A 141,513-nucleotide genomic window follows, 5' to 3' on the forward strand; every position below is an offset into this window, starting at 1 on the left:
TATTGAAACCTCTCCTGGGGTTTTTCAGCCTGAAAGCAGACAGAGCCACCAGCAGCCTCTGCACGCCGCAGCAGCTCTACTCACCCTACAGTGCTGTCTTCAAAGATCTCCACCAGTGCTCTCACAGCCAAGCTGGCCCCAAGCTGCCAAGGGCAGGGACCTACCTGCACCAACATCTAAGAGGATCAGCACTACTTTGCTAGAAATAATAAACACCTGCCACGTTTCTAAGTGCAAGGCTGTGAAGCAATTGCAGAAGGGTGAGCTGTGAGCTGCACAAGGGCACCCCGGGGCAGTGTCCAGGAGAGGCTCCTGGTGTGTGGAACAATCCTCCCCAAGGCCCTTGGTGCACACAGGGGTTAATTGGAGGACAGCACATAGCTCAGGGGCATTATCCTGCACCCCTATCCCTGCTGGAGCAAGCAGGGAATTCTGCCCATGCCTCAAGCAAGGCTTTCCTGCAGCCCTTTAACACTGCAGGGTTAAGTGTTTCCCTGCTGCAGCCCTGGGAGAGGGCAAAGAGGGAAGAGCAGGGAACTGCAGGCCATTTCCTTCACTGCCTCTGGCAGAGGGGAAAGAAAAGCAGAAGACTGCATACAAGGAGTGGGTAAAATGACTCCCACACTGCTGAGCCCAACTGGACAGCCTGTGGCAACAGGATTTATGCCTTAATAGACAAACCCTGAATGAGAGATGAGTCTCTGCCTTCAGGGCTGTTGGTGCAGCCCATGAGGCTGTGGCCTGACTGAGGGTGAGTGGATAATAGAGGGGGGGCAGCAGAGACACCTTTCTAACCACAATCCTGTACCACCTCCAAAGGAGGAAGGGGATCTATCCCCTCTGCCCCTCAGAGCCAAAGATCCTGAGCTACCAATACCAGTTTTTATTTTAATGCAAACTAAAAGCTTTTGGAGTACAAAGAAACATGGACATGACAAACATGGGAAATCCTGACCACCCCAAACTCTGTTTCAAGATGGAGGCCTTGGGCTGTTTGGCTCCCCAAGGAAAAGCTTCTTTCAGGAGAAGGCTCCAGCTCCCTGGAGCACTCTGCCTGCACATGGGCAGGTGTCAAGCAGCAGCAGTTTCCTGGGACAGCGAGGTCACTTGATGCGGTAGAGGACTTTGCGCTGCATGCGGTGCTGGATCTCCCCCCGCCGCATCATCAGCTGCAGCACCTTGTAGATGGCATGTTCTGGGTATTTCTGCAGAAGGGGAGAGCAGGAGAAGATGAACCAGCAAGGAATAGCTGGCAAGAGCTCAGCAGGAACCTGCAACCTCTGCTAAAGCCTGGCTATGCCTCTCCAGAGTGAGCGAGCCCAATAGCCCAAGACACTGATGCTCCTCCCTTCCCCTTTCACTATTTCATGTCTGACTGCAGCCAGTGTCACTGGTATCTGGTTTCAAGGGTAGGAAGGACCCCAATCCAGCCCCAGACCTCAGAGCTTTTGCAGAAACTCGCCTCAGTGCCCTTAACCTCTGCAATCACATTGCACACCATTCCCTATAAACAACTTCAAAAGCAAGAGCTTCAGGCAGCTCTTGAGGAAGGGGTTTCACGCCCCCAGCAGCACCCTGGTGTCCCTGGCTTCCCAGCCCAGCCCTCCATGGGGTCCCTGACCCACCTGCCGCATGAAGTCCTGCACGATGCTGTGCTCTGACACCTGGGAGCCGATGGCAAAGCGGCGCTTGAGCTGCTTCTCAATGCGGGACAGCATCTCCTGGTCCTCCTGTGTTGTAAAGCCTTCTGCCCCTGCAGGAAGACACTGTGTGAGCTCTCTGTGACCCCCAGATGTCACTCTCTAAGACAAAGTGTTTATCTCCTGTGTCTCCAACCATACCTGCACAGCTTAAGAGACCTTACGGAACACATGAACAACTCCACCATCAAAGGCTGTGAAGTTCCAACCACACAAGTGAACCCCCCAGCACAGAACATCTCACCTGACAGGTTGCCAGACATGGCTGCATCGAGTGTGGACACCTGGAAGAGCCGCAAGGCCTCCTCAACATCTGCCTCGGTGGCGAAGGGCTGAAGCCTCATCTTCGCCAAGGACTCGGCAATGCGCACGATGGCCTCCAGCTGCCTGCGGCCACAGGAGACATTCCCTGCATTCTACTGCAGCTCCAAGGGGGTCTTCTTCCCCCGACTCCTTCCATCCCCACCCACCCCACTCCTGGCTGCCCCAGTAATGCAGCCCCGATCCCACGTTTGGTGGGATTGCTGCTCACCGGACGGTGATGGGGATGCTGGAGCGGCGGTCGCTCTCCTGCTCGTGCTGCCGGGTGCCGCTGCGCATCAGGATGTAGCGATTCTTCAGCTTCTCTGCCGCCCCCGCCGACAGCCGAGGGCCACACTTCCTGCAAGGAGCGACAGGAGCTGGATGCACTACCACTGAGGGCCCCTCCCTTCCCTGGTTGTGCTGCAGCACTGCTGTCAACTCCTCTTACATCCCTTTTTTCAAGGCAGGAATTTAATAGAAATGTCACCCAGAGCACTGGGTGGTTTGCCTCTGACCACTGCCTCCCACCACACAGATGGACATGCTGGTCACTCACGTCCGACAGAAGGAGATGAGTTTCTTCAGCTTGTTCAGCTCGATCTCACCCTCTGCAGCCTGGGTTTGTGTCAAGGCGCTCACGTGCAAAGACATCACATGCTTGGCCAGCGTCTAGGAAAGCAGAAGGCAGTCAGGCAGCAGGAACCCCCTGCCTCATCCTCCCCCCAAAAAAAGGGGCACCATGAGTCCCAGCTGCACCCATGTGCCTCAACCCACCATGTCCCGCTCCTCATTGTGCTCATCCTTAACGATGAAGATCATGTCAAACCGAGACAGAATGGTGGGCATAAAATCAATGTTCTCCTCGCCCTTGGTCTCATCCCAGCGCCCAAAGACGGAGTTGGCAGCTGCCAGCACTGAGCAGCGGGAATTGAGCGTGGTTGTGATCCCTGCCTGTGGAGGAAGGCAAAAAGTTGGATGGTGTCAAGAGCACCTCTTTGTCAGAGCAGAATAAGAAGGCCATTAACTCAGTGAAAGGCCCAAAGCCGTTTTCAAGGACTCATCATCAATCACTTGCATTTAAATAAAACCCTGTAAGTAGCACCCAATGGCTCTGTAATGGTGGGGCTGGACCCACATGTCCTTCTGGAGGAAGACTGGCTTCAGCTGAGACCTGAGCACTGAGTAATTTCATTTAAAAACCTCCTATCAAGGGCAGTGACACAGGAGACCTCACCCTGAGTTTGTGATGTGAGATAAACACTAGGCAGACAGGCCTGAGTGCTCCTGGGCAGCTCTGGCACAAAGCAGAGGTTTGCAGGAGCAGCCTGACAGCAACCAGCAAGGAGAAGCCATGAAATTCAGGCTGCTGAGGAAAAGATAGCCTAAAGCCTCCAGGCTCTGGTCTCAGATCAGAGAAACCAGCAACCATCAAAAACCACTGCCTGGAGCCTAAAAAGGGCAATTTTGGCAAAAAATGCGTGACTACTGGTTGCTGGGGTCACAGGTTCCCACCTCAGGGCAACATGCATGCACAGCTCACCTTGGCAATGGAGATGGTCTGCTGCTCCATGGCCTCATGGATGGCCACACGGTCATCCTCCCGCATCTTCTCATTCACAGGGGGAGAAAACAGGCAAGGAGGAAAAAGTCCCCATCAGTCACCTCTGCTACACACCCACTGAAGTCACCCCCAACACAAAGCTCTGTGAGGACCTCTGCCCAAGGGGTAGGGTGTGACCGAATTCCCTTGCAGCCCCATCGCCCTGACCTTCCCTCAAAGGAAGTGAGGCAGTCTAAGAGGAGTTGCCCTTTCTCCTGCAGCTCTGGGCTCTCCTGGCATCCCAAGGGCTCTCCTCCCCCACAGGTACCTTGTCGAACTCATCGATGCACACCACTCCCCCGTCTGCCAGCACCATGGCTCCTCCCTCCATGAAGAAATTCCTGGTGGAAGGGTCTCGGATCACTGAGGCTGTCAAGCCAGCAGCGCTGCTGCCTTTTCCTGAGGTGTACACCTAGTGGTAAGGGACAAGGAAAGGGACAGCACATCAGCTGCTGCAGGAGCCCACTGCTCCAGCTGAGAGACCCCTGGCACTGCAAAATCCGGAGCTCCCAGGGGAAACACAAGAACCTCCAGGAAAAGCCCTCAGCACATGTAAAAAGCAGATGTGCTGGGTAAAGAGCAGGACTATTGCCTCATCCCAAGCCTCGGACTAAGCAGCTGTGACACACCGGAGGGCATGCAGACACACAAACACAGATATTAAGTACAGAACAGGGAGTGATTCATTGTTTGGTGGGCTGCTGCATTAGCTTTGTTTTCCCCCAGAGGGAACAAAGCAGTCAGAGGCTGAGTTTAATAGAGAATACAAAAAAAACACAGCTGAAAACATAATTCTGTGCCTGGGCTCAGGCTGGAGGTCCGTGCCTGAGATGGAGTCAACTTAATTTGTCCTGACCAGCCAGCCCCTCTGCTGATCAAGTCTCAACAATGAACAGCAGCACCAGGCACGTCTTTGGACATCCGCAAACAGCCCAGCTCATGGCATAATGGAAGGCATGACCTGCTTCCCCTTCCCTCCCTCACCCCCCATGCTCATCCCCTGCTAGGCTAGCACTGGAAATGGCAGTTCACCCCCTGCCAGCAGCTCTCTCTACCTGTGGGTGCACAGGCAGGTGTCTTGTGTCTAAGGGAGAAAAGGGCTGCACTACAAGCAGGCACCTCAAGCCACGTACCCCAATGGGCGAACACTTCTCAACAAACTTCAGCAGCTGCGATTTGGCCGTGCCAGGGTCTCCCAGCATCAGCAAGTTGATGTCCCCTCTGCGGGTCAGCCCATCCGGGAGCCTGGAGTGACAGGGTGGGAAGAAGAGAGGGAGGAGACGGTGAGCCTTTATTTTGATAGCAAAGCACTGACTTTGACAGTGAAGGCTGACTGTTCCCCACCTCTTGCGGGAGCCTCCAAACAAGAGGCAGGCGATGGCCTTCTTGATGTCGGTGCTGCCGTAGATGGAGGGTGCGATGCTCTTGGCTATGGTCTCGTAGATGTTGGGCAGGGAGGCAAGGCGGCGGAGCTCCTCTTCTTCTTGAGGGGTCACTGAGCCACTGAAGCTGTGTCCTGCACAGGGATGAGGAGAATGATGTAACATTGAACAGTGAACAAATTTAAAGTAAATTGTACCACTCGCCCTACACCTGCTACCATCAAAATCCCTTCCTGAAGGTCATGCCAAGTGCCACCAGGTGGTAAAGGTGGAAAGGGGAGGCATCTGCTAACCCAGCCAGACAGGCTGTGTCCTTAGAGGCTGGTAAGGAAAAGCAAGGACTTTGGGCAAAGCAGCTCTGCAGGAACCAGTGGGAGAATTGCGGTCAGGACCACGTTTTAAATACAGTTTTAACCATGGACTTCAGCCAGGATCCTCAGGGATGGCTTAGCAGATTCTCACTAAGTTCAGTAAGATAAAATCACTTAAATACCCTGGAGAACTCAGGCTGAAACTTATTCAATATCACTGAGAAAAAGTCCTACAGGACACAACTAGAGAGACTCCTGGGCAAGTCAGACCCCTAGAACGGCTTGAACTTTCTGTTATATAAACAGCAGAAAAGGACCAAGGCTGTGATTTCCTACAATCCCTGCTGAGGGAACACCTTGTCTGGTAACAGGGTGGGGAGGGTCTCCCAGCACCAGGCTACCAACACAGCCCAAATGCACACCAAAAGCAGCCTCACCTGAGCCCTCCACATCCACCTGGATGCCCACCACGCGGATGTAAGCGCTCCGAATGCCCACCCCCACATTGTTACGGCCTCTGTTCTTGCTCTGCGCAGACTTCTTGATGGAGTAGATCCCCATGATGGTGACTCTGTTCCCTGGGACAACTTTGTCACACAGGTACCTGAGAGGAGACAGGGGAAAGCAGAAGATGGTGGTGGGAAAGGATGGCACCAGCAGCAGCCAGGAGGGTGAGGGTGGGAAGGCTGTGCTGGTACCTGTCACAGTACAGCTGCAAGTGCCGGGGCATCTCTCCGTGTGGCACCGCATCCGGGGACTCCTGCAGCTTCAGGACCTGGAAATCCACGCACTTGCACTTATCTGGCACGATAAAATAGGGGTCCAGAGGGCACCTCGGGCGGCCAGCTTGTTCTCTGTGCAGAGAGATCAATCAGGGAAGGCTGTTAGCAGTCAGGAGCCGCCCCTTGGAGGGCACCTGTGGAGGGGACAGCAGTGACAGCATGGAGCAGCTGCTCCTTCCAAGCAGTGCCACATCAGCAGGTAACGGCAGGCACAGACCATCAGACCAAAGGCCACCAAGCCCTCTTTCTTGTCTTCAACAGCTGCCAAATGTGTACGTGAGAGCAAGCCAAAGGCAGGGTGACACTTGTCTGAACACTGTCCCTGCCTCCCTCCCCTCCCCTGCTAGCTCTAAGCAGGGAGGGAGGTAATTCATTAATTACACAGAAGGTAACAGTGCAGGCTCAGTGACACGGCAGGGCGTTCTTCTTTACAACCTGATGCACGAAGCAAATGTTAAGTGGTTTCTGGTGAGAAAGCAATTAGCAGTGTGACAAGGCTGACATCCACCTCCCAGTCTCTCAAGACATATCTGCCTGGCTAGATTACAAGCTCTCTGAGACAAAGAGCAGATCCTGCTGGCATCTCAGAATGGCACAAATGATGCCTGACTCCATGCAGGGCTTTCAGGGAGGGCAACACGAGAGTGCAGGTGCACTCATGCAGTCAGGGAGCAGGAGCAAGGTGCTGTACAGACCACACAGAAGGACAATCCCTAGCCCAAACCCCTCTCAAGCTGCATTAGAGTTCAGGTGCAGAAAATTAATACTGGCAGGTACGAGCCTGAGGACACAACCCTCCAGGATCTGATGCCTTGAGAGCTGCAGTACAATGGCAGCCTAGTGCTCAAGTTCTCACAAGCACCAAGAGCTGAAAAGCAGGATAAAAAGGTTAGTAGAAAAGCATCCCTAAGGAAGCTAACACAAACCAACCCCCTCAGGATGGGGGAATGCGGAAGCAAGGAGTTTGGAAAAAAGCAGAGCAGCTTAACACAGCATTATGAGACAGCCAGAGACAGGAATGGACCTTTAGCTACAACAGGAAAAGCACCCTATGGATAAAAAGAACTCCCTGGACATGGTCACTCAAGACCGCATGTAGCACTGACCACACAGAGTCACAACCAGCATGAAGGATGGAGGCAGAGCAGTGCAGGGAAGCAAGAGGGAGCAGCCCAGGTCAGTCCTTACGTGTTGCATTTCCTGGGCAGAGCGTAGCCCTCCAGCCCCGGGCGCACCGCGATGTTGCTGATGGTGTTGCGGCAGCTGCGGCACTGGATGGTGATCCTGGTGGCTTTGGCTCTCACTGGAGTTGCTGCAATTACAATCCCAGGGATCTTCACCAGGTGGGACATCTGGTCAGACTGAAAGGGAAAAGGTGAAGGGAAGGTGAGAAAGCCATCGGTGGAGGATGGATGGGATACAAAGCATGAGAGCAGAGGGCAGAACACCCTGTGCAGAACACCACTAACAGCACTAATGTCTCTGCAGCAGGAAGCAGCAATAACAGCCCTTTGCAGTCAGATCTAAGCTGCAGAGCACTGCTGCTTGTAAATTGGTGTGTGACCCGTGTACTGAGCTATGTGACCAGGTACCAAAAGCTCCCTGCCATCACACCCACAGGCACTGCTCTGCATGGCAGGCAATTCACTTCACCTCACCTTTAGGCTGCGGATGTTGGCTGCGTTGGCATCGGACCTCAGCATCACCTGGATGTCTTGGAGAGTCTCCTCCCCTGAGGGACGAGGACGAGTGACCTCATCTGCCACTTCTTTTGCCGCTTCTTCCAGCTAGAGAGGGAACAACTGTGCTTTAATGGGTCGTTACAGCAGGACTGCAGGGCTGCTCTGGTGATGTGACAGTGTCCTAGATTGCCAGCCAGGCTGCCAACCTCCATCCTTACCAGCTGCAGGTGCTCTGCTGGCTGCTTGTACAGATAGTCTGCGAGATCTTCATCAAAGCTGGCCAAGTCCTCCATCTCCACCTCCACCCAGTACTGCCCCAGGTTATAGTGCCGTTTGAGCTCATCCCTGGAAGGCAGGAAGAGGCAGAGGTTTGCAGGGCAGAAAGCACCAGTCACCCACAGTGGCCTTAGAACAGGCAGGGATCAGAAAACGCAGGTTCTGCAGGGAGTCCTTGGTTTGGAAAGCAGACAGGGAAAATTAGGTGAGTGCCAGGAGAAGTGCAGGGAAACCTGGGCAATCTTTCATCCAAGCCCACTCTGAAATGTGGTGTAAGACAGGGACACCAGTGCTTGCAATGGCAATGTGAAGTATTTACTAGTGCTATATGACCAGAGAAAACTTCAGTGTAGGATAATAACTATTATACGTAAGATGTGATTCAAAACAAATTCATAACAGAACAGACAACATTTTCCTTAAAAACACCAGGGTCCATGAAATTTAAAAGTGAGGTGAAAGACTATTCTAGCCCTTGATTATGATGTATCTCCCTGTCTTCTCACACTTGTGTCACCCAACTGCATAAGCAAAGGGATGGTCAGAGGAACTTCACAGACTTGGAAGGCACATGTGGACTGATTTTTAATGGATACAGACAATACTCCAGACGAGAAAGTACTGCAATTTAAACGACAGACCCTGAATTTCAGAACTAAGTACAAGCCTGGCAGTGTAGATCCCTCTATTGCTACCTCTGCCACTAGCTGGCCACCGAAAAATTTGTGACAACACCAGACCTCCACTTTTCTATCGGGTTAAATGCGAACAGCTCTGAATATTCAGCTTTTTACGGCCTACGAGAAGAGACAAAGTGGCTATTGTGTATGTGGGGTGTGCACTGCAGGAGGGAGGTTAGGAGCAGACTGGATGTGCGAGTGGGGATGGGAAAGGCTCAGAAGGCGAGAAGGGGCGACAGCAGCACCTGTATTTGAAAGTGAAGCCCGTCCGGTCCGTGCCCACCCGGTACTGCCGCAGGAACTCCTTGAACCGCTTCTGCAGCTGCGACTTCCGAACCTGCCCCTCGTCCACGGACGCATCTCCCCCGAAACTGTCGCTGTAGTAAATGCCGGGGTCGTCGAAGCCGGACATCGCGGCTGCTGCTCCGCTGCGGGGGCGAGAGCGCTCGGTAAGCCCCGGGCGCCTCCTTCCCCGCCCCGCACCGAATGCCCCGCGGGATCGCCCCTCGCCGATCGCCCCACACCCCCACCCCACCCACTGACCGGGCTGTTTCCCCGCAATGCCCCAGGGATCCCGATCCCCGATCCCGATCCCCTCCCGCTCCGCACCTCGCTCCCCGCCGGACCCCACAGCCAAACTTTCGCGGCAAAACCGGCGCGCGGCGGAAACCGAACCGTCCCAGAGCGCTCGCGCGCCGCCGCCGCGCACTCTGATTGGCCCAGTCCGGCTCCCGCCGCCGCCTATTGGGCCGCGGCTGCCCTTTCGCCCCGCCCCGAGAGGGCGCGCGCGGCCCCGCTGCCGCCGCTGATTGGCCGGAGCGCTCCGCCCCCAGCGGTTTGGCGCGAAATCTGGGAGCGAGGGGCGGGGGGAGGCGAAATGGCGGGCGGGCGGTACCATTGCCGCGGTGCGCGGGGGGGAGCGGGTGGTACCATTGCGGGCGGGGGGAGCGGCCCGGGCGGTGCGGGAATAAAGTTAAGTAATTACTATTAATCGGTTCGAATAAAGGGAGAGAGTCCACTGCGGGATATGACCGCGGGGTTTTCTCTCTTGAGGTTTGGGGGAACGCAGTCCCTTTTATCCTAAACTCCCGGCCGCACATTGCCCTCTTCCTTTCCCCATTGGCTGAGGTACTGGGAAGGTACAGCCTTCCCGGACTGCCTAACACATCCCCCCATTAACCTGTCATTTCCCCCCACAGTTTAGAAACTCGTGCTTGTGCGGCTCCATTTGTCTCTTTCAGGAGTCAAACTGTCCGGGCTCTGTAGCAAACCTGCGGCTTGAAGTGGGTAGAGACATTAAGATCCATTTCAAAGACATTAACACCCATACCTTCACCCATGGAGTTGTTTGTAAAGGCAGGGAGGGTATGATGCCAGTCAGAACCCATATTTTCCAACTTGGAGATGGCAGTCAGGCTCTCTGAGCAGGGGAGAAGGGCTGGTGCAGTGTCATTCTGAGCTCATGAGTGTTTGTTGGACTCTTTGGGATCTTAGTTACCTTAGCATGGTTGGATGAACATAATGGTTTAGTTTGGGTGGTTTAGAGGGACTGACGAGGTAGAATTTATACAAATCTGAATTCTCAAGTTCTTGTATTTGAATAGCTATCAAGCCTCATATCCTGCTTTTCAAACACCTATATTTTTCAAGAATTAACTATTTTCTGCCAGGGTTGGCAGGCGGATCCAAAGAGAGAATTATTAAAGGGGATTGTGGAAGGGGATGTAGAGTAGGTAAGAGTGATGAGAGTCCTGTTTTCCCACTGCTCATTCTCAGCAGGACCTGCCTTCTGATTCTTGGTTTTTGAGCAGGTTCAGTGCTGGCCATTAAAACAGATCAGTAGGAACACATGTTTTTGGGATTAAGGTCACAGCCAGAGCAGGCAGATCATGGAGACAGGTTGATCACAGAGAGTTTCTGGTAGAAAGAGAGGACTCTGAGGTGATACACAGCAGTTCAGGGAGAGCTGTCCTGGTTTTCACCAGCTGAGGGTCCCATCACCTTTTGCTTTGGCTAGAACAGCAGCCAGCTCTTATGTATCACTTCTTCCAACCCTTAAAAATAGTATACAGTCTCACTGAACTTCATGCTGTTTCTAGAAACAGAGCAGCATGTAGGAGCTGAAGGAAGCTGCCCCAGCTTATGACAGGTTATTGTTAGCACCGAGTGGGAGCAGAGTCTGGCTCTGATGATAGCTCCCACTTCTGTCTATTGTCATGTCTGTGCAGGCAGCAGCTCCAAAAGACACGAAACCCAGAGGAAGAAAGACACCTCCTTTCTCCCTGGGTAAGGCTTTAATAATAGGAAACACCAGGCCTGAAGACTTTACATTGAAATTTATTACATGTATAAATTATACAACCAGACAAGAATGACACTGTATCTTCAACAACTGTCTTTTGCTTTTCAAAGACCAAAAATGATTAGAAAAAGAGTTAACATAGACCTACCAGTGTCATATAAAACCCTCTGTAACCCATAGGAGCCAGGTGGCTCTACAGAGAAAGTGATCACAGTATTATCTAGCAGTGTAAAAAAACTGAGCAAACTGAGCTCTGAGGAGCTCCGTATTTCTGAGGAAAGACAGATCTCAAAGCTGTGTTTCTGATCCTGTAGGGTTTTGTAGGCACTCTGTAAAGCAATGACCCATTCTTGGCCATTGTTTTCAGCCTTTTCTACCCTTGTTTTTTGGTGATAAAGTTAGTCTCTGAGAAGAGCTCACACCAAGCACAGGAGAGACTTCGCCTGAACCCCCTTACAGCACTCTTTGATTCCTGGGGAGAAAAGTCTCCTAGTGTTAGTGGCAGAACCAAGATCACAGTTCCCAGTCAGGGGTAATTTCTCTCACAAGAACTGGGGAAGGTGGATTAGTTCAGGGTGAGGGAGGTCACAGAGAGGAGGTGAAGGTCCTGCTTTTTCACATGGCAAACAAGCCCACGGCAACTGTCATGGCGAGGAAGCTGAGCGCCAGGATCCACCGCACCAGGGAAGTGGTGGGTGTTGTGTCTGTGCTTCTCATCTTTGTCCTCTCACTTTCTTTCCCAGCTGCTGGACCTAGATCAGGTAGGGAGAAAAAAGAAAACAAAAACAAGTGAGAAGAGGTTGAGGCAAGAAGCTCCTAACATGCTGTGTTTGCTCTCCCCAGTGCCAGAGCAGGTGCTGCTGGAGTTATCCAGGGAAGAAGGAGAAAGCCCAGAGCCCAGTTGGGAGAAACAGTGGCAGCAGGTTCTGCAGGGATTCCTCATCCAACACCATTTTTTTCTGAAAATCTTACTTGTATGCATGTATTGGGAAAGGAATGGCAAAGTTTCACAGAGAACTGCTTTAAGCAGCTTTCATAGAAGCTGCTTTAAGCTTCAGTACCTAGACATGCTTAAGGCAAGGTTTGCTTTTCATTCTTTACCATGGAAAAACTGTGGTTCAATCCAGTATGCACTGAAAAAAATCTCCATTTTAGTTTCAGAATGGGTAGGCCATAAGGGTTTTTATAATTTGAATTGCATCATGGAAACCACTTTCCTCTGTAAACATCTGAGCTCACTCCTCACTCAGGTACACGCCTGACTTAGAAGCTGATTCCATTCCACCATCCAGAGCAGTGCTCACTATAAACCCAGCACAGTCTCTGGAGTGTTTTCAGTAAATCCTTCTGGAAGGCAGGAAAATGATTAGAGGGAGATACAGTCCAAAAGGACAGGCTGCTGGGTAGGACTGTGTGTCCAGAAGAACCTCCTGCCAGCATCACAGCACCACAGCTGATCTGCAGTGCCTAAAACTGGTGCCTTTGCTTCTGTGAAATTAGGGTCAGTTTTCCCTGTGGTGAATGAACCTGGCACTTGTTAAAGCCCTAGAGGTGGAGAGAGGAGCCTCTTTTTGCAAAGCTTCGTCTCTGACACTTTTTCTGGAGAGCCCACATGTGTTACCCTCTGTCATGTCATGCTTGTTTCCCTATGGATTTACAAACAAGGACAGAGGAAAGGAGGAGAAATAAACGAAGGAGCAATGAGAAGCATCTGCACTTAGAAGTGTCTTACCATGCTCGTGCGATTTATTGACGTTCCTTGAGCGGAGAAGCTCTGCCTTTGGCTGCACAGGGTGCCCATTCTCCTGACCCTTGGACACCAGCTCCTGCAGGGCCTCGAACACCTGGGAAAGAAGGAACTCTGTCTCATTAGGTGACCTCCTCTTGTTCTTTCACCAGACCCCTTGCCCCTTCCCCAGGCACTTTAGGAACGAGAGGAAGACATGAGGCTTCAGTCTAAGCACATTTTGCACAGAGCCAAAGCTGCCTGTGAGGTCAAGGGGATGTCTGTCAAACTCCTTGTTTACTTTACAGGTTCTCCCTGAAGCTTTTAGCTGAGAAGAAGGCTATTACCCATCTGATGGGAATGAAAGCAAGGTACCTGTCACCTAGTCAGCTCCACCGAGGACATGTGGAACTTTGCCACAGAGGCAGGACAGATATTAGATGGTAATCCCCATGCCCAGTATGAGCCCTTATTCATATCTGAATAGTGGCACATGGAAGAGACTGGATTCAAACATTAAGAGCTTTTCAGAGGCCACTCTTTTATTCAGCTCCCACGCTGGACAAGCATGGCCATCCAACTCTGCCTAGCTCGCCCTAATCCACAACTTCTCATAAGCTCCCCAGCAGAAATACTGGCCTTGCTTTTGCCCTGTAGCTATTTTCTTGTTTGAGAGAGTGTGTGGGCCGGCAGGGCCGGCAGGTTGTTACTCACCCCTATATTTAACAGGAATGCTTTCTTGGCCTCCTCCATGACTCTCTTCTTAGTGGCAAGGTCCATCTCGAGAGCGTTCATGCGGGAGCGGTAGAGCTGCTTGAACTTGGTGGCGTTGGACACCCCATCGAAGGTGAAGAAAGCCAGCCCTTCCCCAGAGCTGGGCAGCCCGAGGGCTTTCTGCGCAATTTTCTTCAGCACCTGCCCCCCAGACAGGTCTCCCAAGTACCGAGTGTAGGCATGGGCCACCAGGAGCTCTGGCTCGTTCTTGCCCACGTAGTGGAGCCTCTCGACGTATTTCCGGGTGGCCTCGGGACATGGGATCTCTTCCCTCCAGTTCCTGCCGTAGAAGTACTTCAGGTCTTCCTCCAGGGCAGCTTTCCGGTGCAGCTCGGCTGGGAAATACACAGGGGCATAAACCGGGTTGTTCTTGTTGCGTTCGATCTCTTCCTCCAGGGCAGAGTAGATGAAGTACAGGGATGCTGTAACCAGCTGGAAGAGAAGAAAGGGGGTGAGCTCCAGGTGCAGCTGTTTGTCTTTTTCAAGTCTGTGGGACAAATTGTACTAATGAAAAAGGTACACCCACTGTGAGTCATGCACATCTGTGATGTTGCAGATTTCCCATGTGGAAAACAGAGTGCAAGGTGCAGGGAGACGCTGCTTAGCCCTTCCCCTTCTGCTTGAGGCAGCAATCAGGTAAGCCCTTCCCAGCAGGTGTTGGTCTTACTTGCTCTGAAAGTCACTGCCTTGCCTTCAAGATAAAGTCTTGCAGCTTGATGTAATGTGAACTGGAGCCCTGTTTTAGCATTCCTGGTCTATTCCCATTCCCTCAGTCAATAGAGAGGGTATTCCCAAAGGTACCCTTTCTGGTGCATTGTTCAAATTTGAATGCTCCCAAATGTGGCTTCCCTTTGTGGGGCCTTGTGAGACAATGACACACCCTGGTTATTTTTCAAAATATTCATCCTGTCAGCATCCCACCGTCCTGGGAACTGAGGCACCCCCACTCTGCTCACTCAGGCATGCAAGTGGGGTTGCCTCCTCGGTTTCCCCAGGGAGACAAGATAAAAGGGAGCTGGAAGCACAGCCTGCCTCTGAAAGATGCCTTTGTGAAGGATTGCTTCGAGGCTGTGTTCTCCCCTCTATTTTGAAACCATTGTTATTGTTGTTTTCCCCCAGCTTACTCGATACTTTCTTCTATCTGCCAGCTTTTCCACGTGGTCTGAGACAATATAGCTGTGTTCTTTCTTTCCCCAGGCATTCTGTTTTCAGAGGCTTTCACACCTACACCACCCCTTCCTCACCCTGGGATCCCTTGTGATCAGCAAAGGGTAAAAGATGAAGGGATTGCAGTACAGGTGAGCCAGGTTTGGGCAGGGGGGATTATGCTGCTCACAGGAGAGAAAGTTTACTTTCTCACAGAGCAGTCAGCTCTGCAGGGAAAGAGCTGCTGTTTCAACCTTTCCCCACTGTGCCAGCAAAGAGGACTTTGATAAGCACACGGGCAGGGCCTGGTTGTGGAAACAAATAGCCACCATCTGGAGAGGCACGTAGCAGGGCAGATATATAGGTCTGCCAAGAGAGTAAACAAAAACAGAGCTTTTTAAACAGTAACCTGTTACCTGGCTTACTGGAAAAGAAACAAAATATGGGAACATTGCCTTACCAATTGAGCAAAAATGTAGCTCAGCTGATTTTTTTCAGAGGCAGGTAGTGGTTTAATGAGAAACATGGCTTTTTTAAGCTGTTGTTAATTTTTAAAATCCATGCCCCATCTCATTCCCCTGACAGCATGTAAAAATAATCTAAGAAATAAAGCTATTTATTCCTGGAGGTCTGACTTTTTACACTGTTGCCTTTCTCAAAGTTCACTGCTTAACCAATGCTGTATTTCTAACAGCAGGAAGTCAGCACCTGAGATTGAATTTACGCTTGACTAAGTATTCTGAATGCCACCTGTCAGAAATAAGTAGTCTCTTTCCTACTTCTGTGGATTTATTTGCCAAGGAACAATTCAACAACAAAGTAATTAAGGCACAGGTTGAATTGGTAGCTGTTATTTGCAAGCCCATGCGTCACATCCTATAGCCTCTCAGGAATTTCTGGCCCAGGTGTTTGCTTTGGTTTTGCTCATGGCTTTGTTACGTGGCTCAGATCCCAGGAATTGTATCTAGCCAGGCTGGGCTACTATGTGGAAGTGTTTCTCTTTTATTTTGAAAAATGCAACAGGCTCCGGCTTGTTAGCAGCAGACAGGGATTGCTCAAAGTCCGTCTGCTTTTGAGTTATTGTTCATGATCTCAGCTTTGGTATAACTCAAGTGACAATGCAAAGTTCAGTGCCAGCAATGATCCCACATCCTCACTTTCTCACCATCCCATCATTATTTCTAGCTGCAGCTGCCTAGAGTGTTGTAAATATAGCATTCCCCCTCTTTTGGGAATTTCAGCTGCTCAAGTATCTGAACATAGTTCTGTCTCCATTAACTATCATTGGCAATAATTAACATGCAGGCATTTATGAAGAAAGAGAAAAGCAACAGCATTAGTCCCATCAACCTCTTTATCCTTTTTCTCCATTTTCAGCTGGGTTGCCCATCCTGATATGCACAGCCATTCCCCACCTTCTGCAAGAGGAGCCAATAAGACCTCAGGGTGCAAGAGTTTGATGAAAAGCATGTTTGCCATGGGAGATGCTGATACCAGCATCATGTCCCCATCCTCCCCCCTTTAGTCCCCTTGCAGCCCATCTGATCTAACTGGTGAGCAAATCCCATCCCCAGGAAAATGCTGCTATGGAGTACCTTAAACTCTTGGAGTGACACCTGTCCCTTCTGGAAATTCCTCATGAACGGTGTGTTCTCTGCCTGCTCGTGCACCTCCTTGGTGGCTTCCTTCAGCAGTTCTGACAGGTCTGTGGACATCCTGGGGAAGAACAGTAGAACAGGCATTAGTGCTTTCTCTCTCCTCTGACAAAACAGATCTTAGCTCTCTAGGACAAAAGGGGGAGCCTGGGATGGCAGGAAAAGGAGCAGAGCATTCCCAGGAGCCAGAGAGCACCAGCGTTCCAAACACTGTCCCGAGCAAGGAAGACTGACAGACTCCATCCAGAAGTGAAAGCAGCAGCCTGCCTTCCCCTGCAGAGCAGGAACAGCGTGCCTGAAAGCGAGGGAGAAACACAACCCTCCTCTGGCAAAACATTTCCCTCTCATCCCCGTCCCGCTCTCACCTCTCGGAGCTGTGTGACTGGGAAGTTTCCATGTTTCTCCAGGTCGTGTCGCTCCCCTGCTTCCCTGCTGCTGTTGCTCGTGCTCTCCTCCTTCCTTTCTGCTCCCAGGACAGTGAAGCTGTGATCTGGGCAGCCTGACTCCCACATCCAGCTTTATACAGCCAGGCCACGTGAGCAGCAAGCGCTGACCTCAGTGTGAGTACAAACTTCTTGCAACACAGCAGCAGCACTTCCCTCCCCAGCCTGGCTGTCACCCTCTCCTGGCCTGCAGCCCCAAGAAACCAGAAGGAAGTCACCTGATGCATCTTGATAACTAAGCACAAACAAGAGGATGTCCAGCAACTTCTCCTTCCAGGGTGCCTGGCTCTGTAACCCTTGCAGTGCCTTGCCTGTGGCAGGCAGAGCCTGGGTGCTGCAAGAGGTGCTCCTGGGGACAGCGGGGTTGGACAAGGAGAGTGGATTTACATTGCTGTGGCCCATGAATGCACCAGCTCAGGCCTGCAGGTGCCATAAATGCCCTCAGGCAGTTCCCTCTTGCCCTTGGCACTGGGCATAAACCCTGTGGCTTTGCACAGAGGCAGCTCAGGTGTGGCAGCACTGATGCAGAGCCAAATCCATTCTGTGCTCTCTCGCTCACGGAAACGATGGCATCGGGTTTGTTTGGCAGCTGCCTCCTGTTGTCACCACAGCAGCTTAGGAAAATGGCACTTCATCTCCTAGACACCCAGAAGGCTGGGGTAGCTGAAAAGATACCATACAAGCCTTGGGGGAAACGGAGGAAGTCTGCAGAGAGTCTGCAGAGACTTTCAAAGGCAAATAATTTCTCTGATTTGGGAAGGAGATGGATGTGGTGCTGCTGCCAGTAGCTGTTGCTCTGCTGGGTTTTTTTTGGTAAAATGGTCAGTGAAGCAGCCAGCAAGTGAAGCTGGGCCCTTCTTTCCCACCTGTAGCTCTGCTGGAAGCTGTTCCAGCAGGGATACATGATCCATGGGCTAGCTGTGCTTTGGAAAAGCACACTTTTGTGCTCAACCCACAAGAGCAGGGCACGTAAAGCCACCATTCCCCTGCTGCTGTGGGTGAGAAAGTCCCTGGTACAGCTGTGCAGGAGGTGATTGGGAGGCAGAGCCTGGCGTGGAAGGAGCACTGTGGCATCTGCTGTCCCTTTGCAGCCAGTCTCCTCTGTGGATGCTGCCATCCAAGCCTGTCCCTGCACCCACACCAGCCCCAGCAGGGTTGGGGGCTGCACATTCTAGAAAAAATATGCTTCCTCGCTTCTTTTTTTACTCCAGCAGACATCTGGCATGCAGCGTTCAGGAAGGATTACTCAGCGTTTCCATCCTGACTCAGCCAGACTTTTCCTGTCTTGCTTTTGTCTTTTAAAGCAACAGTGCATGCTGGCAAAAGCTGACACACTCCATTCTTACCCCCACACCACTGCAAAAACTTGCTTGCTTTTCTGTCAGGTAAAATAAATGTATTAGGATGAGCAAGTGTGATAAAGCCATAAACATTTTGGAGCACACTTTGGAGCAAGTGTGATAAAGCCATAAACATTTCCTGAGAGTGCAGAGTCCAAGTGTGGAGCAGAGAGGCACAGCCAGTCCCTCCTGGAAACATTGATAGCAGCTTGCCACAGGGATGGCCCGAAAATGAAAGTTTTCCTCTGGCATAAATCCCTAAAGCTCTCATTTTCTGTCATTTTCGGTGAGTCCTGTTCTGACATGGGAAGCTAGAGCACAAATTGAACCTGTAGTTCTAGTGGAGGAAAGTAGGAAATACATAAGAATTATATGAGAATAAGAATTACATTATGAGAGAATATATTTCATTTTGTGAAGCAATATTGCCCAGCCCTGCCCCTCCTTTCACCTGCTGCTTTGGCAATGCACCCCATTCTTCCCAAGGACTTTCTGGGTGCTTTCAGGCCAATAATTTTGTCCCCAACCTGCCTGCCTGCCTTCTTCCAGGAGACTGCATGCTTGGAGGCCATGTAAAGGATGTATCCAAAAGTCATTTTCCCTTTCATCCAGGATGGTGGTAGGTGTGAATGAGACTGGGGGAAGAAAGAGAGGGGGTATAGTCATGTCTCTACCATTCCATTTCTGCCCCAGGACATGGAGCAGTACCTCCTCTGGATCTTGGGGCTTCACCTTCCCCTGGGCTGGGCATGAGAGATGCAGATCACCTCTGCCAGCAGATTTTGAAAAGTGCAGACAAGCAAGCCATGCCCCATAAGGGATTTATGCTGTCTGATCTCTCGCTGATTTGGGTTTCTTGGGATGGAACAGCTGTCAGACTGAGCCTAGCTCTCTGGAAAGGCCCAAATGCCCTGCAGCAAGATGGAAGGAGAACTGAAAGTGGGGTGTCATCATCTTTCCAGTTGCTTCTGCTGTGCATTATGGTGGGGGGAAGGTCAGTGAAACCGAGTGTGCCAGCAGGGATTTGGAACGAACCATCTCTGCCTCAAAGAGAACTTTGGAAGCACTTGAGAGCACAGTGAGCCATGGGAAATCAGAGGGCAGCTCATGTCCAGGTCACTGGGAAATTCTGAATGTCCCTGAAGTGTCAGAGTTGTGGTCTCTGCTGTGCCTGCCACAAGTCCTGTTGTTTCCTGCTCTTCCAGTGAGCTGGATGGTGCCAGAGCTGCTCACTTCGAGGGCACCAGCAGAACTGCCCAGGGCATTTCTAGCAAAAATGAATAAAGCAGCCTCAGGCAAGATATTTGTAAAAGTTCCTGCTGGGCTTAAAAGCCTCTGTCTGCACATCCCAGCCCCTGAGAAAATGCTTAGTCACGAGATGGGAGATGAATGGTTAAAAAGAACAGAAAGGGGTCGAGGGGTCAGTGTTTCCATGTGAAATAGGGAAGTGGGGAATTTTCTCCTCTTTGTACATTAACAGCCTTTTTTGCCAGTAGATTTTTTGGCCAGAAATGTCTAGTTACACAGGCAGTCACGGGATGCAAAGTCAGCTCTCCTGAGTCCCTTGTGGGTACTGCTGTTCCACGCTGGGCTCTGGCAGGCAGCTCAGCTCAGCTTGGCTTGGCTTCCGTGGGGAAAACCAGCCTTAGTCAGCCCAGAAGGGCTCCTGGGCTCTCTCAAACCGTGACACAGCAAAATGCAGCTGCCTGGCTTGCACTCGGCAAGCTGACTCACTTACCAGGATTTGCTGTGTAATGGTAGCGGAAAAAAGAGTTACGACAACTGCTTAAAATGGCTTGCTGAAAAAAGGAGTCTGTGCTGGAGTACACAGGGATAATCCTGTGTATTAATTTGTGTTTACCGAAGGGAGAGTGCCCATTCCAGCCCTGCCCTGGCACAACTGATTATGCTCACTGCTCTGTCAGCATTCAGAAATCCCAGTCTAGATCAAAGATATAGGTGGAAAAAAAGTGGGTCAAGAGTCCAACGCACTGGAAATCCCTTTGGAGAGCTCAGGCACTGCAGCTGCCCACGGGGCTGGCACTGCTGGTACCTTTGGAGGCAAACCCACCACACTTCCTAGAGTCTTGGTGGTCATGGAATCAATCCTGTGTCCAGCTAGGAGCTGCTGAAGCGAGGTGTGGAAGGGAGCGGGGCAGAGTTAGCAAATAAAAATCCCATTTGTGAAAATGTTTCAGTCAGTGCTGCTGCTGCCTCCTTTGTTTTGGTGCTACAACCGTGGAAAACAAAGTGTGCCCTGACTGCGAGGCAGAACAAACCGTGAAACTTTGGATTTGAAATATCACACGCAGGCAACAAGGAGGACCTTGTACTGCACTGCTCACATCGCTTTCTCGGGAGAGGGAGGAACTGGAGCTGAGAGCCAAGTTTCGCACTGAAATTAAGACCCAAACCTCCCCCCCGCAAGGTTTCCAAAGGTTTCCAAACCATCCCTGCGTGGTTCCTTGCTCCAGGAGACATTCCGTGCCGCAGGAAGAGGCTGTTTCTGGACTTTTCTCCAGCTGTCCGGAGCAGCGGGAGCGGAGCCAGGAGCAGCAGCTGCAATCCCAGCGCACCGGGAGCGCCCTGCCATAAACAATCTCACGTGGACTTCTCTCCACCGTGACTCAGCAAAAAGCTCAGCCTTTACTCAGCAATCCCGGGCTGACCCTGACTCAGCAGGACGCCCACGCTGGGAAAAGGGTGACTCAACAGCAGCGGGAGGCGGCTGCGGGTTTTGGGGCTCTTGCGAGAGCGGGGTGGAGCATCACTCGCAGCCGCAAAATGTTCCCCTTTCAGCTCTGCTTCCCAGAGCCGCACCGGGCGGGGAAGGGAGGGCTGGAAAGAGTCCTTTCCCAACTGTCCCAGGCTGAGAAAGCTGCACACCTCCCTGACCTGAGGACGTGGAGGATGCTGTGGCCATCTGCGCTGGGATCGGGACAGTCCCTGCTCCAAACGGGGGGAATCGAGGCTTGGGAGCACTGGGGTGCCGGATGGGCACCCAGCTTTCCCCTGTGCAAACCCGGGATCAATGTGTGGGAGTGAATCCATTTGAGAGGCTGGCGTTCGGGATGTGCCAAATTGAAGTGACTTACTCAAGGCCACACGGGGTGTGTATGGTACTCGTTACCAAAGATCGCTCCAGGGCACGCAGGCAGGACCGTATTTATCCCGCCTAGCTGCTGTGTGTTTTGAGAGGGTGAAATAAGCCAAAGAAGGGTTACAAAGGACAGATATTCCTTCAACGTCCTTAGTTTAGGGCACAGTGGGCTCAGCAGGAGAGCCCTGTGCACGATGGAGCTTACAGACTGCAAAAGAGCCAGAACATCCCCCTTTCTGGGGGGGATGCATTCCCTACATCCCAGGCACCGAGGAGTCAGGGCTTTGGGCTCAGCCCTTCCCCTTGGCACAGCAGCACCTCAGGGCCGTGGCGGCAGCTCTTTCGCTAAATAATCATTAACAAGGCGACGTGGGATTTGAATTGAGGTGTTCATCTGCCGGGTGTGGTCTGGCAGAGGCCGAGAAGGGACCAAAGGTTCTTGGCAAATGGTGAGACTGGTGTGGGGTGAGCCACCCCCTCAGTGCCCTGCTGGAGCTGGTGGTTCATGGTGGACATCTCAAAACGTGGGCAGTGGGGCACTGCTGGCAGATCACCCACATCCTGGCTTTACCTCCCCTTTTTGGACTAAAACTCTGCAAAAGAGCTCAGAGAAATTGGCACTTCCCTCTCACTGAGACTGATCTGGTATTTAAGTCCTTTTTTTTTTTTTTTTCCTTTGGTCAAGGAGCTAAAAATACCACTGAAGTGCCTCACAGCAACTTTTCTAAACACAGATTTTCCTACCACTCAGTGCTGGTGAAAGAGACTCCCCTAAAGCCGCAGGAAAGCCGTGTCCTTGCCTCACCCTCTTTTCCTCTCATTTGTTTACATGTTTTCCTATCCTCCCTCCCTTTTTGTTTGGTCTCTTTCATCTCTTCTTGTGCTTCCATTTGCTTATGCCCCTTACACAGATAAAAATGAGTTACCTACAGAAATGTTTTCCTTCTGGAAAAGACCATATGTCATTTCCCAGCATCTTCATCCACCCTCAGCAGCACCAATAGTAACCTGAAGGAAAGGGGAAGTGGCTTTATTCTCACGTGGTGAAGGAAGGGAGAATTTTGTTATTCAAAATAAGCTTTGAGGAAGTTTTGACCTGGCAAAGCAACATGAAAGTCCTGTGGAATGGAGAACAGCCCTCCCAGTGTCCTGGCTCAAGACACTTCTGTGCTGACTTGTGAGACAATGCCGTGGGAAATCAGGACATATTTTTGTTACCACCCTTTAAAAAAAAAATCCTGTACTATTTGGAGATTAGTGGTTGGTAAAAGAGAAACATGTAATTTTTTGCCTCCATGAATGTGACACTGGCATGCCAAGTATCATGCTGCCCAAACATCATGGAAATTCTCATTAACTTTTAGCATATATTTAGCTTTTAGAGATGTGGAGCAACTCTGACCCAGTACAAGGAAGTCATGTCTTTCCTCATCTGGCATAGCAACAGCTGTTCTGGGTCATGCAAAATGTCTCTCCAGGTCAAGATCCCATTCCCAGCATGGTTATTAATGGATGCTTAGGCAGAGCACAGGCACCCCTTCCCGTCCTCCGAGCAGTCACAACGTGTGAATGCATGGTCTGGAGCGGAGAATACTAGAGTAAGGAAAAACTTTGTTTTGTTTCTGTTCCCGGCGGCGGCAGAGCCTGCTAAGCAGGTCACTGCGAAGGGAGGAGCTGTGCTCTGCAACCGGGCTGGGTGTGCGAGAGACCACAGCCATCTGGTGGTCAGAGAGAGCAGGCAGCGCTGTTCTTTTTAAAACAGCATTAGAAAACGTTTAAAAAGGGAAAGGCATTTGAAAGAATTCCTTACGGTGCTGTCATTTTATTTGTTTTGCAACCATGAAGCAGTTTTTGCCAATGCAAAGTGCACAGCCTCTTCCTAAAATTATCCCTTGTAGAACCAGCAGGCTTTTTTCACCAAGTTCCTTCTCAAAAGAAACCTTGCAAAATTATTCAAGCTATTACTGGTATAATCTATAAAAAATACAACAGTACTAATTCGGAATCTTTCCATGCCTTCATCCCCATTCTTCGTATTTTCAGTCACTCGAAGAAGAGATACATAGTCCCTGTCAGATAAACCTCAGTGAAAAGCACTGTGACCATGGCTGGCTGCATGGTGAGGAGGTGCCAGGCTCACCCAGAGGGCCACAAGCAGCACTCTAAATTTTCACCTGTTGGCCATCGATTCAAGCTGACCTCACTTGGCAGACACCAAAAACCCTTCCCATCTGTTTGCCCCTTGACGAAAATAGCAGTGACCCATTTCAACTCAGCCATTTTGCTGTTTTGCCTGTTTTCAGATGACATTTCCAAATCCATTCAACCTCCTTTTATTAATCCTTCCCACAGCTCCCACTCAGCTGGACACTGGAGAGATGGCATGGGGACAACTGGGGATGTCCTGTGGATACCAAAAGGCCCTTTAGTAGCAACTGTATTTCTTGCATGTCTTTATAAATGATGTACAGGTTGCAAGGTGAGTTTTCAGATCTGGCCACAAGGCAGAGAGGTAAAGGAGAAGAGGTAGCTTGTCCTCTTGCTATTTTGGGATGGGTTTTAGTCACCTCCCCACAGACTGTGGTAAAAAGCAGGGAGCACCAGCCTTGCTCCCAGCACCCTCAGCCCCCGTGCTGTTCTCCTCTCAGCACCAGTGCCCTTGCCTGGTGTATACAGGGATAATACTGTATTATTATTATATTATTAATGTGGCTGCATGGTTTTGTCCCTCTTCTCCCCACAGCATCCTCCCCTCCCCACACCAGCACTGACAGCACACACCAGATCTTCAAGGGAGGCTCAAGTCTTTGCTCCTTTAATGTGCAGTAAAAAAAGACAACTCTCCCACGCTCAACAAGAAATCCCACGAGCAGGAGCCCTGAGCTTGGCACCCTCCTCCCTGGCTTTCAGTGACAACTGGGCAGGCTGTGCAGATTGCTCTGAAGGGTTTTCCTCCCCAGGTGCAGAGGAGCTGCTGCAGGGCTGCTTTGCTGGCATGAGATGACTGATGTCTCGCTTCCCCTCTGCTCACAAGCTGAACAAACTTCTGCAGCAACAGCATGTTCCCATGGGCGTACCAGCGCTGGTAGAAGGGCCTCCTGCTTTTGGGGGACTCAGCTCTGTGACCCTGGCACACACAGCCACCCTGAGGGAGTCTGTGGCACTGGCCTGGCTCAGAGAGACTCCCCACACCACGGCACGATGTGGTGGAAGGCATCAGTGGAAGTGAGAGAGGGAGGTAGGATCACACTGGGAGAAAAGTATGATAATGGAGAATTAAATAAACTGCAAATAGTTTGCTGAAGGCACATCCTACCCCACAGGAGACAGCCCCTTCAGCCTGGGGTACCTCTTGCAGTCCTGTGTGCTGCCAAGGGCTTGGACGACTGGCTGTCATGCAATGGAAACATCTGGGCTGTGGGTAGGATTCTGGATAATCTGATGGGGAAAGGGAGGCGAGGAAGAGGAAGAGAAGGGGTTATGAGTGGGAAGGTGCTGCATACCACAAGCACTTGTGCAAGAGAGATTAGAGCAACAGGGTCCCTCTACCGTTAGTGTTCCTCCTCAGCCACCAGTAATGCTTCACATCCCCGTGCTTTCCAGTCTGGCACTGGCAGGCAGAGGGCTGGAGGTACATTCTAGGGGAGGGGTGAGGAAAGAGGCAGGCAGGAATGATTTCAGCAGCAGACTGCAGCCTCTCCTGTTTCTTGGGCAAGATCTCTAACTACCTCACTGGAGAGTAGGATGGGGGAGCTTCTTCGGGAGCTTCTTCTGCTTTGCCCACACTGTACCAAAAAAAGAAAAGCCCACTGAACTCCCACATTCTCTAGCAGCTTTGAAACCCCCCCTTCAGGAGTCTATTGTATGATATCCCTAAACACAACAAAGATTATCTGAAGTCTGAAAGCAGCTTAAAAATAAAAACAACTTAAAGGTAAAACAGGAAGAGAACGGAGGAAGGGGACAGAGTCCTTCCTCTGCTGGCCCCTGGTTGGAGGCGAGCAAAACAGCACACACAGCCTCTTGCTCCACAGCACACCAGTCCATAGCATTCACAAGGCAAACATAGCATCATCTTCCTTTGCTTGCTTCCGATGATGGCTGGCAGCAGGAGGGGACACAGTCGTCCCTGCTGAGGAGCTGGACAAGGTGGGGAGGCGGTCAGCAACTTTCGCTCGCTCTTCCAGAAATTTGTCAAACTCTGCGGGCAAGAGAAGAGCAGAGCATTAGCAAAGAGGGAGGTTTGGGGAAGAGCCAAGGTGCTGCCAGGAACTGTTGAAGGAAAGGGTTGGCTGGCACATCTTACCTTCACTGGTGACACCTTTTGCATCCTCTGATTCTCCCTAGAGAAGAAGGAGAAGGGTTGGAAGGAAGGTAGGTAAAGGCATCTCACAGATGTGAGTCTTTGCACATAGAGACATTCTTTGCACACACAGGACAGTGCTGCCCCCACTTCCACAGTACAGACATGTTGGAGGGGCCCTGAGCCTCAGTTCATTAGCTGTGCCTCCCAGAAGGCTAATTATACTGTTGTGGTATCCCAAAGCCTGTGTCCTTGGCTTTTCCTTCCCTGGTCCCTCCAGCAGCCTGTGCCACACATTCAGCAATGCCAGCATTGTTCTGCCTCAAGTCCAGCCCTGCAGACAACTCCAGCAGGACTGCTGGCTCCAGGAAAGCAGCCCTTCACTTACCACGTCAGTGGAGAGCCACTTTTCTATGTCTTCCATGAAATTGGCTTGAGGAACTGGTACCTGGGACAGAAAAAAAAAAGGGTGAGGAGGCCAAGAAAATAGAAGATGTTCCAGTAAATCCACTGTGCAAAAATAAAGCCAAACCCAGAAGCTCACCCTCTCACTCCACTGTTCAGTCAGCTCAGGCCCATCCAAATCCAGCCAGTGCCACTGCAAAGCTCTCCCAGCTGCCAGTGCCATTGCTTACCTGCTTCCTCTGCCCCATCCACGCCCAGACACATGCATTTTTCCAGGATCCATGCCATTCAAAGCATCTGTGGTTTGGTGGTTTGCTTTGGGGTATTAAGACTGGACCAGACTTTGCTTTTTGGTGAGGTGGAAGTTGGCTGCTTGTGTTAGGCAGCCAGAGAACAAGAGATGTGCATTTCTCTGCACCTCCTCCCTTCTACAAACCAGTGACAGTCTGATGTCAAAGTCTGCAATGCAGAAGATATTGGAAGTGCCAGGTCTGGCAGCACAGTAAGGGGGAAAGACACCTGCCAAGAACTGATTCCCTGGTAGGATCATGGAGCACAGCAGGATTTGACATCACACCAAACTACTGAAACAGACCCATCAAAGAAAAAGTCATCTGCAATTAAAGTAAATTTTACTTCCAGTAGGGATGAGGCTAACTCAAAAGAATTCATGTAAGCCTGGTCAATTTAAACAGAAAAGAGACATATTCCTTGTGGACAGAGATAACCTTGAAAGAAACAAAGTCTGATTGAAAACCCCAGATCCCTTTTTCCAGTCATGAGCTCCTGAACAAAGCTGAGCAAGAAGCAGCCCTTGCTAGAGGCTCCCCAAGCAGAAGCATGAGACAGTATTTGTGGGAACTTATTTATTAGTCTTCTAATATATATAGCTCCCTCGCCCTCAGGAAAACACCAACACCAAGAAAAAGAGCAACACCCTTGTACCAAAGACAGGCAGATTTCCCCAAACCAGGGAGCAAGTGCAGATTGGTACCACAGCTGGCAGATGGATGAATGGGGATGGAAGAGGATGTGTGAAATTAGGGAAGTTTCGAAGCAAAATGGCTTTTCCCACCCAGAGAGGATCTCTTTGGAGTAGAAGTGCATTCAAGCCAACTGTACAGCATGTGGGGAAACTTCCTAGAGCAGACATCAGTCTGGGCAGTGCCCATTACAGGAAGACAGGCTAACAAGCCTCAAACCCAGGAGCTGCCAAAGCCTCTGTGTGCCTGAGGGAATGGAATTGCAGGAATTCCTGCTGCCAAAAGACCAAATTCAACGGCCTGAAAGCTCAATCACTAGCTACAGGAGGAGGCCTTCAGCAGGGTTAAAGTCAGGATGAGTTTTCCTTCAAATGAGACACCTCATGCTAAGGAGAAGAGACTGCAAGGACAATGAATGGCAGCAGCTGCCCTCATGATGCCACCATCTAGTGCCTCTGCCTCAGACACCCACCCCAAAACAGGCCATCCTCTAGCTCAGAGTGGCATGTGCTCTCTTGGCCTCAAAGCTCCTAGGATTTTTTCCTCCACATATGTTTACTTGAGGAAGGACTGACACACTGCCTGCTTCCTTCCCAAACCTGATCTCCACTACTGGCCCAGCCCAGGGTTTCTTCACCTCATTTAGCAGTATCTGCTGATGTCTGCTGTGCATCCTCACATGCTGTGCCAGTGACACTTCTGTTTCAGCAGCCCCAGCCTCCTTCTTCCCTGCTGGTGCTCCACCACCTCAGGACCTCAGATCTCACCATTCCTTGACGCATCATCCACTTTGTCAGCTGGGCTCCATCACTAGAGGCACCAGACTCCCCCTGGGGGAGAGAGAGTCTGCATTGCAGTGTGAGGGACAGGGGAGGCAGTGGGTTTAGGGTGGGGGAAAGAATTTGCAAATACTGGTGGCCTACTTCTCTGATTGCAGAGAGAAGGCAACTGGACTTGGAAATTTGCTGAAGAGGAATAAAACATACATTTCCAGGAAGAAATTTCCCTGTACATATAGAGAGGACACCCTGTAACTGCCTGAGGCAACCCCAGACTTTCCATAGCTCCTCACCTGAGGGGTTTAAAGAAAAGGGAGTGCAGCCCAGGTAGGAAATGCAGATTGGTGGAGACTGGGAGTTATCATCCTGACTTTTTCCAAGCAGACAGCACACTTGGTGCCTTGCTGAGTCAGGAGGTCACTCCCATTCCTGGTGATGCACTCAACACTGTGGCCACTTACCGCTCCTGTGTTCTGCTGCCGAGCATCCAGGGCACCTGCAAGGCCTTTGGTGGCTTGGGGATCTTCGTACTTTACCCTGGAAGCATGAAGTGAGAAAACACAAGGCTGATGAGATGGCTGGGAGTGAAGAGCAGGAGCTCCTGAACATATAATTCAGTTCTTCCGACTGCGCAACTTTTCATTCCTTGTCATTCTGCTCCTGAGAGCTTCTAGAAAGGTGTGCAAAGCCCTTATTAAAGGTGTAGCCCACCCCAGAACAGACTAATCTACATCCCTGTGGGATACAACAGGACAGCCCTGGCACAGTGACAGAAGGAGGACATGGATTTATATGAAAACTAAGATCCAGACTTACAGAGCTAGGTGCATTAAGTATGACACCACATTTCTTTGGGGTGGACTATAAAGAGAGAAAACTAACAAAGAATAACCAGAATATTACAGATATTTCAGAAAGGATTTGAGCAACAAGCCCCTACATACTCACCTATCTTCACAGACACAAACACAGCTCAAAACCATCTCTTTAACTGATACCACTCAAGAAGTGATGGTGGCAGAGACTCACCTATGCCTTTAGGTGAGACTGGCTGATCACAAGAACCTAGTGTTGCTTCCAGGTCTCCAAATGCACCATTACAACAACCTCTTTCCACACACAGACATGTCTCACCCATAACTACCCTCATCCCAACCCTGTGTCCCCTCTAGGCTGCTACCACACATGCCAATGCCACACATCACCATTTGATCCATGCCGAGCGGGGAAAACTGTCCATGCTAGGAAAATGAAGCCTTTCACAGAAACTCTCCACAAGTATCCTCTCCAGCTGCTCCCAGGCCCCTTCCCACAGATCCAGCAGAGCATCAAGTGGAGCTGTTTCTGTTGGGAGCCAGGGGCTTTGGCCACCGCCGCTCAAACTTCTCAAAGAAGAGCTCATCAGTGAAGGGGCCGCTGTGGACAATGGCATCCAGGATGAAGTACAGCGCTGCTATCATGCCACTGATGAGGAAGAATGGCAGGAAAGGCTTGAAGTGCTTCAAGCACTGCCTCACTGAGACACACATGAAGCATGGGGGGTCAGGAGCAAACCCCAGAGGCTCTGTCAGCACGTCCTGTTCAGAAGCTTTAGAGGAATGGGTCTGTTCAAGTGGAGGGAGGCACTGATAGCAGAGGCTGTGAGTGAAATGTGAAGCCTGAACCACTAGAGGTTGCCTGGCAGGAGTGCAAGTGCAGGCAGATGAAGGGCAGTGAGGAATAAATAGAAGATGTCTTGTTACTTGTGCAGAGATCATAAGCCTCAGCCTGTTAAAGACTGTGCCACAGCAGAGAGGATACAATTCCACCTCTGTCCAGATCTCCCCCAGCCTCCAGAACTGAGTACATACCAGTGGCTCAGGTTTCAGCCCCAGACTGGGTGCTGTTGGTACAACTGTGTTTGTGTTAGACTGCCTCTGTCCTCAGGCAGCACAACCCACTGGAAAAGCCGTGGGGAAACCCAGGGACAAAACACATGAAGTCACATGTAGGCTATGGGTTTCCCCACCATGTTTACCAGAAGCAGTCTGAGGCAGAGGAATGGAGAGAAACATCCTTAAGAGACCTTAACTTGACCCGTGTAAGAGACCTTAACTTGGCACTGCCCAGCTGCTGCCAGAACAAGGCACTGCAGTGGCTGCAGGAGTGCAGAAGCACAGGTCTTGGAGGGCTGGAGGCAGTGATGTGCCTGTGGGCTCTGCTTCGTGGTACCAAATGGACAGCAGTGAATGGCTCTGACAGGCAAAGCAGTGTGACTTTATCTCTCAAAGCCAGGGGATCTGGGATTGAACCAGCACAGCTCTTGCCACCTCCTCCAGAACTAGGATTCAGGAATCCACTCTGCAGTGGAGAAAACCTCTGCAGTTCAGTATGTAGACCCAACTCTTAGTGCTTTACACCAGGAGGTCTCAAACACACCATGGAGGAAGAAACATCAGTCCCACTTGCCAGCAGGGAAGCTGAGGCACAGAACAGTGCCCTCTTGCAAGCCACAACTGACTGCACTCTTCCTGCGCTCCAGTTCAATACTCTGTTAGGTTGGATCAGTACTCAGCAATTCCCAAATTCACCATCACCCCAGCCAGGGCACACGAGTTCAGAGACAGACAAGAAAACTGAGACAGTCCTGCTTCCACACCTCCATCCCCAGAACATGCAGCACTGCAATGCAGGGACCACTTTCTCCTCCTCATACTCAGAAGGACACTGGGAAGGGGAGATGATGACAACAGGAAAAAGGCCTGGGAGCACAGAGCTCATCCTACAAACATTGTGTGTCTGGAGAGTGCATTTCTCTTGCATCCTACTGTCTCCCAGGAGCTGTTGCTGGTCGGGTTCATGGCCCCATTTGCCCTGAGCCCTCATCCTTTGCAATGAGGCAGGACAGGACAGAGTGGGCTGCTCCACTCACCCTCTGCGCTGCTCAGCCAGCGAGCTGCCACGGGTCAGGGCAAACATGTCAAAGTCTTCTTCCAGCTTGCCAGAAGTGTCGAGGGATTGCAGCCCTGCACTTACACTGCTCGAGCCCAGGTCTGTGGGAGAGAGAGCAGGGTGAGCAGGCAGCACAGAACAGTAAATGCAGGGCTGTGGGGTTGGAGAGTGATGGACGGAAAACTATCATCAAAACAGGGTAAACTGCTCTAGGCCCACTCCTCCATCCTGCTCCTCAGCTGAAGAACAGTCAATGCATGTGTGCAGTGTTGTGGGTGAAGTAACAGAAGCAGTTTCTCTGCCTACTCAGTAGATATTTTTAGCTCAGTTTCAGACGGAAGTAGCAGCATCAATTTACTGATGCTGAAGGCTAGATGTTCCTGACCATCTCAGAAAACTCTGCAGGGAACTGTTCCTTAACCTGTGGAAGAGAATAACCTGTGCTTCTGGGCAAGCACCTCTGAGACAGATGAGTAGATTTTCATGACTCAGGCATCATCTGAAAAAAACCTGACTTGAAAAATATCTCAAATTGCTTGTCTGTAAAAACAGTCTTGCCTATTTTCTGCAGCAGCATCCAGGCAGTGCTATGTAGGCTCTTGGTGTGTCTTGAAGAACCCCCATGCTTTTTGAGTAAACAACCTGTCCAATCCTGGGTCCTGAGCCCAAGATGCTCTTGGCTGCCTTTGCAGCATAGCTTCAGCTGCTCTGCTTCTCCCACACCTCAGTGGTCAGCCTGACACCACACAGCAAGAGAGGCAAGTAGGCAATGCTGGCAGGCATTGCAGAGGAGCAACTCTATCCCTGATCTTGCTGGAAGGCCAGGTCCCTAGCCACAGACTAATGCTGTGATCTTTTTAAAGTCATGGCCATCTCTTGCACAATATGAGGTGAGGATGCCAAGACACATTCTTGAGTGTCTTGGGGCATAAACAAGTTTCTTCATGAGTTTATTAATTGAAAACACCTGGCATTTCTCTAGGTTGCTCTATGAATCTGACTAAATAATTTTGGGACATGATTCAAGGGCAGGAGAAAGACTGAAGGGAATACAACATGGCAACATACTCATTCCAGCCAGCTGAGAGGAAAGGTTGCTGGTGACTTCAGGCTGTTTCAATGCAGAAGGAGCAGTGGGTCCCAGGTCAATCAAGCTGTTCTCTGTCTCATTTGGTGCCTTTGGAGGAAGAAAAAAGAAGATGGTGGAGAGTTTCTGAAGCTGGGACATCCTGACCCTACAATGCTAGGTAAGTGATACTGTAGAAGAAAGCCTTTCTGTGCCCATTGAAAGATATCAGCTGTAAAGAGGGAGAAGAGGGACAGTGATCAGAGAACTGGCTGGAATGGTGTCCCAGGGCAGGATATGCCTTGGTAGCCAGCCTCCCAGCTCTGCTGGATGTCAGTAAGTAGGGTAGATGCTGGTTCAGAGGACAGGGCAGTGCTCAGAGAAGGCTCATACGGGAATTGGTCCTCCCAATGTTTAATATGGGAAAATCATAACTGCTGCTGCTCTGCTCTTGCTCTTTGGGCAGGGCAGGAGAGGCTTGCAGTGGGAACGGAGTGTCCCACACAGCAGGTGTCTGGTGCAGCTTGGCTGGGACAGCAAAGCCCACCATTTCCCAGTGGGGCAGACTGAACCTCTCTCCAAGTCAGCAGGGCACTGCTGGACCTGCAGGATGCAAAGCAAGCTGCACAGAGGGGCAGCTGCTCCGAGTTACCTTAACAGGCTGTCCTGTCCGCAGTCGCTCAAACCTGCAAGAGACAAGATTCATTTCAGTAAGTGGGCTTATTTACCCACAGCCCAAGAGATTTCCAGTAAGACTTGGCACACTCTGCCCTTTCCTACCCACTAGGAAAGGGGAGCCATGGCTCAGGGTCCAATTTCCCCTCAAGACACCATGAAAAGACCCACAGAGCTGATGTCTCCTGAAAGGTAGTGTGCAAAAGCTTCTTATGATCCTCCACAGTTACTCCTAACCAAAATGGTTTAAACAGAGCTCTCCATACAGAGACAGGGCTTGAACTCCCCCAGACTTCATCCTAGCAAAGAGAGGTGTTTGTTGAAATGGAAGAAAAAAAAAAGAAAAAAAGGGGTAGTGATCCCACCAGGGCAATTTCTTTCTGTCCCCATCTGCCACAGAGCTAGAAAACCAGCTCTTTCCATGCAGTTTTCTTCTTCTTCTGGGTTATGCCACAGGGACATCTTTATACCCCATCAGGAGCTTACACAGGAGTTTTGAAGGTTCAGAAATTAGACAGCAAAAAGTGAGAGCAGGCTTATTCTCATAGGTGGATGATACAGACTGATAAGTCTTGAGTATTATGCTCATGGGCAGATCAAAAGAGTGGGATAGGCAGCCTTCAGGGGCAGTAAAGTCTTGTGGCAGAGCAGGGAAGAGAAGGGAGGAGAGAGGTACCTTTCATGGCGCAGAAACACGTTATTGAGGTTGTCATTGATGAGGAGCAGCTCCTCAGTGAGTTGCTCATGGAGAACACGGGGAATCAGCTCCAGGACACGCTGCTGCATGGCTCTGCATGTCCGATTCAGCTCCTGTTGAAAGCAGGGGAAGTTACCACAGATGTCACTCTACAGCTGGGCACTCACAAATTGGGAAGTCTGACTGGAACAGACAGGCCCCAGAGGCCACTAGGATTTATCAGGAACTGTCGATGGGCAACAAATATTGGTGTGAGAGATAAATTGAGTCTGAGCTTTACATGGAATTAATTGTATGCTTTTTGTGCAATACATCACCCACAAAGAAAGGCCCTTGGGGACTAGAAGTGCCCATGTGAGATGATTCCAGCATCACTAGTGCAATTTCCATCTGCCATTGAAACTCCACCTTCCCTGTGTGTCCCTTACCCCTTCAGTCCCTGATAAGCCCCACACTAAACTGTCCAGTCGTTCCCCACACCTGGCATGCATTGTGCCTCAATCCATGGAGTCATGGTTAAACTGTGCTGCCTGTGCCAGCCCCCCATCCTGCCCAGTGTTCCTTACTTGCAGCAGCTCCAGGTCGGAAGGCTCAGCCTGGGATGGCACCAGCTCTGTCAGCATCTCTGACATAACCTTCGTGTTCCCATTCACCACTTCCAGCTCACTGCGCAGCTTCCCGATCTGCAAAAGCCAGGTGAGGTGACAGCTCTGTCAGGGAAGGCTGGGGACATAGCTGAAGTAGCTCTGCATGACAGGGAATGTGTGCATGCATGTTCCCAGAGCTGGAGGGAACAGCGGGGAGTTCATTTTTCACCACTCAGTTTAGCTCTCAGGAGCTCCCAGCAGGAAACCCCTCCATTACTTACCATCAAGTTCATTTGCTGGTAACAGATGCCAGGCCCTCACCTGGGATCTTTGGCCACTAGCCTAGCTTTGATTTTTAATAGCCAGCACAGGCTGCTGTTATGATTCAAATCTCTCCTCAACTAACAGCTCTCATGTGGTAGCCACTTAAATTGTTTCATTTCCAAAGTGGTGTAAGAGAGGAGGAAAAAATTAATTCCCATTCAACAGGAGAGCCACGGCTAAGTGTGCAGTTGAAGCTTTATTCCTCTGATTTACAAGCTGTTAATGAGGCCTTTAGAACAGTTTCTACCCTCTGCTCTGCAAGGGAATGCAAAATACCAGCAGCTGGGGTTTGGTGCTGAACAGTGTCATATGAAGTCAGGGTGAGGAAGGAGAAAAGAGGATGAGGAAACACATGAGGAACCTCTAGTCTTTGGAGACCACATAGCCAGATAGGGTTGATTCATATAAAGCAATCAGTGAAGCAAGATAAGCAAAGATGATAAGGAGGCATCATGTCTCAGCTCCCCACTTCCCTACAGCCAGAAAAACTTCCCTCTACCTGCAAGCAGCCCTGTCTTAGGAAAACATAATCACTCCATGGTTGTGGCATCCCAGTTCATCACTGTGACCACAGTGGAGCTCTGGGGAGCTCTCGAAGGACTGTGCTTTAGAGGAACAGCTCCTTGAAGACAGAGGCCAGGGCAGGACCAGGAGTGCTGTCCCAGAACAGTGTTTGTGAAGTAGCCTCAAACACAGGAAGAGCCAGTGACATCCTGGGACTTGTGCCCACCTCACCTGCTCTGGTGTGGGTGTGATGGGTGCGTCGCTGGATGTACCCCTCCCGGTGGGCAGGGTGACAGGGTGGAGGATGGACTCCATCTGCTGTGGGGAGTTGACTGCAGGTGAGTTCTGTCCAGATTGAGAGTTGGAGCTATACACAGTCTAAAAATAGATATGGGGAAAGTGACAGAGAGAAGGAGATATTAGACACTCACACTTGACAGGGCAGTGCAACTAGAGGAGAAATATTGATGGCAACTCCCCATCTGCTTTCAACAACTCTCCTCACCACCCAAAACCCCTCTAAATGCAAAACAGAGTTCCTGAAATCCCCTCATTGCTCCAGAATGGCAGCTGCCCAACATTCTTCTCTTCAGCAACACCCCCATACCCTCTGTGGTGTGTGGATGGGTGACAGCATGTCCAGATCAGTCATGGGGAACTCCAGGCCCTTCCGTCTCAAGTCTTCATAGACAGCAACGACGCCAGTCAAGTCTGGAGAGCTGCGGAAGGCATCTGCCCAGGACTGGGGAGAAGGAGACAGCACAGCCCATCCATCACCTTGTACAACAGCCTTCTGTACAAACACCCACAGACACACACTCTCTGGACTGGTGCAGATGCTCACACTTGTCGGCTCACCTGGATGAGGGTCAGCACCTTGTCATGCACTATGGCAGGTGGATTGTTCTTTGGCAGGATTGTTCTCACCAGGACACCTTCTACAAAGTCCTGGCTGGACACAAGGACGTGGAAGCGATGGCCACAGTTCTTGACACATGTCTCCAGGACCTTCAAAGGCAATGAAGCATTAGCTGCAGCCTTCTCTGCCCACATCTGTTCCCCTTGTTGGCTTTAGGTATGTGTGTCTGTTCAGCATGTGTGCTAAAACTTGTGTTCAGCACTTGGCTTTACAGCAGGGTATCACAGAGCAGAGAAAGAGCCCTGACCACTCACCGTCAAAGCCAGCATAACTTCATGGAAGTTCTTATTCCCTACAATCCTCTTCTTAATGGCTCGGAAGGCATCTTTGGGCCTGAAGGAGAATTGAGATTAAGAAAGATCATCAGAAGGTTGAGGCTAAGCAAAACAGCCACTGGTTCTGGATGCCTCATGCTCAGCGGGTGTCCTTCCTCATCATGTTTTCAGGATGGCTTGAAGCAGTGATTGGTAAAGCAGCTTTGGCCTGTGGTTCTGCAAGAGGAGTGGGGCTGGCTAATCATAGAACAATTTAGGTTGGAAAAACACCTTTTAAGGTCATAGAGTTCAACCATAAACCTAACACTGTGAAGTCCATCACTAAAGCATGTCCCTGAGTGCTGTTACTGAAATTGGTGACCTGTGCTGACTTCTGCAACAGCTCAAGGTGCTCAGTACACAACAGAGAACAGAGTGAAAACAATGCTAGAAACACAATACTTGGGGGTAGAGCAAAATCCCATGGCAGAGGCACTGAATAGGAGGAGATCACAGAAAAGCTTGGAGTGGGTTAGAGACAGGAAGGAGAGAGCAAGCTGTGGCAGTTCCTGTGTTGCTCCAAGAGGAGTTATTTAATATTTCCCTGGAGAGAAGGAGGCTCAAAAGCCGCAGGGGACATGCAGTAGCAAAATCTTGCCTATATTGCAGGTGGGTAAGAGAGCAACAGCATAGCAGGGCCTCATTAACCATTCTCAGAGGGGAGAAACACCATGGTCTCAGACCACTGTGGTCTTCAGAGGGCACAAATGGACCAACATGCTCTAGCAGAGCACAGGAAGAGAAGCTGAGCTGGAAGAGCAGCAGTGCTGGAGGTGAAAAGTGGGGTGGAGACACTGAGGCAGTGAAGAGGGCAGGAGTGTATTGGCCCATAGGGCAATGGTGTCAATGGGTGGGCATTAGCAGGGCAATGGGAGAGCCTGTCCAGCTATCTTATCAGGTGCCCAGACCTGAAACAAGCAGCCACAGCCCAGGGCTGAGAACTGTGGACAGAGACAGGTGTATTTTCACTGTGAGGATAGCAGGAAAGAAGTGGTGACAGATCTGTAAGTAGAGATGTGTGACTTTGTTTCCATACAACTGTGAAGCTGAAAACTGGGCTTGCTAATCTGCTGTCAACATCACCGTGGGGTAGGACAGCAGGAGTGAAACCTACATGTTTTATTCCATGTAGCACCTTCTTTTTTACATGCTGCTCTTGACATCTCCACTGTGAGAAGGAGTATTCTCCCTTGAACTCACTGGCAAATCCCCAGGTGCAGAGTTAACAAGTCTGGCAGATTTATGAACATCTCTCTGCAGGGAGAGGGAGACAAGAGCTCCCCCACCCACTTTGTGTGTGTTTGAGTGACTGTACATGAAAACACCTGAGAAAAACCCACGATAGACTGGCATAGTAAGAAGACTGAATAGCAACCAGAGATTTTCCCCTCTCCTCAGCCACCAGCCTTTAGATTTTTACATTCCCAGAGGAGAGAAAGAGAAGGGTAGGAAGGGGGAATAAATCAAAGTGGAAGAAATGCAAATATGCCTTTTGGAGATGGGAGGCAGCCTGGCTTAAACAGAGGGTTGCCTGGGGACCCTGAAGACCGGTTTGAATGGCTCCTAGCGCTCACCCAGATTACAGAGAAGCATCTAATAAATGCTCTGACAGCTTTGCTATGTCTCCAGGTCTCCTAGAAGAGTCTTGTCTCAGGGACTGTTGGGAAGCCTAGCTTATTTTCTCAACCAGTGCATGCTACCTCTGCAGCCTAGGGATGTAGTGGGATTTGCCACTGGATGGGGACCCTTGCCAGCTGCCTTACCCTTCTTCAGTCTCGTTAATGATGTCACAGATCTCCATGTTGAGAGCCCAGTCCTCGCTCCGCAGGGACCCATCGGTAGCTCTCTCTGGGAAACAGAAACCAAGACAGGGTTAAGAGCAGCCCTGGCACTCTCACGAGCTGCTGTTAGCCCTCAAAGGATCCCAGCCTGTTTCTCCCTGGCTGCCACTACAACATGCAAGGTGGCAAATCCATCTGCCAATTCTGGGTCACGAAGTGCTCCCCACTAGGTGTCACCACGGCAGAGCACATGGCTGGGAGGGTGGGTGCCCAACTTTGCCCTTGCCCCAGACATGCAAACACACTCTGTGATTTCTGGTGTCCTGCACGTGAAGGGAAGGGGCTCAGCATGACTTCAGCTCCACAGCTAGGGAAAAAGGAGCTTATTTTCTTTGTTAATGCAAGGTCAGAAACTGTAAGTTGGGCCTGCTCACACTGATATGGATCTAATGCCAATAGCACCAATTCTTGGTTTGTACCACGTAAGGAGACAAAAAGAATCAACCCCCCTTTTTGTTGTACACCAGCTCTATAAAAACAAACAAGCAAACATTAACAACCAAAGCAGGGCTTTCTCTTGTTTAACATTTACACCTCTCCCCTGAACTTCTGGCCTCTGGGGAGTGTGGGCAGAAGCAAACTGCAGGCTGAAATTGAAGCAATATTGTTTTAGCTTTGATTGTGTCCCCTTTAATTAGGAATTCCTCAGTCAGCCTTGATGTTATTTATTCAAGGCAGAGATTTGGGAAATGAGCAGCTATTACTGGGAGCACCAGTGTCTCCACCCTGTAATCATCCATGTCTCAGTCATGCCATGCCATTGACTGATGCCTTCAGGGACACCACCAGTAGCTGGGGGAAGAGAACTGCCAGTGGGCCAGCAGGACCCAGCACTGCTGAGACCACAGGGAAACACAGAGACTCAGCAAATGGCAAGCAGAGGACAAGAACCATCCTTTCCAGCTCTCTCATCCTACGAAACACTTCCCTTAGCACTGGGGCAAGAGAATTAAAACTGGCCAGACCAGTTTAGCACTTACCAGGTACTCTTCTGGAGAGTTCAGTCCCAGCAAGGTACTTATAGAAGTGCCTGCCTTTTCTAAACTGCTGTCCCTGCAAAACCTGGGGCTGTCCCTTGCTGCTGTGGGTTCTCTAACCCTTTTGAGAGATCCTTCCTCTGCAGAGCTGCCTTTTTCTGCTTTTGACCCAGCAGCTAATGGTTCCTGTGTGGGAAAAAAATTAAATGCCCATTCACGCAGTGATGGGATAAGGCCATACCACAGGAAGAAGATTATTTTTTAACTCCTGCCTGAGTAAGCACATCCATCATGTCCTGTTAAGAGTCAGTGATAGAGTTATTCACACCACTGTGCAATGCAGCCTCCTATACACGTGTCCCTCCCACAGATTGCACACCACAGTGTGAGGCTATCTGCATCTTATCGCAATCCAACCACCACCTTTTCTGTTGGCTACAGAATGTGTTGATTACACAGTGATTAGGCTGATGACATTGTGGCCACAGCCAGATGGAAGAGGGCAGACAAGTGAAGGAGAGTGGCAGAATGTTCTTGATGCTATGCCACCTTTCTGAAGGTCTGGCTACTACTGGAATAACCCCAAGGCTCCTTGATTCAGGTAAACTTTTGTCACTTTGAGTACTGACTTTACATAGGAATCCTGATCTCTGGCACATCCAAGCTTCCTCAGCTGGGCCCAGGAAGAAGCATTGCACTGGGTGATGTCATGGAGAATACATCCAGGGCAATGGGCATGTCTGGTGCACCAGGGCATGTACCAGTCAATGGGAAAAACTGTTGTAACACATGGGGGAAAATGTTCTCCACTGGGGCTTCTTAGGGATCAGGACTCAGTACAATGTCAGAGCTCCAGGTTTCTTCGTGCCCTGCGACACCAGCCTTGCAGCTCAGGTCAGTCTGATGGATTTGGCTCACATGGTCACAAAGTCACCCCTCACTTGCATTCTCCTCCGGGATCCCCTGCTCATGACACATCATGGTTTGAACAAGCCAGAAGTTTCCCTGCACTGTTTGCTGCTGCTGGCAATGAATCACACAAATCCATCACACAGGCGTTGCTCTGCTGAAAGGAAAGTCCACATCCACTCTTCTCACTGCACATGGAAGGAAAAACCCACAACTAAGGAACAGGGCTGAGCCTGCTTGGAAGCTCTGAGTTACAGAAGAAACCAAGGACAAAATAAAACCTGCTCTGAGTTACAGAAGAAACCAAGGACAAAATAAAACCTGCGAGGATATCAATCCTCGCTGTTCAAATCTCCCCAACCTTCCTTTGCATTGTACACAAATGAACTGAATCTGCAAACACCCTTCCCTTGCTTCCCAATGCTTGGTGGCACTCTGTAACCTGCTCCCCACCACCCCTGTCCCTCCAAATGCACTGATCCTGCCAAGGTCAAGCAGGAGGTTTGCTTTTCAGAGAGGAATGTAAATAAAGCATGCCTGCTCCTTCACCTGGCTGGCCATTTAGGGTAAAACTGGGCTTCCTCAGAAGTGACACACCCTGCCCTGCTGTTACCCCACAACACAGTGGTCATCCTGCTACCCAGGTTCATGCACTCATCAAGGAAGAGCTGGAGGAAAGCAGCAAACCTGACATGAACTCAACACAGGCTAATAAAATGCAAAGCTGGAAGAACAGTATTAGAGCATATGGAAAACAGGAATGTGACCCTGAGGCAATTCCAAGGATAAAGTGTTTGAATTTACCCAGCACAAATTAAGGCCTGGCCTGGCTGGCATTGGGAGAGCTGGAGCTAATGCCCTTCTAATCCTCCTTGCTCTTTTCCAAGCCGTAAGGGACTGTCCTAGCCTAGCAAGAGATGGAGTTTTCACCAAAATACTGAACTTTACCCTTTTGTAAAGCCTGCAGAAGAGAAGGAAACAAAGTCTAATTCATTAGTCACATGAAGGATCAGGGTGGCTGGCCCCATTTCATGAGCTGTAATTAGCACATGAGCTGTCTGCTCCACACGAAATCTGAGCCCAGGATGGCTGGGGACAGCGACAAGTCCCTAAAAAGAGTGAGCACACGAGGCAGGGCACTGCCACACGCCTAGCCTGGTGGGACTTGTCAGGCAGCATCTACTTCTATGTGTTACAAGCTGAGCCTGACCTGCAGCAGAGAATTCCCCTGGCAGAGGTTATGGTGGATGCCGTCCTCCTCCAAGCCCAAACCAACTGGCTGCTGAATGTACAGGAGGCCCTTCATGGGGCTGCTCCAAAGCCACATTGTTTTGGCAGCCAGTCCAGCTCCCCGGCTGTGACAGCATGGGGGTTTGTCTGATTCCAGTCTGCTGCCTCACAAATTTCTCAGATCGACCCAGAACTGCTGAGGACTGTGGTAGGGGTTGAGCCAGAGCATTGGCTCTTTTCCTGCGTGGCATTTGAAGTTCTCCTGCTGCCTGCAACTAGGTGATAAAAGTTATTTGGAGCCATCAGATAACGAACTCTGAGCTTGGCACAACTGGCACAAAGGAGCTGCACGTTGCTTTGTGCTATGAGTACATTTCACAACTTTGCTTCTTTTCAGGTTTATTGTCTCTGCCCTGCTGGCAGGGAGAGCCCACTGTGGGGCTGGGGATGCCACTCAGCTGTCCCTGCAGCAGCACACCAGCACTGCAGTCAGTAGTGTGGGGAAGTACAGGAGCCAAAGACAGAAGATCCTGTGCAGGCTGCTGTCCCCTTTGCTCCCTATCCCAGACCTGAAGCACCCATAACCAGCAAGACACTGTTCAGAAACCCTTCGCCGTGATATGCTCTGCCCCTCCTGCAAGAGAAGCCCTCAAACAGTGCTCCCTGCAGTGCTTCTTGCTGGCTCTAAGTTCCTCAGCAAAGCATCAAACACCTTCTCACCCATTCCAACAGCATTGCATTGCATGAGACAACTTAGATTCAGCAGAAAGCAATGCAAGAGTCCTTTCTTCCAAACTCCTTCAGTTCACGAACTGCCAGGCCCAAATCAGCATCGTGTACAAAGCTCATGCTTTTGCTTCCCTTGAGGGAACTTCAGCAGCAGCTCTGTCAGGACTTCACCATTTAGCTATATCCTTCCCCCAAAGCCTGTGAGGACAATATGCTTTCTAGAGAGACCAGAGATAGGGCTCCAAACCTAATTCAAGGATGGTGATGCACACAGACTGCGCTGACACAGTGCTGTGGGTATTAGTGTCTCTGAACTCCTGCTCCTTTCCTGTGAATCAGCTCAAATTCTCAGGGATCAAGTGACTCTTCAACTGCTGCCTTTGCCCCTTTTCCTCCAGACAGAGCAGGCACAGAAGACAAGGCAATGCCTTTTTGAGAAGCACAGCCTTGCAGGGACCCACAGAGCCCACAGAGGGGTGCAGGGGCACCTGCAAGGTGGGATCCAAAAGGTTGTGGGGATTTTTCTGGCATATTGTCTTGCATCTGTGCCTTTTCCTCACCCAGGAGCCTTTCTTACTTGCTCCCTCTCTACAGTCTCAACTCTTCCTGGTCCTCATGCTTAAAATAACCCCCAACCATAAAAAATCTGTGTCATCTCAGTGCTACACCGTTACTTTTCTCCCTTGCCTGCCCTCACTCACTGAAATAACCTGCCTCTGTCCCTTTTGGTATTGCTATAATTACTAGTTATTTTAGACTTCAGAGTGAGAGAGCATTGGTGGTTTCCTCTCTATTCTCTCACTGAGATAGAATTCACCACCTTGAAATTAGATTTTCCATTTTGAAAATGGAAAAGAGCTACTCTTAGCTCCTAGATGGAGGCGTGGTGGATTTCCCTTTTTGAGGGCGAATCTGAACTACAATGCTTTATCACTTTTTGGAAATTTTCCCACTGGTGTTTAAAAAAACCCACCACACAACAAAAACAAATACCAAAAAACCCAAACAAACAAATCTGTATTCCTCTTACTTGGGAAGAGACATCACAGTGCAAAAACAGGACAGAGGCAACTTTTGTGACTAAATCTCAGAACTGTGAGTAAGAAACTAGAAAACCTACTCCTCTGCAACTGACTCATTCTGTGACAGATCAGAGATCATCTGAGCATTGCTTTCCTAGTCAGCAAAATAAGTGGGTCTTACTAGATTTACATTAAAGAAGGAATTTAGGAACGTTGCTGCAGTGTGCCACTGAGGATTTTTTTATTATTCCTTAGCCTTCATCTAAAGCTATTTTAGTCTTCATAACTATATCAAGCACACATGACTTTGCCCAAATAATTTACAAGGACGCAGCATTATCTTTCTGCAGACAGCCCAGAGCAGCAGCACTGTGCAGCCTGGGTGATCAGGCTCATGGGTTGCACACGCAGCTGCCACGGACCTACCAAACAAGTTTGGGGAAGTCATGTCTGCGTCCCAAATTAAGCAGGGAAAATAGCATTTATCCATGTCCCCAGGATGCTGATAGGCAATGTTCAAACGGAGAAAATATTCATATTTTCAGTCTCCAGCCCTTTCAAGTCCTCCACACTGAGTTCCTTTCTCAAACGCTGTAATTCCTCCACCCCTTTGGACTCCCATAACCCCAGTCAACCCCAGACACTAAAATCTCACTACTATCACACCTTTGCTACCAAAGCTTCTCAATCCTTCTTTGACAACACTTTCAAACAACCTTTTCTCCCCTCTTCTTTCTTGTTGGTTTCTTGCTTGGGAATCCCTTATTTAATTGAAACAAAGCCTAGAGGGAACCCACTTACAATCTGGTTATTATACTGACCAGAAGATCTGCAAGGCAACCTTCAGATTACCTCTACCCAAACACAAGGACCTATCTGATACACTCACTGAGGGAACAAAGAGCATTCATTTGGGAAAGGAACATGTGATGAAACACGTGATGTTCTTCTGGGGGTATGCTGAAGATCATCTGGAGGATTTTGATAACAGAAAGTCTTCCCTGATGATCCTTCCCCCAGCTGGCTGTCATGCATCTCACCTATCTGTCCCAACACCAGAGTGGCACACTGCAGTGCCCCCAACACCCTTTGGGACAGTGTTAGGATAGCTTCTGAAATCATTTGAATAAAAGCATTATCTAAAGCAGCTGCTTGCTCCCTTCCCACCCCAGACACATCCACTTATTCACCCATGCAAGCACACCAAAAAGGCTGAATGTGGGACCACATGTTCAGAGCAAAGGTCTGACAAATGATGAGCAGCAAGAGTGACCAAGTGCATAAACTGTCAAGTGGAGAGTTTAAATGGGCATAAACTTTCAAGCACAACTTGAAGGCCCTTAGGCAATACGACATGGGAACAGAGCATTTGTATTGCATTGCTAAGATGTAAGAATTTTAAGATCTGCATCCCTGTTCTGACACCAGGGCAGCTGTCGATGGTCTTGTTCTCTGTCACTGCGGCATCTCTGCTCCGCTTTCTCAGACCACATCCTTCTCCCCTGTTCCCCGAGCTGCCCTGAGCACACTGACTGCGGGACAGCGTGTGCCCATGGGCTGCCAGGTGACAGGGTGGGTGCAGTGCTCCCTGCCGGAGCTGGTGTGCAGCGCTCAGCCAGCTCGTGTGGCAGCAGGCAGGGCATGGCCGTGCCAGGTGCCGCTTGTCCCACAGCTCACTGCCAGGAGGCTTGGGGCAGGCAGCCACCCCAGCTGCCCAGCGGGTCAGTCCTTTGGGAGGGTACGCCGGGCGAGCTGCGTGCCCAGGGCCAGCCCAGCCTGAAGATGCTGTCCCCGCAGCCCCGCTGTCCCACAGCCCCGCTGTCCCACAGCCCTCACTGTCCCCACAGCCCTCACTGTCCCACAGCCCTCACAGCCCCTCTGTCTCGCGCTCGCCCCTCGCGCCAGCGCGGCTCACGAGCCCCGTTCCCGCCCGGCCGCGATAGGCTGCCCTGGCTGGAGCGCAGCCAATCAGCAGCTCCCGCGGAGCCCCCCGAAAGGCGCGGGCGGGAATGGCGCGGAGCCAATGGCGGCGCTCGGCGGTGCCGGGGGGCGTGGCGCGGCCCAGCGGCCTGCGGCCCCTTTAAGCGAGCAAACTTCACCTCGCCACCCCGAGACCCCCTCGCGCCCCGATTGGCTGGCGGAGCCCCCGCGGAGCCGCCTCGGGCTGCGCGCCCGCTATTGGCCGGCGAGGCCCGTCAGTCAGAGCGGAGCTGTTTCCCGATTGGCGAGCGCGCTGCTGGTCCCGCCGCGGAGGCGGGAGCCGGCGCTGCCCCGAGGAAGGGTCCGGCGGGCGCCCCCGGCGGCTCGGGGCCGGGCGGGCGAGCCGGGGCGCGGGGAGGGTCGGGGGCGCGGGCGCGGCTCTCACCGATGCGCTGCCCCACGGGGGAGCTGAAGGGGTTCCCCAGCAGAAAGTCCATCGCCGCCGCCGCCGCGCCGCGATCAGCTGACGCCGCCGCCGCCGCAGCTCACGTGACCCGCGCCGGCCGGGGCGGTCCCGCCGGGCCCCGCTGTGACGCCACGGCCGCCGCCCGGACCGGCCCCGCCGGGCTGCGGGCTGAGCGCGGCCGGAGCGCCTGCCGGGCAGCGCCGTGTGCCGGCCGGCGGGTCCCTGCTCCTGCCGGCCCTGCCGGCCCTTAGCCTCCGCCGCATTCTGCAGCCACGCGGAACCGTGCAGAACGCCCGCCAGCCGGAGCGCTGCCCAAATCCTGGAAAGCCCGTGGCGATGGGTTCTTAGTTTTCCATAGCCCGGTGTGGAAGCGTAATCGTAGGAGTTAGGAAGAAATTGTTTACCGGGAGGCTAGTGAGGTACTGGGACAGGTTGCCAAGAGTTGTGGCTGCCCCATCCTTGGAAAGGTTCCAGGCCAGGCTGGATGGGGCTTTGAGCAAACTTTTTTTTGTGGACGGTGTTCCTGTCTGTGGCAGGGGTGTTGGAGCCAAGTGATCTTTAAGGTCCAACCCAAACCATTCTGTGACCATACAGGGTGGTTGGTAAATGCACCGCGTTGTGCGATGTGCTCCCGGCCACAAGTGCCCAGCCCAAGGCGAGCCTGCAATCAACCAACACCCATCCCGGAAAACGGGGACATGTTAATCACTAGCTCAAATCCCGCGCTGACGCTGCCACGCCTGACATCCCGCGTAACACGCTCGAGTTGTGGCTGTTGGTGTCACCTGAACGCCACGAACCTGAACTGAGGTGAGGCAGCAGGGAAGACAAATGCCCTGATGTCATCTGCAGTGCTCCATGGTACATCTCCCTTCTGGGAGGTCTCAAGCGGTCAGGAGCTTCAGCGATAATTTGGGTGACCTGTGCCAACTGAGTGAGTTTAGCAAGGTTCAGACTGGATGTGTTTTGCTGAGAAACACTAAATACAAGTAGTAACAACAGCTGCAGAAAACAGCACGTGCCAGAAATGAACGACAATACTCCAGAAGTTAAAAAAAAAATTATATTGTAAGTACAGTACAAAAAAGTCTGTGTATAATTATAATGCAATCTGGACCAAACAGCAAAGAAATAACAAAAATATAAAAACTGCTAAGTCTTGACAAAGTTTTCCCTATAGTACCAAATACCACAAGATACAGATTATACAAAGTGTACAAATTTTAATAAAAATACAATACAACAGGGTCGTGTGTGTTTTTCACTCTTCAAGAGTTTTCTGATGTACAGAGGACAAGGCTACAGCTGATCCCCCTGTTTCTTCAAAAGCAGATCTATCCCTTCACCACAATGCTCTCAACTGGGAAGGGCTGCAAAGAGCCAGTTATTCTGTGCTGCTCACAACAGCAGATGCTTTAACATGGGCCAGGATCTGAAGCAGGATTGGACTGCCTCCCTCCTGGGCCCTTCCTAATTCCTGGCTCACTGGGATTTGTCGTAAGTTGTTAAAACGTGTGTTCTGGTCTGATGGTCTGAGAACGTTCTGTGCTTCCTGCACTGAGAAAACCCTTCACTGTACTGAGAAAAGATCAGTCAGAGACAGACTACCTTGTACAGGCACATCTGGGGAATACGTGGCAAAGAGGCATGGGGAGAAAAACCCTCCTCCACACCCCAGGATTTAATTTACTTCTGATTTGAGGCTCAGCCACAAACAGGGACAGCTCATTTTCAACTGCCCTGATGAACAGAAGCTAGACTTGGAAGTGGAAAATGTCTGTTCTGTGATTTTAAAACTTTCCTGTTACAGAGCTGGTAAGTCCTGAGTCAAGTGGTGTTTCAGTTGTTCTACCTATCTTTACAAGATAGTCTGTTTCTACAAACCCTTAGAATCTTCCTGGTGTGTTTCCTTGCACAATGCCAATGCTTACTACTGTACACAAGTTGATTCCTGCAGGAATTGAGGTGAGGCAAACTTGATTCACATCTTCCACACACTGTTGGCTGCGGGAGAAACTTTTGCTTTTAAATTATGTATATATATATAAATATATACACACACAGAGAAATATACAGGATAAATTAAAATCTGTTACAGATATCGGTAAAAGTTAAATACATGTGATATGAACACCACATACACATACATACACACAGACAAAAGCCTGAACAGGAATCAAGTCTTCTCCTGTGGCTCCTCTTCCAGAGGAGCAGAAAACCAAACTCCAAGTATGTGGCTGGAAGGAAGGAAAACCAGTCCAATCAACCCACATGTGCCTTACTTGGCCGTAACTGCTTCAAACTGGCCGCTGGTCACTGCCTTGCAGCAGCACCACAGCTCCTGCAATAGTGCTGGTGAAAGGGATGGGGAATGAGCCATTTCACAAAACAGGTGCAAGATGAGCAGAAGCAATCCAAGTTTTTCCCATCTGCTTCTGTATTCCTCTCCATCAAAGCAGGCTGATCATGCCGTGGAAAAATCAGCAAGAGGTTCGTTCTCTCAAGCCAATGCAATGGGTTGATACATTGTGCTAATGATGATTTGAGTATGAGTCCACAAAGAAAAATTAAACTTCTTGTCATCTTCACTTCAAATGCCAGCTACCAGATCAGGCAGCTGACACTGACAACTTTCAGTTATTACTGATTGAGGAGTAAGGGGTGGAAAAAGTGACCAAGAGGCAAAAAGCTATCCAGCTTTGCCTCAAGCAGTGGATTTTAAACAGAAAAAGTTACAAATAGGGCTGGTGAAGAATTCAGTTCTATTCCTTGGTCCAAAATATATTATCATCTCTACCTGCCCATAGAATATCAGAATATTTTAGTTTGGCAGGGATATTAGGAGGTCATCTGGTCCATGTCCCTGCTTAAAGAAAGTCCAACTAGAGCAGGCTGCTGATTCAGTTTTTGAATACCATCAAGAAAGGAGAGTCAAGAACCTCTCTGGGCTACCTGTTTCAATGACCCCTACCATGGTGACAGCTTTCTTCTTTATATCGAGCAGTCCATTCTCTGTCTGCTTCCCCCACTAAATCTGAATTTAAGGCAAATATCTCAAAAGCTTTCTGAATTCTTCATACAAAATACTTTCAGCTTGGAGGACATTTCACCCACCAACACAAAAGGGTTTTCTCAGCTTAACTTCACAACTTTTCATAAAACAGAAGTCAAATAGTTACAATCCTATGTATACACTATACACATATAAAACTTTAAAAGCCTCCACATGGAGCCCTTCGAGAGCGCCCGTGTAGTGCATGTACACAAGTCAGTTATGCAGAGGTTGAGTACATCCCAGGATCCTTTCCCATCAAAGTCCAGGCATGATGTAGGCAATGTTGTCTAGTGTGTTTGACTGGGAAAAGAAATTTGGTGGTTTTTAGTGTCAGGTAATAACTGGAAATTCTTTAAAAATTACACAGGTTGAGGGTACTAAGCAGATTCACTTGTGTTACAAGTTGTCATAGGATGAGACAACCAAATCTGCCCATGGATCAGTAGGCTGATTTTCACACTTTTGGAAATGTAGGTTAACTAAACATAAAGGTAGCTCAGTAGCCTCAGTAGTGGTAAGCACCTGGAAACACTGAAAATGCTTGAGGCTCTCGCCAGGTGACCTCTGCCTTCTGAACCCCATACTTTGTTTCTGTGACCACATCATGTCAACCACAGAACAGATCAGTGATGAAGGTGATCAAAGTTGTAGCATATGAAAAAACCCTCAACAATCACAAATTCTTTATCAAATTCTGTAGAGTAAACGTAAAGAGAAAAGCTCTTAAACACACCCCCTAATAGGGTGTCATATGGAACAAAGAAGTGCCCTTCAGTTTTTTTTGGAAAACATAACAGAATTCTGAGAGTAAGTGTCCTTCTCATGCACATCAGACAAAAAGACCCAGCTGTAAGTTCTCCAGATGCAGTGTTTTAGTAAGCTCAAGCCTGTGGCTGGAGAGCTGAAGGAGGCCTTGGGAACACTACCTTAGCTGAGAGGCTGAGGAGCTGATCTGCATCAGCTGTGATTCTAGAATTTAGCAATGCCACCTACTGTCTGAAAGATAAATTGTGACACAACCTCTGGGGTTTATCCCTGACTTAAAACACCACCGTTGTTATGTATCTGACAGTGCAAATCAGATTTATTATCAACTCCTCAGCACCAGATTACAGAAGTGAAGGGTAGCTGCCCAAACTCACCTAAAGCTCCATTGCTCCTTATAACAATAAGTTGATTGAGTTTCCAATAAATGCACCACTAGTCATGAGGCGTCACTGCTCTGAATAAACTTGGCAAGCAGGAAGGAAAAAAAGCATAGGAGCTTTTTTTAAGATGGGAACACCCCACTGACTCAGCTTTTGTGCACAGAGCCAGTTTGTGGGAGTTCACAGTCTAAATTGTCATTTTTGTTCCTGTTGTTGACAATCAATTCTCTTAATGAATAAACGTTTGGGCTGCCCTATTATGACAATTCATATCCCATTTTTGTCATCCTCTCTGCCAGATTTATTTTTAGTCTCTTAACTTTTGCACACTGTATATTTTTGATTTTTGCTCCTCTCCTTTGCTGCTTCATTCATGTCTCTTGTAGCAACTATGACTACTGATTGCTGCTGCCAGATTAATCTTATGTCTACATCAGGATCCATAGATTCCACAAGCTGTTGCTAAATCAGGGCTCAATATTAAGAGTAATTTAAAGTGGAAAAGAAACTATAGTTATGCAGCTCCTTAAGAGAGAGACTGTTTTTCTTTCCTCAGAGAAGTTTTCAGCTACTTGTAGGAATCCTGAGATCACAAACTGTTTTTTATGTCACTGAAGGAAAAACAGCTTGTGTGATACAGAGCAGCTAGAAGATGGGTTTTATTTTTATGGAAAATTAGAACTTTGAAAAATACTGGCATACTTTTATTTGATTCAGATTGATTGAGTCCATCACTAAAACAGGACCTACCCACACTGCAATCAATGCTACAAATATTAGGTCAGTTGCCAGTGGGAGAAAAAAAAATGCACAATATTGTACAATGGTAATATCTGTAAGAATTTCAGTAAATATCCCTCTATAAAAGTTCATGACCAAGACAAATTTTCTTATTGCGCTGGAATTATAATTACATTACACTGATTAATCAAAAAACCTCCATTTGAACTCTCCTGAAATTAACAGTGCTAGAAGGAAAATAACCACAAAGAACTCACCAAAACATGCTTCGGGCAGCCATTCAGCTCAGGTAGTTGTGTGGTCAGACATGCCAACGGGCCCAAAGCACAGATGATTGAATCTAGGAGTACTGACAAACTTCCTGAAACAGCCACCATTCCCTAGGAGGGAGGAAAGCAAAAAAAATGGATAGGGATGAGTAGTGCAAATTGTGGTTCTTTTGCAACTGTATCCATTCTCACACAGATACAGTATCTTCAGCTCCTCCAGTCCACTTTCACTATTTACACAGTAACAAAACTGTGCCTTGTGCTTCACAGAGAGACTGCTGGGTCAAAACATTTGAGGAGTTCAGTAGGCAATGAACTGGTTGGTGCAAGATAAAGGCAGGAATCAACAGAAAACATCAGAAAGTTGTCAGCTGCATAAAACACTGCATTCCACAAATTTTTGTAATATATTTTCTGTGCCATTTCATACCATCTCTTTTGTTAACTGCATGAGTCCTAATGACAATAATGGTTTTATTTTTGAAGTTAAAGAAATGCTAAGCCTGTAACAAATGCTTTAGTCATTGTTATACTTTCAGGAAAGGGAATTTGTCTGTGTGCTTTTCTGTACTCTCGTTGCTCCTCTGATAACGATCTCAAACAGTCATACCAAAACCAAAATGCAACAACATTTATTTCACTTGTGATAAAACAAGCAAGTACAGTGGGGTGAGATAATCACACTACTTATAAAATCAGTGATATTATTTGAGACAAATATGTTTTTCTCCTTAGAGGCTGGGCTGAGCTCTGAAAGTGTACACATGTGCATGTAGTTCATAGAGTCCCTATCATTTAGCCCTAGGAAACCATAAAATGTGACATTATGTAACCAGTTAAGTTGAAACAACAGTAGCCCCTATCCAAAGCACTGGCAATATGATACTGCCAGAAAACTACAGGACATGCAAAAAAACTTCCTGGTAAAGGCTGACAGCTTTCTAAGAGGCAGAACAGTAACAGAAACTGACTAGAAATGGACAAAATAGCAAGGAAGTACCAGATCCAAGGTGAACATATAGTAAGAAAAGACTGAAGAGTTTGCTGAACTAGGAATTGTTTTCAATGACCTAGAGCTGCAAAGCACTTTTCTTTGATGCCTACTGTTTACTGAGGCATTTTATTTCACTGAAAATAAAGAGCAATGCATCAAAGAAACAGGGCATGCCATCTCTAGTTTCTCTCCCTAACAGAAAACCACTGGTTAAACTTTTAAGAAAATAAACTAATCATCCCCCTCAATGCATTGTGTAGATTACAGGACATCACTGTGACATTGCTGGTTACAGACTCACCTCTGTTTCCTGCAGTCTGTGTCCAATGAGGCTCAGAGATTCACCCAGCAACTGTAAATGTGCAGCTACATCAATAGGGTCTGTCTCAGGGGCTTTGGCTGGTGAGGAAGGCACCACCACGGTGCTGGTGGGGGATTTCTTATGAGGGGAAATCACTCCTGGTGGAGAAGCTAGAAACACACAAATTAAAATTCCATATTAATTTCTTTCACACTTTTAGTTACAAGCTTATTTACTTAGTAAAGTTCAAATCTTACAGGCATGAGATGCTTAAACAGTTCTGTTGCCCCAGTCCCATAGTCTTTGGAGTCAAAACTTTTTTTTCACATGTACAAAGCATTTATTTCAGCTGAATGCAATTGGGGAGATTTGGCATCAGAGATGCAAAACCAAGAACAAACCATCTTCCTCTAGCAGCAAACTAATGCCACCAGAACCTCTTCTCTGCCTCTTCTTATTTTACATTTCAATTCCTAAGGTGCTGAAACCAACACCATTCTATGAATCATACAAGGAAATCTTTATGAAAAATGCTAACATCATCCTTGCTCTCATAGAAAAGTTGATTGGACTCATGATTTAAACGTCATGCTTTGTGAGAAAGCAGGTAGGGAGATGAAGCAGGTTATTTCTTTTCTTTATTTCTTATTCTACAGGCAACACTACCTTCCCTGTCCAAGAAAAGTGATGAGAGCAAATACAGTGCAACAATTACCTTTCATTTTTGGTGCACCATCTGAAGATGACGCCTTTCTCTTCACAGTGGTGGCCTCTGCTTTATTCTGCTTGTGTTGGAGATACTGAGCTTTCTGTTTCCAGGTCTGTAGTTACCATGGTAAGAAAAGAAAGATTCATAATAACATTAGGTAATTCTGTTACCTGATGCCAGGACCTGGAGGCAGAATGATGTTACATAGCTAAGAGATGAAGCAATATCGTAAGAAAATGAATGCTTTTATCTTTGCAAGGGCAAGGTTTCCATACTTTCCACCTTTACATGCTTTGGGGATATAGGTAACAAATTTCAAGGCATGGTGGCAATGCTGCCAGCACATTCTGATCTAAGCATCTAGTTCACACAAATCATTTTACAAAAACACCTCACACAAACACTCACCAGTTTATCCTTCTCAGGTAGCTGCTTCCACACTTCTGCCAGTTTTTTACTTAGCTCTCCAAAATCTGGCAGAAAGAAAGAAATGTTTAAAACAAATTTGACCATAAAATCATGGGGAGAACCTAGGAAATTTACTGGCCCATCCACAAACATGTAGGAAGCAAGCCATTCCAGAACTGGAACTCTCCACACTGTCCTGAAAATGTGCATTCCTCGTACTGTTTAAAATGGAAAAAAATCCCAAACTGATACCAGGACTATGAAGACCCAGTGTATTTACAGGAAAGTGACACAATGAAGGTAACTCTTTAAGTAAAGAAAGAGCTAGCAACTTCTTTATCCAGACTCACAGCTTGGTTAAAATAAAATACAATCATGAAATCCACTCCTCCACCTTTGCCACTCTAATTCTAAGTAACATTGGCAGAGTCTTTGCATCATGTCAAAATTAAGAGGTTGGTCTGAAACAGAGACAATATGTTCTGCTAAGTAATCTGACAGGTGTATAATCAAGAGTAGAGAAGGCTGGATTATTCTCTTACCTATTCCAGGGTGCTCAGACACAATAGTTGTACGATATTCCTTACAGAACACTTGATAAGCAGACATGTTTTTCTTCTTTGGCTAGACAGAAGAAGAAAGGAAACAAAGATTTTTAATTATGATGAGACCTTCTCCAATTTAATATGAATTTGGCATATATTGAAGACTTAAATAAAGATATGGTACTTAGATAGGGAACCTTAAAAAGCAGTCTTTTACATCTTCTGGCTGAATTTAGTGTTTATGAAAGCACAGGAATCATCCAGAACTGGTCTTAGTACAAAGCTTACCTTGCAAAACTCAACAAGCTGCCATTCTAAATTCAGGATCAATGTACAACTCTGTTAAAGTATCTTAGTTTTAAAACTTAAAATAATAAAACCCAGGATCTGTTATAGTATACTATTCACAGTATCTATTATAAATCTGTCAAAACAATTCAGTCCTCATGATCATGTTCCTTGCATCCTTACAAAGTACTTCAAATTGGCAGGAAAAGAGACTGTGTAGTACATTGACAGCAAAAGTGTTACAGTTGCTGAGCTACGGTCAGGGAAAAATTCCCAAATAGAATAGGATAATGCCTCAACAGATTTGGGCTCTCTCTGCCCATTTCCTCAAGCAAAGCGTTATTTCTCTATCTGAACATGCACAAACTGCTTTCCCCCATTTACTTAACCCAGCTACAGTTATATCAACTCGTTCATATGCTAGCTACCATTTCTGCTACTCATATCTTAATGCAGTAACCATGGAAAACTGAATATATAAATACAGGACAAAACTAGGAACATGGCAGTCTACAAGAATTAGAATTTAATTTGAATACTGGAGTAAATGGGTAAATATCTCCAATTTTCAGGTAAGAGCTTGATTCCTTTTTACAGCAACTTTGATCACTAGTCCAGAAGTCTGCCTGGGAATAGCTAGAGCCATTCACATTAGAAAAATATGCAGATGTGCTTGATACATGATCTGTACCAAGCAAAATTAAGTATAACTTCCCCAGAGAACCTCTACCGGCTAAAGACTGTCTGTGCCACAAAGCCAGAAAAGCATAAATTCCTTTTGCTACAAATAGAAACCAGAGTGGCTGACACATTTTTCCAAACATGTTTCAGTTAAACCACTGATAACTGCTATTAGTTATCCTTAGTTTCAATGTAACATGCTTTTGTAATGGAGTGACTAATTCACCATTTCCCACCACCCAATTTCTATTTTCTCTCCAATTTTTCCTTACTTTGTCTCTTTCTCTGTCCTTTTCTCTTTCTCTGTCTTTTTCCTTTTCTCTTTCCTTTTCCTTCTCTCTTTCCTTTTCTTTTTCTCTTTCCTTTTCCTTCTCTCTTTCCTTTTCTTTTTCTCTTTCCTTTTCCTTCTCTCTTTCCTTTTCTTTTTCTCTTTCTTTTTCTTTTTCTCTTTCCTTTTCCTTTTCTCTTTCCTTTTCTCTTTCTTTTTCCTTTTCCCATTTCTCAGGTTTATCCTTCTCCTTGTCTTCCTTCTTCCTCCTCTTCTCACTTTGACCATCTGAGTGAAAAACAGCAGGAGGAGGTGGAGGAACAACATAGGGGGTACTGGGAGGTGGTGGTGACATTCTTACTTCTGCTACCGCCACAGGAGAGTGCCCAGAACTCTTTTTAGACTTTGAGTGCTTCTTCTCTCTGTGTTTCTCCTTGTCCTTCTTTTTCTTACTTTTTTTTGACTTCTTCTTTTTCTTGATTTCCCGGTAGGAGTCATCTATCACCAGCTCTCCAGCCTCCAACTCTCCACCAGAAGAAGAACCAGATTCTGGCGGTGCCTCCACACCTGAGATGTCATACTCGCTTCCATGGCCCTCTGAATGAAGGGAGGTGTCAGCACCAAAACTCTCTGAAGATGGATGGGAGTCTGGAGGTGGTTTGTGCTTCTTCCGGGATGACTTCAGGAAGCTCTGCAGATCGTGACCCAGCAGGAATGAGCCTTGCTCATCTCGGGTGGATTTCTTTGAAGATTTCTTTGCAGCTGCTGGTGCTGAAGAGTAGGACAAAGAATCATCATCTGCTGCACTGCTTTTCTCTTTTGGTGAAAGGATGAGCTTCATCTTCAAGCCGTCAGGTTCACGAAGAGTAAGTGTCTCCGTGTTCACGTAAAGAGGTTTCATTTTTTTAGATTTGTGGGAGCTGCTGTCATCCACTGAGTGCTCCCCACTGCTCCCACTCAGCTTCTTCTTGGGATGCTCCTTTCTGCTTTCAGAATGGCCAGAGGAAGAATGAGATGATTTTTCAGAGCTCCTCTTTGAAGACTTTGAGCTTGTGGCCAAAGGTGAGGTGATAGCCTTGATTAAATCCATGGTTGTATCAGCTGAGGATGGGCTAGAAGCTGCTTTTTTCTTTTTCTTTGATGGTAGATCCAAAGGAGAGACACCTGAAAAAGATGAAGAGAAATACACACTGAGATGACTCCCTTAAAGACAGCAAAGATGGGAAGTGAGAATCCTGTGAGCCTTATGATTAGAGGTAACAGATTTACATCCTGGCTTAAACAGAACCACAGTCAGCTCAGCACAGCCTTACTGATACAAATCAGAGGCTGTGACAGCCAAGCTGGTCAAATAATTTAAGGAAGGCAGACAGTAGGTAAGTTCTTGAAGTTTTGTCAAACTCCACTCTATTGTGAAAGAACATATTTTGATGCAAATACATCTTATTGAAATTACATCTCAAGTTTTCATGCCATTTTTAGCCAAAGTGAGACCAATGAGTTGAAAATAAGAGCTTTTTCATTCTGCAGACAGATTTTGATGAAAGATGAAATTTCAGTTTGGCTTTCTTCTTTTATTGGACCAAAAAATACCCTGAATGTGTTAAGCTTTTATGAACCAAATTGTCATTTTCTGGCCAACTTATTACTTTTGAGAATAACTGAATAGAAAAGTAATTATTTTTCAACCTCAGACATTCTATTTTTATAAATTCAGAGAAAGTTATACTATCTGTAAGTATAACTAGGTTGTAATGCAATAGGAAAAAAAGAAAAGCAAATGTCAAATGGGAATGTATGGGTAAGAAAACTGTGACTTGTCAATGAAAAGGGGATGGAAGATCTCTACCCCCAGCAATGGCCATTTGTTAAGATGGACTCTGAAAATATAATTCCCTAATCTTCTGCTGTCTGATGCTGATCAGTGTTAGGTTTCTGATTACTTGCTCTAAGGCAAGATGTACTGTTGTCCTATAAGATGCTAACCACAAAGCTTGATGAAACTGGTTTAAGAGCATTCTTTCCTCAAAGTCATGATTTGTTAGCCCCTTACCCTGCTGGATTACTACCTTACCTCTGTAGCAGAACTCATCAGAGGAGTGTTTTCTCTTCTTTTTGTGAGATTCTGTCCCTGGAAAAAACTCACTGTCCTGGAATAAGAAGAAAAAAGTTGCCATGTCATCTAATTATTATCTGTGTCTTGATCAATTTACTAATCTGAAACTGAAGCTCCTCTACAGAATTCTATCTGCACGGTAGAAGATTTTAATTTCAAACTTGAACTTGCTTTCCAGATGGAAAAAAAGTCACTAGATAGTCACCTTTCAGCTAACAGCAGAAATTTTAGGTCAAAGAGGAAAGTTTTGAAGAAACTTAAGTTGCCACTATGTGATTTCAAGAGTTAAGGCCCCAAAGAGGTGAAAAGGGCAAGTTCATTCCTCTCAAGAGCTATCGTTTCAGGCTGTCTGCAGAATCAGGAAGACAACAGTGCATCAGTTAATATTCCACCCATCCTTTGTTGGCCACTTACACAACTGTAAATGCTGCATTTTAAAAAAATGTGTGTAAGAAGTTACTCATGGCATCTTGTGACTTGCAAGGCTCTACATCAACACTAGGACATTAGTCCTTCCACCTTATTTTCTGAGGCCAGAAAAATCAGAATCAGGGATTGATCTCCTCCTTTTCCCCAGGAAAGTTACTGAACAATAAAGGACATGATTAGCTACTCTTACCATCTTCTACATACATTTCCTAAAAAAGGACAAGAAACCCATTCCATCACTACCTTTACACATCTCCTTACACCTTGAACCTTCTCTCTGAGGGTTCCTACCTGAGTTGTTACCTCATCTTCCTCTTGCAGAAGATCCTTGTAGGAGCGTTTCTTCTCTCGCTGTATCCTGCTAGGTGCCAGCCCGTCATCAACACTGCGGTGACTCTCTAGGAACTCTGTGATTCATGGGAAATATGGAAAAAGGAAGAAATTAAATACCTCGTTAAGGAATGATAGACAAGTGGACTGTGCACAAAACAAGCTAACAGAGGACACTGGCACAGAGTGATGCACAAAACCCAACAAGCACAGAGGCCTGAAAGACAACAGTTTGTACTGTCTGACCAGAGGGATGAGACTTGGTGCTCTAACATAATCCTTCCAGATCTATTTTCTAATGGTTGGATATTCCTTCCTAGAGACAAGTGGACCTAGAAATGTGACCATGACTAAATGTATCATTATCCCTGTCCCATTGACCTGGCAGGGAGAAGAGAGGCTGCAGTGACAGAGTTCCCAATCAAGGTGCCTACATTAGGAAATACCACCCATTTCTCTCAAATTCTAATCCCAGTACTTTACACCCAAAAGTCAAGGGCTTGGGATCCCCCAGTAACTTGGCCAGGTTAAATTTAGGGGCTCCACAGCACACTAGGCCTGGCAAGGACTGCAAAGGGCACCCTTTTTGGGTTTTGTTTTTTTTTTTTTTAACAAATGCCTCTGAGATTATGAAGCAGTCATACCTTCTTTCTTCTTGGCGCCATCATAAGCCATGGTGATCCTGCAGAAGCCTGTGAATGAGTTGCCACGTCTGGGCTCCTTCCCCCGTTCCCATCTATAGGAAAAGGTCTGAGAAACAGAGAATGAAAATAACCCTTCTGTAATGAAGAACCACTGTGTAGATTGGGAAACTTTCTCTGAACCAAATCAGGATTCTCTAGAAGATAGTGGGAAAGGAAAGGTGTCTGCCTTCTGGTGGGCTCTGGCCACTCTTCAGGCTTGACAGATTTAGAGTTTTTTTATTAAAAATTGATGTTTTATTATTTTAAAGATAGAAAATACCACCTCTTTCTTATAAAATATCTAACTCACTGAAGTAATTTATTAGCAAAACCAGAAAGAGGGTGAGAAGACAACTGAGTTTGATTTTCATGACACACAAAACTGTACCCAAACTGTGTAAAAGCAATTTTTTGTCAGGAGCCACTGTAGCCAAGAGTGGGATATTTACAGAGATTTCAAACCCTTGAATCTCAGATGAAGCAAGGGAAAAGAAGGGACCAGGCAGAAATAATTAAATTGTAAAAGAATTATTAATTTTTTTAACCAGAGGATCACACATTTTGTATTAAAGGCATGCATCCTCCTGATGTGTTTCCCAAAGTACCACTGCAGCCATTCTGAATGCCAGCCTGGGAGAGGGGATGGCAGAGAGCACTCCTGTTATCTAGGCTTGCAGCAATCCAACCTCTGCTCTCCATGCTTCAGGCTCCTCTAACTGAGTCACTGTTCCAGCTATGGGCACACAGCAGGACAGTGCTGCTGTGCAACAGTCACACTCTGGCTCTCTCAGAGCAAACAGCTTTTGTTCCTCAGCCAGTGGCCAGCTTAGCAAGATCGATCTTCTGCTCCTGTGGGATTAAACCAACCACCCTCAGCTGCCTTGGTGTGTTTGTGTGTGCACATGTGTAAACATCCAGACACAAGGACCATGCAGCTTGTTCATCCTAGCTGGCATGGTCATCTTGCCACACTGATGCTGCACTGGAATACCTTGGGAGCAGGGAACTTGTGTTTGCACATCCCTCAGGCACCTCGATTTCATAAACAACTGTCTGAGGCTGACAATGTGAAACATATTCATCCTATAGTGGCTACTTAAGTGACACAACAAAGTCACAACTAAATCAAGCTTACAGTTACATGATACGTTTCTGTTTAAATTCATAGGAATACATGTTATTTTTCAGGTTTTGGGAAAACTGCAGACTGTCAAGTCAGGACTCTGACCTTTATACATTGCCAGTATAATGGCAAACCCAACAATTTTACCCAACATGAGCACTGCACCTGGCAATAAAAAAGAGCATCTTGCCACTTGTGGGCTCGGGATCTTGAACCAGACATTGTCAACATTTTGTGATGTTCCTCTGTCACACAGACTTCAGTGGGAACACACACAAGACCAAAGCACTGTGCTCAAGATGGTAAGGACCTAATACAGGTACTGCTCAGCAAAACAAAGCTGAAGACAGTAATTCATGAATGAATGACTTGGAGAGTCTAAGATTTCTTCGTACCTACATGAGTACCTTTTAGTTTCTCTGTAAAGCTTATCTGCTTGGCAGGTACAAAGGCTGGCAGATACTGCCCAAAGGGGCTCACAGAAGAGACCTCCAATCCGCCAAAAATAAAAAAAAAAATACCCTTAGCTACTCTCATCTGTAAACCTCGACAAGGTTCCCCTGCTTCAGATTCCTAGATTTCAGCAGCGATGGCACAGGCTCGGCGGGGCAGCTCTCCCTTCACGCCTCCCATCCCTTCACGCACATGACAGCCGGTTCCCGGCCCAGCCTCGCTGTCTCGCAGCCCCGGGGCTCCGCACGGAGCTCGCTGCCGCTGCCCCCAGGCCGCGGCTCCCTGCCCCATTGATTTCCCGCGAGGGCTGCCGTGCCGCCGGGCACTGCGAGGGCAGCTGAGCATTGCTAGCGCAGCCGTGCCGCCGGGCATTGCAGGGCGCGCTCCGGGCAGGGCCCTCAGCGGGCTCGGAGCGGCGGCCGGCCCGCGCTGCGCATGCGCCCCGACACCCCCCGGCCCCGCGCCCCGCCGCCGCCTCCGTTCAAAGCGGGCTCGGCCGCCCCGCTCCCGCCAAGCGCCCCCTCACCCCAGCGGGCTCCAGCCTCACGCCAGCCCGCGGCTCCGCCCCTGCAGCACGCCCGGGGGCGCCCCGACCGCGGGGCCGCCCAGCGGCGACAAGGCCGGCCGGCGCCGAGCCGCGGCCGCAGGGTGGGGAGGGCCGCGGCCGCCTCACTCGGCCCCGCCGCTTCCCGCCGCGCCGCCGCCCGCCGCCGCCATCTTGGACAGGGAGACGAGGCACCCGCGCCAGGCCCGGCCAGCCGAGCGCCGAGCGCATCCAACGGGGTGGGGGGAGGGCGGGGTGCGCGCTTGCCGAGCGCATCGATGGCGCGGGAGGCGCGAGTCCCTCGGAGGCAGCGACACTCGGGGACACCGTGCCGGGGCTAGGCCTCACCCACCGCCGGGACAGGGGTCTGACCCTCCTGCCCCCGGCTTGGCGCAGCCTCCTCTGCGTGTGTGCTGTGCCGGCGCAGCTTCCCCTCTCCCATCGCCCCTGTGTGTCAGTTGTTGGCTGCTTGTCGCCGCCGCGGTGGGTCAATGGAAAGGGTGAAATGCTATTGTTAAACAGTGACAGAGCCAGAGCTTCGATGCGATCAGTCACACCCGCACAGGAACGGGCACATGTGCCTCTGGACTGTCGGATTCCCCAGGAGCTGAGCGATGCTCTGCTCAGGTGGATTCGGGGCAGCGGGGCAGAGAGCAGCGGGTCTGAGCTGCACTCTCGGGGATGCTGCCCGGGAAAGCATCACACAACACTGACACCCATTCTGATCCATTGTCTAGCGATGGCAGCCGAGAGAAAGGCAAACATCCCCCAGCATCTTCCAAAGGGCTCGGTCATTATTGCAAAAGCTTCAAGACAGACCTTAAAAAAAGCTTAGGAAACATCCAGGTCAGAAAAGAAGCCTTTCCCCCACTGGGTTAGCCCTTCTTCACTATGACCTGTTGGGAAGTTCAACAAACCTCATTCCACTGTCACCTTAAATCCCATAATCTCCACTGATGCAAGAGCTGTCTTTTTATTTAGATGCTGGCAGATCCCCCCGTGACTCTCTGGCAGAGCTGCTCCCAGTCACATGCTGTCTGCAGACTGTCATTCCCAGCCATGCCTGAGGTTCAGCCTGACCCTCCACAGACAGGCTGCTCCCCAGCCTGACCCTCCACAGACAGGCTGTTCCCCAGCCTGACCCTCCACAGACAGGCTGCTCCCCATCCCCTCCGGATCCCCCTTCTGGTCCTGCTGATGCCTTTGTGTCCTAACAAGCACAGAATGATGACAGGAGTTATTTGCAGTGCAGCAGGGCCTAGAGGAATGTGAAGAGAACGGAGGGCCATGCCTGTTGTGCTGTGTGGAAGTGTGGTTTGATCCAAAGCGAGGGGTACAGCCTGTACACACTGATCAGTGTCTGCAAGTGTAACACATCAGGGTAAAAACTCACCATCCCTTAGGCTGAGCACAAAGCCTGTGCAGATGTTCTCATGCATGCACATCTCTGCCTGCTGCTGGCCAAACTAAGGTCACTCCTTGCCCTCCAGACACTAATCCAGGGAGGAATCACCAAGGTGGACAAGTGTCTCTGCACATTCACGACCAGAATCTTGCCAGAAGTGAACCAGACATGACCTGCTCCTTCACATCTGTTTATTGTTGATGTTTCCAGGGGTCCCAGTGATGGATCCACACCCCATTTGACAATGCACAGCACAGCAAAACCACAGTTCCTGCGTTTTTATAATCTTCATCTTTCTTGCTCACATTACAGGCTGCACAAAAACATCTATAGACATAACAGAAACATCAGCTAACTCCTGGGAGCACCTGGCCTGTGGCTCAGGTGGAGCCAGAATGGGAGCAAGAAGCCATGAGCATGGGAGTGGGAGAGGCTACATGAAGCCCAAAGGAACAGGGGGATTCAGATTGCTTTGAAAATTGAGAGCTTAAATTAGTCTGGTATTTGATGATAGCAAGTGTTCGGTAATGATAGCTAGTAAATGTGTAGGGATGGTATGTTTAATATTCTGCACCCTAGAAAGAAAAAGCATTTGAGCTCCCCTACAGTTTAATGTTTTTAATACTGGATGGTTCATAGGTATTAGATTGTGTCAGGGACAGTGTGTGGATGAGAAAGAGTGAATTTGCAGATGAATTTGCAAAAACGAGCATATAGCAGGATACTTGCACATAAAGCCACTGAAGCACCAATCATTCAGACTCCCCCTGTTGAGATCTATCCAAGTTTCTTTCCTCCCACAGAAGAAACATAATAGTAGTAATAATAGGAATAGGAATTGTAATAGTAGCAACAATAACATGTAGTCCTTTCTACTGCACTTTTCGTCAGTGAAGAAATGCTCAGAAAAATTCATTTCAATCATTCCCATTCTTCAGAGCTCATAAAGGGAACCAGCCAGTACAAAACATTGGTATTTACTGGGTGCTTGCAGACAGCTTAGCCTTTTGCTTTTCTAGAAAATCCAGGAATCTCTTTAGAGTATACACCTAGATTAAACAGGTCAGGTGGGGAAAATGTCAGAATGCTGATAGCAAATTTGAGAGAGTCACAACCCCTTCAAATCCTTTAACACTTGACAGAATTGTTTCTTCGTTCTCTGGAATATAAGAGGTCATAGTGAGGGAATCAGAAAATCAAACAGTCCATATAGCTTTTTTACCTGAAACACAGCTTCAGTCAGCCTCAGACTGTTGTGAGAAGCCTTTTGCTTCTTTTGCTCAGAGCATCTTGCATTCTTTTGCCTACATCCCTGGGAGAGAAATTGCACAAGGGAACATGGTATGTTCCCTCAGGTGTCCTCTTGGCTGTGAGATACATATTGTATAAAATGCTCTTGCCAGTGCAGAACATTTTAGGATGTGTGTATAGCTCCCTATGCATAATGCAAGATTGGTTATGTGCTAAGGGCTTGCTGCCCATGAAGCCACCCAGTCAGGTCTTGCTTTCCCCACTTTATTCCCACCATGCATCCTTGTCTGCTTTTTTTCTCCTGGCTGAACAATAGTCCAAGCTTCTAGATTTAGTAGCTCTCTTTTATTTCATTGGGTTTTAGTACTTAGTTCTGTGGTGTCTCAAGTGCAATGAGTACGAGGGAAATGAATAATAACATGAGCACAAGCTTACAACCAAGTTATGTTCTGAATTAAATTCAGCATCCAGAGCTGTGTGAACAATTATCATTGAACAAAACTGTCATAGTTTTGCAACTCATACATTTCTTTTCACTCCTGTCCCAGTTTCTCATATTTTTTTCCCCAAGATTCCAATACGATTTTGCATTAGCTGGAATGGAGCCTGGTTTAAAACCTCTGATCTCCACCTATCCAAGAAAAGCAGCACACAGACAGTGCTACTCTTGTAGCACTTGTTGGTCTTGTTGCTTCTTTTGCACACTGAATTACTCTTCTCAGTGCATATTACAAGACTTGTATGTTACTAGCTACCAAGCTGGTCTTAAAAAGGAAAGTGGAGGAAGTGACCATGATGTCTCTGTGACTTTAGGTGTAATGAACATTGTTTGCTTGCCAATTGCCTCACACATGTAATTTCCTTAGTCTTATTTATAAACAATGCTGGTGACTCCCCTTGGGATACAAGAACTTGCTTCCTCAGAGAATCAAAACTTCAAAAGATTTGTTATGTGCATTATTTTGGTGTTGGAGCTTTATTTAAATTACTTCCCATTTGTCTTTGCTTTTTTGTGCAGGATGCATTCATTTCCATGCCTCTTCATCATTCAGTACAGTCATTAATGAAACCACAAAGGTGTGTGCATTCATCTGTAATGTCAGTGCAGCAGCCTGAGTGTTCCCCAGAGCCACAGCATCTGTCACAGTGGGGACACACCTTCTCCCCCTGCTCCTCCTGCTGCACCCTCTGTGTTCATACACTGAGAGAGCTGAGGTGAGATGGGAGGTCAGTGTCCATCTGGTAGGGAAAAAGTGCAGTGGATTGCAGTAGGGTTTGTGGGGTCTGGAGAGGAAGAGCCTGGATGTGCTTAAGCAAAGGGAGAAGGACTATGCTGGGGTGATACACATAAAGAAAAGGCTAGATGCAGGCAATCAGTCACCATTGAATTTGCCTCTTTTCACTGATTCTGGTGTCTCACTTCTCACCACCTGCCAGGGAGGTAGAATTGGTTTAATCTGAGTTTCACAGAGACATGCAGGGCCTATTGCATTGCATTTAGCACTGAGGTCTCCCTCCATGCCTGCTCCCTGGAGACCTTGCTGGTGTCTGCTCACAGCCCTGCTCCCATAAAACATCAGGCATTCAGCTCTAGCTGTATTTTTGATTTGTATTTTCCCTTTTTTCCCTGGAACCTGTTCATTTATTTAAATTCATCCTCTCATACCTTGATTCCATTATAACCCTCTTCTGTACAGGTCAGACTGACCTGTTCTTCTCTTTTTAGACCTCGTAGCATGATCCTTCACCTGTGACTCTGAGGTGCTTCATTCCTGCAGTTTTCTGTTTATGACACACCCACAGCATTGACATCTGCCCTGTATTGGGCAGCAGAAATTACTATGTAATTGTACTAGTATTCTCTCCAAATAATGTAGATAGGTCATGCATCATGTAAAGTTCTGTGAACCAAGCCTGCATGTTCCCTGTGCTTCTGGCTACAGATGCCATTGCTGGTACTTTTGGGAAGAGCAGGAGACTTCACTGTTCCCTGAACAGCTAGAAAGTGGCAGTGGAGTTTGCAGAAGCTGGCAACAGGACAGTGCTGCCTGCAAAATTCTTGAGATGCCAGCTGGGGCAATGCCAGGCTTGTGACTGTGGTGTGCCATGGGCTATGGAGCTGCTGCAAAAATATGGGCAAGAGGTGACATGTGGAAAGAGCTCCAGACTCACCAAGGTTGGATTCTCAGTAAAGAAACTGAGATGTACTGATGTGATGAGTAGGTGAGGAATAACAGAGCTATGCATTCCAGAGTAGTGTGTGTTGGGAGGAGTTGGTGTTGCAGGACATTTTGTGTGTTTTACATGGCAGGTGATTTTCAGTGCTTTCAGGGTCACTGGTAAGACAACATGGTTTGGGTCAGCAAGCACTGTTCCCTGCTATTGTGGCCCACTGTCATTCAATCCCTGTTGTAAACTGATCAGTCTTTATCTTTAAAGTAATCAAATCTCATTCCCCCACAATGCTCACTGGGAGACTGTTCTAGAGTCAATTCTGTCTGATGTTAGGAACCATCTCCTGATTACCAGCTTAAATGTATACATGATTAGCTTGCATCCATTTGTTCCTGTGCCAACGTCTTATTTTACCTAATATAATTATTGTCTCTTGTTGCTGTTTTTGCTCAGAAGTATTTATAGAGAGCTGTCATACCTGCACTCATTCTCATTTTGCAAACAGGGTATGCCACTCAAAGGAAAGAAAAATTGTACTGCATGGAGACATCAACTCCTCTTTCCCCAAATATGTAAAAGCAGTTAGTCCTTGGTATAGGAGTAAATATAGCTGGTCAGGCATACAGTGACTGCTTTTAGTGATTGCATTATTGTTTGTTAGCAAACTTGCTTAAAGGAGCCTCACCTCTCACTGTGCCACAATCTGAAATGAAACTAAATCAAGCTCACTTTTCTGGGTTACAGAAGGACCTAAAAACAATGAGCTGTGGCATCTCAACATAGTACAAGTGAACTATCTAATTTCAGAATGAGGGAATGCAAAAAAAAACCCCAACCAAACATAAAAAACAACAACAACCCCTATCCTGTTGTTTGTTTTATGCAGACTATAACAGTGTACTTATGTAGAGAGAAGTTGAGAGATTATATCAGTGTTTATCCCAGTCATAACTGATTTCTTTTCTTAACAGTACCAGCCTGGGAAGGCTATTGAGTATTGGTGCTGCACTTGGAGCACAGAAAGAATGGGATGTTTCATGGTCATAGATTCAATTCATGGTTAAATGTCTCAGGTAATGGAAGCTTTACCACATCACTTGAGAGCATTGCATTGTCTGCTAGATTTCATAAGCAAGGAGTTTTCTTTTTTATTTAGTTGAGCTGCTTGCTTTTTCTGAAGAAATAAATGACCAAATAAAAAGCAAATCTGAAAACCTCCCCCACTGAGTCTATTTCAGTTGTTGCTGTTTTCTTCACATTTTCCTCCTTGAAATGCATTAGTTTCCAGTTGAAGGAACCTGAAGAAAAGATGATTATTAGCAAGAAATTTGCAAATTAGCACAGCTCAAAACACCCTCACAGCAGTGTTCTTGTAAAATGAGTGAGGCTGGGCTAAAACCCCTAGATATTTATTTGGATCATTCTATATTTGGATTTAGCAATCCTATTACTGAGCTGAAATTTAGGACTCTTTAGACACATTTGTCCTGGAAATAGCACTGGTAAATTACAAGCTCTGATAGGTGGGAGGGTGAGGACAGTGTCTAAGATCTAACAAGGAGAAAAGTAACAGGCATTCTTCCATTTCTATTAAGTGCATTAGCATATTTTCAGCACATTCAACAAACGAATAGTCCTGTGCTTGGACAAAATTAGTGGCTAAAAAGAAGCAAGATGCACCAAATATGGTGTGTGGGATATTGCAGTGCTATTATGCAAATTGGTGCTATGTCTTCAGCAGGAGTTTTCAGTTCAGTTTAGATCTACTCCAAAGGAGGAGAAGAGTGTGTTTGAGTCAGACCACTGGGATTAGACTATGCATGGGAAAACTCCTGTATAAAGAAAGATCGAAACATCAGTGAAAAGATGGAAAAGGGATGGGAAGGTAGAGTGCAGAAGAAGGTGTGACCACTAATCACTGAGGATTTTTTGTGAAACAAGGAGAGACCTTAGTGGAGAGGGGAAAGACTGGTGAAAAGACTGGTGAAAGGAAGCTTTGTACCATGAGAAAAGGAGGCAGTGAAAATCCCAGCTTTCATGTTTCCTGGAGTAGAGGAGCACAGTTTTAAACAAGGGTGGAAATTTCTGTGTTAATTCTAGTGTAATTACTGTAGCTGCAAATACTTTTTTATTTAAACTCTTCCATTCTGGAAAGCAGAGCCCTGCCATATTCCAGAACAGAAGTCGAATTTGAATTCTGAGAACCTGTCAAGAAATGCTCATGAGAGACAAATGATCACATAAATGTCAAATGCATCATTTCTTAAACGTTCCTGCTCTGGCCATTGCTAGCAATAATGTCTCAGCAATATCTTTTGGGCTGAACGTGGATCTACACAACATTATGTTCATTATGTGCTGGAGACATCCAGCACTGAATTTTTCACAGTATTCCTCTCTTTACCGCAGGTAAGTTCACAGTTTATGTCTGTATTATCCTGCACTGCTAAGCTAGTGCTACCTGCTAAGATTTACAGCATCTTTCCGTGGTCTCAAATGGTTATTAAAATCACTAGATGGCAGCAGAGTAATTTCTGGTCTCCTCTTGCCCTGAAGTCCTGGTCACAGCTGTGTCCTCTGGGATGCTCCTTGGAGTCATTTCCCAGCCTTGCAGGGTATGCAAGGGCAGCTACACCTACTCAGAAAATACTTGCCTCTTCCACAGCAAGAGATTTGTGTTCTCCATTTGGTGCCTTCACAAAGGCTGGGTTTTAATGGTTGATTCCCTATTTTTTCCTCAGATTCCTTGTTTTTCTCTGGAATTGCCCCAGTTTGTGGCTTGCAGACGCTGGTATGTACACATGCCAATGGCTGTGTTGTTATTATATATTATAGACTTCCAAGGTGATGTTCAAGGTAACTAATTTAGCTTTGGCTGAGAGCAGAGGCTGTTCCTGGAGCCAACAGAGGTTGACTCCATGGCTCAGGTTTGAAACTGGCTAACAGGAATTTGTTAATAGCACTATTTGTTGTTGTTCCACTGTTGCAGTTGGCTTTGCTCAATAAAATGCCAAAAGCAAAGTGCTAAGAGGACAGAAATACATTGGAGAATTAAAAAAATCAGAGTAATTTTTGTCTTGAACAATCCTCAGGTTTCCCAATTCAGGGATTTCCTGGGAAAAGGAATAATTCCAGGCAGTTTCCCAGCTACACTCCACAGCAGTGTGATGAGTGGGTGCACAGCCTGGTTGCTGGTGTCAGTGTTGTTTTGCCTGCTTTCCCAAGAAACCTCACCAAGCTTAAGCCATCTCCAGGAGCCCTTCAGATGTCAGTGTCAAAACCAGGAGAAAGTTTCCTCTGGTGGTCAGGATCTTGTGTTTGTGGGATCAGTAGCTCCTTCCCTGTTTACTTCAACAACAAGCTGAGCTCTAGGGCAGGGGGAAGAAGGAAAGGTTAGTGTGATTCTTCTGGCTTGCTTTTTTCAACAGAACCCCCACCCCCCAACATAAAAACCAAAAAAACCAATCCATGCTTTTATTTCTCCTAGAAGAGCTCTTTTCAATGGAGTTTTAGGTCTGGAAATGGACCAAGGTGACTGTATTTAAATGTACTGAAGGACATGGCTCTTGTCACAGATTTCAAGATGACCTTTACCAAACTCCCCCAAAATCAAAAAGTGCTGCTATGCTCTGCAAAAGGCAGATGGGGGTTCAAAACTGAGGGTCCTCAAACATAATTCTGGAGAGAGACTCTTCCAAGGTCACTTCTGTAATTCATGAAGCTATTAATTTTTTTTAAATTGATACTGGTGCATCTGGAAATTCTCACAAGGTTTAGGGTTTAATTCTTATTCTCACAAGTTCCTATTACAATTTGGTGGTGGAAAGGATCCTCCAAATTGGTGCTCATCCATGCATTTTTAAGGCCTTCTTTACATGGCTAGAGTTGTGGAAAAGTAAGTAGAAAAGAAAAAGAGACCATTTGATGTGTTTGCACACCCAAGTAAATATTTTAGGCTACAGATTTTCACTTTCTCATTCTCCCTCCTATTTCGCTTGCTCCATGCTGTCCTTCAGCAGGGGTTGGAATTTTGAAATGGATTTAAAGCAAAAATACATGCTCTCTTTTATTATGAGCATATTTCAAGGGGAAAATGGATTATATTTTTATTGGACTGAATGCATTCAATTGTAGCAACTTTTATTATTTTGAAACAAAGTTTTGTTATTCAAACAAAAGCCTAAGTGGCACACACTATGCCAACTCTGAGCATTTTTCTACAGCTCATTTTTAAAATAGCCTTTAGGATTTGCTTGACTAAATCAAACCTCAGGAAGGAGAAGCTTGCAGGGGGGAAATCACTGCATTAGAGGTGATAAAATGAGAAATGAGAGAGATGAACATCAGTGCAAACTCATCAGCATTAGAATAAACTCAGAAATAGACATTCTACATTTCCATAATGCTGTCAGCTGCCACTACAGAGACAGGGATCTATTACCTCTGTTTATACTGCTGCTAACTTAATTTATAGCAACTTATTGTATAAAAGTAGACAGTAACTTGACTGGCTGGGAAAAAAAAAAAACCCTTTTATGCTGAAAATAAAAATGATAATGCACATAATAGATTTCTGAAAGTAATTTGAATGGCCAGTTAAAACACAAGGTGAGTTGAATCTATTTTTAGTAAATCTCAGCACGGATTACCTACTTTCATATGCACATTTGCAGATGGATCGATAAAGGGCAAACACTGAACATTTACTTTGTAAGATTCCATGGGCCCAGGCTGTTCCCCACTTTCAACTTTCTTCATTTTGCTGTGGCTGCATGGGGGAATGAAGCAAGAGCAGAAATGGGCACAATGCCCCCAGGGCTGAAATCAGGTGCCTATTCATGATCAGCTTTGTGAGGAAAAATAAATCTGATAGAGCCTTGTCCCAGAAAAAATGGGCAGTTCATGTCATCTCTGTCCAGATGGTGCAGAAGATAAGAAACACCAAGCTTTCCACAGCCTGATATTTCTCAGGCAGACACATGTAGGTCCTGACTTTGCTCCAAACCAGCAGATACAAGCCCCAAACTGGTTTTTATTTGTGTCCCAGCTCAGACTTGGCCCTGTTCTCACCACCAGTGCTCCGTGTTGGGTGTGGAGCTGATGGCATCCTGTCAGAGATGTCATCTCTGGAGCCAGTTTGACACAACATTGGTGGTCCTCAGTCTCTTCATTCCCTGAGCAGGGGTCTGGATGCTCTCTGCAGCAAACAAGCTTCTTGGTGAGAAGCTTGCTCTTCTTAGGTACCTTTCAGGCCCCGTTAGAAGTAGTTCATGAGTCTCTAGGGGTGCATAAAGCAGAGAGAGAAAAGCATGGCTCTGGCAAGCCAAAGGGATATAATCATCAGCCTCCAGGTAAACATGTGCTTAAATGTTTTGCTGATCAGAGACAAACTGCTGAAGCAGGGCCTTGGGAGCTGCCTTGCGACCACAGTTATTCCCTTTATGACAAGAAGTTGATCTTCAAGCTGAGGCGGAATGCTTTTCTGTTGCAGCATAACCTGGTTCTGCAGGGAGAAGGAAAGGGAGGATAGGCTTGGCAATGGTTTGTGGCAAGCTGTGCTCAGGATTGAAATATATGGGAGCAAAATTAGGGGTGCTGTCACTGCTGTGCAGATATTACCAGGTTTGAGTAAAACAGGGGATGGGGATTCTTGCTGCTTCAGGCCCTGGACCCCTTCATTTGTGGCTAGTGGAGGATTATCCAGCTGCTAGCCACAAACTCTTCCTGCTGCAGGGCCTTCCTTTCCCTTGCTCCATTGAAAGGGAAAAGAGGATACAAGGGAAGTGCTGAATTTAAAAGGGCTTTTGATTGAATATTTCAAAGCTTTACAAAATACTCAGGCAGGGGTCTGTGTAGACTTCTCATTCCAACTGAAATTTTAGGTGAAGGAAAACAAGCTGTTGATTCATTGACTCAGGTCTTTAGTTCTGGAAGCCAGCAGGGAATTGATTTATGAAAGGTGAGAGCCTAGGACAGTCTACATCATGAGTAGGCATACAAAAAGATTTATAAGAGTGCAAAAGGATAATGTTTCTGGTCCTTATTGGTTTTTAGCTGCTTAAATACCACAGTGGGTGTCAGAGGATTAATAACTTTGAGGATCTGCCATCTTGCACATCATTGAAAATCTCCTAATGGGGTTAAAAGAGCACAGACAGATTTTCTGAAGTTTCGCATACGTCAGCACCTGTTACAGCCTTTCCAAATCCATACAGTCAAGCAGACAGCACTGGCAACAGCCTTGTGGGAAGGAAGGGAAATGCCAGTGTGTGTGGAAAGAGGTGACAGGTCTAAGACATGGTGCCACAGGAAACAGGATGCCAGGTTGGTTGTTGGAACAGGAACCAGACAGGCGGTGAGGAGTGACAGTGAAGCAGTGAGTGTTGAAGTGAGAAGCAACACACGTGTCAAGTGGAAATCTTCTCGCTGTACAGGATGTACCAACACAAAAAGAAAGTGTTGTCTGTGATTTCAAGCCTGATTGCTGCTCCTTGAGGGCCTCAGCATAACAGTTTATTATCAATGTGAAAGCAAGAGCTTCCTAGGAAACGTGGTTAAATAAAGATTTGAACTTTAAAGGCTTTGATCATAGGGATGATTTGTGTCCACTTCAGCCCAACTTACTTAACATATAGAATAGCTCATGGCAGCATTTTGATAATAATAATTTGCAAATCATTACTTGACCACCCATCAGAGAGAAGTTAGGTCAGTTAGCAGTGCAATGGAATGCATTCAAATGCAACACATGCAACTCTGCTCAGCCACACTGCAGGTTGTGAGCAACATCACACCTTGCATTTGAATAGCTGCACTATCAGGTCTGCAGAACTCTGTGAGGTTTGCCTTCAAGTGCCATCCTGCTCTGAGAAGCCTCAAGGTCTTATGTTTGGGACATCCTCAGGTGTCTCTTGCTTATGGATCCTCTAATCTCTGTCGGTGCTGAGCTCACTCTTGAATGCTTTTTTTGGCTGTGCTATTCAAGTGTTCTCCACCACTCAGACAGCTTTTGTTCATTGGCTTGTTGCGATATAAAAGTCTCAGATCCTCTTTGTCCAGCCTGGCTGATCTCACAATCAGTGTCTTCAGAAGCCACTCATGAGAAGGGAGGAGGACTGGAACCTGATGGTTTTATTAGATTTTTTTTTGTTAGCTTTATTTGTATGGGAAAGCAAGGTAACAAGTACACATCCAGTGACTTTTCCACCACCTAAGGGGGTGACTTATAATACTTATGCATTTGGTTTCTTCTGACATGCCTGTGGCTCTCATTGTCTGCTCTGACAGTCTTCTAGGAAATGCTGATAATGAGCAATCTTTGCTTTCCCCAACATGCTTGTTTGTTTTCTTCCTAATCCACTTTACAGAAAGCACAAATCTCATGTGGGGTCCTATCTACACCATCTTAACACAAACAAATACACTTCCTGCTTTAATTAACAGTGAGCTTGACTTTCCTTTCCAAAACCAGAGGATGAATTTTCCTTAGCTGTGGCTGCACAGCTTTCTCTGACATGGAGTTCAGACAGGTCCAGGACAGGAAGCACCCGACCTCTTTCAGGGTTCCCACAGGTATCAGCATGGGGAGACACTCTTCCTTGCTTTTTCTGAGAATAAACTGCCCAGATCCCTCCATAACCTCAAAGGGGGAGGAATTAACTCAGACATAAACACTACCTTCAGATCCAAGCTGCTTATCTGAGAGCTGAGCCAGGCTTTGTGCAGGAACCTTTCAGGAGGCACTCCATCCCAGGCTTCCCTTCCAAAGCAAGCAGGCAGATGCTGAGCCCCCCAGCAAGAGACAGTGATGCAGCTTCAGCTAACCTTCTTAGCCACCCCAGCAGCCTTCAGCAGGCTCCCCAGGCTGTTGGCACTGCTGTGACCCAGTGAGTCCCTGCTCTTGCTGTGCTGCCTCCCATCCTCAGGCTTGATGGTCAGGTGGGGCTCAAGGATCAGCATCCTTTGCCAGCATCCCCAGCTGCATGTGCTTGAGTTTTGGTATGGTGCTCCCTGGGCCCTGTGCTGGCTGTGCAGTCCAGAAATGGCCCTTGCTGACCTTCAGTGCTGTCCTTGGGTCCTGACAAGTTCTTGTCCTTGTGAGTGGCTGTACATTAGCAGATTAGTAGTAACGTAGGAAGAGGGAAGTCGCCTGGGAAGTAGTAGTCATAAAGAAAAATAGTTATCCTCTCACTCAAGGGCAGTTTAGAGGAAGGTGAGAGCAAAGGATATTTTCTTTCTTTAATATCATTACAAGAGAAGCAGGGAAAACAGAGCCTTAGGTCTGCCTAAGCATCCAGAGGGACAAATGGATGTCGTGGGAGCAGAGGAGGAAATTCTTTCCTCCCCCATTCCTGTTCACTGTTAAGAACCAAAAAGAGTGAGGGGATTCAGTGCCTTGGGAGGACACTGCTGATAGCCCAAAAGGGAAAAGCCTGCTGTGAGTCTGTAAGAAGCACTTCAGAAAAGGAGGAAAGAAGTGAATAGTTGACGATGAGTGGAACTAATGAGACCTGGGTCAAGTCACTCCAATTGAAACTTTTTCTGTAGTTGGGGCATTTAAAAGGTTTCTTGTCCACATGGACTGTCTTGAGTCTAATAAGCTGTGAGTTCAGCCTGCAGACTTTCCATAATTTAGGACACAGGGACTTTTTCCTCTACCCAGACATCCTCCTATTTTTTTATGAAAACCTTTCATTTATGCCTGTTGTTCCAGTTGAAATCAGCTAAAATTGCCCACTGAGCTCAGGGCAGTGAGGGAAAGAAAGGCAGACAAGTGAACAGACAGACTCCCATGCATTAACTCACCTGCACAAAGCACAGCTGTTTGAATCCCTTTTCTGTTGAAAATACCTAATTTTTCAGCAAGTGGAAGGTGGACAAAAACACCCTGAGAGCCTTTGGGACATGAAGGACTGTGCAAATAGGATGTTCAGTTTTTATTGTCAAGCTTCCATCACTGTTTTAGAGAAGAAGAAATGATGCCTGAAATTTTCAGCCAGCATCTACCTCCAGCTTCTCCCCTGCAATTATCCTCTATATGGAAAAAAATTGTTTTCTGCTCTCAATCTCTAACTGCTGCTTTCTTCTTCTCCTTTTTTTTCCATAAACATGAAATTGTTACTTGAAAAGAGGGAAAGAGGGAGAGATTAATTAAGAAGCTTGTATGCCAGTTTGAGGCTTTCACTGGTAATCAGAAACTGCTTGAGTTGCTCTTTCAGGGGTTTGTAATATGAACAAAATCTCTGGATAAGGAGTCAGGCTGTAATTAATTTCTCTCTTCAGGACTATTACAGATATAAATAGTAAAACAAAGGCAGAAAAATATCAGCAGAGGTGCCCAAGTTGCATGTACTCCATTGCAATGTGGCTCAAAAGCAGATTATTTTCCACTCAAGGTCAGTGATTCACAGCAAGAAAAGGATATGGCACAGGATTTCTAGGATTTCTAGCCTTTGCTAGCACACACCTGATAATCATCAGTTTCAGCCACTTTTCCAAGTGGAAAAGAAACCAAGCATGGAAAAGAAACCAAACACAGGAAAGAAACTTTCTCTTGTTTTCCATGACCCTTCTTGAGCCCTGCTCCAAACCTACAGCTTATTTTAAGGGCAGAAAAGCCCCAAAGAGCTAAACTATGTGCAGCTTCCAAAGCTAGTCGATGCCATAGCAATGAAAACTGCTTCTGTTGTTCTCTCCAGGCTTGTCAAGAGCAATATCCAGCTCTGTGTGTGTGTTAGGAGTAGAAATGAAGGGATAACTCACTTTGAAAGCTTTCTTCTGAGGTTTGTGTAAAGATTTTATCAACTTGTTCTTGCACTGACAATCTGCCTAAAATAAAGGACTTTTGCTTTGAAAACAGGGGCTCCAGAATCTGCTTTTAAATAAGCAGAAAGCAAGCAGTAGGCAGGGATTGCCTGAATAATGCAACAGGCTCCCTTTTAGAGGACAACAGGAGGGATCAAGCTGATGGGGGGTCAGAAATCGTTGTTTGTCAGGTGAAGAAAAATGTAGGAGATATTGAAAGGTCCAGAGAAGGTCAGTGAAGATAGAAGTGTCATTGAATTTACAGATGATGAGAGATTGCAGGGACTCTTTAGCCAGAAATGATGACTAGTTGGAGGGAGTCTTGTCTGAGACATTCACAATGATTAAAGATGGAAAGTGAAATTGATTGCTCCTTCCTTTCTTTCCTTTTTTTCCCCCCTTTAAACTCTGTCCTGCAACATGGGAACAAGGGGTCATTCACTGAAATTAAAGGGCAACAGCTTTAGAGCTGATAATTTTTTTTTTTTAAATGCTGCATGTAGCTTATCCATGGAATGCATTGCTCCTACCCCTGAGATTGGGGATGCAAAGGCTGTGGCTGGATTTTAAAGAGGCTGGGCTGATTTCACAACCCTTCATGACATTTGTGGCTACCTGGGGCAAGGCCAAAAGGGCAGGTATTGGATCACATGCTTTGGGGTAAAACCTGAAAAATCCTGCTCCTGAGGCAAGAAAGACCTCTCTTTACCAGGGCACTGCAGGCAATATCTGCCAAGCCCAGTGCATGGCTCTTGAGCACTCTCTAGGCTCAGAGGTGAAGGATCACACTCATTTGGCCTTGTCTTTTCCTAAGGAAAGTACCAACCATTGTGGTTTGTACTTTGGAAAGAGGTGGTTTCATTATTCACTGGCCATGAAACTCCATCTAATTGGGACAACAGGGAACAAAGGACAGATAAAGCTGCAAATCTGCTGTGACATGAGTCCCAGGGTGATTCTGCCAAGGATGAAGGACTCTCCATTTTGACACCTGGGCCCTGCAGGTAAAATTAGAGCCTTCTGAAGTGCCAATGATGGCTCACACAGAGGAAATAATGGGCTGGAGGTTAACTTTTTGGGGCTGGGATACAGTTTTGTTTGCCATTCTCTTTTCAAAGGAAGATGGTGATGGAACATACATGTTTGTTTGGAAGAGAGTTGCCCTCTGGCAAAACATGAATTAGGATTTATTAGCATTTTTTTAATGGATGTACTCACATCCCTGTGTCCTGGAGAGCCATCAGACATTTCCAGTCTTAAGGGAAACACAGGGCTCTTAATGCCCTTTCCCAGAATTTTCTGAAGCAGGGATTACATGTCAGTGCCTCTTGGCCCTTTTCATGCCAATGATTTTCTTTTCTTTTTTTTCTTTTTCCCCCCGACAGGAGCCATGACTAATAGCTGAGCTTCTTTATTGCTCTGCTGTGCCACCAGAATAAGTTTTCCCACTTCACCAGTTAAAACAAGATAATGTCATCCTATTGACAATGCTGTCAGCTCACTAAAACGTTGCATGATGCCCTTCCAGTGAGGACTTTGGCCAGGCAAAGCTGTTACCTGTGTAGTTTCCAGCAGAGTTTTGGGGTAAAATCCCCCTTCAACTGATTCACATTCTTCAACTCTTCACATTCTGATCTTACCAGGATAACTTCCTGATTAGTTCTGTTAAAATCAGTTCTGTCTGATTCTCCTGCTTGTCACTTCATCCTTCACCTGTGTCCTGCATGGCCAGCTGGAGAGGATGCTTTAACTAGTGGTGGACTGTTTCTCAAACTGACACAGAAGAGGAGACTTCTTGTGAATGTTTTCCAAATCCCCAGACGGTGCTCTCCACTGAGATTGCTGTTGATCAGGTGGAGCTCTTTTCCATCTGGGCTACAAACACACACATATAAACAGAGGAAGGATTATTAATAATGCAACAGTGACTGTGATGAACCATGATAGGTGGTGACAGAAAGTGGGAGATGAATACATTCAAATCAGCGTGCTTGGCAGGTATATGAAATATTATTGTGTTAGAGAGAAGACCTTTAGCACTATAATGCCAATACCTCAGGCAAGAGATCCAGACTGAGGCTGTCAGTCAAATTGGATTTTTCCTGAGTTCCTCTCACCCATCACTATGGTGTAGGAGCTCCTTTTATCAGGCAGCATCAGTGGTGACTGTCACAGGTGGTTCTTTCCTCTTTCCTCCCTTTTTGGCTCCAGGAGAAAGAGAGCAAAATTAAAACAGGCAAATAGAGGGGAGGAGAATGGGTGCATCTGTGGGACCTGTGTGACAAAGAGGGCTGTGTGACACTGCAGGCAATTTAATAGCTCTAGCCAGGCTCCCAGTGCTAAAGCAATTATCAGATATGAAACACAGGGAGAAAGATATTCCACTGCAAAGAGGATCACCCTCATGTATGCAAATGTGATTACTTTTTGAGACCATGAGGAGAAAATGTGAGCTGAAGTTTTCCAAACATTTCAGGCTTATGCCTTTCTTGATCCTTTAGACAGGAAATGATGAAAATATTTCTAAATTTGAACCCTGCCTTCACTGTCTGAAGGCCTATTTTATCTCACAGAGAAAATGTCCTGCTGGTCTTCTTCCCTGATCCTTCCTCCAGGGAGAATTACCCCCTTTTTCAGCCCTAAGAAATCAAGGCTGGAAAGAACGGTGTGGTTGACAGGTCCCTTGGCAGGATGTGAGTGCTGAACTCCTGAATGAAGGTCACACCAAGTGATTTGTAGATGATGCACGTGCAGTTAAACATGTTTGCACATAAGGCTCATCAGATAATTCTGAATAATGAGTGCAGGTGTGAAAGTCTTGGTGTGTTTGCAGGCGTTTCACGATCAGAAGCAGGAGCTTAAAATTTGCCATCTGAAGATGCTCCTGGCTGAATAATCAGCATGCTCTGCTGTGCCCTGGGGTTGCACCCTCTGTTCTGCCCCTGAATTACAGGGTCCATCCAGTCCAAAGGCAGGGAACACTCACTTTTGGACAGATGATTAAAAAGCTCTAATATTTGGTCAAATACAGAGATAAAATGCTAAAATAGTTACCTAGGTGCTTTGCTGTTTTGTAATTGGGAATTCTGCAAGGCCAGAGACTGCAAACATGTACACTTCTAGTCAATTCTGCTTATAACCCTTTAAACTGTTGACCAAATCTGACACTAAGTGGGCCTAGGTACACCTAGACTTCTCTGAGAAGTTTAGACAGCAGGAGGGTCTCACTGAAGCTCATGATTCAACAGGAGGGACCATGACCTGATTGTACTGTAATCCATTGTAATAGATGATAAAGCTGTTGTTTAGATACTGCATTGGCAATATTTAGATGCTGTATTAGCAATAAATCTGATCATAATCTTCCACATAATCACTGTATCCTACTTCTCACACCCAGCTGAGCTTTCTCTCCACTCCCCTGCCACAGGGACTGGTGTGACTGGGATGTGAGGATGGGACTACAGGGGTTTAATCCCTTTCCCATCACAGCTGGGGATTAGGATTACCTGCAGCTCCTGCACTGACATGGCTCTGTCGTGGGACAGATCCTACATTTGAGCTGCACTTGAATTGTTTGTGAGTCTTGACTCAAGAGCCACAGGCTGGTGGCTCCTGGTTAAAGGTTAGAGGTGCAGACGTGGGAATAAATGTCTTTTTTTGGATTACTCTAGTAGCTGTGCCAGTGCTGGTCAGTAACCATAGAGTGATCTAGAGTAGCTGCATCTCTGATGGGCAGGATGAGGCTCCCTGAAAAGGCAGCATCTGTTCCCTGGATTGAATCTGTTCTGTTTGAAAAGAGAGGACAGCAATCTTTGGGGGTCTTGGATGGCATGTTACAGGGGTCCTATATGCAAATGTAATTATACATACAAAAATCCCCTGAGAAAAATCCAAATAATTCCTAAATTTGCACAGAGGCTGTACTGTTAGAGGTGGTCAGCCTGCTGGCCATTGCATCTCAATTACCTTTATGTTCATTTGGTGCCACTGAAGTGAAATCATTTTCACTGATCAGTGCCAAGAACTGACAGATATGTTCTTCCTTTTTGTTTTCCCTTTTTCAAAATTGTTTTTAGTGCTGGTGAGCAGTGCCAAAATTACAGCTCTGCAGCCTGTGGTGTTTTATACAGCCAGGGAACTAATTCTAGCACAGTATGAGCAAGGCATGCTGTGCTCAGGAATGGAGGCACCGAGGAAGCAGGAATCAGTCAGCTGCACCTCCTCTTTTAGCTGCGTGGTGCATACTCCCAGTGCTGGGGATAGAGTGGCAGCTTTGCGAATTTTCACAGCCCTTTATCGGCTCCATGAGGCACATTTTGAATGTCCTGGGAAAAGGCATCATTTTTGGACTAGAGGGAGTAGGTGGAAGGGGATCCCACACTTGTGCAGTGCTCAGACACTTGTTTTGTGCCTGACTGTGGAAATGGGGTGTGTGCACAGGGAGAAGAGGAGTGAAGAGAGTCTTTTTTCTTCTCTCACAGGCAGCAATTAATAATTAAATTTAATTTTCTTCTCTCACAGGCAGCTCCACATATCCCTGTAGCACATCTCCAGGGGTGAGGTCATGGAAATGGTGCAGCCCAGTTAGCAAGGGTCTGTACCTGCCTGCATAAGGGATGCTCCTTTTGCCTCAGGCATGTTTAGGTTGGAAAAATCCTTAGGGTCATTGAGTCCAGTTATTAACCTAACACTACCAAGCCCTGATTGGGATGGGAATTGTTGGTGCTGGTGGCTCCTTGGTGCACTCTCATAAACTCAAAGCACCACCAAGCAGTGTACCCCATGCAGTGTCTTCAGGACAGGCCAAATGTTCCCATGAGGAAAAAGAAATGAACTCCCAATGCTTTTGAACATCACTTTGCATTGCCAAGAAGCTGCTTAACACACACTGATGAATGACAAGGGCCAAGCTGCCTCAGTCACCAGGAGTGCCACAAACAGCCTTGCTGCCTCCATCTCACTCCCTTCCCCCTGCCACCTCTCTGCCTGTAGCCCTAAGGAAAAAGAGGAGGAAGGTGGATATTTATGTGTGTCAGGGAGAAACAAGTGGCAGGTGTGCTTGAAGCCATGTTTTTCCTGTGACATTTTGTTATCATAATTATTATTTCAGTTGTCTTTGGAGGATAATCAACAGTTGTCTCCCCACGAAAGTGCTTAGTAAAAATGTCTCAAATGCACGAGAGAATCCATTTATTGCTTCTGAGTTGCAGGAAGCTGAAATTACTGCTTAAATAACCTCTTCTTTCAAGTGAGGGTAAATCAATGCCAACCATGGAGAACAAGCAGTGCAGATTTTACTCCTGCAACCCAAAGCTGAACACCATCACAATTCATCCCATCTTCTCATCTTGCCAAATGAAAATGGAGGTGAATTACCTGTCTTTTTCCTGCTGGTATCCTCATGATGTGGACAGGAACTGCATTATTACACTAGTTTCAGGGATTTTTTTCTCTTCAGTTGCCTGCTTGTACATTAAAAAAGGAATAGAAAAAACCATGATGCTGTCCTGTTTAATGTGCTCCTGTATATTGTCTCTTGCTTAAGGTTTCCTCCAATGAGTAATCTAAAATCTTAAGCATCTGCTTTCTCTTTTAAATATTTCACATGGTTATGGACTGAATATTGCTTTCATCCTTGCCCGAGCCATATTCCTAAGTCTGGGGGTTATGCAGTGAGAAATGAGATCAAGTCCTTGTCTTAGTTTCCATTGTGGTATATTCAACACGTGAGGAGCTGTTTTGTCCACCTGCTGCATTGGTTTGCTCTAACCCTGACAGAAGCAGTCCAAATATATCATTGCTTGTATTACATCTTTATGGCCAACAGAGTGCTAGTGCCTATCAAATTAGTTTTGACAGTACATGGGAGAAACTGGTCTGTGATGCTGCATTTTCTACAGTCACGTTCATCTGAGATTTACCTTCTTATGCTCTTTGAGGTCCCTGGATTTTTGAACCATTTGTGCAGCCATGCAATTTGGCAAATATTTAGCCATGAGTTTCACTGTGAAATCTGGAACTGTCAAGAAAGACTTTTCTCCATTTCTGAAAACTGAGTGAGTATGAGAAAATTTAATGGCTTCTGTCATTCTTGTGTGTTGGACTTCCACCTTGGTTATTTTGCCAGTTTGATTCCTAGAGCAGGTCGTCCAGAAGGACAGTGAAGAGCAAGTGCAGACAAGATGTTCCAGGGGTATTCTAGCACCCTGGGAATGTCTATGAATAAATCTCACTTCCAGCTGTTTGCTTTAGCTCCATAAGCTCTCCAGACCTTCATAAGTTCCTCCAAAATGCTAAGAAGTCCTTGAATTTGTTATTGGGATGATGAATCAAGGAAGCTTATAATCTTCCAGACAAGGACCTTTTCTAGAAGAGGCATTTTAATTCTGCTGCATATTGGTGCAAGAAGTGGAGGGTGAAATTTATGGTCTGTCATGTGCATGAGTGAGATTAGTGGATCTTAATGATCTGTTCTCTGGCTTTAAATTCAATTCCCCTTTTATTTTTAATTAAAGTTGTGTTACAATGATTTTAGTACTCACTTAAGCAAGGGGTTGAAAATGTGGGATATGATCAGGTGGAGAGGGTCTTGGGAAAAAGCCCTGGAAAAGCTGTTCAATCAGCCAAAATTCCTCAGTGTGATTTGGTCACTTGTTGAGACCAAAGAAAGAGTCACAGAGAGGGTTCCCACTGACCGTCTTCTGGAACATTCCAGCTCTGGTCATCACTGCTGAGACAGTAGAGCTACAGGCAAAGGCAAATTTTCAGGACAGAGAGAGCTTTCAACCTCCTTCAGTTCCACTGAAAGAGAAAAATCAGTCTCCGTGGATACCATCTTCCATACTTAGACCCTCCCATGCATTTTAAATTAGTAAAACCTGTCTCCAGGCTGTTGGATGATCTTAATTAAACTAAATTAATTATTTATTCAAATAAAATAAGACATGCCAAGTCTCTCCAGGGAGGCTGTAAGGATGGTAATGCCTCTTATTAGAAAAACATGTCAATACTTCTCACAAACTGGGCCCATTTTATCTGCATGGGATCCTGCTTTCTGAAATTCTTCAGGACTCAAAATAATGAATTTTCATTTGCACAAGGTAGGACACCTTCACCCCTCTCTTGCCAGTACCACCTTCTTATTTTGTGTTGTGGAGCTGCAAATACTAGACAGACATCTTTTTTCCTAAGAAGCTTCTGGCAGATTTCATACAAACTTTTAGGATCATTTATACAGAGTGGAGCCTAGCAATGCCAAGAAGATATTTCTTTTCCGTGACACACTGTGAGTGATTCTTGCATAAAATTGCCAAAGCACTTGACAAAGTCATAATCACTAACTAATGATCCATAAGGCGATTGCTGTAATTAGCAGCATTATTGATATTACCTTACCAGAGTAATTGGAGTCACTTAACCTTTGTTTGTAGCAAGAGAAATTGGGATATTGATGCTGACAAGGACTGGCATCAAGTGGACAATAAACAGTCTGTACAGCAGTTATTTGCTAACACGCCTGCAGCCTGGTCTCTGCTGCTCACCACGGCTATGTGGTTGGCTTGGAGCTGCAGGAATGTGGAGAAAGGAAAAAAGAAAAAGGCAAAAATCAGCACAGCATCAGCAGTGGAGTCCTTTTTTCACCTGAGTCTGCTCTGACCTGTCGAGGCTATAGCTTGAGTGAGAGGTTGGATGTGCTGTGAGTCCCACGCCCTGTGGATTAAACCTGACTTGTCCCTGTCCTTCAAAGGAAGAGCCAACCTGAGGGATCTGCTGGTGGGCAGAGCTGGAGTGTGCCTGGAGCTGAGTGGGGCAGTGAATCCCTGCAGTGCCTGACCTCGAGGTGTTCCTGCAGGGGAGGATGGGGTGCTGCACATCCTCGGTGCTCTGCCAAAAGCTGGGCAGCCCCGTGGGGAGATGTGCTTTGCTCCCCAGCACAGGTCCAGACTGAGACAAAGCACCCATCAGATGGCAGGAGCTCTGAGATGCTGGCTGAGCCAGCGTGCTGTCATGGAGCAAAAGGCTGGCTCTGACTGCTCAGGGAAAGCAGCAGCCAGAAAGAGGGGTTTGCTCAGACAGGTTGGCTCCAGAGAGGGGTGGAAATGACAGATGACACATGATGGTCATAAGGCACAAGGTGCCAGCTGCTTTGAGCTGAAGTCCTGTAGGAAAGCCTTTGGGAAATCAATAGCTTTCTCTTTTTAATGATTGCTATATATTATATTGTCCTCCCCCTGTTTGTTTTAACAGAAAGCATCCACCAGCCTTGTCCATCTGTGCACAGGCTGGGGATGAGGATGGACACCACCTCTGTTCCCACTGCCCATCTCAGGCAGACTGCATGATTAGGATGTTCCTCTTGGCTTTGTACCTGTACAATTTATGGCAATAATAATAATAATGATGATGTATAGGGAAAGAAACCATGTCCATATTGAACGCCTGCTTTCCAGTCTGAGCCCCATTTTGAAGGATGCCTTGGGGACAAAGGACAGAAGTTTCAAGAGGGGTTCCTTGTGGAGAGCTGCCTTTCATCGTAGCAAAGCCATCCCTGCCACCAGCTCAGCCCAGGACATGGGAAGGAGCCTCTCTGGCTGCATCCACTCTGACAGAGCCTCACAGTGCTGGGTGAGAGCCAGCCTGATGGCTCTGTCTTCCTTGTTGGGCCAGCTACCTTGGTGCCATTCCAAAGTTATCTCCTAATTAACCTTGACACAAGCCTCAGCTTTCCAAAAGTCTGCTGGACCTCTGAAAAATTCAATTTTTTCGCTGATGAGATGCATTCAGATGAGTTTCAGCTTATTGGGGCCAACAAGCAATCTCAGTCCCTTAAGTGTACAGGTGGATGCTTAACTGTACTTGTCCCCTTCATCATAAGGAAAATCTGCTATGTGCCAAAAAAATTAATTTGCTGATCTTTATAAAATCTACTTATGCAAAAAAAAAAATCTACAAAGGGGAAATTAGATTGAAAACTGACTCCAGACACCACTTAGTAAGAATTATTTCGTGCCAGTATATTTTAAATTCAATAGCTATTCCACTCATGCAGTGTAGCTTATTAAAATGAACAGCATCTCAAATATGCATTTCTGCATTCAGTTACCTCAGCCTAGTCTTGATGGATCTATTACTGCTGAAGGATACAAATTTCTGTCAACTGTGAGAGTTCATGGACATTTGATGGCAAAAAAACAAAGGGGAAAGTTGAAGGCATCAAGTACCTCAGCCTAAAAATAGCAGTACCAACTAACCAGCAGGAGACCCACATCTGGCTGCTTAAAATGTCTCTGTCCCAGGGACAAAATTCAGTGTACAATGGACTCCCAAGGGGCAGCTGTCGTAAAATTCTGCAGGAATAAACGAAGTCCAGAGGGTCCAAGACAGCAAATGAAAAAGAACTAGGTGTGTTGAGTGCTTTGAATGGGTGATCTTGCACACATTTTCACTTTTCTAAATTTCTTGCCTCCTCCTCAGATATTTTGCTATATTAACTTGATAACTAGCTGCATTTCCAGCAGCCTTGGAATGCATTTTGAGCTGGATGAATATGGAAGATCCTACCAGAAATAGTGTGATGTAATCTTGTGTTCTGCATAGGTATTTGCCCTCTTGGGGTGAAAAAGCTTGAAACACACATGTGCCTGGTTGTTTTGGAGTGCTGCCCAAGTGCTAATTACATGTGTGAGCTAAGTACCTTGATTAGCTCATAGAGAGGGGAAAAATGAGGCTGATGGAGGAAGAAACTTGCTAAAAACATCAGCGGAGAGTCCATGGCAGAGCAGAGGTTGAAAACACAGACACTGATGTGTGTTAAGTGATGACAACTTTAAGCTCTCAGCAATACTGTGTGCCTGCACTGACTCACATGGTTAGAGACATTGCACCCACCTTTCCTGATGAATGCTGGACCCCTGACTCTAGAAAATCAAGTGCTTCTCCATGGGCAATAAAAACAAATGTACTCCAAAGCATTAGCCATCATTGGAAAAGTAGGGAAGGGATGGCTCTGGGGTGTTCTGTTCCAGCTGGGCAGTGGTCCCTGACATCTGCTGCCTGGCCAGCTGCAGCCAGAGATGTGCCTGTGCTGGAACACACCTCTGTGAGTTGACTCTCTGAGGCAGCTGCAGCTTTAGCCCCGTAAATTAGAACTTCCACAAAACGCTGGGTAAGGACATAAATCAGGGGGTCATGTCTTTAAAATGAATCCATTTTTGCCAGGGTTAAATCTTCCCAATCAGAGGTGGCCATTTGGAGCTGCCTTTGTCGTGCAAGACTAATTGACAAACCCCTGTGCTGTGATATTATCCCTGTCACCCCACTGAAATGCAATGGTAACACTGACTTCTATAAATCAGCCACTTCTTTAAGAGGAGAGTTAAATGAGCATCACATTATAAACCACAAAGCACATTCATCACTCTGCTCCCAGCCATAAATATGACGAGTACATCCATCAATTCAGCACCTTTCTTTCAGGTCTGTGTACACGGATGTTAGTGAGTTAATGGCTCCAGAAAGCTTTCCCTTCCTAAACACACTGTGGAGCCTGGTCTTTTACTGCAGTTACCAGAAGTGGAGCTCAACCATCTGTAGTCACATTGCTGTGCTGGGAGCTCCTGCAAGGTAAAAATTCACGTTTTTGGAGGCTGCACTTAGAGTCCCTCTTGGAAAGAGTTTTTCATGCTGCACTGCTGGTGCTTTAACTGCACAAACTGGGCAGCAGAAGGATGTCAGTCTGCTACAGACATGGAGCTGCACAAACTAGACAATAGTCAATGGAAAAGGGATGAACAGATCTAGAGATAAGCTTGCAATGATTTGCTGTCAGGCTGTAAAGATTTATTGAGTGGGTGCTCTGGGTCTCCTATAATACCATGTTTTCATTAAAACAGCTTGGTGGATGGGCTGGGGAATTATTAAATCTGCAGCTGAGGGTGAGCTGGAAAGGGCTCTACACACATCTGGAAGGCAGGATTTGAAATGCTTTATGGCAAAAGTGACCCTGAAAAATAGTACATGGTCCATGGAGGAACACCACCAGTTGGGAGGCTGCTGTGTCATCCTTTGGACACACTATCATCACACTTCAAGAGAGTTCTGAGCCAATTGGTGACATACAGATAGAGAGCATAGATGGTGGAAAACATGCTGGGGGAGGAAAAACTGAAAGAACTGGGCTTAACTGAGAGAAGAGATGACTGAACACAGAGATGACAATGGTTTCTAAAACCACAAAAAGCCACAGTAAGGAGAAGAGAATACTTTTTTTCCCCCTGGCTGCTTTGGTGAGGGTAAGGAATAATGGCCTTACATTGTAGAAAGAGAGATTTAGGTTTGGCATGAAGACAAAACTTCCTGACAGCAATGGCAGAAAAAGCAGCGGAGAAAGTTGCCTGGAAAGGCAGTGACATCTCCATTGTGGGTGGCTTTTAGGAGCTGACTAGGCAAACAGCAGATGGTGCCTCAAGGAAATGGGATGGACAAGATGTTGTTTGAGCCCTTCCATCCCTGTTTTTTTATAATTCTGCATTTGGCTAGCACCAGGGCTGTTAATCCTGTTTGTCCTACAGGATGTAACAATCCACGCTCTCATGCCCATGTTGCCATGAGCAGTTAGATTTTGGAGGAAGCAGACCTAGCACTTTCCCACTTGTGTCTTTCCTACCTCCTGCTGAAGGATGGGTCCAGGCAAGTCCTTGCATCTTCCTTCATTTCTCTTGGTGCTTTGGGGTGAGCAGCAGTGGAGCTCAGCTCCTCCGAGGAGAACAGATGGACTTCAGAAGCAGCACATGTACAAAACCTCACGGAGACATTGCCACCAGAATGCTGTGAGCCCCCAGAAACAGCTTTTAGAAGTCAAATCCCAGGCACTGCTTTCGGGTAGAGCAGCTGACAGCAGAAAGATTGGCTGTGCAGTATCTAATCCTACAAGGAGAGTAAAGCTAACAAGCATTATGCTATGCCCAGGATCCTTCCATAGCTAGATTCTGGGGGCAGGGATTGGTGGCTTGGGATGTGTGGAAGAATCACTAGAAGAGTTTTGGGAGAAGATATCAGGACTTCATATCTCTTACTTGCTGCCTGTGGTTGTGAGGTTCTGTGCCAGATGCTGTGAGGCTGACAGTCCCAGCAAATGGGACATTTCAGTGGGTCTTTTTTCAGATAAAATATCTTTTGTAGTCGCCAGAGAATCTGTCAGCCTGAAAAAAACCAACCCAAAACAAAAAGCAGCAGTTTTTTTTCCCTTCCTCCCTCCCCTTCCCCCCCCAACTGCTGCCATAGACAGATGCCTGGAGAAGGGTAAGAACAGGGCAAGCATGTATGCTGCTCCTTCTAATAAACATCACTTGGTAAATAATTTAGGTCAAGTCAATACACAGAAATCACAGCAACTCAATTAAGTGGGTGCTGAGAAAGCTGTAGATTTTTTCTGTTTTGTTCAATGTTGCACCTGATGCTCAGGTAAATTTGTTGGGGCAAATCCCAGGTGGTGATCCCTACCCAGGCTGTGGAGATTTACCTAACTAGATCTTTGTCTCTTTGCAAAATAAATGATGCCAAAGATACACTCAGCATGTTAAGGCAAACACCCCGAGTGCTGAAAATATAAAACACATTTCTCTCCATGCTTAAACTCAACCTTTCATGCCAGTTCATTATGATGCACTTACTGAATTTTGTGATGACATGATATTTTTTCCAGATGCCTCCATGCACCATTTTTCATGACGAAGCTTCTAGCAAGCTACAGAGGAAAACACAGAAGGTAAAAGTTGATATTCAAGTGGTTTTAATAGGCCAGATTTAAGCAGATGCAACTGGGCACAGCAAATTCTGCTGCTTGGATTCCTCTCCTGCAACATTTCCAGTCTGTGATGTGCAGCACAGAGGTGCAAAAGCTCCTACAACTTCCATGTAGGCTTTTTAACAATGGAGAGGGATGGGAAATTTAAATAAGGACATTTTTGGAAGATACAGATGAAATGGCTACAAGGATTTGGGAAAAGGGAATGTTGTGCAGTTGCTGGTCCTTCCTATGACTAGGAGAAGGATGTTGCATCAGGCAGTACTTGAAGAGGAAGAAAGAGACTAAATCCTTCTCAGAGGTGTAATATTTTGCATTAGGCTCAATTTGAAAACCTTGGCTCAAAACAAATCTGAACATGACAAAATTTAACCTCTAGAGCCAAATTTTATGGCTAGCACACAGCTCTTGGGTAAATAATGATATCAAACCATATTCTTTTCCTTTTAAATAAGGTCCAAATAATTACAGAGGTCTGTCTTCTAGAAAAAAAATTGACCCAACTCAGCATATCGTAATTAGCTTCCCTCATCCCAAAGGAAAAAAAAAATTAAATGAGGTGATATACTTCTTAATTCACCATGCCAGAAAAGACCATCTTTGAATGCTGGAGCTGTTATAGATGTGTCACTTTTTAACATAACTGAGCCTGCCTTAACACATTTTGACAAGATATCATAACCTGGTGTGGCATGTTAAGAAGAAAAAGTCATCCTTCTGGACTGGGCTTTAGATCAAAGAATATTGACATAGAAGAAGTACTGGGGAAAGAAAAGAAGCCCTTAGAAGTGGATTGTAGGAATGAGATGTAGCTATTTGTCAGGTGGTGTAATCTGATGGTCCCAAAGGTCAATGACGTGTTTTTCAGTGGTGTTGAAACTCCTGTCAGTGTTCAGTCATTGCTGTTCATGGAGTGTGACAGCTGAGAATCCTGGAATAATTAAACTAGATAAAATCTAGCCACTTTTAAAACTCCACTCAAATATTTTTTTTTTTTTTTGTGTTTCACAGCAATTACAAGATGATCAGGTTTTCGGATGGCCGCAAAGTTGTGGACTTACCAGTGATCTGCCAGAGGTCTCACCTGGCTTCAGCCATCCAAAGACTGGGCATGTGGCGACTATTTGGTGGTTGATCAAGTTTTCCATTGGGATGTCAGCTAGGTAAAGCTCTCTATCTTCAGCTGGGCTGGAAACATTTTTACAATCTTTGTTGTGCCCTTGAGGAAAAGAGCAGCATGAGTTCTTTGGCCTTCTATGGTCCAAATCTTTGAGCTACTCAGAGGCTACTCAGAGCTACTCAGAGGTGAAACTTCATCATGATTCTGTGAACTAGGCAATCCCCAGTTTACAGCTGGGATGTCTCAGGGAGAAGACAAGCCATGTGGCATGGCCAAGGCTCCCTGGGAAGCTGCTGGTGGGATTTGGAGTTGAGGAGACATCCTGACATCCCACACGGTGCAGATAAAGGCTGCTGGTCATTAACTGGAGCTCATGGCAGCAGATGGCACTGCTCCACCCTCTCCACCAGGAGCCTGCAAAGCCAGCAGTGACATTGGGAAGGCTCCTGCTCACTCCATGGGCTCCTGGCCAGTTCTCTGTGCTCCGCCGCCAAATGTTTGGATTTTCTCGTGGTTTACGATTTCCTCTCTCTTCTCTTGCCCCATCAAGGGCTTGGCTGAATACAGCAATAAGGAAGCAAGGAGGGTCAAGTTTATAAATGACTGGGAAGTTTGGTTTCCATGGCTGCCAGCAATTACTGTGCAGACTCAGATGAGTGGAGATTACAGCCCAGGGCTGCTATTTTGCTTGCTGGCAAGACACAATAACAAATGACAAACTTAATTCACTGCTGCAGCAGGGAGGAGGCATCTCACTGTGTGAACCTGGGGCTTATCTTACAGGAGAAGCAGCTCTAAGTGGATTTCTCCTTTTTTTCTGGCTGTGCTGATGCCAGCTAATGCATATTCTTCAGTCAGTGGCATCATTTCACCTCTGAGATCTTAAGTCTATTAGTCAGCCACCCTTTCTATTTCTGGACCTGGGAAATGTTAAGCAGATAAAAAAAATTAGCCCCTAGAGTGGGCTTAGAGGTCAGCCTTATTTTTAATTTCTTTTTCCCCCCAGAGGATCTGCTGAGTGTTTTTTCTAATCGGAATACAAAATAAATAGTTGCTTGGCCAAGATGCAGGGTGGCAGCTTGCATTCCACAGGGGCTGGGAGCTCACCTCTCTCCAGAGCATTTCCACATGCTGCCTACCATCAGTATGAATGCCAGGGACTTTATTTATAAGACTACAAGTCCACACTATGGAGCCATTTATTACTGTTAGCAATCAATTAATAGTGCACAGCCATCTGTGCTAGCTCAACTTGCTATCATGGCTTAAACCACAGCACAGGGTGTGCACTTAGGCAGTGCATGGTGCATATTGGTATTCCCAGCAGAAAGGTTTTGTGAGAGCATCTCCAGCTATTTTGAGCATTTCCTGGTGCCTCTGAGGCAAAGGAAGCCATTTGGGGCAAAAGAGAGCCTTTGCAGTTGGCTCAGTGCTGAGCAGGCTCAATAATGAAATGTACAGAGCTACACAGTGAGCTGGCACTGAGGCAGTGCTTTTCAGCTGCTATCTTGGTTGTTGCTGCAATGTCCTGACTAGCAGACAAGTAATGCTCCTTATTTACAGGTGTAGGAGATAAATACTGGGAGTAGAGTTATTCATCAAGGAGCAGCTCCAGAGCAGGTATCACTCAGCAAGTGGCTACCCCACCAAAATCAATGGGACTTCTGCTATTGATGCCTTCCTCTCTGTTGGATGCCAAAAGATGATGATTAAATCACCCCCATGGCCACTGCCCTGGTAAACTGAGTAATTTGGCTCTTGGAGTCATGCCTAGAAAGGCAGGTTTGCAAATCCCAGGAGCACTGTCTTGGATTTTCTCTGGAGAATTTCCATCTCACCAAGCTGTATCTCCAGCCGAGAAGTCTGAGTCTCTGGTGTGGTTGCACCAATTTCAAGGAAAAGGTGAAATTGTCTCCTTACTGGCCTCAGAGGTGGCCCTGATCAGGTGCTTTACCAGAGCTTTTTGGACAGTATTACACTGGGTATTTGTGCTTGACTAATTGGGGTTCACAACTCATTTTTGAAGACATTTCTGTCTGTTCCCTGTCCTGTAGGTATCACCTACATTTTCTGTTCTTAGACATGCTTACAGCACATATGACTGAACTGAGGCACAGATAGTTCTACTTGTTCCTCCAAGATCACCAGGAAGTTACAAAGTTGTTTGCATCAGTGACATCTCCTCACAATTTTGTACCCTTCCAATCTCAGTACGACAGATTTTATTTACAGATTTCAGTAGATCACAGGTATGAAAGTAAAATATGATTGTGCCACCCACCTCACCTTGTGGGATCCAATCCATAAGACAGCTGCCATGATAACAGCTTTTTGGTTTCCATCATATTTTCAGAGCCATCAGTCACTTTATTTACTAGATACTCTGCTGGCTTTGTATTGTTCTAAGATTTAAATCCAGCTAGTGTGTGGCACCAAGCTGAATGCTTTGGAAAATCTTACTGTTTTTCTCCATTAACACCACTGACTTCATCAAGTAAACTTGTAATCACGGCAAAGAAAGATATTAAGTTCATTTGACAGGGTCTGTTTTCCATACACCCCTGCTGATGGGTGTGAATTATATTTCCCCTATTAGCTGCTCCATTATTTTACCTGGGATCGATGTCATCTTGACAGGCCTGTAATTACATGGGTCGTCTCCTTTACCCTTTTAAAATATTAGCTCAACACAAGATTTCTGCCAGTCCTGTGGAAATTCCCTGCTGCTCCAGGAGTTATGGGAACAGACAAGATTTCTGCCAGTCCTGTGGAAATTCCCTGCTGCTCCAGGAGTTATGGAGATTTAGCCTTTTTAGTACAGAGAGCTGTAGCCAAAGCAGGACAGGGGAGGACGAGGCTGGCTCCTCTCACTCCCTGTCACCTGCCATGCCCAGGTGTCCCCAAGCCTCCCTGGTGTCATTACACACAGTCAAGAATGGATTCTGAGTCTCCTGGCAGGCAAAATGGGAGTGACTTTTTCTTGGCAGGGAGCTTTGTGGTCTTTACACAAGAGGAGTTAACCATGAATACATCCTTTGTCTTCTTTTTCCTTTCTGCTGTTTCTTCTCTTCCCCTGCCTCCTTCTCCACAATCTCTTCTCTGCTTCTGCCTGCTTCTTAACCCTTGTCTTTGTCTGGGCTTCTGCTGCTGTTATCACACCCAGGCAGGGTCTAGCTAAAATAAATGCACACACTTGTAGGCACAAGAATCTTTTGGAGCACATGATGGCTGCTGTGTCTTTTATGCTCTGGAGCTGTTCTCGTGGGTGTAGACTGCAATTTTAACCAATGTCAAGGTCCCCTGGGTGAGAGACAGGCAACTTTTAATTTCTAACTAAAAATTGGCATGAATAGCTATGACTTCTGTAAGGAGGCAAGCAGACATGTACTGGGAAGAGTTCATAATCAATAATATCAATAATATCATAGAGCATGTACACAAGCTCCTGCTCCCTCCATTTATGTGAGGACAAAGATCAGTCAGCACATACACACAGTACAAGAAGGAATGGGAAAGGGCTGCCCATGTCAGGCTAGGATGGATACAAAACATATTTTAATAGCTGATATTTTTTAAAGTTTGTTTTCATCTCTCAACCCAAAGTCAGGAAACTTTTATCGCAAAGTTCTCATGGATGTTTTATGTTAACCTCCTTCAACTTCTTTGACTTTCTGAAAAAAAATTGATCTGGCATGCATGCCAAAAATCTCAAGGGTCACTGGTCTTTGCTTCCAAAAGTGATCAGAGTTAGGCAAGGAAGAAGGGTGAAAAAAAAGTTATAGACCAAGAAATCAGGAAGGAAATACATCATTGTAGAATATTTCCTCATGGGCTATTGACAAGGGGCACAGCCAGTGCAGTGGCAGGGAGTGCTCATCCTGTCAGGTCAATGAGATGGAAGAGACACAGAGAACTCACTCAAATTCATGAGGATCCATGTAAGATGCTAAGCACGGCTTGCATTTGGATATTAGTTTGCAGGGAGGTGATGTTTCTCTTCCCAACACAGCCCCATGGAATAGTAATAAGGGAACGTTAAGGACTGGAACCAACTTAGGGTTATTTTATTAGTGTTTGTGGTTATCAGGGAAAGCTCAGCACTGGGGATCCTGTTACACACCACTGCTTCCTACTCATTACTCCAAGCTTATGAGAGCAGCGCTTTTCCCTCCTGGGGGACTCCAGATAATTGTTGATTTGGAGAGTGAAGATGAATGGCAATGCTGAGCCATGCCTGCACACACACACACACAGTGTCAGGCTTCACTCCCCATGTTTTAATGTAGATGCTTCAGGAAGAGACCGAGTCATTGATTTCTCTCTCCAGGATGAACCCTAAAGAATAGGTAGGCACTGACACACAATTTGTTTCTCTGTCTTTCTGATAGCAAATAAATGAAGCAGCACTGAAAGTAGCGCTGAAGCCACTCAGTGACCATAAAGCATCCCCCTAGCACACAGAGCACTGCAGAGAATGGGGTACTGTAGAATTAACTCTTACTTGCTCACAGGAAAACAAACCTGAGGCGAAACTGGAGTCACTTCATAACTCCCAGTTGGAGCTGAGGGCACTAGTATTTGATGAACACATTGGAAAGGCTGGAAAGTCTGAAAACTTGGCACACCTTACACACCTGTCCTTATTAGCATTGCTCAGAGAGGAAGGAATCACTTGCAGAGCTCAAACTCAAACTTGTTGGACTTATTTGTAGCTCCCCATGTAGAGTAGACTCCAGGAAAAGTTTCTGTAGGTGCAGAGATGGATGAAAAATCTGAAATACGTTATCCATGCAAACTCTGGGAGCACAGACAAGTGAGTTGTAGCTCAGTCCATAGCTCACTGTGTAGCTCAGTGACTTTATGGCGGTCACCTGGGACAAGAAATTTTATTTCCTTTCTGGAATGAGCACCTGAGTCCAGTCTGTTATGGCAGCTCAGCTGATGAGTAGTAATTTCATTCCTGGTGGTCACTCTGCCACAGACATATTGCAGAAATACTTCTCATCCCATCATTGTTTTAAAGGAGAAGGAATCAGGACATGTGAAAGAAAGAGGGGAAGAAGAAGAGGGGTACTGCCTCATCAGTGGTCCTTCACTGGGAGAAGAAGCAGCTCTTTTCCTTCTCAGATTAGATGAGAACTGCTCAGTCCAAAGAAAATTATCTGATTTTAAGAATCTCAGAGAAGTAAGCCATTTCCTCCTATGGCAGTGCTCCATTCCCTATATTTAACCTCCACTTACAGGCATCAAAGCAGCAATGGCCTTTTTCTGTCACTAGCACATCCCAGCATGTCCAGGGACTACTTTGGCCCTCAATGAAAGGGAAATCAGCTCTAAGTACTCTCCAGGCAGGCCTTGGGAAACTTGTATGTTGCCAAGGCTACATAGCTACTGGTGTCCAAAACAGCCAAAATCTGCCTGGTAGGCAGCAGTCCCTGCAGCACAGACGTCTCCAGATGGACAGGGACCATCAGGTTAACTCCTGTTGGAGGAATTTTCACATCTGCTGCAGCATCTGCATGCAGGACTGTGAGTAACCCTAATTGTGCCCGTGGTTCTTGTAAAACACACAGGCAAGGGCAAATCCTCCATTTCTGGGGTCCAGACAGGCCATTTAACACTTGCAGAGTGTGTTCAAAACATGAAGTCCAGCAAGATGTTCACTTCTACAACGATGACAGAATCCTGCCTGTTGAAGTCTGCAGAGCCCTGGAATTCCTTGCAGCTCCATGATGGGAGAACAGCTGTGATTCCTGCTGATCCATCACAGCCAGAGCCTCTTTAGTGACCTAATAATGACAGGACAAGGAGAGAGGAAGGTTCTCTCACTGCCTTAATGCAGACAGCAAAGAAAGACTGAGGAATTGTGAAAAATCGTTTGACAGCTTGTCTTTAATTACAGCATCAGCTCTGTGCATTGACCTGGACTAAACAGAGTGGTCCCTCTGGGGTACAAATGACTCCTGTTCTCTGTGCTGTTTGTCCAGGAGCTAGAAGGGATGCCAGTAAGTCGTCAGGAAATACCATGTTCTCACAGACCCAGAGGTGCCTTAATTTCCATAATAATGTTGTTTGCGTCTCAATTATTAATAGTCTTCCTAGATGAATACAGTCTTTAAAAATGTATTAAGCACAGCCGTTCTGCCCTGAAAGAAAGAATAATAGTAAAACTTTGTCTTGTAGCTGCATGAAGGTTTTATCCCACAGCAAGATGTTTGAAGGAGAAAGAATAACATAACAAATGAGGCATTGGATGGAAACTTCAGGAGCCTTGACTGTGCTGTGGGTGTCACTGCTCTGCTCCCTCTCTGCACCCCTGTGGTGCAAAACAAGATGTGTTTGTCTGGAGTGTGCTTTCTTGCCTTCAGAGGAGGCAGTGGTCCAGGATATTGGTGTCACATGGGGAATCCAACTGCTGTTGAAATCCATATGGTAATGGAAAAGAACCTTGGTGCTGCTTAAGAGAGGGTCTGGGAAACAGATGTAACTGCATTTGGGAGGTGGGTATTTCTATACATTTTTCAGGTGATGCTGGCTGTCATCAGTCTCTAAGATAATATTCTGGTGCTGACATAAAAATAAAACTAAACTCCAAAGGTAAAGAAAACCAATGTCTCTCAGTGGTGGTCTCAGACCTGTTCATGTATGCTTTGGGATGGAGGATACCTGATGGCAGCTCTCTCCCTTAATATCCTCCACAAGCCCTGTAATGCCAAGATCCATGTGAGGCATCAGAGAGCCTCACAAAAATTACCCCAAAGGGAATTCTGTGCTGGTGTTATTATTTATACTAGCCAGTAACACGTTAGATCGCTCACAGACTCCCCACAGAATAAAGTCTGAGTGGTTCTGGCAGAGAATGCAAGGCAAATAGCTTAAGCAATTTATCCCAGAGAGCACATGGGCCAGGAGCAGAGTGGGAGCAGCACTGGCTGGAGCTGTGTGTGAGCACTCCTCTGTTCAGCAATGAGGTTTGCCCCCTTAAGGAGAGCAGAATCCCCCACTAGGATTGTTTAAACTTTGCAAAACTCATCTATTCCAAATGACTACCCAAAGTAATCATTTACATGCAACCGAGTATTGTCTCAGAAGTAATTTACTACTGATTACTCCTATAATGTGCATGCTACTCGTAGCAGCTGCACAGCATTACATGATAATCAGCCCTGTGCTTCGGAGGGGAAAGCTAAGTGGTTCAACATAATCCAGCCCTTCTCGCCAGCGAGGAATAATCTGATTATTCCGTAAGATTATCGCTTTTCCTCTGCAGAAAGCTCTGATCGCCTCTTTCTCCCAAGGACATCCATCGTTCCAGATGTGTGGAGCAAGCCACTAGGTGGAAGTGTTGGCTCAGCAAGCTGAGATGACAAGCTGAGAGAGGAGAAAGTCCTGGCTGTCCTGGTTTGCTTTCCCTTTAGGAACATCTGCACTAGCAGCCAAGCTTCAGATTGGTGAAAGACACCACTGGAGAGGCTGTGCCATCGTTTTGATGGTGCGTTGTTTTATGACTTGCTGTTAAACAAAAAGAAAAAGGAGAAATTACAAGTTAAGTTGAGGGGGCTAAATGCTAGATTGAAGCAGCCCCATAACAAGGAATCCAATTCTGCAGAGCTCCTGCTGAGCTCAGCAGTTGTGAAAAATACAGCTGCAGTCTCAGTCCTATGAACCTTAGGACTTATGCAAGGAGGAATTTATTGGATTACCCTGTGGCATACAGGGACAACCTAACTGCTTTTATTGCCTTAAGGGCTGTTGTGTTTTGGCTAGCTCTTTCAAGAGAGCCTTTTGGGGGACTGAGATGGCCCTGTCACTGGAATGTCCAAGCCCCCCAGGCACTGAAGCTAAGCCAGGAGGTCAGGGCAGCCAGTTTTAGGAGATTGCAGCCTCTGGGCTTCTTCTCAGAGCTGATGTACTCCTTTCCAAAAATGTACTTTTCCCCATGCTCTTTGCATTTCTATAGGATGGTCCTCAGTGGATCTTACACTGATTATTTCTTAGGAGCCACACACAGCAGCCACTGCTGGAGGCTGCACTGAAGAAATGCCTGTCTCTCCACACCACCTCCTGTGCTTCCTCACAGACCATCTGCTGAAGCACAGAAGTATCAGGTGCCAGACCTGTCCCTCCCATGACATGTTGTAAGATTTTGCTGCCATCATGGTCTGGCTCATGATGGCAGAGCAAAGCACTCCTTGTTTTTCCTACTCTCCATGTGTCAGAGTCTTCAAGAAACCTGCCAAGGGTGCACTGATTTATTCCAGCTGAAGATACACCCCAAATGGATGTGTTTATTGTGGTTTTTCTGCTCCCCCAAAGCAAATTCCCTTGTTTTCTGAAACAGCAAGATTAATACATGGTGCTTGCTAGCCACTTTACATGTTCAGTGTGCTATACAAATATTAACTAATGAATCTCATCATGACATAATTAAAGCTTATTTTACAGTGATTGAATGTTATCTTACACTTTATACAATACTGTAATTACAAAGATAGGGGGAAAAAAGCCTAATAGATCTAAGAGTGAGAATGATTGACAGTTTTATGGTTCCTTTCTTTCCCCATTCCTTATATCCAATATGACTGGAGAATCCAGCAGAATTTTCTGAAGGCCAGGACTTGTGAGAAATTAGTTCATCAGATGAGCAGGTCTCAAACCCTGTGATGGTTAATTTTTTTTGAGAGAGTTTTTTCAATGCTGGCCTTTTTCCAAATTTCTGAGATGTCAGCACCAGTCTGAGTCCAGTCTAGCCCTGGCTTTCTCTCTGGAGGGGCCAAAACTAAAAGCAGATAGCAAAGGGTATCCTCCCCCGATCCTAATTCCGGGGATGCTGAGGGGCAGTGTGACTTCCACTGCCAGAGCTTCTAGAGAACCATGAGTCTGTGCTGGCAGCTGTTTTGTGATGGGCAAAAAGGCACATCAGCAGATCAGGCAATGTTTGCCACAAAGGTGAAATAAGGACACATGCAGGTGCTTGTAGGAGGGCAACAAGACTAATTCTGTCTATGACAGGAATGTTGCTAAGAGGAAAAGCTCTAGAAGGAAGGATGAAGAGGATGCTTTTGTTATCCTGTTATCCCTGGCAGTTTTTTAAAAGATTTTTTTTTTTTAACCATAAATATCTGAGTTATAACTGTTGATATCCAGGTTGGCTTTTGTGTGACCTGATAGCCAAGTAAAAACCTCTCACACCTCTTGGAGCACTGGAATTGCTTCCACTGCTTTATAGGAGGTTATAGGAGGTGGTGTGGTCATGAGGGACAGCTGATGCCTCACACCAAATGGCCACAGCAAAATGCCAGCAGAGAAGAAACTGGCTGAGGCTTCCAGGGAAAGCAGCTGCAGTTGGTGCCTCTGCCCCCCATTCTTCTTCTCTTAATCTGGATCTGTGGAGGGTCCTGCTACTGGTGTGAGAGGATTGCCTGCTAGGGACTGTCACCATGACCCATGGTGGCCTCACTCTGCATGCAGACAGCCTCAGGCAAGGAGGTGACCTCTTCTCCAAGAGGCAGCTGGAACTGTCAGGTCTCTTTCTGACAGTCTCTTTCTTTAAGCCACTCTGGACCACAGTAATGCAAAGCATTCCTCTCTTCTGGAGCAGCCAGTGCTGCTCTGGGGGTTGTTCCTGGAGCCTGCAGGGCTGGCTGGCATTGCCACATCATTGCCACATCATTGCTGGGCTGTGCTCTGCCTCTGCTCCTGCCCTGTCAGGCACAGCAGACATTGTCCCTGGCACATGCTGTGCTGAGGAAACGCCATCAGGACATTTTTGCTCCTGCTTTTCACGGACCTGTAGCCAGCCCAGGCACAGTGCAAACACAGTGGCAGTACATTTGCTGCAGGAGGGGTGCATTGGGCAGGCTTGGGACCACTTTGAGCACCTTTTCCACAGCTTGTAAGCCCCCCTCACATGTGCCTCCAGGAGCTGTGCTGCTGTGTTTGTGTGGCTTCCCACTAACATATTGCACAGCACGATGGGAGGGTGTGTGAGCTCTGGCATCCTCCAGCTATGTGTGGGGCTGTGCCTGCAGGCTGTGTGAGCAGTGACTCTGTGTGCACAGAGTGGTCCTCCAGATGTGCTGTGGATACAGCTGGAGCACCAGCTGGGTAAGTAGTCCGTGGCACAGGCAGAAAGCATGCAAGTCATGAACTTGCTGCATTTAAGACCATTTGAGTCCATCCCTAATGCTGCAGCACAAGCACAACCATTCATGCTAATCTCTTGTCAGGAGGTGAGTTTGTGTTGTTGTGCTGAGATAATAGGGAAGCAGGGATTGCATGGGGAAGAGATGCCTCCCGAGTCTTCAGGCAAAGGGATGCAGAGGGGAAGGCTGTCCTCTCTCTCACCTGGGCTGTGGGCTTTCTCCCTGGGTTCCCCTTCCCTCCCTGGGAAAAGCTCTGCATGCTTATGAAGCTGTGACAGCAGACAAAAAACGCTGACTGAGGGAGAGAAGCATAGTGGGCAGCCGCATATTATCACAGTTAATCCCTTGTAGATTTTCCCCAGTGGGATTCTGTGGCTATCAAAGAGCATTAAAACTTGCCACAGGCTGTTTGTGGGGTGCTGAGCAGGGATAAGTTTGGGCAAGACCAACATTTTTCCCCGCTAGGGATCATCCTGTAATGCCTAAGGAAGGACAGGGAAGTAGCTCTGGCATGGATTAGCTGCAACCTTTCTGTTAACCTGTGCTATCCCACAGAGATGATGCTGCAATAAATAATCAAGCACATCAGTGCATAAACACGCTGCCTTCCCTCTCCCCAGGTCCTGTTCCTGTGGAGCAAGCATTGTGTATTCCACACCAAGCTAATCATGGCGAGGAAATTTGCTGCAGACTGGAATCTCATCAAAGAGAACAACAGCAATCTCAATGAATTGCAGCAACCCAAGTGTCTGCTTTAATCACTCACTCATGTGTTTCCTTTGGTAAAATAAAAGAAAACACAACACGTGTAAACTTGATGGCTCTTAAATGAACAGTTTAATCCTGGCATGGCTCTTGCTTGTCTGCAGAAGGGAGGGGATGTGCTTTACAGAGAGGCTGCCAGATGCAGCAGCTGTGTGTGTTGTGTGGTAAGGGTAAAAGGACAATAGGAAAGGGAGGGTAGTGATGATGGGTAAAAATCTGGTGTCGGGGAGATTAAAAAAGTCATACTGTAAATTGGATAGACTGGACTAGTGCTTTGGAAATCAGGGAGTATGTTACTGGGTGCCACTGTGGATGGCACATGTGCAGGTCTTGGGTAATGCTGAGGGAACACAGCCTTTCCCTTCTGGCAGTAACAATTAAAACGTTTACAGAGAGAGATATTTAGAAACAACAGAAGCTGCTGCCCAAGACAATCTGCCAGGTATGGGTTAGCTCCTCAGGCCAAAGACAGGTTGCATCAAAAGTTCATCTTTAGGCTAGCTAGACTTTACCTGCTCTTTCTACCACTGGGCTAATCAGGATGATTTCTACTTAAACAGAACTTTTTACCCCATGGAACTTTGGTTGTTTTTCATGCACTTATGGTGCACTTCAGCTCATTTGAGGAATAAATGCACAAACCCATTCCATCACCCTCTCCTCTTCTAGCAGCAAAAATCCAAAGGAGGTGCTTAAAATCCATTTTAAGCAAGTAGGAGTTGGTCTTTTTCTTTCAGCAGTGTGTAATCAACCCATACATTATTTCATTTGCTATTTTGTCCCACTTAACCATCTTTCCTCACTTTCCACAGCCCTGAAAATTATTTAGTTTGATTCAGGATTGTGTTAATAGATTTACCTCAGGGCATTGGCATTGACTCTAGTGGCATAATGCCTGATTTACGTCCTGTGTGAGATCAGAACCAAGCATGCCACCTCTAATCCGAAATAATTTTCTCAATTTCATATTGTAATATTGATCTGTCCATTTCAAAGCAGTCCAGGCATTCATCTGGTTATCAGATTCTCACAGGAGCACAAGGCTATGTTCAGTCAATGATTTCTCAATAAATGCTCTATTCTCAAGCAAAAAAAAAAACCTACCCAAAAGCAGACAAACAAAAAGAGTTAATCCTTAGACCTGACTACAAAACAAAGCTAAGTTAATAAACCGTAAAACAGAGTGGAGCAACAGGGCTAGTTCTCCCTATATTCATGTTGTTTTTAATTAGTGATTTACCGTGGGATGAAGCCCCTGAACTCAGCAGAGCTTGCTGCTAAATAAGATGTTACTGAGCTAAAAAGAGGCCTGCCTTCCCACCATGAAGTGCAGATGGGCAAATGTGTCCCTTGGCTGGTATGAGGGAATGAGGAATGTGGATTTAGGGAGAGCAAGTGGTGCGTTGGTCCATCCAAAGGAATATTCCCTTTTTTAACCTGAAGCCCTAAGGATCCCACTAGCTTCAAAGAAAATTTTTCCAGGTTTAAGCAATCTGAGCACCCTAGAAACTCTCTCCAGGTAGCTGAAGCAGCTGAGAGTTCTGTTATAGGCAGGTGGTTGGAAGGAGTGAGCCAAGCAGGGAATGCACAGACACCTGACAAAACACACCTCGAGGTTTGCCACTGACATCAGGGGGATTGAGATTCCTCAGTGCTTGGCATCACTTCTGCTCTTGGGCAATTTACATTGAAACATGGGAATGCAGCACCTCCCACCCAACCATATCATATTGATGATGCCCAGTAACACTCAGTACACAGAGGGTTTAATGCCCTGGTAGCTTCTCTCTCATCCTCGCTTCTGGCTTTTCTTGATCATGCAGTATTTCATCTTAGCCACACTCCATTACATTTTCTAAATGTTAATCCTTGCAGGTCTAGCAGTCCTCAAAGCAGGGGGTGAATTGGCTTGTTTATTGCTAAAGCTTTGGGAGAAGGTGGGATAATCATTAAAGATATTTATGATGAAATATGGTTTTAGCAGGACAGCTGCATTTACAGTAGTGAACCAGAGTCCAGAAAAACCCTTGGATTTTAGCTGTTATTTGGTATCCTGTTGGAGACTTCTCAGGCACACTGCTGGTCTGTGCCAGCTTGTGTTTGCCTCTGGAGAAATGCACCAGACAGTAATGGACTGTGATCCATCAGCTCTGAGGCTGTTACAAGAGTGTTAAACAAATGTTAGCTGTGCTGAAAGGATGTTACAGCACACCAAGAAACTGCTGCTTAGTTCTTCATGGCCACCCCATGCCTGCTCCTCCCAAACTGCCAGTCCTGCTCCACCTGTGTCACTCTTGAGATGTGAAACCTCCTGACAACATGCTGGTAGCACCTCCAAAGCTGGGAGAAGTAGAAACCTAACCCTGGCCTGCTGGTCCTATGCAGATCTTCCAGCATAAATAAAATGCAGGTCCCCTGGTATTCATCATGCCTTTTTTCCCATGAGGTCTGCTAAAGCAGTCCAGAAACAGGTGCAGAAAGAAAAGCAGTTTTTATAAATAACTGAAGAGAATTTATCACATTTGGGTGGTCTAAATTTCATCAAAGTTCCCATGCTACTTATGGGGAAGGGTTAAGACCTCTAACAAATCATTTTTTGGGTCTTGAATAATGTGTGGAGTGAGACCATACTGGGAGCCAGCTGACATGAAGAAATGTGTGCCATTTAACTCACATTCCTATGGCCAAGCATTGCCATGAAGTTATCTCAGCCACCAATTCACACCCTGTCCCAGATCTGTCAGCTCTGAGATGGCCAAGGCAGCCACAGCAGGTCATTTAGCAAGTCACATCCCCTTCTCAAGCAAAAGAGCTGAATGAACAGTGTTGCCCCTTGTGCCAACATGCAAGGCTGGCCAGGGCAGCAGGCACACCTCAGAGCCAAAACCTGCCCAGAAACACAGGGACTGTCATTACCATTGCTGCAGTGTGAGCGAGGCTGATTTCATGCTGCATTACCTTTTAGCATGCTGCAGATGTAATTTGAAATACCTGTGCCACTTGCCTTGCACTCCACTCCATGCACATGGTGGAAAGTAGGTTATTTTTTGCTGAGGGTTTTGAGAACACCGTGGTTACAGTGCTGCTCCCGTTTGAGCAGCACCTAGTGAATGGGGTACAATATATAATCAAACAGCCTTGGCAATCCCTTTTCATTAGTGGGAGTAAATGCTTGGCGCTGCATCAATCTTCTGCTCCCTCTCCTCTTCCTCTAGGAGTGCCAAGTCATTTTAAAGACACATTAAATTGCCAGAAGACTCCCAAAGAAAGCCAGTCAGCTCGCTGCTCGTTTGGATAAAGTTAATTACAGCGAAGATTAAAATCTGCGGCTCTTGATTGGTGTTGTTGAGACTTACAGAATCCCATTGTCCTCGGGGAGCTGCCTGCCAGCTCTCCTCCCTCCCTCCCTCTTGCCTGTGCCTTTTCTTTGCTGTTCTTTGTGATGGTTTTGTCACCTTGCCTGAGGTGTGTCTGCCCTGCTGGGGGTTTGGTGTTCTGATGCCTTGCTCTGCTGACTGAGAGAGGTATGGAGGTGTCCAGCCTTTATCACATCAGCATTGCATCTTGTCTCAGTGGCTGCCTTGGGTTAGAACAGAGATTTTCCAAGCAGAGAATGTCCTGGGATTGATGGTTATGCATGGCAGTGGAAGGAAGGGCAGCCTCCACAGACATCTCGTGTCACTTATGAGGTTCCCCTGAATTTACATCTGGAAAAACAGTGTAGCTACTCCCTTTAGGGTTCTTGTCTTTTTTGTTTATTATGGGACATAACACCTGTTTCCCCAGCCAAGGCTTTCATTCATAAAAACAAAACCATAATGAATGGTTAATAAGGATTTGTGATGCCAGAGAACGCTGAGGTCTGTCACATGGACTAGCTGTGTGTACTCTCACTGTTTCTTTTGCACCTCTCCACAGCTGGAATTGAAGAATCCTGGGGAAATGCTTGGAGAGGAGGAGAGAGGAAAAGCTTGCTTTGTGCTGACATGGTGTCCTTAGCTCTTTCCTGGACTGCTGAGGCCAATGTGCTCAGCATCAGGGTGCTTTTGGAGATGACTGCTGTGAGAGGTGTCAGAAAGGTGAAAGCATTACCCGTGAAGGGCTTGCCATGTGTGTCTAATGCTGTACCCTAGCAATGTCCAGACAAGCCACAGAAAGTAAATTTTCTCTGTTTTAGAGGAATAGTATTCCAATAGCTTTGTAAAAGATTACAAAAAAATAGTTGCTTATTCAGTGGAGAATACAAGAACACAGTCACAAGTGTATTTTGGCTTAGCTGGGCAAAAGAGAGTTAATGGTTGGTTTCCACTGGGCAGCAAGAATAATTAATTTTTAGAAAAAACGTAAAACATTCAAAATTTTGGACCAGAATTTTCTGAAAGATTAAGAACTGGGTATGTGCCTTAAAACCAGGGTTGGCTGGTTTAAGAGCATATGGGATTTGGCATCCCACCTATGGAATATAAGATGATGGGTCATATGAAACAATATGGATCAGTGTGCTGGCATGTATGTAACATATCTGGTGGTTTTACATCTTCTGGGAAAGTTTGTTAAAAGTGTATTCTTGACTTAATACATCCATTGCCCTGGAGTTCCAGTCTTTTTATTTAAGGATATTGCATGGGGGTCCCAAGCCCAGATTAGCAGCCTGAAAGCTCTTTGTTTTTGCATTTAAACTCTGACTTTTTCGAGGTAACTCCATGCCAGGAGGACAAAGCCTGTGCCTCAGTGTGCAAGAGTGGGGCTGCTCAGGGTGATGTGGCAAGAAGGAGGAAACAATACTAAATTCAGGATCACTTTCGTGGTGCCTAAAGCCATGCTTGCTCTTTGATGGGTAAGAATACATCAGGGGATACAGAATATTTGTTTGGCATGTGTCTCCAACCAGCAGATGAAGGAAGAGCTGCTCAGAATCACTGTGCTGTAGGATTTCAAAGGAAAAAGCAATGTTTAAAAGTGCAAGGAGAGAGAGCAACACAAGATTTCTTTAAAGAGGACTTAAAGAAACCAGCATGAAAGCAAGTACTTAGACTAAAAGCAGTTCCCTCTGCCAACTGCTTTGCTCTTTTCTCCTTGAAATTCCATTCAGAGACTTAAAAAAACACTGCTGATATTTTTGCAGGACTTCTCTGCTCCCCTTCTCACCCACCCTGGCCCTCCCTGGTGCATTAGGACATGTAAAAATTAAACTGACACCACAAAAATAACACCTTGAGCAGCTTCCAGGCACTTGAGGTGCTGTGTCCTGACATAGCAGCTTTAAGCTGTGCATACTGGAGGGAGGCAGTGATGAAAGGCCACTGGAATAGGGGGTGACTGCTGATTCAGAAGCTATTTTGTGCTTGCAGGGACAGAGGTGACAGCCAGAAATGCTACATGAATTTGACTGAGTGGCCACACCAGGCCTTGCCTTGAGGAGCATTGCTTTTGCTGTGTCTGTCTGTCTGTTGTTATTCTTGGTATTTGACTTCTAGCACCTAATTCTCCAGAGACTCCTACACTCCTTACTCTGACTGAAAGTCTTCCTGGAGTAAAGCCATTTAATGAGGCTCTGTCCTGGCTGCTTTTCTCCTTTTTCTGAGGGTTCATGCCCTGAGTGGACTAAAATTAAACACTTACCCACCTCACCAAGCCCCTCTGACAGGCAGCATATCCACTACAGCCAGCATCCTAGCTGGCACAATTTCCTGCTCCTGCTTTGCTGGAGATGACCCAATATCTGCCCACAGAAGGAATTTAGAATCCCCCTCGTATTCTCCAGGTAGGATAACCTTTTTGTAAGCCCAGAGTCAAGAGGCTCCTGGGTACTTACATCTTCCCCTTCGTTTCATGTGTGGCCTTTGGGTGTTTAAAATCATCCTGGTCTTATAAAATCAGAACTGCAAAGGAGCTGTTCCCTAGTCAATGAGGCTGGTTTCTGAATGGGGAATCTTCACCCTGTGCTTCCTCTTTCCCCGTGCAAGAAGTGAAGATGATAATAAAATGTGAACATCAAACCTTGCTTTGTGGAGCTCTTTGATCCACAGATGGAAGGTTATATAAATGCAAAGTGCTATCATTATTTATAAGAACACACAGTCTGCAGCTCCTTGCAATCTGGTGCCGTGGAAATAAACAGGAAGGCACAAATTTAGCATGATGACTGCTGGATCTAATAAGATGCAAAGACAGGCTGGCAAGACGTGAGTTTGTTTGAACACACGATGCTGTTTTACCGGTAATTGACACATACAAATTAGGAAAAAAAATGAATGAGAAAAGAATCTGATGTGCTGCATTTGCAGGTGATGGAAACTGGTGTGACCCCTCAGTGACTCCGAATCTCTGGGAGTTTGCATCAGTTTAATTTCCTTTATTATCAAAACCTTTCTTCCAAAGAAATGCATGTTTTAGAAGCTGACTGCTTTTCTTCCAGGTATAAATTAACGTGATTAAAATGACTCCCTTAAACCAGTGCTGACTTAAAGTGCTGGTATTATGTGCAGTTGTGATGGGAATGCATTTTAACTAATAGCAAGCTGACAGCTCCAGAAACTGAAATCCAGGAGTTGGGCTTAAGAGGAACAGGTGGGAAGACAGATGCTCCTCTTCTGCTAGAAATGAAAGAGCGAATTTCTGAGCTTCTGCCTGGCTTTAGGGAGGAGCTCTCCCTCTGTCTGGCTGGTGCTGTGGGATCCCTCTTTTCCCTGTTTTGACCACCTTTTGTTTCCAGTGAATAGGCACAGTAGGGGAAGGGAAATCCAAGCTCTCTGGCAAAGTGGCTCAGCTCTTCCCTGGGGAGGTGCCAAGCTGGGGGAGGAGAGGAGCTCATCAAAACCTTGCTCACCTCGTGGTTCCCCTGGCACTCAGATGCTGATGGGTTTTCTCCCTCTCCATATGGGGTTTGGAGCTGCAAAGTGGGTTTTTGTTGCTGCAGTGAGCTGACCTTGCCATGGGGATGTTTTACACTGAGATCACAACAAGCCCATTTGGACTGGCAATGCCTGGAGAGATGAGGTGAAACAGGCAGGCACACTCACAGCATGGCAGGATTTTGGCTCCAGTCCCCCACAGAGCCCACACTGGGATTTGAGGCAGCAGGTCAAAGTATGGGGGCTAAGGGACCTTGGTTTTCATGGCACATCTTTGCTTAGGATTTGGGGACAAGTCAGGGCCCTGGGTAAAAGGGACCTGCCCAGGCTTCCTGATGCACAGGCAGGCAATGGCCATCTTAAAATCTTATTCCCTCGTGCTGTATAAACCCTGCTGTCTGCAGACTTTCCTGAGCAGCTGCATGACTCCCTCCCAGCACAGGGATTTACTTGTGCTGAGCTCAGCTAGCAGCAATGCTCAGTGCCACCTTACCCAGGGCTGTGGCTGGAGCTCAGCCTGGGAGGAGGAGATGCCTTTGCCTGCCTCCTCCAGCCCTCCAAACCGAGCTGCAGGAATGGGTTTTCATGCTGGGCTGCCACAGGTGTGAGAAAGAGTAGGAAGTTCAGCAAAATTTGTAACTTTGCCTCTGCTGTTATAAACACTAAGATAGGCAATGTACCCAGAGATGGACTGAACATCAGATTTGCTCAAGCAATGACAGAGATACAGAATGAGGTATTCCCCAGAAGCTGAGAAGTCCTTGGTCTCAGGGTGTTCAAAGGACTTCTGACCAGTCCCACATGTCTTCTATGCAATGGCCAGGCATAAAGGGGATATGGAGTGTCATGCTTGGCTGATACTTTTGAAATTTGCTTGAGCTGGATGGATACTGTAAGTTTTGTGAAGTGATGATCTTGTCTTCCATGGAAGTATATGTTCTCTGGATTTTGTGTTATGCTCTGGAGGAATGAATCAGTCATCTATCCAAAGAAGAGACACTTTGCCTAGTGCTTTGATGCACAGCATTTTGGACATATATTATGTGGAAAAAACCTTGTCTGATCTTTTGATGGTCATTCTTTCCCTCTGTGCCTCCTCTTCAGTGAAAAAGTACTAATATTTTCCTGAGTATGGAACTAGCTGCCAGTATTCCTCAGAGTTTCTCACACGTGCTTTGCACTGTACACATGCTGTATTTCCTATGAAGGTGTTCTTGCTTCTTAAAGCCCTTTCCATAGGCAAATAGATACTATAATTTCAGTGAAACATGAGCTCTTACCTCTCATGGCCTCCTGGATGCCTTCCAAAGTCACTGTTCTGGGTAATTTCTCTGCTTCCCTCAGCAGGGAATGGTGCCACCTTGCTTGGGCTGGGAAAGGACATGGCCAGCTAGAGCAGCCTGGAGATGTCTCTGTGTACAACTGGGATCTGCCAAAAGGTCCTCCCTCATCCAGAACTGGATGTCTGCAGTGGCAGAAACCAGAGCAGGGGCCTGGGTGCCTGCTGTGGGTGAGGGATAACCTGGGCTCTACCTATTCCATATTGGCCCCAGTATCCATAATCCCATTTCCAGCTCAGTGTTCCCAAACAACCAGATATTTTTTCAAAAGGAGAGAGGACATATAACTCATTGGGCAAAATCACCAACATCTCTGCTGTTCCATGAGAGCTGTGATGTGGCTAGACTGCATGTACAGAGTGAGAATCCCAGCCCTCTCCTGCTGTTATGTTTTTGTTTGCTGTTCAGCTGGACTGAAATCTGGGAGCATTGTCAAGCAGAGGAGGGAGAAAGTGTCACAGAAGTCACTTCCACACTCCACTGGGCATCAGCTCATGGAGAAGCACCTGTGCAAAGTGGTGTCCAGCATGCTTCTGCCTGCTTGCTTGTTCTTGCCAACAGGCAGCAAGTTGAAATGAGCAGTATCTGCATTCTGAATTGCTTTTCACTGCCAGTAAGCAGGTCCAGAAAGAGAGGGGACTGGGAAAAAGTGCAATATATCTCCTTGTCCTCTGGAATGTACAACAGCTGAATAAGCAGCAGGGTAAGGAAATCCATGGAACAACTTTTGTATTGTTGTTTTTACATCTGGGCAAACTGCTTTATCATATGCTAAGGGCAGGTTTGTAGACACAAAGCATCAGCTGTAACACCTTGCAGTGGGGCTAGCTAACACACAATGCCACATGATGCTCTTCCAGAAACACGTTCTGGGCAATTTCCCCTGGAGTTTGGGAGTCTCAATAAACCATTCCTGCAGTGGGATGACAACTGGAAGGTTGCTAGTATTGGCACAGTCAGAAGAGAGATGCATTTTACTGCTGCAACATTATGTAACTGCCTTTGATGAGCAGGATGAGTCTCAGATCTGGTGAAGTCAGTGTCTTTACAGGAATTGTCCACAGTGTCAATCCAGAGCAGGAATGACCCTCTGCCTCTGTTGGGAGGTGGCACCCTTGTTTAGAGGTGGCAGGGAAGCATGGCAGGTTGCCCACATCTGATGGGGATGACAGCAGCACATCTCTGTTAGGCAGGGCCAGGGCGTGCCTTCTCTGGCTTTGTAGCCATCTCTGGTGGAGATCCTCAGTCTGCCACTACTAATGACAACCTCTTGGTCAAGAAGTGGTGACACTTCCCTCTCCACCCCCAGATCCCCTTTTTCTGACTGCATCTTTCAAAGGTTTCTCAGTTACCTGGTAATCTCCCTACAGTCACTGTTGAGCCAAGCTAAACCATAGGTTCTTCTGTTTTTCCCTTGTAAATCAACTCTTCTGACCCTTTCATCATGTTTTACTCTCTCCTCTGAACTCTGTTCACTTTGGGCATGCTTCTGTCTGGTGGACGGTGAAAGCAGAATGTAACCCCTCAACTCTGGGTGTTGCCTGGCTGGAAAGGGCTGTCACCTCCTGCAGCACTTCAGGGACAGGAAGAAAGGGACCTGCTGCTGCAGGAGCTGTGAATTGCTGGTGTTCAACTCCAGCTTTTGCAAACTGGGTGGCAAAAACGAGACCTCTTGCTCTCCACCCAGGAGGACTCCCTTGTCCAGCTGAGGCAGATTCCCTTGCACAAAGCAAAACTGCCTTTGCTGCACAAGGTTTTCAGCACAAGGTTTTCTGCTGAAAACTGCTGCTGCACAAGGTTTTCAGCAGAGCCTGTCCCAGCACTAGGGCTCAGCCCAGTCCCACAGCTGGCACCAACAAGGGAGGCTGCAGGAGGAGAGGATGAGGCTGCTTTTGATAACAGCAACTCCTTGCCTTTGCAACAGCCTGGCTCTGGAGTCAAGGTTCCTCCAGCTTCTTGTCATTGCTGTAATTCATGGCCTGCTTGCATATGAATTTATTATCTGTCACTGCTGAGCCTCCTTCAGTTTCAGTGTTTTATGAGTTTTTCTCCCTCCCTTTGCATATCTGTTGCAGATCACTTATTTTTTTCCCCCTTCCACATTTCCCTTGCAATATTCATCCAAGGGGGAACTGATTTCTTTTTCATTCCAGAATGCAGTCTCTCCAGGTCTGGTGGTCTTCCTTCTCTCTCCCACCTTTCTGCTGCTTCCCACAGTTGTCACTTCAGGACCTGAACCATATCTTTAGGGAAATCCAGCACAAGAGCTGGAGGTGCTGGGCAGCTGTGGGAAAGTTTCATTTTCTGACTAAATGCATCTGCTGCTGGTGTTTTGACAGCTTTTAAAATTAGATGGTGCTTGCAAATATCCATGTCCCTTAATGCAAAATCTTTATGGATGGCTGTATCTGAAGGAAATATTCCCTGCAGGTTATGGTTGCAAATGATTGCTGATTTGTGAAACTCACGCCCCCGATAAAAAGTGGTGGGTAGGTGGGGCTCTTTCAAGTCTTTCTCCCTGGAAATTTGAAGCAATTCATTTTGTAATCCAAATGTTTGTCCCTGAGCCTTCTGCTGAATTTCCAACCTTGCGTTCCATCTGCATTCCAGCTAACACCAGCAAACCCCCACCAGTGCCTCTGGGCTCAAGGTCTCCCAGCCAACCAAAAAATATCATACCTGCTGCCTTGAGAGAGTTTTGTCTGTGCTGCCTGGCAGGTGACATTGCCCCTGAGGCACAGTTGGCATAGTGATTTAACCCCAGCTGGCACCACACAGCAGTTCACTCACCTCTTCCCAGGTAGGGAGGAGAATTGGAAAGAAAAAATAAACAGAGTGGGTTGAGATAAAACAGTTTGATATTGGGGAGGAAATAATAATACTACTAAGAAATACTAATAATACCCATAATAATTGTAATGAAAAGGAGTGAGAGAGAGGAATAAAACCCAAGAGAAGCAAGTGATGCAAAACTGAATTTCTCACCACCTGCTGACTGATGCCTAGACTGTCCCTGAGGAGTGATCAGTCCCTTTTGGCCAACTCAGCCCTGTTTATGTACTGAGCATGATATTCTGCATATGGAATACCCCTTTGGCCAGTTTGGATCAGCAGTCCTGGCTGTGCTCCCCACCAGCTCCTCACTGGCTGATCAGAGGAAACTGAAAAGTCTTTCACTTAGAGTAAGCACTACTTAGCAACAGCTAGAACATGAGTGTGTCATCAACATTATTCTCATACTAGATCCAAACACAGCACTGTAGCAGTTACTAGGAAGAAATTAACTCTATCCCAGCTGAAAGCAGGACACTGTCCTCTGGAGAGGAGTCACTACAGCTGCCTGTGCAACCAAGATGCCTCCAAGCTGGTGTCATGGTCAACAGGCTGATGAATAAGAGATGAACAGTGCCTAAAACCCAGCAGGAAAAGCAGGGAGAGCTGCTTATTGACTGTCACAGCAGCTGCCAGGTGTTTTACACAGGACTGAGTTTCACAGACTAGGTTGAGGCAAGGTGAGGTAATTAATCTTCTAACTGGTGGCCTCTTGTAGGGCTCTCAGTGCCTTGACAGGCCCTCAATGGCAATGGAAATGCACACATACAGATTTACACAGGTGCAAAATTATGAGCTCACACATAGGGCATTACATGGCTCATCAGTTTGCTGGTGGAAAAGAGAAGTCTCTGCTCCTCCTATTTCCATGATACAGCAGAGAGGTGTCTGCAACACTTGGGTGAGCTGATATTCTTCTGTTGCCTCAAGAACTGGTGTCTCATGAAGCCTCTTGCCTCAGGGAGTGACAGAGTGCAGGGCAAGCTTTGTGGGGAGACAGCTCAGAGCCTGTGCAGGACAACACATTACAGCCCCTGGTGCTCCAAATTTTCTGTGCTTTCTTATAAAGGCGAAATGAGACTAAGATTTAATCAAAGCAGTCATTAGTGCTTTATAAAGAGCCAAGATGGAGCTACATGTTATGTTTTGTGGTACACACTAATTATTTGCTACTTATTTGCAATTCTGCCTTCAGATATGTTTGCTGCTGTCCCAGGTGTTCTTCAAAGACAACATCAAAGATGGGATGCTGCCACTGAAGCACCAGCACATCCTTAAAATGGCCCTGAGGATTCTCCCATTCCTCTGATAATGCTATTGCTTACTAGATCATGTTCTGTACACACAGCCCTATTAGCAGAACAGGACCTAATTTGTTTCTCTTGGCAGCAAACCAGAGCTACCAGACTTCCAGGGTTCATGCTGAGTTAATGCTGAGTTCCCCTGCTCTGCCTGTGACAGAGCACCCAGTTGCTACTGAATTCCCAGACAGAGATGAAAAAGAAAAAAAAGGGGGGGATTTGAGAGAAAAACTAAGAGAAAAGGAAATGTGACTCATATTTCTTGCATCACAGTTCAGATCACTGCATTTGGAAAAATAAATCTGTTACAAAAATGTGCAATCCCCTGTGAAATGGTGTGTGTGTGTGGCTTTGGATTCCTGGGTTGGTTTAAGAGATTTCTCTTTAGCAGCAGTGCTTAGCACACATTGCTAACAGGTTAGCCTTGTCCATTTCAAAATTGGACCTGTCTTGGGGAGACTGAATGGAATAATTGATTTTTTTATCAGACGCAATAATTGAGGAATAATGGAAAAGGAAAGCTCAGAGGAAGAAGGGCCTGGGAATTGTGGCAATACAAAGTAGAGAAATCCCTTGGGGACAGATCATATCAACTGAAGTGGAAGAAATATATAGGCTTTTCTGTCCCTCTGGCCTCTTGTAATAGCAAAATGAAGAGGAGAGCAGGGAGTACAAAGGGAAGAATAAAGCCAACTTCTCTCTTTCACTCAACTTTCAGTTTAACCATCTGCTGCCTTGTGAAATTGAAAATAAAATGGGATGTCCTGCCTTTCTTCCTCTAATTGATGAGTTGGGAAACTGTAATGCTCTTGAAAAAACCAGCAGTTCAGCAGGCTCAAGGCTGATGGGAGAGGCAGGTCTGGTGAACCTGGGCTTGGGGTTTGGAAGATGCCCCTTGCAGGATGTCTAACGAGAAGAAGATCATGCCACCTCCTGAGAATCACTTGAAGAAATTGTGGATGGTCTGCATCAAGCAAAAAAACTCCCACAAACACAGATAAATGTATGCAAAACATTAGGAAAACTTGGCAAAAGCACCTGTCAATTTCCCTAAACTCTGCTGCCTACAAAACCCTTTTAGTGATTTGTGGCACCTTACAATATCCCAGGTTGTAAAGATTCACTGCCTTCTCTTGGAGAAACATGTTATACCAAGTTGAATACTATCATTTCCTGCTAAAGTTTTCTGAGGCTTTCTAAATTAATTTATTTCTTCATCCCTTCTTATGCTTCTCTTCCTTCCAGGAATTTTGCTGTTCCTCTTTTATATCTGCCTACTTATCAGCAATTATCCCTCTTTTAGTTACTGCCTAGTGAACTGCTACAAACTTTACTCTTTCCACCTGTTCTTGTAATTAGATTTCTCTCTTCTGGTAATCAATATATATTGCTCTGTCAATAGCTTTTGGGTATTGAAATGCCCAGAACAGAGAACAATAGGTTAGGTGTGACTTCCACAGAGAAAGAAGAGCATGGCAAGCTGCACTAATCTATCAGTGCTTCTGTGCACGAAAAAGGGGCTTACATTTTCTTGCCAAAGTCATATGCAATTTGCCCTCTGTTACAGCCCTTAGCGCTCCAGTGTTGCAGCTATCTTTCCCATTAAGCACCTGTGGTTTGGGTTATTTTCCTTCTCCCTCCCTGATCTCACATAATTTTTCTTTCCCCCCCCCAGGCTTAATGTTTCATTTGGGTAATTTCCTCCTGTTGTTTCAATTTCTCCAGCTCCCAGTTTGTGATTTCTCCTCCTTGGCTGCCTTTGAAAGCAGACTCTCTCATCCTCTCTACTCTTTCCTCCCAGCTTTTCCACACCTTAAATGAAGATATTGATAAAACCAGAATAAACAATGGAACAATAAGAATTTTGCTGCAACACCCCTCCTGATGCTCCTCTTGCTGACCACATACCAGCAGGCATGGCTTGCAGGCAACATTTGTGCTTTGTTACATCCACTTCTATACCTTCATGAATTTGTTTTGCCACTGTAAGAACTCACAGGCTGCTCCAACAAATCCCCTCCTTACCAGTGTGTGCAGAACTGGTGCATTTCCTTTTCCCATCCCAATAGCTCCAGCTGGTGTGCCAGGAGAGCAGGCAGAGCCCTGATGTGCTCAGTCATTTCCCATCCCTCCTCACCCACACTGCTCCTGCATTCCTCAATTGGCAGCCCTTGCTCTGCTTGTGCTCCTCAGCTTTGCTTTACATTTATCTCCAAAACCTCTCCCAGTTCCCCAAAGGCCAATATCCATCCTTAACCCATGGTGTGTGCAGCCCTGAGCTGTTCCCTTCCAAGCTCACTGCAGTTTATAGAACCCGAGCCTCAGCTGCTATAAATTGTTATAGCTCCACAGAAATCAATTGAGCTGTGTGATTTGTTCACCAGCTGGACATCTGGCTGGGATTTTACGAAAGACCATTTGCCTGGACTGCAAATAGGGCATTAAAAGTCCCTAGGGCCAAGTGAGCTTGGGGAATGAAGGAGGGAAAAGAATAAAAAAAAAAAAAAGATACTGTGGAATATGCCAGCTCTAGCAGCCAAAAGACCTGGAAAAGAGCCAGATGAGATAGAGAAGACTGTCAGCATGGACTTCTGTACTCTGAAAATGCCATTAATTGTACTCCCTGCAGAGATCTCATAGCTCCTTATTTTGAAGGTCCACCTAGCCCTTTCACAAATTCTTTTCCTTAATATTTGGTCACGTCCCATTCTCTTGTATTTCAGCAGTATCTCTCCTCAGGTAGCAAGAGTCTTACTGTTCAAGCTGCTGGTCATGCACAAAAAGACCAAAAGCTTACCTCAGGAACCTGCACACCACCTGCCACCAGTGGATCCAGGCTGTGAGCAGAATACCACCATCAAAAAAGAACAAGGACAACCTGACAGGCTGTGAGCCTGGTCCTGAAATGCTGGGAAAATTGGCTCTGTGGGCTCCTGCTTCCTCTGCCTTCTTCCCTCCCTTCCTCACATCCCACCTCCTCACATTGCCCCTTTCCTTTTGGTGAATTTCCTCCTGGAAACAACAAACCTGCTGGGCTGTGTTGCTTAGAAAGAGAGAGGAAATGAGAGTAACACCATTATGCCTCGTGCCTTCCTTTTCCAAAGAGGAAATCGGGAAGCAGGAAAACACATCAAGGGCAGAATGCCTTGAGAAGGTGTCAGGGCTGCCCAGTGCTGTTGGTGAAATCTCACAGCCACTCTCCCAGAGAGCCAGAAATCACTCAGGTTGTCCCAGGTGAGCCACAATAACTCCCTGCACACCTTCCCCCAGCTCCAAAAAAGGTGCCCTTGCTGAGCCCTTGCAGGAGGAGGGCTGAGCAGAGCTTGGTGCCCTCTGGCTTGTCCCCAGCCCCGTGTGCCAGCAGGCAGCTGCTGGTGGCCCTGAGCAGGAACTCTTGCCCTGGAAAGGTCCTTTGCTGCTCACCTCTGAGAGACAGCTTGTACTTGAGACGGAGAAAAGCTTCTAGCAGTCATTAGGAAAGCACTGAGGCATATAAGCTGTCGGGTTGTTGGTCATTTGGGCAGTCCTCAAGAGGCTTTTGTGTGGATGGGAGGGTGAAAAATGTGCCTTACACAACATGTGTAAGCGGCAACTAATTTTTCTTTTTTTTTCTCAGTTTTTTTTTCTTTCTCCTGAGTGCAAAAGGCCTATAAAACAATTAGAGCTTAAAATTGGACTCCTGGCAGAGAAGGAGAGAGGGAGTTTATGCCTTGTTAAGTGTAATCAGTCTGGTGATAAGGGGACAATTTCAGCTGTGTGAGATATAATTACATCATAAACTCCACATTACAAACAGGGCAAGCAGAGGTGAAAAGGTAAAGAGGGAATCAACAGTGATGCCCTTTGGGGGACGTGGCAGAGGAGACATTGCTGGACTCCATTTCCCAGAGAAACTTCTCCAGCTGGAAAGGGAACTGTGAGCAGGCAGGAAAGGCACAGTGACACCCCAGGGCTGGTGCTGCCCTCATTCTGCTGGACAGGGTGCCTTGCCACAGCCACACCTGAGCTTTCACATCTGCCAGCTGGACTGGAGTCTTACTTTGGGCAAGTTAAATATTAATCACGTTTCAGAAAACAGACAAACATTTCTTTGTGGCCTGAAGCTGGCGGAGAGGGTCTGTGGCTTTGTTGCCAGCTGGATTTAGGATGAGTTTAGGGTGACAGCAAGTTATGAAGGAAAAGGAGGCACAAAGGACCATCCCAGGTGGTGGTGGCACACCTGAGGCTGAGGCAGCAGTGGGAAAGGTTCTCCTCCCTCCCTGCAGGAAATCACATCAAGCACAAGGAAGGGACCAGATTTGCCCTGGGAGTTGACTCTGGCTGGCCCCATCTGGGAACATACCTCAGAAATGCTTCTCAGAGCACAAGTGGCTGCTTGGGTCTATCCAGGAAAAAATGAGAAACAACAATCTGATTTAACGTTTGCTACTTTGGGTAAATACTTTTAGAGGTGATGTTTTGAAATGAGGGAAATTGAGTAACGAAAAAGAAACAATGCATTGAGGGGACATGGGTTTGTTTGGGAACAGTTTTAGGAAATGCAAGATTTCTCAGCTCAGGGACTTGAATTATTGACAAAAGATCAAAATAATGTTGGGAAATACTTCTTTCACAGTTTTCTGTCTCAGAAATAGCTGAGCCTTTTAAAAACAGTTGTTTCAATAATTCTGGTCCCCATTTCTAGTTTTGCTGCTAAAGATCTGCTTTATAGACTAGAGAACTGTGTCTGGGTCTGGGGATCAAGGGTTCTAGTCTTTTCTTGTCACTGACATGCTTCATGGTATTAGATAAATCACTTAACCTTTCTGTGACATACTTCCCCATCTGTAAAATGAGGTTGATAATCATATTTGCTTACTTCACAAAAGTGTTAGAAGAATGAATTATCACTGTTTTTATAACCACTTATATCTCTCTCTGGGGCAAAGACTGCTTTTTTTTTTCTGTACTCATGCAACAGCACAGGAGTCCTGCTCTGTAATGGATGTTCGTAGGTTCTATTATGATATAGAAAGATAAAAATTAAATATAGCTTTTGATAATGCAGCAAACAGGGTTTGCAAGTATGACAAATACAGTGGGTTAGATTAACAGAGCAGGGGGTCCTTTTATTTTTTGGTGCTGAAGGAATTTTCAATTAAGTATAATGATAGCATCCTGAAATACAACCTTACCTCAAGGTGGGCAGTGTAACCCTTCTCAGGTGACTGTTCTTCTGTAAAGGACAGAAAAAATGATTCATGTTTATACAGCCCTGTGAATAGATTACTGTTACTTAGAGTGCTTGGAGAACTTGGTCAAGATCAAGTTGCATCAAGAGCTTTACAAGCCCAAAGCTGGAGACAGTCCTCACCCTAAAGAGTTTGAGATCAAGCATGAACTTGAGAGAAACCATGTCAAGAGAAGTAGAAATACAAATGTCCAGGAACACAACAGGTCACTGCCAGAGATGGTGATTCCCAGGCTGAGGTTATTTAAGTCATTCATGTCATTGTGGCTGTGGCTTGTGCTGCTCCTGGACTGCAGGTCAGCTTTACTCACACAGGCTTGGTGTTCTTACTAGGGACAGACCAAAAATGCAAACTGGCTGATCTGGAGACTCGGTGACCATGCAGACAACTGAGGAAGGAGGTAACTGGGGAAGTTTGAATTGGTTTTTGGAGTGGGATCATCACCAGCAGCAGTCACTGCAGCCTTGGGTAGTGCCTGATGCTGATGGCATGGAAGAGACTTCCATGCATCAATCAGATCCGAGCCAGTCATAAATCAGGAGCTCAGCATTTACTGACACATTACATTTAAAAGGACTAATTAGTCCCTGGTGCTGTCTACAAGGAAAGACTTGAGCTGCAAGTAGCTTAACACAGCTTCTCAGGATGGCAGTGAAGAAGCCTGGATTAAACCCTGCTGTGAATCATTCCTGCCACATCTGTAATATCACATTATTGCTCACAAATAACTCTGTGTGGAGTCGGGCTGACATCATTAGGCATCTTCTGGAGGCATTCCCTTCATGGCTGCTCCGTCCTTCCTATTCATGCATGTCTTTTTGGATCAGCACAGAGGGAGCATGCAAGGGTTCTAGTTTATGGGCATGGAATTACAGCTCTGGCTGTGCTTTGGGACACAGAAATGGTTCCCATTAGTCTACTTAGGCCACTTTGTCACCCTCCTTTGGCTTTGGGGAAAATAGTTTTTGTCATTTTCCTGAAATGTGTTTCTCTGTCTGGAGAAAATTTAAAGGGAAACAGTTTTGCTTGCATGCTTGCAAAAAAAACCAACAAAACCATAAAACATTGGAAATGCACTGTGTTTTTATTCCCTATAGTCCTTGCCAAGCCTGGAGCCACCTCAGCTTGGCAATGTGGTGATGTCCCTGGGACAGTGCTTGCTTTAGGGTTGGACACCCCTCCTGCCTGTGCTCCCTGTGCTGTCCTTTTCTGCAGGGGAAAAAACCAAAGAAATCTGTTTATACACCAAAGAAATCTGACAGCAGCTGGAAAAGAGCCCAAAAAGTTGAAACTCTCCATCAGTGTGGGAAAGGATGAGAGAGAGAAATTACAGCAGGCAGTCCTGGCAACACTCTTCTTGCCAGGTGAGATGCCTGCACATCTCAGATAACTTCCAGGGGTAAGAAAGCACAATCAGAGCTCAGTGTAGAGAAGCAGAGAGTTGGGAGATAAAGGCTCCATCCTTCTGCTGACCCTTGAGGGCTGGATCTGGCCACAATTCCATGGCTTTGCTCCCTGTGCTGCTGTGGTGAGAGATCATGGGTGGGTTTGATCCATCTCACACGGACAAGCAGCCCACAGTCAGCTTTTCCCAGTTTCTAAGGACTTAGTTGCATTATCTGAGCATTCTTGGTGGTCAGCTAATACATGTGCCCAGGGTTTTTCATCCTTGGAAAAGGAAACAGTTGACATATTGCTTTGACTGTAACTGATAAAAGGAGTCTGCCTCCTGGCTGAAGCAAAACCCCATCAAATCCTTAAAAAAACTCCCAGCAGTGTCAGAAAAGTGACAAGAGACTGAAGCAAGGGCTTAATAATGGAGTGACTCTTCCAATCAATTGGTGTGAGTTAATTAATTAATTGCCGCAGTTGCAATGACATTCCCTCTGGCTGAGTAATCGGGGAAATCAGCCACCTGAGGCTCTTAGGGAGTTAATTGCCTTAAACTTTGTTAAAGCAGAGTGATAATACCATTTAAAAAATGCTATTAATGCACATTTCTTGTCTGTTGGGACCTTCCAAACCCATTCTTCATTTTGCAGAGCAAAACCTTTAGAGTTTTACTTGGAACAACTGAGTAATGGAGACAGATGAGGTGGAGAAACAAGGAGCACAGCTGTGAAATACAAGTTTTGTATCATCTGAAACAGGAGCCATGCTGGTGAATTTGAAATTCCCTGAATCACTCTCCAAACTTTCAGTGTCCATCCAGACTCCTGTCCTTTTTAAAGTGTTTTTCTGTCCAGCAGGGAGTGGAGTTTCCCTACTCCCTTGGAGTTGCTCTTCTCTTTTAAACCTTGTATGAAAACCCTTTTCTTTCGTTCAACCTGATTTTATCTCAAAGAAGCGTTGGCAGAAATGAGAGAACTATTCTGGGAAGAGCAGAAACATCCCTCCCTCCCCTTTCACAGCTACCTATTTCTCAGGCTGAAGCTGATTTCTGTGCTTCAGACCTCCTTCCCAAGTGATCCCCTTGAGACCTTTGCAGGACTCTTGGTCTTCTGTCAGTGCCAGTGGGTATTTTTGGCTGGAGCCCCCGCAGACATCTTTTTAAGGAGGCAAAGTGGAGGCCTTTGAAAGATGTCAAGCTGTCCTGAGGCAAAACTAGCCCTGTCCAGCAGTGGCAAAATCCCTGTCAGAGGAGGGAAGGCTTAGCCTGGGGTGTGTGTGGCTCTCAGGCTGTCTCTGTGCTCTCCCTCCTTGTTTGTCTGTGTCTCCAACACACACTGTGCTCCAGCCTGCCTTTGCTTTCCTGCCCAGGGCTCCCATCTGTACCCTGCAAGGTTTTGGCTCCCTGACAAGGGATGGAGCAGGAGGGAAAAAATTCTCTCTCCGGGACTCTGAGTTCTCCCTAGCCAGAACCTGCTAGAAAACTTCACCTTTTCTTGATACTTCTGATTGGAAACAACCCACAAAAAGGGAGCTGGAATAAAGAAACCAAAAGGAAATAGTTTTGTCTCTCCAAAGTTCATAATATGAGAGACAGTAAGTGCACATAGCAGAAGCAGACATTGAGAACTTGATGATATCAATTCCCATACTTTTTATCCCAGTTGTTTACAATGCTTTTTTCTTTTTTTTTTTAAATCAAAAAATGAAAAGAGAGCACAGCCCTTCAAAACGTGGAGAAAAGCTTGAAACTGTTAGCCCTACAGCCTCAGAAAAGGGAACAAAGCCAAGGGACTCACGTTATAAACGGTACTTTGAAGCATTCCAAGGGCCACACTAATAATTTTCTTATTGCTTGAGGCTGGAAAAACGGGTGTTTTCTCTTCCAGAGCGCAGCATTCCAGGTCTCCACGGGCCTTCTGGGGAGGTGGCTGGGGCTGGGTGTCTCAGATCTCCCCGCTGCAGCTCTGCCCCAGCTCCCAGCGAGCGATGCCGCGGCTCTCAGAGGCAAACCGCCGCTCTCTCCCTTCTATCTTATCTCCCAGTCACTTCGTGTGCGAGCTCATGCTAACATTATTAAATATAAACACAAACCCCAGGCACACATTTTTATCCTTAAGTAATAAAATCTAATGGAAGAATTTACAGTCATGGGTTGTAAAGCAATAATGGTTGTAAAATCATTTAGCGGGGTTCAAACACAGGTGAAAGGAGAGGTTCAGAAGTTCAGCGTCTAAATATGTTTCCTTGCAGTTTCCTATGACAAGCAGCAAATCCCCTGTTGACATGGAACCAGTAAGAAAAGAGCAGAACTGCTCTCAGCAGCTCCACTTGTATATTTGAGTTCATGGCTTGTTCATTTTTTATTATATCTGAAGCGCACTTCCAAGTTATTCAGTGGGTGATAGTGAAAACCGGCTGAAAAGGTCACAGCAGAGACAACAGGAATCCAAATTTCTGCATGGTGCCACTCCAGCCTAGTGAAGGGGGAATAAACTTTTCACTTGAAACATGATGCACATGATGTATCACAGCTGGAGACCACTGGCATTACCTGGAGGGAAATTCCTGGCACAGGCAAGCCTGGGCTCTATTTTAATTGGCACCTAGTGCTCCACCAAAAAGACTTAGATGCAATTATTGTTAAAATACTTACAGGCTTATTGCTTATATTGCAGTTTCTGCCATTTCTAGCAAGCAGCACTTTCTGGCAACTACTGTTCACTTACTGCATGCAGCCAATCTGGGTTGGGCAACAGCTTTGCTAAATGCCTTCACCGTGCCAAAGCATAAAACACAGGCTCGGTTCTCAAGAGATTGAGCCCATCTCCTTGTGCCTCTGGTATTTATCAGTGTAAACATGAAAGCTGCTAAACCCAGGCCTCAGGAGTCACACAAAACACATCAGGTGGCTGACTTCAAACTCTAAGTCCTGCCTGCCATGTGGTGCCAGGCCAAGGCATGGAGACAGGAATGAGGTAGGAACCCCACAGCCATGGTTAATTCTGCTTCTGCTGCTGCATTACTTAACATCCCACCTGAACTTTGCCCTAATGATGGGGGCAGATAAGTTATGAGGTTGCTCCCTGGATAAGAAGATAACTTTGCCCTATGCTTCGTTTCGTAATTATTTTTTTTTGAGAACAAATTATTCGAAGGTGTGAGATGTACTAAACAGAGTGTACCTTCTCTCCATAAAAAAAAACTCAATTTCTTCCGCAAGCTAGCAGAAGAGTGATAGCTATGATGTGAGCTACACAAGAACTTTAGCATTTCGTGGTCTTTGACACTTTTTAACTTAATTAACCTTGGAAATCTAAACTACTTCCAAAGAATCAAGGCTGTGCTCCCAAACAAGCCCCTGTTGCTGGCCTGTCTGAAGAAATATCTCCTCTTCCTCAAGACTAATCAAACACTCATATTTTTCCTGTGAATTGAAGAGATTCGCAGTCATAATAATGTGCATAAAACACATCTAAATGTCCTGTGCTCTTATTGAAGCTGGCTGCCATTTTGGTGTTGTGATATTTCCACACTCTAGGATGTCTGGTGTGCTGAAGCAAGCAGCCAAACAGCTAATCCCCCAGCAAACAGCCAATTAGTCCTTCTGTGCATACAAGAGCATCATCCTTTCCCATGTTGTCCTCTGCACTAACACATGGCAGAGAATAAGCTGCCCAGAGCAGATTTCTGGTGGGCTACCAGGGGATTTAGGGGACACTGTGCTAAGACAGGGGCTTAAAAAAGTGCTAAGACCTATCACTGGCCAAAGTGAGGATGGCATCCCTATTTTGCATGGTTTTCTCATGTTGCCAGGTTGTTCTTCTAGGGTTTTGTTTGAAAAAAAATCAGAGGATGAGTTCTGGTGGCCATTAACACATTAGCAGTTCTACCTTTTCACCTGCTTTGCTCCCTCTGTCTTTTCTCTTTCTTCCTATGCTCTGTGTTGTTTCTTTCTTCATTTAGTCCTAATTCCAAATCACACCTAATTCCTGGTGTGCTTTTCTTTCCACTGCCAGGCTCTTACCACAAGGACAGGTCACAGAAAGTAAGCACAGGGTCACTGGTTGGGAAAAAAGGGCATCTCTGTGCATTTCCCCCATGCTGACCTCTTCTGAGAGTTATTGCAGTCTTGCCTGTGAAGAAATGCTGCTGGACACAGGGCAGGCTTGCAAGGCCAGTTCTCTTTGTCAGGGATCTGGTAAACCCCAGAATTACTTGCTTCCTGACATTATTTATCTACTTGTGGTTTTGCCATCTGTCTCTCATCCATGTCTTTACCCTTCCTCAGTAAAGTCTTGCAGTTGACTATAAGATTTGTCAGTGCAGTCAGATGCCCTCAGACTGGACCGTGGGAGGAGAAGAGAAGCAAAACCATCCATAATTTGCATCCCCCTGGGATCTCCAGGTAGCCTCATTTCCCCAAATGAACAGCTCCACTACTGCATGAGGCAAAACAATTCCTCCAGCTTCATAAACAGCCAGGAAGAAGCAGCACCACATGCACAATGGCTCAGGCACTCAGGGCAAATGTTTATAGCACAAATTTAGCATCGACTGAAGGGGATTAACAATTGGCTGCAGAGTTTTATCCGCATCCCTGCCGTGCCCCAGGACATCCTGAGTCAGTGAGCAAGCTGTTAACAGCACAGGAGATCAGACCTCATCAGCCCAGCTCGTGCCATTGTGGGCATCAGAACCTGCAGGTGGAGATCAGGGATGGAAAGCAGGGCTGCTGATGTTGTTGGGGCTAGGAGGGGCTTTAATTCCTAGCCTGACAGATGTCAGATAAGAGGGACAACACACTGGCAAGGGGCAAATAAGAAAACGTTATGGTTCAGAGAGCAGATACCTAATCCCCTGCTCTGCAGGGCTCTTTGTGGTGGATTTGCAATGGGTCAGTTTGACCTGCAAAAATTAGCTAGCATTGACTGGCATGTGAGCATTGCCACTGTGGTGGGTGATGCAACCATTGCTCAGAGCGAGTGTCAAAGTGATCAGGAGTTTTAGCTGAATTTTACCACAAAGGAAAAAAAAAGTAATGTAAAAAGTAAGATAAATCTTTAGTCTTTATTAGGATAAATGGGGCAAAGCTTAGATTAAGCTCTGCTACTGAAGCAGCATTGATTGTGGGTGGGAGTTGCAGAGCTCAGCAGTAGGAAGGCAACCGTGATGCCTTTGGTTAATGAACACATTCCTGCTGTCATCAGCCCAGGCACTGCCTTTGCACTGCCCAGCTAATAAGAGAGAACAAGGTTGCTTGGAGTTTTTAATATAGTTCCTACCTAAAATGTTGCTTCTATCTGAGTTTGGCTTTGAGCATCAGGTATTTTTCCAGCCTCAGGAGAAAACTCTGTGGCTTTGAAGCCATTCTTGCTTGGGAAAAAAGCCATTAGCAGAGACTTGTGCATGCACACAGGGTGGTGGAATTCTGCTCATTGTGATGCTGCAAGGAGTGGCAAGATAAATCATTTTAATCACAGGGCCAGTGGAGAATGTTGCTTTCCTCACTTATATTCCAGAGGACCCAAGTGTAACAATGAAAAAAATAATCCCTTGAAAGGACTTGTAGCTGTTTCAGCATTGAGATTTAATACACTATAGGATTGAAATATATGGGAAGAATCTGTCAATGTGTCAGCATTTTAAAATGAGGAAAGTGAGAAAACAAAAAACTAACAAAGAAACTCCCAAGTGGGCAAAATGGAGTTTGTTTGAGAAAGGATATTGCTTTGTTTTTGCTTGGATTTCTCAAGCTTTGTTGTCCCCTTGTTCTATGCTAACTTCTCAGTGCTCCCAGGAGACTCTGCCTGAAATGTCAGAGTTAATTTACAGCAGAGAAATTCGGTGAGCCTCTGTAGGAAACCATGAAGCACCTCAGCATGTTTCAGATATTTTGATTATTGCCCAGAGAAGCTGTGGGTGCTCCATTCCTGGGACTGTTTAAGGCCAGGCTGGATGTGGCTCTGAGGAATCTGGTCTAGTGGAAGATGTCCCTGCACTTGGCAGGGGAGCTGGAACTGGATGATCTGGAGATCACTGTGGAAGGAACTCAGAATGTAAATTGTGTAAAATTCTTCCAAATTTGTGTAGCTGGTGAATGCAGACTGCCTTTCTGTAGCAAAGAGCTGGTGAGGAGAAACTCTTCCTATCATGTCCACCTCTCCCTCTCCTAGCCTGGAGCTTGGCTCTCTGGTGAAAGGCTTCTTGAACATGGTGATTATATCCCATGAAAATGGATACAAACCTCTTAAAAAGGAACAAGATCATTTGGCAATCACCCCAGGAAAAGGACTTGATTTATGTTCAGAAGTTACATGGTCTGGACACCACCAGAAGGTTTTCTTCTTTTGTGTTTAAGTAACAAAACTCATCATTGTCAACAGAGAAATTGTGAGGCCTGCCTGATCTTCCCAGAGCTTTTTCAAGTCGATCTTTATTGGCACATGTGTCTCAGAATTGATGGTCCATGCAGGGGGAGGTTTTATTCATCCCAAGTGCAGGTGAGACAGGAGTGGGAAAGGATATTTGTGTGCCACAGGCATTCCCAGTGCCCAGGGAGCTGCCTGTGGGATACCTGGGGATTCTCCACTGCTCCTCCCCACCAAGGACAGGGTATTTTGCTGAGGTGCAGCTCCTGGGGTGCCTGAGCAGCTTGCAGGCTGACCCTGGCTGCTGTCTCTCTGTGAACTGCCCAAAACTCGGTGCACCTTGACTGTTTGCTTTGAGGTGACATTTGGCATAACTGGTGCCAGTTCTCTGTGCTGCATAAAAATTTTGGCATGCCATTTGGCTGCTTTGGAGCTGGAGGAGCAGGTCCTGTCTCTGGGAGGTGTAATTTGATTTATTTAGCAGCCGAGTGTCTGCTTTTAATTTTTTTTACAGTGGGACCTTGTGATGAGTTCAGTGAGTTAAAATCAGATTGTCAAGGGTGGCTCTTCACTGCCAGCAAAACAGAAAAAAATTCATCAAGAGTTTCTTGTCAGCTGCTAGAAAATACTTTCCATCACCCCTAGGGAACTGTGCCTACTGGAGACTGTGAGTGATTTTGGAAGCAGCAGGCAGGGAAATCACTTATTTTATTAGCTATATTTTGCAGCCCAGTATGTTTGTACAGTAAATAATATTTTGCATAAAGTCACTGGCTGATGCTGTGCTTTTTATCAGGGGCTGCTATTTTTTACAGCTGCTCTTTTAAGTGTCAGCACTGAGCATTTGTTTGTGTCATCAGCTGTGCTTTACATTGCTATGTGTGGCGACATAACTGTTCCAAAGCTTTGTACTGTGACAGGGGTGTCACAGTTATTTGGGAGAGATGGAACCACACTTTGAACATTTTTCACTCTTTCCATGGCCACATTTATGGCGTTTGTAAAATTCTATGCGATTTTATGGCGTTTCTAAAATAACGTCATTTTATGGCAGTTGGGAAATGCTGTGATTTCAGTGAAAAATGGACTAGGCTGGTTTCAGTGGGACAATTTTCCAATGCCACTGAGGGATAAAAAAAGCCAGCCAAACTTTCTGAGCGTAGCAGAAAACTCTTTTGAGGACAGCAGCAATTAAAGTGTTTCCTGCCTTTGGCATGTAAGTGATTATTCTTCTTGTGGTAAACAGTATTTGCTGTTTTGTATGATATGTATGAGAAAAGAGTGCAGCAGGAAAACCTCTACAGTTAGGAATTTTAATAAAGCAGAACCTCAAGGAAATAATATATTTATAGTCATATCTATATATGAAGGAGTGATCATGTTCAAAGGCTGACAAGTCCCTAACATTGGTTTTGGTAAAATTAAGTTCTGTACAAAGGGCCAGAGAAGGGGTTTTGGGGCTTGTCCCTGCTCAGTATCCTCCGTGTTAATTTGTCCCTATTTGCAGGATGTTAATGCTCCTGTTTGCCAGAATTAAACAGGAGGGTCATTAAATACTGCAGTAATTTTTATTCTGTGCAGCTGTGTAACCTTCAGTGACTGTGGACAACTCCCCCCAGCTCACCTCCCTCCTTGCAGGCTGCACTCTTAGCCATAATTGAAGAAAAATCCAGAGAGGGGCTGGAGGTGAGGTTTGTTAGAGCTGCTAATTAGCTGATGCCATCACATCAGAATTACAATCCAATTCCTTGGAGGACTCCAGGCCTCTTCTCTCCAGCTTGGAGACAGATGCCGAATTTACCCTCAGAAAACAGGGGCAGATGATTAGTGCTGACACCCTCCAGTTCTGCCACTGAACTGTCTGGCACTGGGTGGTTGGTTTAAGGGCCTTGGCTGGAATTAAAGTTTTCTGTCAAGGTTGCTGTTTTTTTTTTTTTATGAAAAAGATTTCCAGTGTAATTTAACTGAATTTGAAATTTGATGAGGGAAATTTCCTTTTCAGAGCTTCTACTTTTGGGAGGAAGGGAAAAAGAACAGCAACTCTGCTGATGGTAAAATCCAATTAGAGATGAACTACCATTGATTGTTGTGATTTCATTTGTGTTTATCTTTTAATTAAGCTATCCTCATCTGATTTTTAATTTTTTTAAGGAGATTTTTCCCCCTCTTTCTTTCTTTACTTGTGGTTCAGGAGCAGGTGGTGTATAACTCTGAATGAGTATATATAGTGAAATAGAAATCCCTTATTTCCCGTACTGGATGGTGAAGACAGCCTTCTAAGAAGTTACGTATTGTTAAGATATATATGTTCCATTGAGGACACTATCCAGACCATGCCTGGATGGGAATTAGGCATTGCAGAACCATAGTTTTGTGGCCACAACCAGACTGCCTGAATTAGGCAGACTCTTTGGAAAGATTTAGGCATATTTCAAGTCCCAAAGCCCCCCTTCCTTCAAAATAATCCTTCTCAGAGATGGGAACAGCCAGCACTGTTGAGGTTCTCTGCTATGACCAGCACTGAGGGTGTGATCTCACTGCTGCAATTCCCAGGCCAAAAGCCACAGCTGGACCTAAGACCTCTTGATCACAGCTTCTCTTCCCCAGGATGTGCACCCTAAGTTTTCTGTGCCTCAAGGAAGATGGGATGCAGAGCTCTGTTTGGGGTGGGAAAAGAGGCAGGAATGCAAAGGCTGTGGGGCCAGGAGAGCAAACATCAAAGAGCACAAGCAGGATCTGCTGGTCTGCTGGGAGAAGCAGGACTGGGGTTATTCCACCTGATCACATCCTCCCCATGGGAAATGAAGGCACAAGACTAATTTTGTTCCTGGTAAACATTTACACTAAGAACCAGTTATTTTATGACAGTGTGATAAAACATTTCCTGGGCTAGTGCTGTGTTCTGCAACAGATCCTGCAAGAGCTGAGAAGACTTAGCTCCCCAGAAGTGGAGATTCTAATTTTCATAGCTCCTTCAGCACTATCATTCATTGTAACATGAGTACAGACTTGACTTTATTAAAACAGCTTGTCTGAGGTAGCTCAGCTAACCACAGAAAACATAAGATGCCACCACATGCTGTTGTTTTCATAAGGACAGCAGCTTTAATACTGGAGAGCAATAAATTGCCTGGAATGATATTAAGTCCTGGAATGCTATGCTAATGCTGGTCTGCATCTGAGTAACTCCCAGTGCAGCACCAACAAGCCTCTGACTGCAGTTTTCTTCAGTGAGTATATGTGTTAGAGGAGTTTCTTTCCAGCACACACCAGTCTGGTTCTGCCAAAGTAGATGGACATCTTCCTGTTAATAGCCACAAGGACTGAACCAGACTTCCACAGCCAGGCTCACCATCCTTCCTGGGGCCATTCCTAGACCCCAGCTACAGAGAGCTGAACAGCAGATTTTTACAAGGTAAAGATCAGAAGGCATTGTTTGCCCCATAGCACCCTACATATTTTGTGAGTGGTCATAGGAAATTATTTGTTCCATGTGTTTCACCATTAGGCTTGAGGAGATTGCCCCACCAACCTGATCCTGTGATGGAGGCATTGGGGCACTCAGAAACCAAGGGAAAAGGGCCCTGGTAGCTTTCATGAGAGTCTGGGCCACGTGTTGCTCATAGCAAGCCAACAACTAAACTTTTGGGGGGAAATTGTGCTGAGCCATCAGAACAGGCACTCCTAGGGAGCACTGACTCCATAAGGAATGTAATTGCTATAATCTAAAGGACACAGGGTAAACCTGTGCAAACCAATACTTTTCAAAAACTAATACTTTGGCCAGATGACAGTAGTTGGTGACAATGATGTCAAAGAGCAAATTTAACAGAAAAGGCCACCTCTGTGCCAGATTTCAAGCTCCTGCTCCAAGTGCTGTTTTCAGAAGGGTACCAAAATTTTGTCACCCTGAGTTAAAAAGTGCAATTTCCCCAGCCTCAGGAGCTGAATTGCTTAGATTTAAGACACCGGCCTGAGGCAGACAGATAACACAGAGAAATGTCAGAATTTGAAAGTTAAAATTTGTTAAAATTCCAAGTGTCTGAGAGCAGCCAGTTTGCACTGTGGAGTGCTGTAAAATGCCATCAATAAAAGATTACAAACACCTGTGATGCAGGCTCAGATTTAAGACCCCTTGGTGGGGACCTGCTTTTTCATATAAGAAAGATAATCTTGGGATTCAAATGATAGACCCTGAACACCAGACACCTATTTACTTCTGCTCCAGGAAAACAAAGGAAAAAGGCTTTTCTGAGCAGATCCTTACACCAGCAAGGTTTTCATGGTGAGAAGGTGTTTTACCCTGCCAGGTGTCCCTAAAAAGAGTTTGCACCTATTCCTGCTTGGGAAAATCCTGGCAGCATTGTATGGGATGGCTCTAAATTGAGAGCAGCAGAAAGAGATTAATGGAGGGAATAAAGCAAAAGTAGCAGGGGCATTAGTCCTGTTAATGTGTGTGGGAGAAAAAGAAAGGAGGAAAAAGGGGAAAAGCAAGGCTTCAGAGAGTGGGAGATTAGTGACAGACAAGCCTGAGAGCCCTAAAAGTTTTCCTAGCTTCAGTAGTCACAAGCATAGGAAAGGTCATCCTAGAACCAGGAATGTGCTTTCTGCAGAGGAAAAAAGTGTTAAATTGGCTTTTCCTATTATTGAGGGACAGACAAAGTAGCTCTTTTCTGCTATCAGAGGCATTGGAAAGCATTAATAGCTGACGAGGCCCGGGGTGTGTAAGGCTGCAAATAGCAGCATCTATATTTAATCAAAGATGATGAAGGACTCAGTGAATTTCTGTCCTGTAAGCTCAACATCAGCCATGTGACAAAGACGAGTAATGCAATGGCAAAGAATGTGACTGTGAGAGTTTTGGAATGCAGAGAAATGGACAAACACTGCAGATTCCTGGCACGTGGCTGCTGGCTGGTACTCTTCAATTCTTAAACTCTTGAGGAATTCTTAAACTCTTCAAGGCTGCAGATCATTCAGGTGGCCAACATGTACTGCTTGGTATGATGGCTCCAGAAAGGGTCACAGCACCAAGGCAAGCTGCCCCACGAGGGGACATCCTCTCCTTGAAATGCCTGTGACAACATCATATCTAATAGCTGTTGGAATAATGAATCATTTGCTACTTTGACACACAGATTTTATTTTGTTTTTTGAGCAAATTGAAAACAAGACCTGTTTGAGTTTCCTTTTAAAGCATTTAATCTAAACCTACCTTGTGGCTTTGATGCCAGGTTCATTTCTGATCAAACTCCAGAGTCCTTTCAGAAGTCCAGCTCTGAAGAGCTGGCATGAAAGGAGTTTTCCCCTCCCACCCTCTCCATTCTGCTGGACTTCAGGAGGTCAGGAGGTGAGTTTTTATTGTTAGCTGCTTGAAAATAAAATCATTCTGTGCTGGTATCTTCAGAAAGACACTAAATGATGGATTTCAGCAAAAGAAAGAACATGTTCTGGAAGTGGGGCAAAGCTGTCCCAGGAACAGAGCAGGCTTGCATAAGGACACAAGCAGGGAAGAAGTGTCACAGGAGTCCTTCTTGGAAGAGCCAAACTCTCCTGGCTGGGTAAAAGCCCCTCTGTATTAATTCACTAACCATTTAATTTCAAATTAAACCCTTATTCACACCCAATCTTTTGGGTTAATCTCCCTGAGATGCACAGACATTGGCTCGTTTGCTGGCTCCTGAGCTAGAAGTGATAGTGTTTCCTCACACCAAAACCAAATCAAACTGCACAGGGGCAAAATGTGAGCAGAGCAAGAGAAAACAGAAGCAGCCCCTTGGGTGAGACCTGCTGTCCAGGCTAAGGGGAGGCATGAGGGAACAGAGGAAGGACATTTTGCAATCAGTTAGCAAAGCCAGGTCAGAGCACAGAGCAGGAAGAGGATGTAGAGCTTGGTCAAAAAGCATGAAGAACCAGATGTTTGGCTGCTTTAAATCACAGCTTTTTTTGACCCAAGGTCTAGTGTGTACCTGCATGGAATTGCAGAGCAGGCATCACTCTCTCTGCATGCTCTCTGTTTGACTGTGATCAAAACATGTGGTAAAACAGGCCAATAAAAATAAAAAGAAGAAAAAAGAGAAGCCTTTAAAAGTAAACATCTCCCTCAAAGCCCCAGCTCTCTTTTCTGGCCACCCCCACAAAACAATAGAAGCAACCATAACAGGAAAGCTTTCTAGAGGCCCCTGGCTTCTCTTAATCTCTTTCTTTCACCAAAATGTCAGTGTGAAAATGGAAATCAGGGCCATAAGCCAGGGGGAGAATTGTTCAGGTCACAAGGGGTTTTAGGGAAGATTAAAGGTTGAAACTGTCACATGGAAAATGCAAGTGGAACGGAGAGCTGTGAGACTGCAGGGGGATGTCCCCCAGCGGGGCTGTAAACCCTGTCATTTGTGTCACTTGAAATCAGGTGAGGAAGACTGGGATGAAACTATGATTACATTTTATACTCATATCTTGCTAATGTATGGTCAGCTTTGCTGGATGACTTTTCCCTCACACAACTCTCTGTCAGGTTTGAGCTATGCCTGCCTAAAGCAATCCCATATGTCTGAAGGACTGCAGAGTTGAGGATGTCCCAAAGATTGGTGTGCCCGGCCTGGCATTTTGTGGAGACATCAGAGTATAATACAATATAAAAGTAGCATCCTAAGCTTCTCACCTCTCTGTTCCAAAACAGGGCTTCTAGAGGACTCCAGAGCCATGAAAGATCATATTCTGAGCAGGGGCTATGATGTGTAGGAACTCTGGCCATGGCTTAATCAGAGAGACACGTGGGGTAAACAATAACCCTGGGAAGCTGCTTGGTTTCTGTTAAGAGTCTGATGAAATTAAAACATTCCACATCCTGACCAACGAAAATGATCACATTGTGATCATCCCAGAATCCTCCTCTAGGCTACAGAAATATCCATGCAGAATAAGCTGTCTCAGTGCAGGTGCTGGCTTGAATCCCTGCAATATTGCAAAGAGTCAAGCCTCTTCAGCTTCAGATGACTGTGACACCTATATTACAGATAATCCTTGCATAAGGACAATTCCAAGCCCAGAAACTGCACTAATGTGTGAGTTGCACTTAATTCAGAAACCTTAGTATGATCACCTTTTCTTCTTCCAAGTAAGCCCAAAAAACTCAGAGACACTAGTGGAAGCAGGATTGGACCCTGGATGAGCAGGGGAGAGAAAAGCACAGCATGTTGGAAGGAAATGAGTATTATGTAAATAATAAGGATAGAGACATTTTGTTAGTGGGCAGGCCGATCTCATTATTTATCTACAATTAAACTAAACTGTGGGGTCATATCATCCTATTAGGCCTAGCAGATTAAACTCAGGCTGACTCTTTTTGTTATTGTTTCTGGGGGAGTTTTGGAGCTTTCTTAATTTAGGTCAAAAAAAGAGAGGCTTCCTCATAAGCATTTTAATTAACCAGCTGAAGAATTCTCTTGCCCCCAGAGATTTGTGGTACCAAATCCAGAGCTCAGACTGTCATATTTCAGCTCAGACTGTGTTTGTGCCCCTTTATTCAAGTCAAAAAACACAGACAGCAAATCAAACCCTGCTCCCCCCCACCACTGACTACTTGGAAAAAAACCAGAAAAAGGATGTTAAAAGCTTGTTTTTTGACCTAGACATCTTCTTTGCAACCCCTCCATGACATGAGGACCAGCATGCATGAGGAACATGTCCCAAACCTGCAGAGAAAAGCACGTTTGGCTGTACCTTAGGGCCATGCACAGTTTATCCCAGGAATCTTCCCTGCCCCAAGCCATCGGTGCAATAGAGTCACCCAATGTCTCATGGCTCAGTAAAATCCCAGTCCTTTTCCTTGGAGAAGCTCTCAGCTGAAGGGCTGGCTTCCCACGGAGTGTGCTGCTCCTCAGGGAGATGAGGAGCTCCCTCCTGATCCTTGGTGGCTTCTCCCCCATCCCTTGGGCTGCAGCAGCTCCTGACAGCACTCGGTGACCTCAGCCACCCCTCATCCCAGCAGGTTTGCTCCAGGAGACAAATCCCACACTGCCGAGGAGGACATGGGGACAAAGGCATGTCCCAAAGCCCCCAGTGCCCCGTGTCCTGCTCTATGTGGAGCTGGGGCACACGCTGCTCCTGTCCAGCTTGTGAGGTGGCGTTGAGCAGTACGAGGGGAGCACGTTGAAGAGCAGGTATGGTTTTGGGAAGGGCAGCAGCTCCACGTGGTGGGGAGCGAAGGAGAGCGTGCTGGGCAGCCAGGCCAGCTGTCCTTGCAGGGGTGAGTAGTATCCCACAGCAGGAAAGGGAGCAGAGGGCTTTCTTGGCATCAAGCTAGGAGCCTTTCAGGAATAAAAGTGTAGTATCAGGTGAATTGATATGGACTTCCATTTAGGTAAAATTTAAAATCAACCTTAATTGTTTCACCAGTGCTCAGAAATTAAGAAGAAAAGTTTAGAAAAAGAGAGTTCCTAAAACCCAGTGGTGTGTTGTCACCCAGGGCACAAGGCAAAATACCCGTTTTTCTAGCCATGAAAAAGCTTCTGCCTGGGAAAGAGCCTCTGTGCCAGCCTAAATAATATTAACAGTCCTGGACTGCTAAAGCATAGGTCAAGGGCAAAAAGTGCTGTCCAGCCTAAGGAAGGCTGGATGTTGTAAAGAGATATTGTCTGTAAAGGAATATGGCTTTGTTGATGCAAGTTTCTCCTTTCCAGGAAATTTCTGATGGTAAAGACATTTTGAATCCAGGTATGATTTACAGAGAAGTGATTTAGAAGCAAAACAGGGAAGGACCACCCTGCAAGAGACACCTCACAGCATATTTACCAAACAGGTTTAATTGTGTGAAGAAATGTGGTATTTGATCAGATTTTCTAGGATGTCTTGTCATCATATTGCCATTTTTGTCTTTTCCAGCGCTCCTTCTCTGTGGTAGTCCCATCTGATTACTGATGAAATGATTACCTGGTGCAGGATAGCTGTCTCTCCCTCAGTGGCTTTATACAAACTGTCTAATACTCACTGTGATATCTGACTTGGGAGCAGGAATGAAATCAACTTCTGTCACATGCTGAAGGCCACCAAAGTTGCTGAATTTTTCATGTTTCCTCCACTTTGCTCGCTGATTTTGGAACCAGATCTGGATAAAGACAAGAAAGAAAAGGTACAGTAATTAACAGAGTATGAAGGAGGAACTTCTCCCAGCCAACCACTTTCCCTAATCTCTGAGCACCAGAAAACACTGACCTCCAGCTCAGCAGAACCAGGGGCCAAATCTAAAGTAAACCACTGCGTTTGACAGAGCACTTTTCACATTTTGCATAGCAAGTGGGGTCTCTGGACTACCATGATAGCCTGCTTTGTGTTGTAGCTCACAGAAGAAATAGGATCATCCTGCTCAAAAAAGGCAGTCTTGCAGGTTTTCCAGGATTCTCTGGGGAAAGCAGATCCTTCTGAGATCAAGGGTGTGCAGTGGTCAATGCACACAGCACTCTGCTTTCCCTAGAAAGTGTGACATTTCATGACAGAGCTCTTTCACCCTGTTTCCAAGTGAACAGACTGAGAAAAGATCCACCCAGATGTTTTGCTGGGCTGCAATAAAAGTGTGTCACCAGTGGAGATGCAGTAACAGGGTTCCACCTATATTTACGCAGTAGCATTTGGAAATTCACACAAGGGACCCAAGTGAAAGACCCAAGGGGATCACTGAGCAATCTGAGTATGCTGTCTGCCATCTCTTTTGCACTGGAAAACAGACAGCTAATTTTCTCAGGCCTTTCATCTGCCAGCTGATTTGACCAGTCTGCCTTCTGACAGAGGCACACATGTATTTATTGTGCAGCTGCAGTTGTGCATCTTGCTGCATTGCTGGGAAAAGTTGAAGCCCTCTTCAATTCCTTAAATTGTAGTTTCTGTCTTGCTGAGGGACTTGCTGTTTGAATGTAAGCAAGTGGTTCACATGAACATAAAGTGTTAGTTATTGAAGACAGGTGCTATTGGGTGTAAATACATATGTGCTTTAAGCCAAATAATGAGCAGCTCAATTATTTCTGCATCCCTTGCCCAGGGAGTAATGGAATGTCAGGAGCCCTGTGCTATATTGCTGATAGTTCAAAGTATCTGAGGTTACTGAGAGGACAGTTTTGTTTATCTGGGTTTGCATGTGTTTGGAAAGTGCTTAGTCTGAATGAACTTCTCCATTCCCTTTCTGCCATGCAGGAGTTATGTGGTGAAACAGCACCACTTAGCACCCACAGAGTGATGGAGGGCAAAGGGGGAACTCAAGCCAGCATTCAGGCTCTGAAGTGCTCCTTCTAAAATTTGCACGTGGGATGAAGTTCTTACTTCATGGGCTTGCCTTATTTTTTTTTTTTTAATAAAGGCAAAGCTTTTAGCACTTCTCAGACCAAACTGCTGGTTTTTGCCCAACCAGCTCTCCAGCATCCTTATGTATAAAATGATTTCTCAATGCCCACTGTAAGCTCCTTTCCTTGTGTTTTAAACCAATTCCTCATGCTCTTTCTACCACAGATATCATACCTTTATGAACCAAATACATGAAATCCCAGGACCATAGACTGGTCTAGCTTGGAATACATCTTTAAAAGAAGATTTATTTCCAACCTCTCTGCTGTGGGCAGGGACACCTTTCACTAGACTAGGTTGCTCAAAGCCACATTCAACCTGACTTTGAGCACTTCCAGTGATGAGACACCCACAACTTCTCTGGGCAACCTGTTCCAGTGTCTTGTCAACCTCACCATAAAGAACTTCTTCCTTATACCAGAAGTAAATATACCTTCTTTCAGTTTAAAACTCTCACTAGTAATCTCATCACAAAAAGATGAGATTGGCAGCATCTATTTTCATAAACCAGTGTTGATAAGCATTAAATATATGATCTTTTCTTTAACTCTTCATTAACAGAGACTCATAGAGTCTTTTTCTCTGTTTTGACAAAGATCAGTGTTTGGCTAGCAGGCTAGTTATTTGGTTGTCCTGTTTACCCTTTAAATACTGACACAACATTAGATTTCTTCAAGGCCCCTGGAATGGAATGTCTCTCGTGCTCCAGAACGGATTAAATATCAACACTGATGACACAAACTGCTTCTCAAGCAGCTTTTTAAGACCCACTGGAAGTAAGTTATTTAGATGTGTGGGTTCAAAAATGTCTATCTGTAGCAGTTGCTGTTCACATTGTCCTTATGGAAAGTGTTACCACCTTACCTGACATATTTCCAAGGATAGAGCAGAAATTATGACAACATCTTTGCCATTTATGCATTATCCTTGACAGTCCTACTGTTTCTATAAACAGATCAATATAATTGATCATTTTGGATTTTGTTTTTTTGTTCTAAATTGACTTTTATTGAGTTCTTGATCCTTAATTTTTCTGACCAAAGCTTTGGCCTGCACCCTCCTGCTTTGCTTATTCATATTTTATAATTTCTTGTTTCAAATGTTTGGTCATCCAGGATTCTTAATTTTTTCTGTGTGACTCATGCAGTTATACAATTTCATCTATCCACTTCAGCTGTTACACAGTAATCATACCTTTTTTCTTGATTGGAAGACACAAAATTTTTCAGTTATAAAGGGTTTTATTAGGTCACTCAGTGGTTTTCACTTACTTTTCCCCCAGTTAAATTATATCTTTGAGGTGATTTGACTTACACAAAGCTTTTAGCTTTGTCAAAACTATTATTTCAAAGTAGCAAGAGCACATTCAAATTCTCTGCATGCTATGTGATTTCTGTGTGACGAATGCAGTCAATCAAAATTATAACATGTAACTTGAACCCAATTTAATAGTTAGCTAATTTTTAGTTCTGTGGCAGATTTCTCTTTATCAGCCAGGATGAGGTCAAACACAGAATTTCCTGTGTCTTGTATAACATTGTCTGAATTGGGAATTTGCCATCTGCAGTTCATACATGAGGAACTTTTTACTTCTTCCATTTACATCTCAGGTTGCTATTTCCCAGAGTAACTCATTTTTATTTTTCCCCCTAAAAATTATGAACTATTTTTTTTTAAAACAGAAAAAATATCCTGTTCTTTCATGTGATTCACTGATCTGTGGGGATCACTGACTGGTAGCCCAGCTTGTGTTTTATGCCATCAGAAATGCATTGCTGGTGCTTTGGTATCGCTTATGGGCATATTGTGGCTGTGCAGGTCTAATTCTCCCTGTCACCTAATGATAAAGCAATATCATCACGGCTGGTCAATAGTTCCAGGCATGTCATAGTTAATAAACTGCTCTGTGTTGAACTTTGATTGTTTGAGAGGGATCTATGCAGAGAAGTACACCAATGACTGCAGCATTGAGCAGAAACTGCCTCATGCAAAAATCATCACAACAGTGCCTGGTAGGCAGCACCAAATGCCAATACAGAGTGGTGTGGATATTTCAATGTAGCAGACTTCATATGCAGCAAGCATTTGGGGTCAATTTTTAGCACAGTCAGCAAGATTATATTACTGCTGGGGGAAACTGGATTAGTTTCTGTGCACTGAAATTACAGCCAGGGCATTTATAGCCTGTGATATCAAAATACAGAACACTAAGAAGCACTTCCATTTTGGCAACTATTTTCACATTTTTTGGGACCCTGTGGAAGATGGATGTGGGTGACAGTTTGTACTGGATGAATATTAGCCTATAAACGGTTGATAAATGATTAATAAATATTTTCATAAATGGCCGCTCTGTCGCTACAGAGTCCAACAGGTTGCTCATAACCATCTGTAACTCCTATTTGCTATGCATGTAGTATGCCTAGAGCTCCTGTTAACCCTTTGATTAATTCCATTTGGTTAGTCACAGCTGGCTGACAAATACCTCTTTCCCTATTTGTAAAAGGAGAGCAGGAATCCTGGCCTTGTCTGCAGGGTGAGAGAGAGGTCACTTATTTCATTAGCATTTTCACCCAGGCATAAACTATTAAGAAAGCACTCCAAATAATGAATGAGCTGCAGTGAGCATGGCCTTTTGGAGGCACACTGTACCTGAACTCTGGCTTCTGGGAGGTTTATCTTTGCAGCCAGTTGATTGCGAATATGGACATCCGGGTAGTGAGTCACTCGGAAAATTTTCTCCAGTTCCTGGAGCTGCTCAGCTGTGAATGTTGTCCGGATTCTCCGTTTCCCTTTCCTCTCAGCTGTGGAAACAAGGAAAGGTGTATTAGTTTTTACAGGTAAAGGCTACAGGACTGCAAGGAGGTTCAGAGATCCAGCAATGTCTGTAAATTGCTCTGCAGTTGGGATGGCATCTCCAATACCTTCTAGACATGTGCTTATCATAGGTGGCTGGCTCCTGACCCAGCAGAGAATCTGAATGAGCTCCTTTATCGCTAAAAGAATGAGTCAAAAGTGTCCATTTGGATCCACATGGATCCTCTGCACGTCAACAGCTGCAAACCCCTATGGATTTCAACCACACTAGCCCTGCAATGAATTTGTCACCAAAGTCCTTCAGTGTTGGACCAACCATTGACCCCTGCCTGACTGCTGTTCTCTTCCCAGACCATTCCTTCAGCAGTAGGGGTAGCCAGCAGTTCAACTCTGCAGTTACAAAGAAAAGGTATTTTTCTTATAGCACTGTTGTGGTGTGGGGACTTTCTAAACAAGCTTTATCTAAAGAAATTAGCCTTAAAAATAAGGCCTTAAAATGGGGAAGTTTAGGTGCTGTGAATTCCTAAGGAAACTCATAGACTTCCCCATTGCTTCACCTGCTCTGGTGTGATCACACAAAGGACTTCCTTCAACATTCCTGTAGTGTTTTGAAAATGCCCTCCTACACCAGGGTATTTTATTTAGATCATGAACTCTGTGCAGCACTTGGTGTAAGTTAGAATGAGGTCTTGGTTGCTCTGAAATTATGCTGAGGAGGATGGAGGGAGGAGGATAAAAGGAGGAGGAAAAAGCAGCTCCAGAATGTGGAGGTCAGCCTCATCCCAAGGCTGGAGTCTTCTCTGATGCACAAATGGAGAATCCTCCAGCTGGCATTGAATGACCAGCACAAAAAGCCATGACCCAAGCATTGTGAGCCACAGGGACTTTTCTACCAAGCTCAGAAAACTGCATCTGATAGGTGCATAAAAATTCTAATACTATTTTAGTGACTATGATGAGCTCACTACTCAGTGACCTGAAGTAATTGTCTATGAAACTAAGTTGTTAGAGAAAATTGCTATTCTGAATGGCTGCTTTTGGTGTTCTAAGCTCTGATGATAACTAACAATTCATACTTTGTGACTAGAAGCATACTCTTTGTAATGGGAGCAATTAACCAGGCAAGGTTAGCTTAGTCCCTCAAAGAGACTCAGTACCCTTTTCCCCTTCTGTTCAATCATTAGCATTTGCTCTTCCTTTGGAGGGCTAAAACAGTGAAAAGGTGACTAAACACCTAGGCTGGTGTAAACTGGGCTCTGTGCCAACCAGAAAATGGCATTTTTTATTCTGTAATCGAAACCTCATTGCGACTCTGTTGACACAGAAAATAAGGATTAAAATATTCTGTTCATCAGCTTGGTCGAAGGAGTCTGGGACATGATGCCATTGAGAATATTTCATCTTTTCTAAACCTATTGGGGACTTTGAAAGGAAAACAGTCATGCAAGAATAACTGAGGAGTGTCATTTATCATAAACACTGTCAATACCACCATTTCTCAGAAACAGCCTAATAAAGCTGATGTCCAACACAGTTAAATCTGCACCATTAGACTTTCCACCAGCCTATCAAAGTACTACTCAGTAAACTGCAGCACTGGCTTCAGACCCAAGAGAAAAATGTTACTTGCACTGAATCTTGCTGGTGCTACTGGGGCAGGGGTTTGAAATGAGAATTATTTTGGTGTATTTATGCTGAAGGTAGGAATAGATGCCTTCTCCAAAGAAGCCTTCATTACATCTACTTGAATCTTCTCAAAAGATGACTGCAAGGGGGCACTGTTATTGTTATATGCAAGAAAAGGCAAGTATCAGTGCTGGTATTTATGTTGATATTTATATTGATTGATTAGGAATCTCAGGACACTACATCCTCTGTGGAGTATTTAGGGTTCCCAGTTCATACTGGTGCTTCTTGTTTGGAGGATTTTCACCTCACAGTTACTATATTCTGTCCCACTGGCACCTGAGAAGTGTCCAGGACTGGAGAGCATGGCTTCAGAGAGAACAAACACATGAGTTTCTGGTGTCTCACACCAGCTTCTTTGCTATGAAAATGACCCAGAAAACTTGGTGATGGGCTAAAGAAACTCCCTAACATCTCACTTTTAATCCTCCACATCTTTACTTCTTGAAAGGTGAATTGTTTCACAGATGAGACTCTTATTTGAGGCAAGGGTCTACACAGTGCTCAGAAGTATTAATCCTACTGAAACCAGACTTTTCAAAGCCAAAACTCATCAGATTGAAAAAAATACAGTAACATGAGGTCAGTCATGGGCCAGTAGAGACTGAAGGACAAACTTTCATTTCGACTAGAAATGAAATTAAATTGCCAACAAAACAGATTGCTGTGAACTAATCAAGGCTTCTGCCAGCAGGATATCTAGAAAAGTGCATTTTTTTCAATAGTTAATCCATCACTTTATTTTTAATTTTTTAAAAACTATTAAGAAATGCAAAAAAACCTGGGACTCTATGTTAACATTTTCTCTTGCAAGATGAAACTTCTTCTGACTGTAGCTTTGATAGTTCCCTTTGCCTTGGGACTTCAGCTTAGAGATCTCATAGCAAACAACAGCATTCAGAATTACAGTCTAATAAAGAATGTGGGTGGAAGATATAAAACTGGGAAGTGTTGGAAGTGTAACTTTGGCTTTTCAGATGTGGCTCTACAGTCTCTGGGGAAATAAGACTCTGTCTGAGTTTCCTGAGCTATTTTTTATGTAAAAACTGGGGATATTCAAGTGTGCTTTTATGCTCTGTGAAAGTCATTTGCAGGTTAGCTGACTGCTGAAACCAAGCCTGAAAATGCCAGGCAGCTAAATATGTCAGCATTTTCAGATGCTTAGAGATACATCTGTCTGTACATTGCCTTACTATTGACATTGGGAGGGCCAAATTCTCCATGCTGATAAAGCAGTATAGCTCCTTTGAATTCAGTATCAGGCTCATTTGTCCCCTGCAAACCTGCTTTACTTCTAGGTCAGACTTGGAGCAAGCTGGAACACAGGAACTTTGTAGAAATAGGGGTTCTTCTTGAAAGTGCACAGTGGAAGGATGAGGTCAATGACTAGAAGTTGCAGCAAGGAAAATTCTGATTACATAACAGGCAAAAAGTGTTTTCATTGTGAGGATAGTCTGATTTGGGCCAGGAGAGGCTGTGAAGTCTCAGTCCTTGCAGATACTCTAAACCTGACTGGAGAAAAGCCTAAGACACCTGATTTAAGCTTAAATCTAAGGCCCTGCTTAGATGTGGGGTTGGACAAGGCAGTCTCCAAAGGTCTCACACAATGTATTTTATTATGTAATCTGTGACCTCCAAATACCCCCATGAAGTAAAGCCACTCCATATTGCTTCCCTAAAAAGCAAAGGAGTTTAAAACATTAAGGCTTTCAACTAAGCACAGCTTTAAAGCATCTGGATTGCAATTGCTTATATGGAAAGTTTTAGCTTAGCATACTGCACCTTATTTCCACTGTCCAGGATAACAGTTTCAAGATATTAGAGGTATGAGCAAATCAATACTGATTATTACTGCTTGTAAAGGTTTGCTAAGTAAAATCTGTACAGCAGCACTAATAACATACCAGATCCAAACATTCTGCTTCTTCTTTGACAAGGAGAAACACTTACATAAGCAAGCAAGTGGCTTTAGCTATATTTCCTCAGAAATACATTTTTCTCTGTGTAACAAAGTTGACTGTA

General features: G+C 46.2%; 5 protein-coding genes across 10 annotated transcripts in view; all 5 read right to left on the bottom strand.

Moving 5' to 3' along the window:
* Positions 1-868: 868 nt before the first annotated feature.
* MCM5 (minichromosome maintenance complex component 5) lies at positions 869-9,456 on the bottom strand. The gene is made up of 17 exons (XM_085048900.1): positions 9,326-9,456; positions 8,962-9,144; positions 7,979-8,105; positions 7,737-7,865; positions 7,267-7,439; positions 5,995-6,150; positions 5,734-5,900; positions 4,948-5,119; positions 4,737-4,848; positions 3,872-4,015; positions 3,544-3,609; positions 2,778-2,954; positions 2,560-2,672; positions 2,233-2,361; positions 1,945-2,087; positions 1,626-1,753; positions 869-1,205 (listed from the first exon to the last, which is right to left on the bottom strand). Exons 2-17 carry the CDS (start codon positions 9,126-9,128, stop codon positions 1,104-1,106), a joined length of 2,205 nt encoding a protein of 734 aa, XP_084905026.1. The 5' UTR covers positions 9,129-9,144; positions 9,326-9,456; the 3' UTR covers positions 869-1,103.
* A 1,581-nt stretch (positions 9,457-11,037) lies between these two features.
* On the bottom strand, positions 11,038-16,836 carry HMOX1 (heme oxygenase 1). Its single transcript, XM_085048901.1, has 5 exons — positions 16,685-16,836; positions 16,260-16,380; positions 13,459-13,950; positions 12,751-12,862; positions 11,038-11,770 (listed from the first exon to the last, which is right to left on the bottom strand). The coding sequence occupies exons 1-5, from the start codon at positions 16,714-16,716 to the stop codon at positions 11,634-11,636; spliced, it is 894 nt and encodes a 297-aa protein (XP_084905027.1). The 5' UTR covers positions 16,717-16,836; the 3' UTR covers positions 11,038-11,633.
* Positions 16,837-23,989: 7,153 nt separating this feature from the next.
* Positions 23,990-44,897, bottom strand: TOM1 (target of myb1 membrane trafficking protein). Of its 5 annotated transcripts, none has more exons than XM_085048905.1 (16): positions 44,763-44,897; positions 37,453-37,537; positions 35,630-35,708; positions 35,315-35,464; positions 35,064-35,198; positions 34,688-34,834; positions 33,608-33,724; positions 33,021-33,154; positions 32,322-32,355; positions 31,672-31,780; positions 30,584-30,704; positions 28,134-28,209; positions 27,661-27,723; positions 25,894-25,953; positions 25,509-25,545; positions 23,990-25,403 (listed from the first exon to the last, which is right to left on the bottom strand). In XM_085048905.1, the coding sequence occupies exons 1-16, from the start codon at positions 44,812-44,814 to the stop codon at positions 25,255-25,257; spliced, it is 1,548 nt and encodes a 515-aa protein (XP_084905031.1). In that variant the 5' UTR covers positions 44,815-44,897; the 3' UTR covers positions 23,990-25,254. The 5 variants fall into 5 exon arrangements, with proteins under 5 accessions (XP_084905031.1, XP_084905030.1, XP_084905034.1 ...); XM_085048904.1 differs by lacking the exon at positions 44,763-44,897 and adding an exon at positions 42,824-43,563; XM_085048908.1 differs by lacking the exon at positions 44,763-44,897 and adding an exon at positions 38,511-39,678.
* A 935-nt stretch (positions 44,898-45,832) lies between these two features.
* HMGXB4 (HMG-box containing 4) lies at positions 45,833-60,050 on the bottom strand. Of its 2 annotated transcripts, none has more exons than XM_085048903.1 (11): positions 59,851-60,050; positions 57,710-57,815; positions 57,027-57,142; positions 56,265-56,340; positions 54,195-55,354; positions 52,951-53,032; positions 52,409-52,473; positions 52,007-52,112; positions 51,292-51,461; positions 49,985-50,107; positions 45,833-48,138 (listed from the first exon to the last, which is right to left on the bottom strand). In XM_085048903.1, exons 2-11 carry the CDS (start codon positions 57,738-57,740, stop codon positions 48,094-48,096), a joined length of 1,974 nt encoding a protein of 657 aa, XP_084905029.1. In that variant the 5' UTR covers positions 57,741-57,815; positions 59,851-60,050; the 3' UTR covers positions 45,833-48,093. The 2 variants fall into 2 exon arrangements, with proteins under 2 accessions (XP_084905029.1, XP_084905028.1); XM_085048902.1 differs by lacking the exon at positions 59,851-60,050 and adding an exon at positions 59,279-59,572.
* Positions 60,051-132,223: 72,173 nt separating this feature from the next.
* ISX (intestine specific homeobox) overlaps positions 132,224-141,513 on the bottom strand; it is a 21,358-nt gene continuing 12,068 nt past the window's right edge. Inside the window, exons 3-5 of the mRNA XM_085048909.1 lie at positions 137,641-137,792; positions 133,646-133,762; positions 132,224-132,965 (exon numbers count right to left, since the gene is read on the bottom strand). Of these exons, the coding sequence (XP_084905035.1) occupies positions 132,735-132,965; positions 133,646-133,762; positions 137,641-137,792 (500 nt within the window). The 3' untranslated portion in view covers positions 132,224-132,734. The remainder of the gene's footprint in view (positions 132,966-133,645; positions 133,763-137,640; positions 137,793-141,513) is intronic.

Source organism: Lichenostomus cassidix, chromosome 1Aa (genome assembly GCF_008360975.1).
Source record: "Lichenostomus cassidix isolate B80296 chromosome 1Aa, HeHo_3.0, whole genome shotgun sequence".
NCBI lineage: Eukaryota > Metazoa > Chordata > Aves > Passeriformes > Meliphagidae > Lichenostomus > Lichenostomus cassidix.

Coding starts and splice junctions, on each gene's coding strand:
- MCM5 (XM_085048900.1), bottom strand. CDS start 9,128: ATGTCCGGCTTCGACGACCCCGGCATTTACTACAGCGACAGTTTCGGG. Junction 6,151..7,266: donor CTGCCCAGGAAATGCAACAC/GTAAGGACTGAC, acceptor CTCTCTGCACAG/AGAACAAGCTGGCCGCCCGA. Junction 4,016..4,736: donor AGAAGTGTTCGCCCATTGGG/GTACGTGGCTTG, acceptor CCTTACCACTAG/GTGTACACCTCAGGAAAAGG.
- HMOX1 (XM_085048901.1), bottom strand. CDS start 16,716: ATGGAAACTTCCCAGTCACACAGCTCCGAGAG. Junction 16,381..16,684: donor CAGTCACACAGCTCCGAGAG/GTGAGAGCGGGA, acceptor GTTCTTCCCCAG/GATGTCCACAGACCTGTCAG. Junction 12,863..13,458: donor CATTCCTGTTAAATATAGGG/GTGAGTAACAAC, acceptor CTTCTTTCCCAG/GTGTTCGAGGCCCTGCAGGA.
- TOM1 (XM_085048904.1), bottom strand. CDS start 42,887: ATGGATAAATGCTATTTTCCCTGCTTAATTTGGGACGCAGACATGACT. Junction 35,465..35,629: donor AAGTTATGCTGGCTTTGACG/GTGAGTGGTCAG, acceptor TTGCCTTTGAAG/GTCCTGGAGACATGTGTCAA. Junction 25,954..27,660: donor GGATGATGCGTCAAGGAATG/GTGAGATCTGAG, acceptor TTTCTGTCCCAG/GTACCAGTTCCTCAAGCCAA.
- HMGXB4 (XM_085048903.1), bottom strand. CDS start 57,740: ATGGCTTATGATGGCGCCAAGAAGAAAGAAG. Junction 55,355..56,264: donor TGATGAGTTCTGCTACAGAG/GTAAGGTAGTAA, acceptor CATCTTTTTCAG/GTGTCTCTCCTTTGGATCTA. Junction 48,139..49,984: donor GCTGCCCGAAGCATGTTTTG/GTGAGTTCTTTG, acceptor TTCTTTTCCCAG/TCAAACACACTAGACAACAT.